Consider the following 144,179-nt stretch of genomic DNA (forward strand, 5'->3'; position numbering starts at 1 on the left):
TATTTCAGGTACAAACCTGCCAACCAATATTATTTGTGCTGAACTATCAATCATCAGGGATCCTGAGTAATGATCACTCCAGTGATTCTTGGCCGCTTGTCCACTTTCCTTGATATTGATGACGTGCAGCGCTCAGTGGAGCCTCATCCAATGTTATGAAACCCTCAAAAATCAAATATATCATCTGAAATCTAAAATTACATCTTAAATATACAAAAACAGAAATTTTATTACTATAAACTTCAAGTGGATTTAATCATCTTCCCACACGACGCTGGCAGGTCGGACTATATTTTGGGGTTTAGATTTATTGTCAACTGGAAAGTGAGGTCTAGGCCGGGAAATCTGCATATGTTTATGGTACCGGCAATATTCATTATTCTTGTCTGCTCCAGATCAATACATATATGTTTGCAGGTACAGTTTAAATGGTCCAAAAATATAAATTTTTTCAATGAACTTTTTTGGATTGATGTGATAAAATTTCAGTATTGGGATAATAACACTCCTTAGGGAGTGTGCACCTTTACGTGCGTATGGAGACTTACAACTCCTTTTCGCTCCCCTGGGGGATTATGGGAATAATATGCAAATCTGTTTTCCTGGATGTAATTAGGAAAACAGAGACTGTTTGCTGTCTCTTAGGACAGCCCCCTTAACATCATGCATGACTTTTTTCAATAAGCCCAATAACATTATGCAGGGATTATTGCTAAACTAGTATTTCTATTTCAAAAGGAACAGATTCCCAGCTGTGGACAGCACTGTTTCGATCTGTTGGATCTCTTCAGCACAGCGTAGTGGAGCAAAAAAGGCTTGTAAGTCTCCATATGCCTGTAAAGGTGCACACTCCCTAAGGAGTGTTATTATCCCCTGATCCTGGTCTATAGTCTTTCACTCTGCCAAACTAGTATTCCTATGCTGTGCTGATGAGTTCCAACAGATCGAAACAGCGCTGTCCACAACTGGGAATCTGTTCCTTTTGGAATCGAAATACTAGTTTGGCAATAATCCTCACGTTATGTTATTAGGCTTATTGAAAAAAGTCATGCATGATGTTAAGGGGGCTGTCCTAAGATACAGCAAACAGAGGCACTGTTTTCCTAGTTACATCCAGGAGAACAGATTTGCATATTTTTCCCAAAATTTCAATAGTCATAGTCATGTTTCTTATCAACAGTCTTCACATAGCCCAATGAATTCTAGTTTTACTACCTGTCAGATCAGCTGTCATTGACTGGTTTATGGATCGGGCTTAAGATGGACCAGGCATACAAGGAGTCTGTCACCAGAACCCTGCATATTAGCCCCGCAGATAGATGGGTTAGGCTCACTTGGATTACTGTTTTACTCTTATAAAGGGGCAGCTCCTTTGTTTTTTAAGATGCAAATGAAATCCTTGGGGAAATACATGAGATGATACATACCTCCTTGGAGCAATAGTAATGCCCCCCGTATTTGTATATATGAATATTGACAAAAACATTGATATCTTCACAAGGGGAACACAGTGTTTGATTCAGGTGAACCAAACTTATCCATGTGCAGGTCTGGGTTGATGTGTTGGGTTCTGGTGACACACTCCCTTTAATGTAGATCTAGTTTGATGTGGACCATGTCAATGACTACAAGTAAACCAAATCAAAAGGGATCTAAAGCAGCTTATGACAGCTTACTCTCCATCATTAAAGTAGGTCAAAGAACAAGAGCTGAATTGCACTAAGCTAGTTAGTAACTTATTCTTTGAATAAAAATGCACTATATTGTGTGATCCTTGAGGAATCCAAAATTTTTGGGAAATTCAGCACAAATTTGATTCACACTACATTAATTTGCTCATCTGTAGTGATGAGTGAACCCAAACCACAAAGTTCAGGTCTGTGCTGAACTCCGCGGGTACCCGTACTTCATTTCTGATGTTTGGACTCAGAGTTGGGTTTGACTCTTTAACGGTGGTTGATTGACTACTGAGCATCCAGTTGGCTAGCTTTAACCCATAGACATGCCCATACTTATATGCTGCTGCTACAACCTGAGGGGAACCAGTGATGGTCCTCCACTTTAGGAGGACAATACCTCCTCTCATGTAGAGAAAAAATTAAACCAGTATCCATCCAGGCAAGGAGAGCCAAATGTAATGTCTAATATGTGGGAACTGAACGCAGTGTTGGTAGTGTGGCAGCGTGTAATAGAACTGTAATGACAAGTTTGGGAGCCTTCAATAGACTCCTGGCTGTCATTGCTGCCCTCCGATGATGTTCCGGAAGATGGTGGAGCCTGCGCACTTTATAAGTCACAGTCGTGTTTATTAACCATGACTTCGAAAGAGACAATACAAAGAAAAACTCAAAATTGCTACAAATAAAGCAAAATACTTCAAAAATTGCTCAACTTTCTATGTATGTTTTCTGAAGTATTAGTTACAGCTGAATCATGCATTATAAGTTATAACCTTTTGCAGTGTCAGCAGTAAGCAATATTTAGGTAATGTACATCGACAGTCAGATCTAATTGCTGTGAACTTTTGGCCAGCGTTCACCTGATGGTAATGTGTCTGCCTTTTAGAAATATGAATATACAGCATATATGAGTATACATTGAACCATTCCTATCCAATGCTTATCACAGTTTTAGAGAAACACAGAACAGAAAATATCTGATGTTCCCGTATAGCTGTATTCACAAAAGGAGTCATTCATGAATCCAGTTCTTAAACTATATTTCTGACTATTCAGATTGATAATAAGATTGGTTGATCATTTATACTGGTCGATGATCAGTTGAACAAACCATTGAAACATCCAGTGATCAGCTAACAAATTAGAAATTAGAAGACGGAAACTTTGTCAGACAATTTCGTCTTTTGTGTGAACAGGGGATTAGCTGAAAATAATGGAAATGGTTCCTTGAACATTCATAGTTATGGATGATCGTTCATGTGAGTGACCATTCATTCCCCAAAAAATTGCCCAGGGAAAGGATCCTTAAATGAGCTCTGATAGACCTGCAAAAGTTTTGATCAGTGTTCACTATGGATCACTACTCTGCCCTAGAGAGAGAATCTTTGGGGTACTAAAACACAGTGTGGTTATGGCCATGGTACTAATAAAAACTGGGCGACCATGACAACTGCAACAGTATTGAATTAACGTTCACTTAGGGCAGGTTTACACCTGCGCCCGATCTCTGCTATGTGGGTTTTCGTCTTCTGCCCAAGAAAGTGGACAGGAGACGGAAACCTGGCAGTCAGTGTCCGCCCATGAGCATCATGTGCCTCTCCGCGGCGAAACATTTTTTTTAACCGGACACAAAGTCCTGCATGTCCGACTTTGTGTCTGCAGACAGGCACAAAACGCTCAAGGGCAGTCGCTTTGTAAACCCATTCAAGAGAATGGGTTTGAAAACTGACTGCAAGTTTCCGTCGCCTGTCCAGTTTCTCAGAGACCAGGTGCAGGTGTGACCCCGCCCTTACTTTATTTTATGCTTACTTTTATAGCACTGACATATTCTGCATCTCTTTACAAACATTGACAGTCACTGTCATATAGGGCTCACAATCTACATTCCCTATCAGAATGTCTTTGGAGTGTGGGAGGAAACCAGATGAAACCCACAGAGAACATAGAAACTCCTTGCTGATATTGTCCTCAGCAGGATTCAAACCCAGGACTCCAGCGTTGCAAGACTGCAGTGCTAACAACTGAGCCACTGTGCTTTCCTTTCTGACATCTATTGTATATGTGGTGCATGTTAGGTATTTAAAGGGGTTATCCCATTAAATAAATTGAGAATGACCTTTTTTGCACATTACATTCTACTGGAACGCAGCCAGACAGAACATGGGCAGGACTGGTGATGGTCAGCGCTCCCATTCACTATAATGTCAGCACTGGAACTGACTAAGTGCTGTACTTCGGCTATTTTCGGCAGTCCCATTGAAATGAATGGGAGCTCTGGAGGTTAGCAATGAAAAAAAATCCATCTTTTCTTTATGCAGGTCCATATATATAAATATTGAGAATTTAAAAAACATAACAAACATGTATATTTGGAATAACCATGACCATGGTGACCTACAGAATAACAGTAACCTATCCATTTTCCAGCTTCCCAGTACATTGGACAGATTTTCACATGGTACCATTTGGAAGTGCAGTTTGTTCTGCACAAAATAAGACCTCATATGGCTCTGTGAATGGAAAATGAAAAAAAAAAAAAAAGTATTTTTTTATAGGGGGGGGGGGTGTTAAAAAACAAACAAACAGAAAAATTAACTGATGGGTCTCCGTACTTATTAAACATACTATCTTCAGGTACAATGAAAAGCTGATGCCAATTGATTTTCCTTTTCTCTCTCCAAATAAAAGTCATAGAGATTGATGATGCAATAGTGATTACTTGTAAGAAATAGTAAATGTGACATTTACATTTTGGACAGAAATCCTCATTACTTCACTACAATCCTAAAATGTCATGTACAGTATTTTGCTAGGAGGCTGATGCTCACATTTCCCTGCACCCGCCACAGTCTGAACTCTCACGGGATTTCAGCAAGAGTTTAAACTGCTCTGTATATAGAGGAGGACAATCCAGATGTCATCCAAGAGTCATCAGCCTTGCAAGACTATATAGACAGTGGCGTAACTACCGTGGTAGCAGCAGTAGCAGCTGCCACAGGGCCCGGGCCATTAGGGGGCCCGGTGACAGCCGCTACCGCTGCGGTTTTTTTTCAATAGGCAGTTACGGGCCCTATTCACTTGCCGATCCTGGCTGGGCCGGGATCGGCAAGTGACACCGCGGGCCCCACAAAGGCTATCATTATACTCGGGGGTCTTTGCAGACCCCCGAGTATAATGACCGGCGGATCGGGAGAGGTAATGAACATAAAAAACTGTTACTTACCTCTCCGCGATCCTGCCAGGCCTCCGTCCTACTGTTGTCTGACGTCTCTGACGTCACATGAACCCGGCATGCTTCCCGGGTCATGTGACGTCCGACGTCATTAACGAAGGACGCGAGAGGAGGACAGCACAGCACAGGAGCCGGGGAACAGGTAAGAAGCAACAGTGTTTTGTTTTTTTTTTTTATGTTTTTATTCCCCGGGTCTCCGATTATTATACTCTGGGGTCTGAAAAGACCCCAGAGTATAATAATTGTTTATGGGTGTCCACAGAGGGACATAATACTGTGTGCAAGGGACACTATTGGGGTTAATACTGTGTGCAGGGGACACTATTGGGGTTAATACTGTGTGCAAGGGCCACTATTGGGGTTAATACTGTGTGCAGGGGCCACTATTGGGGTTAATACTGTGTGCAGGGGACACTATTGGGGTTAATACTGTGTGCAGGGGACACTATTGGGGTTAATACTGTGTGCAGGGGACACTATTGGGGTTAATACTGTGTGCAGGGGCCACTATTGGGGTTAATACTGTGTGCAGGGGCAAGTAAGGGAGATAATAGAGTGCGGAGGAGGGGGTCGGTCGAGGTCTTCGGCGTCAGTTGGGATGGGGGGGGCCCCATGTCAAAAGTTCGCCACGGGGCCCCGCCATTCCTAGTTACGCCACTGTATATAGACTATGTCTTCCAGTACAGTTAAAATTGACATTGAAATCTAATCTGCAGTATACTGTATGGCAACACTTTGTTGGGTAAAGTTTCCGTGTAACATGTATTTTATTCATTTAAAGCTAACTAAATTTTTTTTCTTAAATCCATAGATAAAGAAGATAAACTTTGGCTTGTTTCTTCATTTATTTAAGATAAAATCTGTACCATATAAGTATATGGAGAGGGGAAAGAAGAAGAGAGCTCTGCACAGAAGAAAGACACTGTAGAGAGACACAACATAGCTGGGTTATCTAGAAATTACTATACCACCTTTTCCTAACAGGAATGATGTAACATCTTTTCCTGTTCAGGTCTCTGTACCTCCCTCTGCTCACACGCTGCAGCGCAGGAGGCGTCTTTACTTATGATTCCTTACTTTTGGTTCTTGTTACTCTATCTGCCCTATTCCCTCATCTCTGAATTGATTTTCCTCCACACGCATCTCTCTCGCCTTACCTGTGTGATTGACAGCCTGTCTACCAATCAAGCCTGGGGCGGATTCTAGACTTCCTTAAACAGGCCATCAGCCCACACATGTTGGCTGGCTATTGTGACTCTGTCCTTGCTAAGTTGTTCTCTTTGTTATTGTATTGTATTCACTGACTTCTGACCTTTGGCTTTTCTTGTAACTACTCTTTTGGATTAGGATTTGGTACTGCTTTGTCTCTCTGGCTTTGACCCTTTGCTTTCTGGCTCCTCTTCTCTGTTGTGTTGTGTTGTTTTGTCTGCGTTCTCTGTTTACTCTTATTTAGAGAAGGGACTGTCACTGAGTTGTTCCTGTCACTAGGACAGTTGAGGCTAATAAGTAGGAACAGGGGCAGGGTCAAGTCAAGGACTCACTGTCTCTGTCGTTCCTTTCTCCCAGGTTTCAACAGCAGCATGCTGGTAAAACCATTGAAGGCTGTAATTCACAAGGCAAATACTAGGTAGGTGTAGATAGACACATACAACATGTCAAAATATCACAAAACAACATTGTCTTGAAAAGCCGGTTATTTTGTAACGCATGAACACTACTAGACTTGTCTAGTCTAGAAGAAAGATAAGGAAAGACACGTGTACGTAGTATATATGTGTATATACCTGTAGAAAAGGAAATGGTGAGGGGGATGGTACAAATAGACTAAAGACACAGAGAGCCTTTAATAAATGAAAAAAACAAACAGGCCACAAATGCTGACATAGCTAATATTATCCCTTTGAAGGAATCATGGGATCGCACATCATTCTAAACCACCGAAACTTCACAATCTATTACTTTGTTTTAATCCTTTAACTGCTGCTTTATAGTCCTGGTATTTCTGCATCCTTCCCTCCTACATACTGTTAAGAATGGTTAACCAAGTCCAAGGCAGAAGCGAACCTTGCAATTTGTGGATATAATCACTGATATAAATCATGCAAATTTTCTCAATCATCAAAGCATCAAACAACTGGACAGCAAAATAGTTGCGCTCTACCAGTGACACAACTCATTTGGAACACTGTGTCATGTTCATAAGATCCCTCTAAAAATATAGCGTGATTGTGGCCTAAACCTTGAGGGACAGTTTGACTGTGGCTCAGAGGTCAGGGACTGAAATAGAGAGACAGAGCACTCCTTCTATATGCAATACTGTAAAATGATTTCTATTGACGAAGAGAAATAAAACGTTAATAAATAAACCACAGGGTGTATTATTTCTCAGCATAGGGCCTGAATATGATGTTCTTCATGTGTGAAAATCTTGTTTGTTTATATGGGATACGGAGAGGGAAAAGTCAAAACAGTGAATGGAAACATTGTAAAGCCATCAGCTGAGCTGGAGACCACTTGGCACAAGACCTTAAATCCTTGTTATTACTGGCTCTCCCTATACATTGGCAAGTTCACCCACCTTCACTGGTGTAATATTAGATGTCCGCATCACTAAATTGTAAATGAAGACAAAAAATATTCTGCCAACGCTTACAACCTTGTCTCTACAAGTAATCCTATCTTCGAAGACTATGTTTTTACGAACGTTGCGAATTCAGATCATCTGGTCATTTACCTTTGATAATAAGTAGTGAGGTTCAATGGTGCTAAGTCTATGTAATTCCCTGACCCCCCCTCCTCCCCAATGAAAATATGTCACAGTGTTGGGACAGAGGGATTCCTGAAGAATCATATATCCATATCCTATTGTAGATTGAATTTCATTTACTATATGTGTAAATAGTGCTAGATAAGGTTTACCGTGTTGGATTTTTTAACTCAAATCAATACATGTTTGGATATTTTTACTCTAGAAAATGATATCTCTGTGTGACTATGTAATAGGAATCTGACATCACAAGACAGCATAAGACAGTGGCAGACAAATTGATTTCCCATTTCTGCCAATTATGGAGTCTTTGTACAATTTACATTTTATTAATGGCAGCCATCATATTGCTGAGTCCTCCCAATGTGCATGAGCACCCAAGTCCTCAGTAGTCATAATCATAAGCTAACATTACCCTTCCGCTCCTCTTTCATAGTTTTTTCTCCATGGACAGTAATAGAGACAGTGGCGTAACTAAAGTTTTATGGGCCCCGGTGAATCTTTTGTCCCCAGCGAATTCTTGATAGTGATGGTTACTGAAGCTAAGGAGTTCAATCCACCATAGCATGGGTAGGGTAATCTGTGGGTCTACTTGGCTTATGGGCCAGATGGAAGCTGCAATCTCAATACTGATGCTAGTGCTTATGGGCCCCTTAAGGCTCCTGGGCTCCGATGTGACTGCACCTTCTGCACCCCCTCAAGTTACACCGCTGAATAGAGATGATGCTGTCAAGCAGAATCCTAAGGTGGGGGAATGAGCCACGGTCAGAAATAACCATATAAAGGGAGTGACAGATTCCCTTTTACCGATCATGCTTAAAGTGATTTTCCCATAAACAAAGCCATACCTAAATATGTAGAAAATTAAAAGTTAAAGGGGTTGGCCACTTTCAGACCAATATTGAGAAACAAATGTTATTGTTTGTACAATAAAAGGATATACAATTTTCCAATATACTTTCCGTATGACTTCCTCACGGTTTTCTAGATCTCTGCTTGCTGTCATTCATTCTGTTACTTCTGGTGGATAAAACTCTGACCATGGTCATGTGATTTACAGTCCATGGTCATGTGATTTACGGTCCATGGTCATGTGATGAGCACACAAGTGAACAGCTGATTATCAGCGAAATGTCTGATTATTGTGCTGTGACTGTAACGAGCAACACCTTTGTACTCATCACGTGCGTGATGATTTATGTGTGTTTGTCAGATGTTTTTATCACATACAGAAATATAATTGTAATCATATTTTGAGTAACAAAAGCTTATATTGACAGTTAGAATGAGTTAATGCAGCAAGTCAATATTTGCAGTGTTGACCCTTCTTCTTCAGGACCTCTCCCTGGCATGCTCTCAATCAACTTCTGGACCAAATCCTGACTGATAGCAGTCCATTCTTGCACAATCAATGCTTGCATTTTGTCAGAATTTGTAGGTTTTTGTTTGTCCACCCGTCTCTTGATGATTGACCACAAGTTCTCAATGGGATTAAGATCTGGGGAGTTTCTAGGTCATGGACCCAAAATCTGTACGTTTTGTTCCCTGAGCCATTTAGTTATCACCTTTGCTTTATGGCAAGGTTCTCCATCATGCTGGAAAAGGCATTGTTGATCGCCAAACTGCTCTTGGACGGTTGGGAGAAGTTGATCTTGGAGGACATTCTGGTACCATTCTTTATTCATGGCTGTGTTTTTAGGCAAGACTGTGAGAGAGCCAATTCCCTTGGCTGAGAAGCAACCCCACACATGAATGGTTTCAGGATGCTTTACAGTTGGCATGAGACAAGACTGGTGGTAGCTCTCACCTCATCTTCTCCAAATAAGCTGTTTTCCAGATGTCCCAAACAATCGAAAAGGGATTCATCAGAGAAAATGACTTTACCCCAGTCCTTAGCAGTCCACTCCATGTACCTTTTGCAGAATATCAGTCTGTCCCTGATGTTTTATCTGGAGAGAAGTGGCTTCTCTGCTGCCCTCCTTGAGACCAGGCCTTGCTCCAAGAGTCTCCGCCTCACAGTGCATGCAGATGCACTCACACCTGCCTGCTGCCATTCCTGAGCAAGCTCTGCACTGCTGGTAGCCCGATCCCGCAGCTGAAACACTTTTAAGAGATGGTCCTGGCGCTTGCTGGTCTTTCCTGGGCGCCCTGGAGCCTTTTTGCCAACTAAGGAACCTCTTTCCTTGAAGTTCTTGATGATGCGATAGATTGTTGACTGAGGTGCAATCTTTCTAGCTGCGATACTCTTCCCTGTTAGGCCATTTTTCTGCAGTGCAATGATGACTGCACTTGTTTCTTTAGAGATAACCATGGTTAACAGAAGAGAAACAATGATGCCAAGCACCAGCCTCCTTTTAAAGTGTCCAGTGGTGTCATTCTTACTTAATCATGACAGATTGATCTCCAGCCCTGTCCTCATCAACACCCACACCTGTGTTAATGGAGCAATCACTGAAACAATGTTAGCTGGTCCTTTTAAGGCAGGGCTGCAATGATGTTGAAATGTGTTTTGGGGGATAAAGTTCATTTTCTAGGCAAATATCGACTTTTCAAGTAATTGCTGTTAAGCTGATCACTCTTTATAACATTCTGGAGTATATGCAAATTGCCATTAGAAAAACTGAAGCAGTAGACTTTGTAAAAATTAATATTTGTATCATTCTCAAAACTTTTGACCATGACTGTATATTGGAAAATTGTATATCTTTTTATTATACAAACCATAACATTTTTCTCTCAATATTGGTCTGAAAGTGGCCAACCCCTTTAAACATTGCAATTATAAATAATTAAAAATTTTCACTAAGTTTTGAAGATTTTCTTTAATAAGAAGGGCATCTATTGGGCTGTCTGAAGGTATAATAGTGCTCAAGATAATGTCCCTAAAATGTACTCTGGCTGGTCTCATATCGAGTTTCCTGATGACAGACTCCCTTTAAGTATATCTTTGTATGTGTTCTTATTATTGGCATCACCAAAGAACTTTTAATCCAGCATTTTTTGGACATTCAACTGGGTAGTGGGAGCTATATCAATCTCAAGAATGGGGTTCAGCAGTCCAACATGCATGCTGCTTCTCCATCCATTACTAGAAGAGCAAAGCTCTCAGTTATCTTCAGCATTGAGATGAAGGCCAAGTGCACTCCATTCAACATTGGCAGTCCCATAGAGATGAATGAAGCAACAGGACACATACAGTCCTATGAAAAAGTTTGGGCACCCCTATTAATCTTAATCATTTTTAGTTCTAAATATTTTGGTGTTTGCAACAGCCATTTCAGTTTGATATATCTAATAACTGATGGACACAGTAATATTTCAGGACTGAAATGAGGTTTATTGTACTAACAGAAAATGTGCAATATGCATTAAACCAAAATTTGAGCGGTGCAAAAGTATGGGCACCTCAACAGAAAAGTGACATTAATATTTAGTAGAACCTCCTTTTGCAAAGATAACAGCCTCTAGTCGCTTCCTGTAGCTTTTAATCAGTTCCTGGATCCTGGATGAAGGTATTTTGGACCATTCCTCTTTACAAAACAATTCAAGTTCAGTTAGGTTTGATGGTCCCCCAGCATGGACAGCCCGCTTTCAAATGATCTGAAAACAAAGATTGTTCAACATAATTGTTCAGGGGAAGGATACAAAACGTTGTCTCAGAGATTTAATCTGTCAGTTTCCACTGTGAGGAACATAGTAAGGAAATGGAAGACCACAGGGACAGTTCTTGTTAAGCCCAGAAGTGGCAGGCCAAGAAAAATATCAGAAAGGCATGAAGAATGGTGAGAACAGTCAAGGACAATCCACAGACACTTCCAAAGAGCTGTAGCATCATCTTGCTGCAGATGGTGTCACTGTGCATCGGTCAACAATACAGCGCACTTTGCACAAGGAAAAGCTGTATGGCAGAGTGATGAGTAAGAAGCCGTTTCTGCAAGCACGCCACAAACAGAGGCGCCTGAGGTATGCAAAAGCACATTTGGACAAGCCAGCTTCATTTTGGAAGAAGGTCCTGTGGACTGATGAAACAAAGATTGAGTTGTTTGGTCATACAAAAAGGCGTTATGTATGGCGTCCAAAAAAACAGCATTCCAAGAAAAACACTTGCTACCCACTGTAAAATTTGGTGGAGGTTCCATCATGCTTTGGGGCTGTGTGGCCAATGTCGGCCCCAGGAATCTTGTTAAAGTTGAGGGTCGCATGGATTCCACTCAGTATCAGCAGATTCTTGAGAATAATGTTCAAGAATCAGTGACCAAGTTGAAGTTACGCCGGGGATGGATATTTCAGCAAGACAATGATCCAAAACACTGCTCCAAATCGACTCAGGCATTCATGCAGAGGAACAATTACAATGTTCTGGAATGGCCATCCCAGTCCCCAGACCTGAATATCATTGAACATCTGTGGGATGATTTGAAGCGGGCTGTCCATGCTCGGCGACCATCTAACTTAACTGAACTTGAATTGTTTTGTAAAGAGGAATGGTCCAAAATCCCTTAATCCAGGATCCAGGAACTGATTAAAAGCTACAGGAAGCGACTAGAGGCTGTTATCTTTGCAAAAGGAGGATCTACTAAATATTAATGTCACTTTTCTGTTGAGGTGCCCATACTTTTGCACCGCTCAAATTTTGGTTTAATGCATATTGCACATTTTCTGTTAGTACAATAAACCTCATTTCAGTCCTGAAATATTACTGTGTCCATCAGTTATTAGATATATCAAACTGAAATGGCTGTTGCAAACACCAAAATATTTAGAACTAAAAATGATTAAGATTAATAGGGGTGCCCAAACTTTTTCATAGGACTGTACTTGACCACTTCTCCATTCATATAGTGGGACATGTGACCCCCATTGTCATCTTAGTAGTCTCGGTGGATGGCACAAGCCCTTTATCTGATAGAAGAAATGAAGATGGAGATGCTTGAAGTGAAAGAGCACACAGACCATGCACTTAGAGTTTCCTAGGGAGAGCCTTTGTTTTACCAACTACTGACAAGGCATTTCTATTAAACAATTAACTTCCCTACCATGCTATTACTTACTGTCAATGCCAGTTTTTGGCAAAATAGAAATAGAGCTTGAATTACCAGTTTTAGGGTAACTTGATCTGATTTATTGGAGCTCCCATTATTTTTCCTGGCATGATAATGGCAGCAAAGAGAAACAATTTTATGGCCTTGTACAGATTTGGTCTGGCTTCTGAAGAATCATAACAGAGAGCGTTGATGGGTGAAAGTGAATGCTGGTCAGTCTGGTTTGGCTGTAAAATATTTCTATAATAATCCATGATTGGCATATTTTAACAAATCCAGATGTGTAATGTGTTGAAACATTCTGAAAGGCGCTCAGCCCCGAACATACATAGTGGAAGGCTCTTCCGGATCATTGGAAGGTCATTACTGGGTTCTCTCAGGAGTCTGATAAATATTGTGTTCAGAAAATGCTGATGATTATGCAATATATGGATTGTCCATTCTTATATTACGCTGGAAATAATCTGGAAATACTAATACGTCTGACTATAAGTAATGGATGTTTCTTAAAGAAGATTAAACATCTTGGTTTTTGATCATAGCAATTCTGCAGCATCACACTGAAAACTCAGCATTAGGGTTGAGCGATCGGGATCGGAAAAGATCGGATTCCGATCAGCGATCGAGTAAATTTCACGATCGCGATCGAAATTCCAATCCCGATCTTTTTAGGTGAGATCGAGGTCGGAGGATATTTCCCACAATGCTTTGCTACTGGCCAAGCATTGTGGGAAAAGCTAACAATGTTAGCTGGGTCCCATAGGAATGAATGGATGCAGCCAGCACACAGCCTGTGCCGGCGTCCAGCCGCTTAACCCCCTGCGCACCGGCTGCATCCATTCATTCTAATGCGAGACTAGCTAACATCTCTAGTAGCTTAAGGCTTGATTCACTTATGCTGATGTGTTCCATCCGTAAGAGTCCGCATTAGGACCCCTATGGACGGAACACAAGCGCAACTGCAAGCGCTGTGCAGTTCAAGCGCAAGACTATAGACTATAATGGGGTCCGTGTGCTTGAACTGCACAGCGCTTTCAGTTGCGTTTGTATTCCTCATGCGGACTCTTACAGATGGAACACATCAGCATATGTAAACCGGGCATAACACTTGCCTGCACAGAAGCGCTGCCGCTGGTCCGGTCCCCCTGTTCTCGCTCCTCTTCTCGCCTCGCTGCTTTGGCCACTCACGTCTCCCCACCCTGTACCCGCCCACACTCTCCTAAGCCACATGCCCCACCTTCTTCCTAGGTCTGTAACAGTAACCTGGGAGACGGGGGCAGCAGGGCGATAACAGGAGTGAGAACAGGGGGGTCGTATCAGCGGAAGCACTTCTGTGCAGGTAACTGGACACCAGGGGGGGGACTAAGTAGCCAGAGGATTTTTTTTTTAATCACTACACAGCATGGAGGCTTTGATTTTTGGACTCCACGCTGTGTAGTGAACAGGATCATTTTTAAAATCCGATCTTCGATTATTAAAAAAAATCCCATTGACTTGCATTGGGATCGGAATTGGGATCGGGATTGGGTTCGAATGGAGAATGATCGGAAATCGGATTTTGAAAACGATCCTGAAATCTCAAGATCGGCTCAACCCTACTCAACATTGTGCTTTTAGGGCAGGTTCACACAGAGGAATTTAGTGAGGAATCTGAGGCAGTCTGTCACTGTATAGAGATAATATACCCAGAAATATCACTGAAAATAGATAAACACAGTGATGATACAGTACAGAGATAACATACCCAGTGATATCACAGGACAAGGATAAGACAGACAGTGATGTGATAGTACATGGATAATAAACACAGTGATATCACAGTACAGGGATTACCTGCCCAATGATATCTTAGTATAGGCATAATAAACACAGTGATGTCATACTACAGGAATAATAAATACAGTAATGTTACGGTACAGAGATAACATACCCAGTGATGTCACAGTACAGGGATAATAAAGATATGATGTCATATAAGAAGATTACTATGTACATTGTGACATCACAGCTATTGAAGAATGTAATTGTTAATATACTGTATCACTTGCAGGCATTATTTTGTAATAATTTTTATAATGTAAGTGCTGTAAACTTCCCACATCCCCTGCAATCATCCATAGTGATCACTAACTACACCCTAGGTCTCATGGAAAATGGGTACCTATTTTACCTCCATGATCCCTATCTGCTCAACAGTGCTCCACTACAGGGCAAAATATATACTCTAAAGAAAAGCAGCTGGTAATACCAATTTGATAAAAAAAAAAATTGTTATCTGGTCCCCAAGTTATTTATAGAACCAAATTCAGTTGTCTCATACTGCCACTACATCCCATATAACGGTGGGTTTACACTGCCATTGTTAATGTCCATTGCTGTTATCTGTTACAGGATGACAGCAACGGACATTAACTGTAGTAGAGTAATGAACACAGACAGATGCATGCACACCTTTTTTTCCATCATAAAAGTAAACAGACATGATGGAAGACAGCGTCCATAATATTGTTTACATTAATATCAATGGGGACAGACACAGAGGGAGTGGGCTCCTTCTGTTTCCACTACTCTGCTATAGTTAATGTCCATTGCTGTCATCCTATGATGGACAACAGCAATGGACATTAACAATGGTAGTATAAACGCTGTCCCCAATTCACCTACCCTACAATTCTGTCATAAACAGACCACATATTACAATTGACTTTATTAGGTTTTCATTTTTTTTTCTCATTGTGTCCTTTTTGAAAGCCTACAGTATATGAAAATTCTTGGATTCAGAAGATCTTGACAGAAATCCAGTGTACTGTACTTGGTTGACCTTTTTTGTTGCTGTTTTGAGGAATAGGCTAACATGGCTTCAGTCCTATATGTGTTTCTTTCTATTAAATTACCTTGAGAAGTTTAATTTTAATTAAAATGTATTTTCATTTGATTTCTTAAGATGTTTTCATAAAGCAGAGCTTCATTTTAAGCTTGCAAAGTCATGAATGGAGCTACTTCTACCCTGCAATGTCCTGGTGAAGTCATCAGGGCTGAACAAACAGTCATTCTAAGTTTTGCTTCTGTCTGTTTCTAATTGTTTTATCATTTATTTGACTGAAGGCGTTTTTTATGAACCTTTTCCATTGGCATATTCTCTAATATCAACTTTCTGGAGTTAAAATTAGTTTTATTACTTTCTGTGATGTTGGTTTATGGCACTCAAAGAATTTGTACTGGCCACTTCACAATGCTAAGAGCTTCACCATTTCCATTTGGGAAATTTTGCCGTCTCTTGTAAAGGAAAAACTATTATAGCATTGTTTGCATTAGTTATAATCGAGTCTGAAATGTTCATTTTACTTGTTTTGTAAGGAAGAAACAGGAGGGCTGTATATACAAAGCAAACACAGCTTACACAATTATTGTCAAATACAAATAAAGAATAATTCTCTATAGTAAAGTGACACATTTCAAGATTTAACTGGTTTTGTTTCTAGGACACATAGAGAATATTTATCATCTGCGCCTTTTTGTAGTATTTATTTTAGGCTGAGGCCATACGTTGCAAAAATTCAACTTTTTGGTTGAATATTTTGCTTCAGGTTTTGGAGCCAAAGTCAAGAATGCCTATGATAGGAATGGGTAATATATATATGAAGCTCTTACACTTCTACCTTCTGCTCAATCTACTTTTGGCTTTGGCTCAAAAAATACAGCAAAATCTTTAACAAAAAAAGTTGCGTTTCCACAACGTAGAGCCTCAGCCTTAGACTAGGTGCACCAGACAAAGTTTCACCCGTGACTTGAGCTTCATGCTGGGAGCGGGACCGTAGTAGGTACGGGACAGTATGTTGGTGGGAGGTATTTTTTGACCATTTTAAATGTTAAAATGCACAAAATTGAGTATCAACACAGTGTATGTAGTTTGTATTCATTGCTTACTATTTATTTTCCATAGGCAAACGTGTTACTTTTACATTGACATAATTTTGCCTTCATTTGCCGTAGAGAGCTGGAAATTGGATAAATAGGTTCCTAGGGGCTCCGAGAGTGTTTTACTCTATGGTTCAAGACAATTTAATTTGTGTTTCATATCAAACTTGCTTTACCTGAAAAAAATCTAGGACCCAACGTACCCGAGCTTGAAAACTCATCTTTACTTTTGAGCATTGCATCACGGAAAAATTCCTGTGGGACTAGTTTTTATAGATAAAGCATAGTCACTGTTAATGGCTAATATTGTTATAAATTATTTGGTTTGGTCATTATTTTGTCCTAAACAGATACTACCTGCAACCTCACACAGACTTGTGGCTACTATGGTGTCCCTGCAACCTCTCACAGACTTGTGGCTACTAAGTTGTCCCTGCAACCTCTCACAGACTTGTGGCTACTAAGTTGTCCCTGCAACCTCTCACAGACTTGTGGCTACTACGGTGTCCCTGCAACCTCTCACAGACTTGTAGCTACTACGGTGTCCCTGCAACCTCTCACAGACTTGTGGCTACTACGGTGTCCCTGCAACCCTTCACAGACTTGTGGATACTAAGGTCTCCCTGCAACCTCTTACAGACTTGTGGCTACTAAGGTATCCCTGAAGCCCTTCACGGACTTGTGGCTACTAATGTCTCCTTTCAGCCCTTCATAGACTTGTGGCTACTAGTCCTCCCAAGGATTTTAAGAATGAAAACTAGAAATAAAGCCTCTTGTGAATTGGACAAAATAAAACACATGGGATTTATTCCATATTAATTCTATGAATACAAAGTCCAGTCCTAACAGGGGTATAACTAAAGGCTCATGAGCCCTGTTGCAAAAGCTATGCTTTTGTTTTGTTTTTGTTTTTTTATGGAACCATTCACGAATTTGCGTGTCATCCTTGCCCAGGGGCCATGCTAATCTCTGTATCGTTACAATTTTATTATATGTGCTGCTGAAGCAAGCATGTTTTTTTTTTTTATCCGAAATACTAGAACTTTTGCTTTTCTGTTGACATAACAGTTTGAGGGCTTGTTTTTTGCCTGATGAGTCTTCAGATCACACCATAGCTTTGTACATATAATGTTTTGTTTAACTTTAACTAATATTTTTGAGGGAAATGTGTGAAAAACGTGCAATGTCATCATTAAATTATTTCTTTTTGTGAAATGCACTCAGTAATAGAAATTAATCCTATATTACAGCAATTGAATTTACTAGATCGCTATTGGGCCCTGTCCTTTGCTGGACTTAATAGGCATTGAAACATGACACTGTTGAGGTAGGATTTTGCACTCCAGGCTGCAATGGCAACTTAGCACTACGCTCTCCTTCCTTAACCCCATAGATATCATGATCAATATGCTGGAATTAAAGTTATCTCCAACTCTATATGTAAGAGCGGACTGCTGCCTGTATATACAGCTGGCACTTTCCAGCAATGTAATAGAAATAGAAGGGCACTGTGTTATATTCTGACCATACTGAGTGTTAGTATATGCTTAGAACATAGTAGTAGTACGTCTTTAAGAGTGAAAGGGTTAAGCCATTATTTTTTTTCTTTTTTTTTTTTTCTTTTTCAAATGTGTTCGCTGTTATTTTTTTTTATTCTATTCTTTGATTCAAATTTTTTTTTTTTTTTTTTTTTATAATATTTTTATTGAAATTTTTTCATGTTAACAGGAAAACGAGAGATTAAGCATAGGAAAAATTGAAATGAGCATATGAAACATGAGAACATTGTGTTAACATAGCATCGTGGGAACAAATCGGATGAAATGTTATACATCTGAAGCAGTAATGCAATTATAGAAACAGCTTTAAAAGTATAACAATGAAACATTTCTTAACATATTAATGGCTAATTAGCGTATCAGGGGCGGGGAGGGGGGGGGGAGAGGTGATGAGGTGTAAGCTTCAGAGGGTGGAGAGGGGGGGGGAGAAAACGCTGTGTAGCCGGAGGGTAAGGAGTAAGTTTCGTGAAAAACGGCTCGTAAGGAAAGCCCTACAGGAAGAAACAGAACGCCTGTAGGGGTTCAAAAAGGAGGAGTAAATCTTTCTACGATGGATTTCGTCAACTGTACCATTATTCTGAGGGGAAAAAAAAAAGGGGGGGGAGGGGGGGGAGAAGAGAAAGAAGGTGAGAAAAAGCGGGGTTAGGGGGCGAGAATAGAAACTATAAGAGAGATGAAAAGAAGAGAGGAGGGGGGGGGGGGAAGTGAGGGTAGAACAAGAGAGTGGCGAAGAGATTAGCGTAGGTCGCAGCCTATGGCCATAGCAGGCGCCAGGGGGACCACAACTTCTCAAATTTATGATGGGATCTATTTTTCCAGGATGTCAGTTCTTCAAATCTAGAGATCTGATTGACTTTCTCTAGCCAGTCAGATGAGGTGGGGGGAGCAGGGGACAGCCAGTTCAATGGGATGAGAGAGTTTGCCGCTAAGATCAGGAATGAAAGGAGGTTTGATCTGGAAGGTTTGTATGTTGAGGATGGAAGGGCTAAAAGAACCATAGTATCAGTCAATTCAAAGGAGGGTGAGGTGAGTTTGCGTACCACATCTTGAATCTCCAGCCAGAAGGTTCGTATCTTAGAGCATGACCACCAGATATGGAGGAGGGTGCCCTCCTGGGATCCACATCTCCAGCAAGTCGAATTGTTCGCAAGGTTATGTCTGAGGAGCCAATCAGGTGTCCGGTACCACCTAGTTAACAACTTATAATGGGATTCTTGGAGGCGAACACAGGGAGAAAAGCCATGGGAATGTGACAGGATTTGTTGTACCTGCTCTTCTGAGAGAGTGATGTGGAGTTCCGACTCCCAGGCTTGTAAGAAGGCGGGTTTTCGGATCTCTAGCGGGTGTAGATGAGCTGAGAGAACAAATGACGTTTTGTTGAGAAGTTTCTGTTTTGCCATGACTGAACGCTCAAAAGCAGTTAGAGAAGTCCTAAGGCAGCCTAAGCTAGAGGCTTGTTTGATAATACCCTCAATGTGTAGCGTGTGCAAGAAAGAGGGACTAGGGGATTCAGCTAGAAGAGAATAAAAGATCTCAGGGTCGAACTTTCGATCGGGTCCAATGACATCAAAGAGCGTTTTAGTTAGTAAACGGGACCAGAGAGGAATGTTGGTTGTACTTGATTTACCAAGGAATTCTGGAAGTACTCCTAGGGAAAGAAGAGGGGAGGGAGAAGGGGCCAGGGTATCTCTCATGTCTCTCCATGTTTCACAAGCTCCCAGTAGGAGGGGGTGGATGTTTTTGGTTTTGTGGCCCGAGCTGCCATAGAGCCACAGATGTGAGAGAGAGTCATGACCAAACGTAGAGCGTGATAAGTCTGCTATCAAGGAGTTAGGGGAGTTGTACGTGAGGTCAAGCCAGCGTTTTAGTTGAACTGCCCTGTAATAGTTTGAGACGTTTGGAAGGCCAATCCCTCCCGCCTGTTTCTTTTTCAGTAGAAGGGCCATGGAAAGTCTCGGGCGCTTCTCTCTCCAAAGAAAGGAAGAGAAGAGAGATTTCAGGGCTTTGAAAAATTGGGGGGGTAAGTGAGTTGGGAGCATATGAAGCCTGTAGAGGATTTTTGGGAGAGCATAAGTTTGGAGGAGATTGCGCCTGCCAAACCAGAAGAATGGCATGCCTTGGTAGGACATTAGCATTTTCTTTATATCTGAGAGGAGGGGGAGGAAGTTCGCCTCGTATATGTCTTTAATGTCTGCTGTTAGATAGATGCCCAGGTATTTGATTTTACTAAACGTCCATTTTAAGGGAGTGGTGGAAGCTAGTGTAGTTAATCGGTGTCGAGGGATGTTTAGTACTTCCGATTTTTCCAGATTGGCTTTGTAGCCAGACACAGTACTGTAGGAGTTGATTAAATCCAAAATTGTCGGGAGGGCAAGTTCAGGGTTTGAGGCCAAAATGAGGACGTCGTCCGCGAAGGCTGCCATATGAAGGGTGTGTTTCCCTATTCTGTATCCTCGTATATCAGGGTTAGCTCTGATCATCTGCAGGAAGGGCTCTAGGGACAGGATAAATAGCGAGGGAGATAAGGGGCATCCCTGCCGCGTGCCGTTAGTGATGTGAAAGGGGGTTGACAGGGTGCCATTTATCTTTAGTTTCACATAGGGAGTGTCGTAGAGGGAGAAGACAGCTCTGATGAAGTCTAGGGGAAAACCAAATTTTGCGAGGGTAGCTTTCATATATAGCCAATCTACTCGGTCGAAAGCCTTTTCGGCATCCAACCCCAGTAGGATCAGGTCTGAGTGAGTTTTTCTTGCATGGGAGATGGCGTGAAGAAGGCGATGCGAATTGTCTTTCCCCTCTCTCCCCAAAACGAAACCTGCTTGATCTGAATGGAGGAGTTTGGGGATAAGAGATCTGATTCTATATGCCAAAATTTTTGCCCACAATTTTAGGTCAACATTTAATAAGGAGATAGGTCGGTAGCTACCGCAGGCGGTGGGATCTTTACCTTCCTTGGGGAGGATGGTGATGTGAGCCTCTTGGGCATGTTTTGGGAGTGCCTTGCCCGAGAGTAGGGCCTTGCAGGAGAGAGCGAAATGTGGCATGAGTGTGGAGAGGAAGGTTTTATAATATTGAAGAGGGAATCCATCAGGGCCTGGGCTTTTACCTTTGGGGAAGCTATTTAAGGCTGTATTCACACATAGTAACGCCAGGCGTTTTTTGTGTGTTTTTTGCACATAGCGCCGCGTTTACGCCGCGTAGCGCGGCGTTAACGCCGCGTATACGCAGCGTTAACGCCGCGCTATTTAGCGGTGGCGTTGCCCGGCGTTAACGCGGCGTATACGCGGCGTTAACGCGGCGCTATGTGCAAAAAACACACAAAAAACGCCTGGCGTTACTCTGTGTGAATACAGCCTAATACCAGTTTAATTTCTTCATGAGACATGGGGTCGGTAAGGGAGGAGACATCATCTTCCGACAAAGAGGGGAGGTTCACGGAAGACAGAAAATTGATTATTTTGCTTTTGTGGAGTTATGTCTGCGTCGGAACGGGAGGAATTGAGGTTATAAAGGTCTGTGTAGTATTTATGAAACGCCTGGGAGATATCTTTGGTGGAGCGCTTAGTTTTACCTGAGTGGTCTTTTATCTCAGTGATAAAACAGTTAGACTGCCGCTTTCTGATCATGGATGTCATAAGCTTTCCCCCCTTGTCGCCATGTGCATATATCCTATGTTGGTAATGAAGGAATTGTTTTGCGGTGCGTGAGTTAATCATATTTTTTAATTTTTCCCTAAGGGAACGCAGCTCTGAGTCTAGATTAGATCTGAGGGAGGCTTTACGAAGTCTCTCAATTTTTGAAATGTTTGAGAGGAAGGAATCTAATTCAAGTTGAGATTCTTTTTTAAGTTTAGAGGCCACTGAGATGAAGGCTCCTCTTATTACAGTTTTATGAGCCTCCCAGGTTATCGTGGGGCACGTGTCAGGGTTCGCATTTATGTGAAAGTAAGTTTCCAGTTGTGTTTTGATGGAGTCAAGTACATCTGACCTGTCTAGAAGTGATTCGTTCAACCTCCAGTTCCAATCTTTCCTCGGGAGCTGGACAAAATGGAGCTGGATCCACACTGGGGCGTGATCCGATATGGAAATCACGTCAATTTGAGCTTTGGAAACATGAGGAATCAAGCTGGAGGAGAGGAAGAAGTAATCTAAACGCTGATAAGAGTTTCTGGGGTTGGAATAGAAAGAATAATCCTTGGTGGTGGGATTAAAAGTCCTCCAAATATCAACTAGTCCCAGATCGGAAAGATCTTGTTGAAGCCTACCCCTAGCCTTTTGCGATGTAGAAGAAGAACCTGTGGAGGTGTCAACAGAGGGGTCTAGTGCAAGATTAATATCTCCTGCCAGAATAATTGGGCCCAAGCCATTATATGGTACTATACATATTGGTTTTGTATTTGAGAACTGTCTATTTCTCCTTGTCAACCAATCAGATTGCGCTTTCTAAATTGTCTCAATGGTTGCTAATATGCACTCCGATTTTCTGGGATCGCTTTGACACATGAGGCCCCATGTAAATACATTACAAATGCAGTAAAAGTTATACTATACGGTCGTTCTGATTACTGAATTCTTCCCAAACTCTAGCTGGTCCCATCTTTGTTAATGTTGGCACGTGTAGCTTCCTGTCATAATTTCAAACAGATGTCCCGATGTACTTACACCGTAGACCACACAATTAACATTAGAAAAGAATTTCCAGAATGTATAACTCTCCGGTGTATCGCTGGTCAGCATATCTGCAAACCATTTAATGCTTAGGTTTCATTTCTTATACAGCAGAGATTTGTAATAAGGTGCATTTGTCTTTCTAAAATAAACAAATTGGGTTAGAAAATTCACATGCATTATAAATATAGTGCGGCCCTATTGTCTAGTTCATGAATAAAACATAGAATACATGAAGCGGTGATTATTAATACAGTCCAAAGCATTTTTCCAGAACTTGCATCAAATGTATTTCTAAGTGTCACAGCTCAGGATAAAGCATCAGGCAATGGATAGAATGGAATAGATAGAATGGAATGGAAACAATAGAATGGATAGAATGGAATAGATAGAATGCAATAGACAGAATTGAATAGAAAGAATGAAATAGAAAGAAAGGAATAGATAGAATGGAATGGATAAAATAGAATTGATAGAATGGAATGAATAGAATGGAATAGATAGAATAAAATGGATAGAATGGAGTAGATAGAATAGAACACACAAAATTGAATGGATAAAATGGAAAAGATAGAATGGAATAGACAGAATGGAATGGATAGAATGAAATAGATAGAGTGGAATGGATAGAATAGAATACACAGAATTAAATGGATAGAATGAAATAGATAGAATGGAATAGATAGAATGGAATAGACAGAATGGAATAGATAGAATGGAATAGACAGAATGGAATGGATAAAATGGAATGGACAGAATGGAATAGATAGAATGGAATGGAAACAATAGAATGGATAGAATGGAATAGATAGAATGGAATGGATATAATGGAATGGATAGAATAGAATGGATAGAATGGAATGGAAAAAAATGGAATGGATGGAATAGAATGGATAGAATGGAATGATTAGAATGGAATAGATAGAATGGAATTGTAACATCTTTGCCCATCCGGGCTTTGGCGTCATCATCCGGCTGCATGCTGCAGCGCAGGAGATGTGTTTGGTTGTGATTTATTCCTCTGGATTCTCCTTGCACTGTCTGAACACTGCCCTATTCTTTCACCTTGGTAATTGATTTTCCACCACACCCATCTCCTTCACCTTCAGTTTTCTCTGTTCCTCTAATGGTTAATCTGACCTTGCCCTGTGATTGACAGCCTGCCTTCCTGTCAACTCTATGGGCGGGTTCTTCCTCCCAATTTAGCCTTGGTTCTCATTCACACCAGTGCTTGCTATTGCCGTGTGCATACTTGCTCTTTACTGTCCCTGATTTTGCTTACACTATTATCTTTGACCTTTGGCTTTCCTCACCGACTATTCTTTGGACTCCGATTTGGCACTGCATCGCTTGACTGTTACGGACCCTTGGCTAGCTGACCTCTCTTTTTTTTGTGCGTCTTGTCTCCGTTTTGTGTTTCACATAAACAGGAAGGGAACAGCTTCATGGTTGCCGCCTATTACGTAGGATAGGGCCTGGCAATAGGAAGGAACAGTTGGGGGTGTCAGCTTAGGGATCACTGTCTCTTGTGTCCCGTCCCAAGGTTCCCTAACACTGTATAACAGGAATGGATAGAATGGAATAGATAGAAAGGAATAGATAGAATGGAATAGACATAATGGATAGAATGGAATAAATAGAATGGAACGGGTAGAATGCAAAAGATAGAATGGAACAGATAGAATGGAACGGATAGAATGGAACAGATAGAAAGGAATAGATAGAATGGAAAAGACAGAATGGAATGGATAGAATAGATAGAATGGAATGGATAGAATGGATTAGAGAAAAGGAATGGATAGAACGGAATAGATAGAATGCAATAGACAGAATGGAAAAGATAGAATGGGATGGAAAGAAAGGAATAGGTAGAATGGAATGTATAACATGGAATAGACAGAATGGAATAGACAGAATGCAATAGATAGATTTGAATAGACAAAACGGAATACATAGAATGGAATAGACAGAATGGAATGGATAGAATGGAATAGATAGAATGGAATAGATAGAATTGAATAGACAGAATGCAATAGATAGATTTGAATAGACAAAATGGAATACATATAATGGAATAGACAGAATGGAATGGATAGAATGGAATAGATAGAATGGAATAAATAGAATAGAATAGACAGAATGGAATAGATAGAATGGAATGGATAGAATAAAATAGACAGAATGGAATGGATAAAATTGAATAGACAGAATGGAATAGATAGAATGGAATAGATAGAATGGAATGGATAGAATGGAATAGATATAATGGAATGGGTAGAATGGAATGGAAACAATAGAATGGATAGAGTGGAATAGATAGAATGGATAGAATGGAATGGATAGAATGGAATAGATAGAATTGAATAGACAGAATGGAATAGATAGAATGGAATAATTAGAATGGAATAGATAGAATGGAGTAGATAGAATGGAATAGATGGAACAGAATAGACAGAATGGAATAGATAGAACAGAATAGACAGAATGGAATAGATAGAACGGAATAGACAGAATGGAACTGATAGAATGGAATAGATAGAGTGGAGTGGATAGAATGGAATAGATAGAATGGAATGTATAGAATGGAATAGAAACAATAGAATGGATAGAATGGAATACATAGAATGGAATGGATACATTAGAATGGATATAATGGAATAGATGGAATGGAATGGATAGAATGGAATAGAAACAATAGAATGGATAGAATGGAATAGATAGAATGGAATGGATAGAATTGAATGGATAGAATGAAATAGATGGAATGGAATAGATAGAATGGTATAGATCAAATGGAATAGATAGAACGGAATAGACAGAATGGAATTGATAGAATGGAATAGATAGAGTGGAATGGATAGAATGGAATAGATAGAATGGAATGGATATAATGGAATAGATAGAATGGAATGTATAGAATGGAATAGAAACAATAGGATGGATAGAATGGAATATATAGAATGGAATGGATAGAATGGAATGGATAGAATGGAATAGATAGAATGGAATGGACAGAATAGAATGGAATAAATAGAATGGAATGGATAGAATGAAGTAGATAGAATGCAATAGATAGAATATAATATACAGAATTGAATTGGTAGAATGAAATAGATGGAATGGAATAGATAGAATGGAATAGACAGAATGGAATAGATAGAATGGAATAGACAGAATTGAATGGATAGAATGAAATAGATGGAATGGAATAGATGGAATGGAATAGACAGAAAGGAATAGATAGAATATAATAGACAGAATGGAATGGATAAAATGGAATGAATAGAATGGTATAGATAGAATGCAATGGAAACAGTAGAATGGATAGAATGGAATACATAGAATGTAATGGATAGAATGGAATGGATAGAGTAGAATTGATAGAATGGAATAGATAGAATGGAATAGATAGAATGGAATAGACAGAATGGAATAGACAGAATGGAATGAATAGAATGGAATAGATAGATTGGAATGGATACAATGGAATGGATAGAATGGAATAGACAGAATAGAATGGATAGAATATAATAGACAGAATGGAATGGATCAAATGGAATGGATAAAATGGAATAGATAGAATGGAATAGACATAATGGAATAGATAGAATGGAATAGACAATGAAATGGATAGAATGGAAGAGATAGAATGGAATAGACAGAATGAAATGGATAGAATGGAATAGATAGAATGGAATTGATAAAATAGAATGAATTGAGTGGATTGAATAGCAAAGAATAGATAGAATGGAATTAATAAAATAGAATGGATAAAATGTAATAGATAGAATGGAATGGATAGAATGGAATAGATTTAATGAAATAGATAGAATGGAATGGAACAAATAGAATGGATAAAATTGAATGGATAGAATGGAATGGATAGAATGCAATAGACAGAATTGAATGGATAGAATGAAATAGATTTAATGGATTGGATAGAGTAGAATGGAATGGATAAAACAGAGTGGATAGAATGGAATGGATAGAATAGAATAGATCGAATGGAATAGATATAATGGAATAGATAGAATCGAATGGATAGAATGGAGTAGATAGAATAGACAGAATGAAATTCTATCTATTCCATTCTATCTATTTCTTTCTATCTAATCCATTCTATCCATTCCATTCTATCTTTTGCATTCTACCCGTTCTATTCTATCTATTCCATTCTGTCTATTCCATTCTATCTATTCCATTCTATCCATTCTATTGTTTCCATTCCATTCATTTCTATCCATTCCATTCTATCCATTCCATTCTATCTATTCCATTCTATCCATTCTATTGTTTCCATTCCATTCTATACCTTCCATTCTATCTATTTCATTCTATCCTTTCCATTTTATCCATTCTATTCTGTCTATTATATTCTATCTATTCCATTCTGTCAATTCCATTCTATCCATTCCACTCTATCTATTTCATTCTATTCATTTCATTCTATCCATTCAATTTTGTGTATTATATTCTATCTATTCCATTCTATCTACTCCATTCTATTCATTCCATTCTATCCATTCCATTCTATCCATTTCATTCTATCTATTCCATTATGTCTGTTCCATTCTATCCATTCCATTCTGTCTATTCCATTCTATCCATTCCATTCTATCCATTCCATTCTATCCATTCTATCTATTCCATTCTATCTATTCCATTCTATCCATTCAATTCTGTGTATTCTATTCTATCCATTGCATTCTATCTACTCCATTCCATTCTATTTATTCCATTCTATTCTATCCATTCCATTCTATGTATTCTATTCTATTTTATTCTACACATTCCATTCTATAGATTCTATTCTATCCATTCCATTTCACCCATTCCATTCTGTATATTATATTCTATCCATTCTATTCTGTCTATTCCATTCTATCAATGGAGAGAATGGAATAGAGAGAATGGAATAGATAGAATGGAATAAATAAAATAGAATGGATAGAATGGAATAGATAGAATGAAATGGATAGAATAGAATGAAATGGATAATACGGAATAGATAGATCGGAATGGATAGAATGGAATTGATAGAATGGAATAGACAGAATTGAATGGATAGAATTAAATAGAATGGAATGGATAAAATTGAATGGATATAATGGAATGGATAGAAGAGAATGAATATAATGGAATGGATAGCATAGAATAGATAGAATGGAATAGATAGAATAGAATAGACAGAATTGAATGGATAGTATGAAATAGATAGAATGGAATGGAATTCATTCCAATGGAATGAATGGAATTGATTAGACAGAATGGAATGGACAGCATTGAAAGTATGGAATAGAATAGACAAAATGGCATGGATAGAATAAAGTATATAAAATGGAATAGATAGAATGGAATGGATAGAATGGGATAGATAGAATGGCATAGATAGAATGGAATGGATAAAATAGAATGGATAGAATGGAATGAATAGAATTGAATAGATAGAATGGAAGGGATTGCATAGAATAGATAGAATGGAATGGAATGGATAGCATTGAATAGATAGAATGGTATAGACAAAATGGAATGGATAGAATGGAATGGAATAGATAAAATGGAATGGATTGCATAGAATAGATAGAATGGAATAGAATGGATAGAATGGAATAGACAGAATGGAATAGATAGAATGGAATGGATAAAATAAAATGGATAGAATGGAATAGATAGAATGGGAGAGATAGAATGGCATAGATAGAATGGACTAGATAGAATGGAATAGATAGAATGGAATAGATAGAATGGAATAGATAGAATCGAATGGATAGAATAGATAGAATGGAATAGATAGAATGAAATGGAATAGTCAGAATGGAATAGCTATAATGGAATGGATAGCATAGAATAGATAGAATGGAATGGGTAGAATGGAATACATATAATGGAATAGATAGAATGGATTAGACGGAATGAAATAGATAGAATGAAATAGATAGAATGGAATAGATGGAATGGAATGGATAGAATAGATAGAATGGAATAGACAGAATGGGATGGATAGAATGGAATAGATAAATGGAATAGATAGAGTGTAATAGATAGAATGGAATGGACGGATGGAATAGATAGAATGGAATAGACAGAATGGAATAGATCAAATGGAATGGATAGCATAGATAGAATGGAATGGATAGAATGGAATGTATAGCATAGCATAGAATAGATAGAATGGAATAGATAGAATGGAATAGACAGAATGGAATAGATAGCATGGTATAGACAAAATGGAATGGATAGAATGGAATGGAATAGATAAAATGCAATAGATAGAATGGAATGGATAGAATAGAATAGACAGAATGGAATGTACAGAATGGAATGGATGGATGGGATAGTTAGAATGGAATAGATAGAATGGAATGGATAAAATAAAATGGATAGAATGTAATTTATAGAATGGAGTAGATAGAATGGAATGGATAGAATGGAATAGATCGAATGGAATTGATCAAATGGAATGGATAGAATAGATAGAATGGAATAGATAGAATGGAATGGATAGAATGGAATAGACAGAATGGAATAGATATAATGGAATATATAGCATAGAATAGATAAAATGGAATAGATAGAATGGAATAGATGGAATGGAATACATAGAATGGAATGGATAGAATAGAATAGATAGAATGGAAAAGACAGAATTAAATGGAATTAGAATGGAATGGATAGAACCATAATATTTTTATTTATCTATCAACTGGATATATAAGCTATATAAGGGTTTGTTCACACAGAGTTCTCTGGCAGGGGATTTTGACACGGAATCCACCTCAAAATCCGCTGTCAAAATCGGCTCCCATTGAAGTCGCTTCTTTATTCCACTAGCTAGTAGCGGAAAAAGAAGCGACATTCCCTATCTTGCCACAGATTCCGTGGCTTAATCAGTCGCGGTTTCTGCACCTCAAGACACGCTCCAGTGTAGGCCCATTCATTCTGGCCTATACAGGAGTGGAATGCTGCGACAGAATGCCAATGCTACATCTGCATTCTGTCTCGGTGAGCAGCGCGGAATGTGAACATGGCGGAAAAGGTGTTCACCACCATTTCCTCCATGTGAACATACCTTAAGGGTTTGTTTTTTTGCAAGGAAAGTTGTACTTTTTCCAGTGACACCATTTTGGAACATGACTGGGGAAATGGTAATTCTAACATTTTTCCACATTTTTAGTTACGTCTTTCACCTTGTGGCAATATAATGTTAGGTTCACTCTAGTGTTTGTCTCTCCTCTGTTCGGGTCCACATTGAAGACCCAAAAGATGGAGAGCATGTCCGCTGATAAGGCAGGTACCAGTAGACCTCCATAGACCCCATAGACTATAATGGGGTCCACAGGTGACAATATAAAACCGGTTCACACTAGCGTTTGGGTTTCCGTCCTTCAGATCCTCACAGGGCCCCGGAAACTGCAATTATGAAAGAAATCTTCATCCAATGCTGGTAATTTTTTAGTCTTCTGATAAACTCTTATTTCTTTGAGATGGAATGCGTAGAGACAATAAAACATAGAATGTCATATCTTCTATACATCAGTTCCTAAGCCCCACTAGGTTCACTTTAACTTCCAAACCATAGACTAGAGCAAGGGGAAGCTTTTCTGTAATATAGGGAGACAGACCAATGGATGAAAAAGAACTGCACTTGCTCCAAATCCGTTATTTCAACACGTTCTTATATTAGGTTACTAATACACGACGCAGTGGACTGCGTTTCGGGGCTTCCCCTTTATCAAGTGTATTACCAAAGTACACACTTATCCTGTTAGCACAGTGCAGTGTCCTGGAGGCATCAGGCCATGTATGAAGGAAGTAGTCACCGGGCTTTTCTGTAATAGGAACACACAATTTCTATTGCGAAATATATTACTAGGAAACCTCTTAATACTCATTGCTTCATTATTTGGTAGTACTTCAGGGGTTATGAGGCTAGGAGAGTGTTTTGTGTATCATGAAGGTCCTACGATATACTGATAGTGTTCAGATATGATGTATATATGTAGTGTGCTACTCTGCAGCTATCCATCAGAGTCAGATTTCCCTTTGGTAATATATCCTTTTGACCTCCCCACTCTGCAAAATAATAAGGTGGAATAATATATATATTTAATTACCATTGTGTATATGGTTGGAGTTGGTTGGTCTTGGGAGATACCAAACTTATTCTCCATACAGCTTAACCATTATAGTGGAGTACTGCCTAATATATTACTGGGATCAATTTTTATGTCTGTAATGCCTGGTTCACATCTGCATTTGGTAATCTATTCAGGGAGTCCACGTGGGGACCCCCGAATGGAATACCAATCGCATTGACAAGAGGTGAGCAGTGAAAGCAAACAGACTCCATAGACTATAATGGTGTGCCCGCACGAGTCATGTGGACATGAAAGTAGATCACAAAGTACTTTTCTGTTTGCATGTTCCGTGTGGACACCATGCGGAGAGCACACGGACCCCATTATAGTCTATGGGTCGGTCTGCCCTCATAAGCTCCCCGCTTGCCAATACGTTCAGTACTGCATTCGGGGGGTCCCCATGCGAACTCCCCGAATGGATTACCAAACACAGATGTGAACCAGGCATAAATGAGCAAGTGATTTCTCAGTGATAGAATACAGAGGGTGGTTATCAACATCACACTGGGTCATTGTCATTAGTGGGGTAACATAGGGTCAGTATTGGCCCTATTCTTCTTAATATGTGTATAAATGATCTTTTAGAATGCCTGCACAGTAAAATACCATTTTTGCAGATGATACTAACCAGTACACTGTATACAGTTACAAATGGGTCTGGGCAAGTTAGAAGTTTGGACAGTGAATTGGCAAATGAGTTTTAATACTGATGAATGTAAAGTTATGCACATGGGCAGGGGAAATACATGCCAGGATTACATACTAAATGGAAAAATGTTGGGAAAACTGACATGGAAAAAGACTTAGGAGTTTTGGTTGACAATCTACTTCACTGTAGCAGCCAATGCCAGGCAGCTGCTGCCAAAGCAAATAAGATCATGGAATGTATTGAAAGGGGCATGGGTACAAATGCTGCAAACGTAGACTGGCCACTTTACAAATCATTAGTCTAGCCACTCATGGCATATTGGGTGCGGCTTTGGGCTTCTGTGCAGAAGACATTGTAGAGCTTGAGAAGGGTTCAAAGGTAAATAACCAAAGTGAGAAATAGAGTGGTTGGGATGAATTATCCAGAGAGATTATCAAAACTATTTGTTTATTTGATTTATAAATATATCAATGGTCCGTACAGAGATATCTGGATAACTTCTTAAGAGCGACAGTATGACGGATTATAGTAGTTATTAGACCTTTGGTGCGGGAAGATTGATCCAGGGATTTATTCTAATAGTCAGATTAAAGTCGGAAAGGAAATTTTTTGACCGGGCCAAATTGAAGAGCCAAAATTATGGAGCAGGTCCAATCCGGGTGTCATCCATGCCATTTTCACTTAGCCACAGACTGCGCACGGTCGGGTGCAGAAGGCCTACAAAGTACGGATTGAAATCTCTCAGATAAGTAGTAAAGATGGGAAGAATACTCAGACAGGAACTTTCTTTAGTGAAGTACACTGCAAAATTTGTTCCATTCACCTGCACAATTGATATATGAATAGAAGAATAAAAGTTGCAGATGTAATTGATAAACCAAATTGGATGCCAAATTTTTATCTGATACATTTGTAGAAATCATGGTCGTTTGGCAGAAACTGCCTATTTCCAAGTGACCCTAATTGACCGGAGTTTGTGAATCTTTTTTCCAGGCACATAAATGGTTTACAAAATCTAATTCAACACAGGGAGTCAATGCTGGAGCTAAACTTCATTTTACAAGATGGTTTTTTTTTTCTTTATAATCTTGGTATTTCTCAAATTGACATCTTTAGAAGAAAAAAGCTATTTACCTAATGCAAAGTTACCAACATCAAATAAGTAGTACCATTATTGAAATGAATTTCCTATTCTCAGGATTAGTGACTGATACATGGGTGTCAACATTTTGGAACTCCCACTGATCATAGGATGGTAAAACCTATGAAACCCTGTTTGAGTGGTTTGAATGGAGTGATGGTTGTGTGTGCACATGGATGCTCTGCTAAATTGTGTACAGCAGAAAAAGGAACCAATTGAAGTCAATGGGAGGCTTTTTTTTTTCAGCACTCAAATTCCACACCAAATTCCTCACCATTTTCCTCCGTGTGAATGAACCCTAACAGTGCAGAGCCCAAGTAGCATACAAGCCATCAAAACTAACAGCACTGATTGCTCGAATCTGTTAAAAAGAGAAGCTGCTAAATGATGTGATTAGTTGGACTTGTTGTAGGTAGTGAGGGATCCTCTTTAAATAATGTTTTAAATTTTACATTTAGCCTGCAAACTCTAGTATTTGGATTACACACTGTCTACCAATAAGTATTTGGACACCTGTGGTAGGATAGAAAAACAAAATTTCTTCCTATACAATAGTTGGTAGAACCCAGCAGATGCTTCCTTACAGATGGTATTGAGCGGCACAATACTCCCGGATGCCTGGGGACACTCTTGATATATGTGAGCCATCGGTTGGGTGCTGTTTCTCTGGCCAGCACTCGTCGGTCTCTAGTATCTCCCAGTTTCGGGGGTCTGACGACAATCACAGTACACTTTCCACTTCGTAATCACATAGGCGACTGTCGATATTAGGTAATTCAATTCACTTGATATGCCCCTGAAGGATCGACCATTTCTGTGGTACCCCACAATTACCCCTTTCTCAAAATTGGACAACTCTGTGCACTTCGTGGCATCTTGTATGCGACTAATGCCAGTGCACTAATGCCAATGCTGTTTCCTATTTAACAGCGGATGGCGCGGCGTACATCACGACCACAGATATCTTCATATCTTGCGTGGGTGTCCAAGTACTTATTGGTAGACAGTGTAAGATGCCACCAAAACAGTCCATCAGTGCTTACATTTATTACATGTAATAATTAAAGTGGGTAAAAAAAATTTACAGATAAATGAAGATTTAGGGGTGACCTTGGTAGAAAAGTCATGCTTAGACTGGGTTTCTGAAAACCCAAATGGACCTAAGGATTGGAGATCGTCATAACATTACCAATGCCATAACATGTCCCATTTATCAGTAACCAGTTCACAGTATTTCTGTTTGCTCGCTGAGCTTAGGAAATCACATTTTTCTGCCTGGATAGAAATAGTACTTACTCAGCAATAATGCACAAAACTTTCACAATACATTTCTTTGTGCAGAAAACTGAATCAAGGCTAGCAGATAGGCTATGTGTTAAAATGCCAGCTCTGTTGAAGTGCTCTACACAGCAGGCAACTAAAAATCTATTTTAGATGTTCTGCCATTACCCTAAAAATGCTTGCTTCAAAAAGTAATGATCTGCTAACTAAAAATAAATAACAGATGCTCAAAAATGTCCTTTCTGCCCTGGTTTATTTTTATTCAATTCTTTCTATGACTGACATGGAGTTTCAGCTGCCGTGTTTATAGCATATGTAATTGGCTACAATAAAGCGCTGAACTTTTGTGTTTACGGTCGTAAATGAAATCTATTTCCCATAGGGAAACAATGCAGGAATGTATAGTGCAGAGGTAGGCTATACTGTAAAGTTCTTCAAAATAATTCAATTGGGGTCCCCAATACTGCCAAGTAAGGGCTACTAACAATAGAAGTGCTAATAGTTTAATTTGTGTCAATGAATACAATGAAATTAATGAACAAAAGGAGAAATTTAAATCCCATCAATATTTGGCCCTTTGCCTTCCACCAATTCTTCTCGATACTTGCAGACAGTTTTTGGCAGAACTCGGCAGGGAGGTTGTTCCTGTCATCTTGGAGAACTAAGCACAGATCTTCTGAGGATTGCTCCAATCTTTCTGTCTCTTCATGTAATCCCAGACAGACTGGATGATATTGAGATTGGGGCTCTGTGGGGGCCGTATCATCACTTCCAGGACTCCTCCTCCAAAGGAGGAGGAAAAAGTTGAGTTCAAGTGAATAGCTTAATGTGTTAAACTTGGCTACATCTTTGGCACTACATGTATCAGAAGATATCCCGGCCACAATAAAGAAATCATGGCTGATTTTCTGACCTTAGAAAGTTCCTGCATTCATGGTTGTATCCACTGGTGACCGGTCAAGACAACAAGACTGTGACCAGAAGATATTTCGAGAAAATCTTAAAAAGTCTGCAAAATGTTTAATTACTTATATTTGCAAAAATGTTTAACTTTTAATTATCCACAAATTTAAAAATAACTAAGTACATGGGAATACCCCTTTAAGGGACATAGCAAGAGAACAGAATTACCTAAAATCGACAGTGGCCTATGTGATTACGAAGTGGAAGGTGAACGGTGAATATTCTAGAGTCGGCAGACTCCCAAAACTAGAAGACCGACGAGTGCTGGCCAGAGAAACCGCACCCAACCGATGGCTCACATACACCAGGAGTTTCACCAGGCATCTGGGAGCATTGTGTTGCTCAATACAATCCGTAAGGAAACATCTGCTGGGTTCTACCAACTACTGAATATGAATAAATGTTGTTTTTCTATTCTACTACAGGTATCTACAGACTCATTGTTAGAGATGAGTGAGTAGTGAAATATTCGAAAATTCAATTCGAGTAGACCTCAATATTTGACTATTCATTTGAATATCGAATCTCATCATAGTCTATGGGAAAAACATGCTCGTTTCAGGGACACCAAGATTCAACGAATTGTAGTCACCAAGTCCTCAATAACACCTCAGGAAATGATGCCAACACCTCTGGAATGCAACTGGGACAGCAAGTGAAGCATGCCTGGGAGCATCTAACATGCCCAAGTTCCAGTTATTATTATTATTATTACTGCTGCTGCTACTGATTTATCCAGCCAATGACTGTATACGTTTTTTCTAATGCCTACGTTGTCCTACTTCCTGTCCCACCTCCCCTGCATAGTTATTGGTGTAAAAAAAAAAAAGCGCCAGGGAAGGTGGGAGGGGAATCGAATTTTTACTGCATTTACCGCGTGGAATTCAACTGAGTACGAGTATTTCGAATACTACTTGTTCATCTCTCCTTATTGGTAGACAGTGTATTCATGTACTGTATTGTAAGTTCATGTAACCAAATAGAATAACTTCAAGGTTAGATGAAGGCAAGGTCCTTCAAGTCTAACCCATAACCCTAGAGTGTTGATCCAGAGGAAGGCAGAATATTTCCTTCCTGACTCCAATTCTGGCACTTAGTATACAACCCTGGAGCAACAGATCTTAACCAAAAATCTAAGACCCTTTACCTGTAATAGTTTTCCTTCCAAGAAAGACATCCAGACCCTTCTTGAACTTGCACAATGGATCCACCATCATTTGATTAACTTTTTGACACACAAGAATACGAATCACACATCACGTCTTACAATATATATTTATTATATTATCTCTAATAAAAAATACAACACGGAAGCATATTTAATGACAAGAATGTGACTAACACAGAGATGGCAAAAACAGTGTAAGGAAGGTAATAATAGTCTAACTGCACTGCAACAATTCCAGCTGCGACATCTTCGACCTTTAGAAGGCATATTATTCTCATCGAAACAGGTTTTATAAGTGACATCTTTATACCAACATGTGGTAATAACATTGAGAATTACCATTTTCCAATGAAAAATGGACAGAGTGTAATAATAAAAGTGAATGCACATTAATTGCATTATAAACTACTTTGCTGTACACTTCCTGGCCTGCAGGAATACTTGCCAGGCTATTAAAAAAAAACACTAAAAAGTTCCAAACTTTTTATAGAGTAAATTCATTCACCATAAAAATATATAACAAAAAGTAACAATCGTACTCAAATATGAACAATATTTACACAATATAAACCCCAAATAGAATTTCTCAACAAAATATTGTTTTATAAGAAATAGCAGCAATAAATGATCCACTGCAATTATAACATATACATGTTTTCAATGGTTTGTCTCTGTTGACAAACCTTTTTTGGGTCCAACTTCATGGAGGTCTCTGAGTCTGTGTCCTGCCATAATTCTCCTGCGCAGGTGACAATGGACTTGCCAATGAACTGGGTTCATTACGAATTTTCCAAAAATTTCAGGTTTGGCGGACCCTGAGATTTTTGGGGTTCACCACTCACAGGTCATTGTTATACTCTATGTTATACTATATGTTATACTCTTCAGATGCCAAAGTAGAGGCACATATGTAGACTCACTTTAGCTCACCTCTCTGGGGCCCTATTGTGGCATCTTGTCTTCTTTCCCTGACGTCCTTGGTATATTCTGACCCCCTTTTTTTGACTAGAGTGACCCTGGGCCACCATTTTTGTCAAAGCATCATGACATTAATGGTCCCCATGTACCTCTTGAGGTCCTATCAGCTGGGGTTACTGATTTCACATAGGAGGGTAGAAGACACCAGGGATGCATGAGAAAAAAGATCAGACATCACAGTGGAAGAGAGAAGAAGGAAAGTGATATACCTCTTGGCCATCAACTATTATACTTAGGGTATGTTTACAGGCAGGCAGATTTTGATGTGGAATCAGCCTCAAAATCTGCCTACAAAAATGTCTCCCATTGACTTCAATTGGAGCAGATTGCTTTTTACTTCTGCTAGCTAGTAGTGGAAAAAAGAAGGGACATGACCTATCTTGCTGAGTCAGCCACGGCGTCTGCGGCTCGAGACACGCTCCTGTTTATGCACATTCATTCAGGCCTAATCAGAAGCAAGATGTTGCAACGGAATGACGATGCACTGCATTGGCATCCCGTCGCGTCTAGCCGCACCAAAAAAACCACACGGCGGAAAACTTTTCCACCATGTGAGCAAGCTCTTAGAGATCTGTATGGACTGCAGAAGGTGTAAAAACTCCACATCACAGGGGGAGAAACTTGAAGTTGTAACTATATGACTTTTAATATTCAATAAAGGAAGCAAGAATAATGTATCAACTATTTCAGTATGAAACTTGCATTGGTTAAAATAAATTTCCGATTTATAATATCATGTATCTTTTTATGTGAATATATAAGTTTTACGAGAAATATTGTACTCTGGTTCAAGGATACTCTGGGAAGAAGAGAATACTCTTCGAAACACAGAAACTAGGCTTGAAGATCTAGGCATTTAAACAGTATTCAAAGAAACTTCCCAATTTTCAAAAGGATTTGACTTATACAGGTGGAAAAATGAGTGGGAATAATCCCTTTTTGATAGAAGGGTCATTCAGTGCCAAAGCTGATCATAAGGTATCAATACTGAAACCCTCAACAATCAGCAGTGATCCAGGCAGAAAGTCTTCATTTTTCCTAGAGTGACACCGCAGGGGAAAATAGGTATTACACATTTCCCACTTAACCCAATGACCTGCATGGTTGTTTTAGGTCCTCCAGAAAGAAAACATTCTTTGAGGGACTTTAATCTCTGGCTAACATATAGTGTCCTGAACTGGGGATCTTCTATTAACTCAGATTCTACATAGGACATTTCAAAGTGGTTTTTCTAAACTCGACAACGCTATCAAAATTGGATACTTTTTTTGCTACTTCTAAAATTTTTTGTGTATTATAATATATTTACCTGGTAACTTGTATTTATGTATATTATATACAGCAAAACAAGCTGAATGGAATAAGAAAATGAAAATAAAACTAAAAAATTCTAATGCTAAGTTCAAGCATAGCAGTAGTATTGTGGCAAGAGGCTGTGCACCATTGGATTGACTAAAAAATGATAACTATAACTCATCACCGTGATAACACCACGGGTGAGAGTCATAAAACATTCTAAAAAAATTGGGGTTTTTTGTCACTTTTTCTTTTCTTAAAATTTGTCCAATTGTGATTTTTTTTTTTTTAATTAAAGGGGTTGTCCAGGATGTAGGAAATATTGGATCAGTGGGTGGCTGGCAGCTGGGCCCTGCACCGATCACCTGTTTAGGGCCACTTCCGACACCCATGCTATACACAACACAGGACTGGAAGTAGATAGATCTGGGCCCTGTATAGAGGTTGGATGCTGGTACTGCAGCTTGGCAGTCATTGGCATTGGCCCTCTACAGTTGACCAGCACAAGGGCTGGTCCCCACCGATGAGATATTTATGTCCCATCCTAAGGATAGGCCATAATATTCTAAATCCTCAACAACCCATGTAAAGAAACGATTTCTGGAAATTTACCTAAAAATACATGTGTATTACTTTTTATTTTTATTAAAATCACTTGCGAAAGGGGTTATCCAGATCTTCATGCTGATGTTCCATCCATTGTAACACAAGACACAGCTCAATAGACAAGGCTGTGCCTAGGTATCAATGAAGAAACGTCAGCTCTCTTCAGTTTATGGCAAATACAATGCTAGAATATCAAAAAGTGGAATTACATATATCTTAAAATGTTGATGGTTCACCTCTCAGCTCATTTACTTTGTATTATTTTTGTGGTTTAGACTGCTCCAACCCAAGGAACTGAAAATTTCACAATATGAAGATAAAATTCTGACTATACCTGTGGATCCATACATTATAGCTTGAATGGCGAGAAAGGGTCAGATACAGCAGGAATTAATACAATTCTAAGTAATTAATATTCTATAATGAATATAGCCTCATTGTACTAGGACCCACAAATGTTCTCATAACAGGCACAGGTCTAACAAAGTTTAACTTGACACTCAATTGCTTTTCAATGAAAGTCAAGTTAAACTTTGTTACTTCTGTAGGATGGACTATAGAATAATACATTTATACAAATCTTAAGACATGTTCTTTTGGACTTAGGAACTTTTTCTTTGGTTTCCTCTCCCATTTCAGATAACAGCAAAAATTCTAAAAGCCTTGCTTCCCAAAGGGTTATGTAAACTGCAAAAGAAACAAAACAAAGAATTATTGATTATTTTCAGAAACATTATAAAAAAATGTATGTCAAGTCAATTGTATTCATGAAAATTCCCTGGGATCCATTTAAAATAAATCATGTTTCAATGGGAAGTTGTAATCATTAGAGATGAACGAGTAGTATTTGATCGAGTAGGTATTCGAACGAATACTACGGTATTTGAAATACTCGTACTCTATCGAATACTACTCCTATTCGCAGTAAAGATTTGATTCAGAACCAGCTTTGATTGGCCGAATGCTATAGCATTCAGCCAATCACCGTTGGTTCTGCAGCAGGCTCGTCTTTGCTAGTCGGGAGAGCTGGCAGATTGCAGTTATGCAGGAGCTGACTTTTTCTCATAGGAATGCATTGACCAGCATTGATTGGTCGAATGTTATACAGTGTACAGCATTCGGCCAATCAACGCTGGTTCTGCCGGAGGCTCGTCTGTGACGAGGAGGAGTCTAAGATCGGACCACAGCAATCTTCATTATGGGAGAATGAAGCCCCTAAAACCCCTTTCAAGTAAATTGCATAACAATAAAACAATGATTTTCATGAAAATGGAGATGTAATGCAGAAAAACACTGGCATCTTTGGAAATTGTAGAAACAGCTCTATAAGGTACCATCATTAGTTTGATATTGATTCTCCTGCTGACAGACACCCTTTTTGTATGTTTATGTTCTGCATACATTGCATTTGAGCCTGCCATTAAGGAGACACTGTATGTGTCAAATGGAGGTTTGGGTCAGAAGGAGCACTACTTAGGGCCACCCTGTGGTATGTATTGTCTTCCAGATCATACATCCTCTACTATAAATTCTGAGAAACAAGTTCTCCTTGATGGAATAAGGGAAATTGTTGTAGCTCCATTTTTTGGAAGGTAACTATTTAATTCCCTATAAGATCAATGCCCTTTAAGAAACCTAGAGACAGTATCTAGAATTGAAGCAAACCCAGAACATCTCCAAAAGTCAGAGAAACCCATCTGCAGATAGCTATTTAGGGTTATTGCCTGTATTACTCTACACACAACAAGGAGACCCAATAAAGGCAGCATCTCCCTAAGGATAGAACCTCTTCTAAACCTATAACTCTGACTTTTCACCTAGCCAACCAGTTCCTTGATTTGCACTGATGAGGGGCAATAACCCGAAACACCTGTGTGCAGATAGGTCTATTTCTCTTTTGGAAGGTATGTTCTGTTTTGACTTTTTATCCCTGAGAATGTCTCTTGTAGAGATGAGCGAACACTGTTCGGAACAGCCGTTCCGAACAGCACGCTCACAGCACGCTCCCATAGAAATGAATGGAAGCGGCCGGCACGCGGGGGGTTAAGCGGCCGGCCGCCGGCAAAGTATGTGTGCCAGGTGCTTCCATTCATTTCTATGGGAGCGTGCTGTTCGGATCGGCTGATCCGAACAGTGTTCGCTCATCTCTAGTCTCTAGGTTTTTTAGAAAATCATTTATCTCCAGGGAGTTACATTCCAAAAGGTGGTGCTAGAGCAAGTTTTCTTTTTCCATGAAGGAGAACTTATTTGCGTATTCCTTTCCTATATAGAGGCTTGGGATGGATGACATGCAGTATGTACAAGATGATGGCCATTGTAAACCTTGCACACGTGTTGTGCACAAGTAAGGTAAAAAAAATGACACCATACTGTGATAGAATATAACTTAGATTGTGGGTACTAGTTGAGATGGTAAACCTTTTATAGAGCTCCCACTAGAAGTACAATCTGAGTATGAGTGTGTGTATATATATATATGTTATTTCTAAGTACAATCTTCTCCTAGTGCATTGTCTCTTTAAATGCTTAGAAGACTATTCTACATCCAGTGTCAATGTATTTCATACAGCAGTTTATAAATATCAGGAATGAAGGCTTATCCGATCCGCTTATAGTCATTTTAGGAATCTTGCTGTAAATGTAGACTGTGAGCTACAGCGTACTGTATAATCACTCTCTCCCCCATTGCGTGCCTATAGTGAAGCAGTTTTAGACTATTAGTAGAAAGTATCGAATCAAATATTACATTATACAGAGCGGAGGAATAAACCACAGAGCTGGTCTGACCTGTAAGCAGCTTGTTAGGGTATGATTTATGGGATTACAGGAGACAAGCAGTTATGGTACCACAGCTTCTCCTGAGTTCACTAAATACCATCAGTTACACAATTTAGGAAATAACAATGGTCGGTTTATTCTACTCCTTGCACACATACTGTGTATTTGTGTAATATCTAATATGTAGTGTATATATATATATATATATATATATATATATATATATATATATAGACATATTCCTTTCTATAACAGTGATGACATTTACTGACAAGAAGAACATCACATAATTTATCAAAAATCAAGTTTTGCACCAATTACTTGTTAAATATTTACAATACAATGTATTACATTATAAAAGGAATTATCTGCAATCATGTCTGGTATTACTGCTCATACTCATAAATGAATGTTAATTCAATATATTAAAGGGTTCCTCATTAATAACACTTATGCCCTATACAGAGGAGTGCGAATGCATTGGTTTTATGCTCAGCCACCACTCCATTCACTTCTATGGAATTTATGGAGATTCCAGAAGTGTATGGAACCGAGCATGCTCACCATCACTCCATTCACTTTTATGGAGATTCCAGAAGTCAATGCAGCTGAGCTTGCTCACCATCACTCCATTCACTTCTATGAGATTTATGGAGATTCCAGATGTTTATGAGACCAAGCATGCTCACCACCACTCCATTCATAAGGAACACTCAGTGACCTCCATTCTCATGATCACTGGTTTGTATAGTTCCTTTAGTTAGAAAGGTCCCTAATAAGCTGCTCTCAGTATACCCCGCTGCTTTATGACCCTCTTCTATTAGCCTAAGTAGAGAACAGCTTCAGCGTTTTCAGGTTTTACATGGATAGATTCTTATGACCATTATATCCTGAGCAAAGGGAGTCTGCCATATGCCTTATGGCTACTAAACCAATAACCGTGCTAATGAGGGGACTTATGATAGACACGTGTGCAAACTTACCTTGTGGTTGCAGATAGAGGCAAATGTTCCATAGGCATCCTAAATCCTGTCCTTGCAATCTTTGTATGCAGAATTAAAGTTCTTTTTCTCAGCATTGCGAACTCTGAGCTCACAAACCTATGTTTGCCCAAATGTTTAAATCACTCAACTAGTACAGTTTTGGGTGAAAAAGCCATAAAGCAACATCACTAAGTAACTCAGTAATGGGCTCACTTCTTTTTAGGAATGATTTTGGAATTTGATAAGAAAAATTCTAAACCAGACAGCCCTCTAAAGGTTGGGTTATAGAACATTGCTGTAACTTCTCAAAGGTGACATTTACAATTTACCTTTCTGAAGAAATTCCATTTTGGGATGATCCAATATAATGTCTCTTTTTATCGATTGGCATAACATCCACATAGCCTCCTTGATGGTTACGGACCACACCAGCATGAAGAGCAGCTTTGCAGATACTTGAGATCTTTGAAAGGAAACAGATAGAATAATAGGATAGGATGTATTATTACACATGATTATAAGGCTACATATATAGTAAAATTTAACTTGACACAGCATGATATCTTATCATAGAACACAACAAAGAATCAAGATAAAATGTATGTGCCTTGGTGTATTTACTGCATTTATTTCCCTCAATTACCTCTTTTCCATGAAGCCACACCCCCAAATTGAGCAAATCAGAAAAAAATTTGGTCTTTGGCCGGGGCTCCCAATGGTTTTATAGTCCCTGCAAAGTGGAGGGGATTCTAGCGAATCCAATCCACACATAATGGAAAAGCTATGCACGGTTTTGGAAAAAGCAGCATGTCAATTATACCTATGGAAAAGCTGTTGCCTTACCTATAGGTATAAAGGAAGCAGAAAGTGAAAAGCGCTGTGGGAAAACCGCAATGTGTTGCTGCTGCGTTTTTTTCCTGCAGTACTTTTTTGCTACGAGTCCATAGCTACGAAGAGGACCTTTCACGTCTTCTTAGAAGTTCAGTATTTTATGGTGGTAGAAAGCGAACAAAGGACTAAATTCAGCGCACCACCAGCTTTCCTGATATGTGTCCCAATGCTGGAGATATCGGTGCAGTTAATTTTGGCACTGATACCTCCTCACTGTCAGAAAGACAGGCCTTACAGCCTCGTATCATCACTCATCTGTGAGGAATGCCCCCTCTGACAGTACACGCTATGGAAGAGTACTATTTGAGGAGGCTTCATAACAGTCCAGGCTGTAAGGACCACCTTTCTGACAGTGGGGAGAAACTGGTGCTGAAAATAACTGCACCAATATCTCCAAAACCAGGATGCAAACTGGGGAAGGCAATAGTGCGGCAAATTCAGTGCACTGTTGGCTTTCTAGTGGTATATAATACCACACATCTATAAGAACGTGAAGGGTCCTCTTTAAACTAGATTTAATAGTATTACACCATGGTCAAGTTGCAACCACAATGGCCAATCTGCTACACGATGTACATTGACCTCAATCCAAATATAGCATATTCATATACAGGATTTTCATCTCAACTGAATTAGCTTAACCCAAAGAAATGAGTGACTCAAAAACAGATTTATATTTGTATAGGTTAGCCCACCTCTTCTATTTTTATTTTGTCTGGAGAGTAGAAGTAAGGCAGAAACACATGACTGTAGAATCAGACTACACACAGGACTGTCTGTAGTCTGTAACCATAAAGACACGTAGGTCTGCATAAGATATAAAGTGAAAGGATAGATTTTGCCTAAGAATTTTTTGGGCAAAGTTAATTTAATGTTCAGATATTTTAGATTTATTGGAACTATTATCATTATTTGCAAAGACGTGCTTAGACTGTAAGACATACATAGCCTCGAAGTTGTCGATAGAATGAATTTTACCACTGCAACATACTAAAAATTAGGCAAATTTGTAAAAATACAAGTACAAATAGCATGCAAACTAAGGAGATGCCAGTGATTGGTTCACATCTTCTCAATAGAATGTGCATTTTTGTCCATAAGCGGCAGAATATATTTCTGAATTCATATTATTACATTAATTTCACACATCCAGACACCCATGTCTTAGCTCACATATCAGCTACATGTCAGGGGTCAAACGTCTCAGACTTTGGGTCATTAACGGAAAGATTTCTGTTGGGTATTCATATGCATTGGCCAGGAATCCTTAGTGGAATAACAGATTGAGACTGGGACGTGTATCAAATATCATTAGAGTGCACTTTTGCTTGGACAGCCTGTTATTAGAGCACAGCAGGTGTTTTAGACAGTAATCTCTTATAAAGCTGTCAAAGATATTCTAAGACCACTGCACTTAACTGTCAAAACAGACCTTTACACCCAGTGCCAGGAAGGCATTCGCTCACCAGTTCTTCTGCAAAACCTAAATATTTTAATTTATCCAATTATGGGTTTTTACACCTGACTGTGAAAAGGAATGGACAAAAGATTGCTAAGCACGCAGTATAACCTTCCATCCTTTGATATATGCTATGTTACTAGTTAGAGATGAGCGAACAGTGTTCTATCGAACACATGTTCGATCGGATATCAGGGTGTTCGCCATGTTCGAATCGAATCGAACACCACGTGGTAAAGTGCGCCAAAATTCGATTCCCCTCCCACCTTCCCTGGCGCCTTTTTTGCACCAATAACAGCGCAGGGGAGGTGGGACAGGAACTACGACACTGGGGGCATTGAAAAAAATTGGAAAAAGTCATTGGCTGCCGAAATCAGGTGACCTCCATTTTAGACGAATAGTGGATTTCAAATCCGGGTCATATGAGAATGTGAACTTTGTGACTATGAGACAGGGATAGCTGTACAGGCAGGGATAGCTAGGGATAACCTTTATTTAGGGGGGAATGTTATTAAAAATAACTTTTTGGGGCTCTATCGGGTGTGTAATTGTGATTTTTGTGAGATAAACTTTTTCCCATAGGGATGCATTGGCCAGCGCTGATTGGCCGAATTCCGTACTCTGGCCAATCAGTGCTGGCCAATGCATTCTATTAGCTTGATGAAGCAGAGTGTGCACAAGGGTTCAAGCGCACCCTCGGCTCTGATGTAGCAGAGCCGAGGCTGCACAAGGGTTCAAGCGCACCCTCGGCTCTGATGTAGGAGAGCCGAGGGTGCACTTGAACCCTTGTGCACCCTCAGCTCTGCTACATCAGAGCCGAGGGTGCGCTTGAACCCTTGTGCACACTCTGCTTCATCAAGCTAATAGAATGCATTGGCCAGCGCTGATTGGCCAATGTATTCTATTAGCCTGATGAAGTAGAGCTGAATGTGTGTGCTAAGCACACACATTCAGCTCTACTTCATCGGGCTAATAGAATGCATTGGCCAGCGCTGATTGGCCAGAGTACGGAACTCGACCAATCAGCGCTGGCTCTGCTGGAGGAGGCGGAGTCTAAGATCGCTCCACACCAGTCTCCATTCAGGTCCGACCTTAGACTCCGCCTCCTCCGGCAGAGCCAGCGCTGATTGGCCGAAGGCTGGCCAATGCATTCCTATGCGAATGCAGAGACTTAGCAGTGCTGAGTCAGTTTTGCTCAACTACACATCTGATGCACACTCGGCACTGCTACATCAGATGTAGCAATCTGATGTAGCAGAGCCGAGGGTGCACTAGAACCCCTGTGCAAACTCAGTTCACGCTAATAGAATGCATTGGCCAGCGCTGATTGGCCAATGCATTCTATTAGCCCGATGAAGTAGAGCTGAATGTGTGTGCTAAGCACACACATTCAGCACTGCTTCATCAAGCCAATACAATGCATTAGCCAGTGCTGATTGGCCAGAGTACGGAATTCGGCCAATCAGCGCTGGCTCTGCTGGAGGAGGCGGAGTCTAAGGTCGCTCCACACCAGTCTCCATTCAGGTCCGACCTTAGACTCCGCCTCCTCCGGCAGAGCCAGCGCTGATTGGCCGAAGGCTGGCCAATGCATTCCTATGCGAATGCATACTTAGCAGTGCTGAGTCAGTTTTGCTCAACTACACATCTGATGCACACTCGGCACTGCTACATCAGATGTAGCAATCTGATGTAGCAGAGCCGAGGGTGCACTAGAACCCCTGTGCAAACTCAGTTCACGCTAATAGAATGCATTGGCCAGCGCTGATTGGCCAATGCATTCTATTAGCCCGATGAAGTAGAGCTGAATGTGTGTGCTAAGCACACACATTCAGCACTGCTTCATCAAGCCAATACAATGCATTAGCCAGTGCTGATTGGCCAGAGTACGGAATTCGGCCAATCAGCGCTGGCTCTGCTGGAGGAGGCGGAGTCTAAGGTCGGACCTGAATGGAGACTGGTGTGGAGCGATCTTAGACTCCGCCTCCTCCAGCAGAGCCAGCGCTGATTGGTCGAGTTCCGTACTCTGGCCAATCAGCGCTGGCCAATGCATTCTATTAGCCCGATGAAGTAGAGCTGAATGTGTGTGCTTAGCACACACATTCAGCTCTACTTCATCAGGCTAATAGAATACATTGGCCAATCAGCGCTGGCCAATGCATTCTATTAGCTTGATGAAGCAGAGTGTGCACAAGGGTTCAAGCGCACCCTCGGCTCTGATGTAGCAGAGCTGAGGGTGCACAAGGGTTCAAGTGCACCCTCGGCTCTCCTACATCAGAGCCGAGGGTGCGCTTGAACCCTTGTGCACACTCTGCTTCATCAAGCTAATAGAATGCATTGGCCAGCACTGATTGGCCAGAGTACGGAATTCGGCCAATCAGCGCTGGCCAATGCATTCTATTAGCCCGATGAAGTAGAGCTGAATGTGTGTGCTAAGCACACACATTCAGCACTGCTTCATCACGCCAATACAATGCATTAGCCAGTGCTGATTGGCCAGAGTACGGAATTCGGCCAATCAGCGCTGGCTCTGCTGGAGGAGGCGGAGTCTAAGATCGCTCCACACCAGTCTCCATTCAGGTCCGACCTTAGACTCCGCCTCCTCCAGCAGAGCCAGCGCTGATTGGTCGAGTTCCGTACTCTGGCCAATCAGCGCTGGCCAATGCATTCTATTAGCCCGATGAAGTAGAGCTGAATGTGTGTGCTTAGCACACACATTCAGCTCTACTTCATCGGGCTAATAGAATGCATTGGCCAGCGCTGATTGGCCGAATTCCGTACTCTGGCCAATCAGCACTGGCTAATGCATTGTATTGGCTTGATGAAGCAGTGCTGAATGTGTGTGCTTAGCACACACATTCAGCTCTACTTCATCGGGCTAATAGAATGCATTGGCCAATCAGCGCTGGCCAATGCATTCTATTAGCGTGAACTGAGTTTGCACAGGGGTTCTAGTGCACCCTCGGCTCTGCTACATCAGATTGCTACATCTGATGTAGCAGTGCCGAGTGTGCATCAGATGTGTAGTTGAGCAAAACTGACTCAGCACTGCTAAGTCTGCATTCGCATAGGAATGCATTGGCCAGCCTTCGGCCAATCAGCGCTGGCTCTGCCGGAGGAGGCGGAGTCTAAGGTCGGACCTGAATGGAGACTGGTGTGGAGCGACCTTAGACTCCGCCTCCTCCAGCAGAGCCAGCGCTGATTGGCCGAATTCCGTACTCTGGCCAATCAGCACTGGCTAATGCATTGTATTGGCTTGATGAAGCAGTGCTGAATGTGTGTGCTTAGCACACACATTCAGCTCTACTTCATCGGGCTAATAGAATGCATTGGCCAATCAGCGCTGGCCAATGCATTCTATTAGCGTGAACTGAGTTTGCACAGGGGTTCTAGTGCACCCTCGGCTCTGCTACATCAGATTGCTACATCTGATGTAGCAGTGCCGAGTGTGCATCAGATGTGTAGTTGAGCAAAACTGACTCAGCACTGCTAAGTCTGCATTCGCATAGGAATGCATTGGCCAGCCTTCGGCCAATCAGCGCTGGCTCTGCCGGAGGAGGCGGAGTCTAAGGTCGGACCTGAATGGAGACTGGTGTGGAGCTATCTTAGACTCCGCCTCCTCCAGCAGAGCCAGCGCTGATTGGTCGAGTTCCGTACTCTGGCCAATCAGCACTGGCCAATGCATTTCTATGGGGAAAAGTTAGCTTGCGAAAATCGCAAACTGACAGGGATTTCCATGAAATAAAGTGACTTTTATGCCCCCAGACATGCTTCCCCTGCTGTCCCAGTGTCATTCCAGGGTGTTGGTATCATTTCCTGGGGTGTCATAGTGGACTTGGTGACCCTCCAGACACGAATTTGGGTTTCCCCCTTAACGAGTTTATGTTCCCCATAGACTATAATGGGGTTCGAAACCCATTCGAACACTCGAACAGTGAGCGGCTGTTCGAATCGAATTTCGAACCTCGAACATTTTAGTGTTCGCTCATCTCTATTACTAGTACATACGTAATTCTTACGGAAATATGGTTATGTCCCAGAGGCATAAAAACAGCTTAGCAAATGCCGTCATATCCCACTCCAACGCAAAGCCACAGCGGGTAATTTACGTGCGGTTACACCTACTAATGTTAAAGGGAGTCTACTACCACCAAAATCACTTCTTAACCACTTATGTGCTGTTGTAGGGGGGTTAGTGACATAGTGAACAGACCTTTTTTTATGTTAAAGTACAGTGAGAAATTGTTTTAGGGGTACTCTGGAAGGTATGACAACCCAGGTGCACCGAATAGCTCATTTCAATATAGCTTAAGGGCCCCTTCACACAGCGTAAGCGCTCGGCTCATTCCAAGCCGTACACGCGAGTGCTTCTAAACACTTCCCATTCACTTCAATGGGAGCGCGCGTAAAGCCGGCTTTACGAGCACTCCCATTGAAGTGGATGGGAAGTGTTTAGAAGTGCTCGCGTGTACGGCTCGGAATGAGCAGAGCGCTTACGCCGTGTGAAGGGGCCCTAAAAGTTGATTATTTCACCTGTAAGATAACACAGTGACACAGAAAAAGGTTAGGGCAGGTTCACATCTGCACCCCGGTCTCTGCTTTCAGTTTCCGTCTTCTGCCGATAGGAGATGGAAACCCGGCAGACAGTGTCCACCCGTGAGCGCCTGTGAGCATTTTTGTAGTCTCCGCTGCAAAACCATTATTTTTTTTAACTAGACACAAAGTCCTGCATGTCCGACTTTGTGTCCAGTTAAAAAAAAAAAAAAAAAAACGGTTTTGCTATGGAGACCATAAAATTCTCACTGGCGCTCACTTTGCACTTTGAATGGGTTTGAAAAATGACTGCCGGTTTCCGTCTCCTATCCAGTTTCTTGGGCAGAATACAGAAACTGAAAGCAGACACCCGTGAACCCACCCTAACTTCACTATATCACTATCTTCCCTTACAACAGGATATACGTGGATTATACGAAATGTTATTGGTGGTAGACTCCCTATAATAAGTCACGTCCTTTACTGGATTCAAAATGTTTGAGAATTTTCAGGTTCTCAATGCTTTGCTTTTCAGTGCTTAAATGCATTAGAAATGAACAATCTCCTCTTAATATAGCCACGCACATTAGTCTAAAGTGAATTAAAGTAGACGTTTTCACCAAAAACAATCATACAACCGGAAAAGTTATTATCATTGAATGGAAAGAAATCGACTAGATGTAAAAGGTTTGTCGGAGTCACAAATGATCTTGTATCAAAGAATGAATAGCTTGGTGCTTGGTGTCATATATAGTCTGTGTATGGAGGCGCTGGCGGAACAATCATTCACCAGTTAATACTTACATCTGAATAAATACGGGTCCCAAAAACTCGAGCATAATGTGGACTTGCTTGGGCACAATTCCGTGGACAGTATACCCTGCACAAAGAAAACAGAATAATATTGCATCAACTTTTGGTCTATATTACATATAGCAAAAGTTTACTTTCAATTATTATTAGCAGGCAACTAGCTGAATTAAATATCACCGATCATGGGAATAGAAACTGAACTGCACTACTGTCTATACCTAAAATGACGGGTATTGAGAATCTCTAGAAGAGACAACTTATCACTATTCCTGGTCTTAGAGCAGTAGTTGGGCGACCAACTTACATTATGTCAGATAGAACAATTCACAAAGGATCCATCATTCAGACTATTTCATAATAGAATAGCACGCTCCCATAGAAATGAATGGAAGCAGCCAGCACGCCGACTTTGGCGGCGGCCGGCTGCTTCACCCCCTGCATGATGGCTGTGTCCATTCATTCTAATGTGTGCGTTCTATTCAAAACGCCAGTTTCGGATAGTGTTTACTCATCTCTATTTGTAAGCCCTTTATGGGGCTCACAATCTACATTAAAATAATACACATATATATATATATATATATATATATATATATATATATATATATGAGCAAAGAGAAAAGTAAGTCTGAGCATGTGTGTTCATCCTGAAACATTTACTGAAGTGGACAAAGCAGAGTCTGTTCATTAGAAACTGCATATGGGGCTACTGTAATATTATTCCTCTAATATTTTGGATGTGTTTAGAATAATGGGTTGGATGCAACTATAAACTATATTGTTCATGGATAGGGTTGTGCCGATCTTGAGATTTCAAAATCTGATTTCAGATCATTTTCCAGCCGATGCCAATCGTGAAATTTGCTCGATCGCTGATCGGCATCTGATCTTTTCCAAACCTGATCACTCAACTCTATTCATGGACTAACTGTATAATAATAATACTGTATAATTTAACAATTCACAAGGAGCAAGTCCCCTATCTTCTGATAATCCTTCCAAGGGTCCATTAAAAAAATAAAAACCCTGAACATTCCATTTCATCAACTTTTTTGATCAATAATTTATTACTTCTTATTACATTTTATTGGGATTTATTACAATTATAATCATTTAAGCACACCGATCCCTCATCTAACATACTGTATGTGTTTTTTACTTGGTGTAGATGGACATCTTCACATAAAACTGTAGATTTCTATACAGTTTCTGGGAAAAAATATGTTTTCTTTTATATACACGTTATATATGTTATTATAAGAATATAGTCTACTCAGGGCAACTATGAGTTTCCATTTGCTTGTCTAGATTTATGGATCGTTTCCTTTGAGGGATATTTTTCTTGCCTAAACCACAACATGTTCACACTCATCTCCCGCACAATGAGAATTAAAGTACTAAGTAGAGTATAGGGGAAGGACGTGAACACTGGAAATTACAAAGAGCGGCATATAAATTACTCCGGATTTCCACTGTAAAGGCAAAGCCATTCTTAAATTGCAAGCGTGTATTTCAGACTTTTCTCATTCAAAAAGCAACATGTCAATTTACTGAGCGGAGATCTGAGGCCTGAACCGCCAATGTAATACATATGGTCTGAGGCAGCAGATGGCAGCAGGAGAGGTGCACGGGATATCACATTGCATCAATGGAGAGCAGGGAAGCAGAACACATAAAATAACCTGCGCGTAGGAGGAGATTTCAGCAGACGTATAATCATAACAAATAACAGTTTCAGATTCCATCTACGAGAGATTTTGGACCTACTCCACTATGCCACAAAGGCATTCATGGATTATTTACACATATTCCTAGAGATAAAAAGGCAAATTATTCCTAGTCTGACAGGGTTTCGTCTATGATACTGTGGATGGTCCGGTGCCAGATTTATCTGTTACACAATTATCTGGAAAATTGGTGCAGAAACCATAAACAGATAAAAACACAGATAGCCAGGCACAACCTGACCCAAGGATACTGAGGTTAAGTTCATATGGGGTATTGTGGACCGAAACCTGAGGCGGAGGCCGCCTCAGGTTCCGTTCCAACATACGGGTGGCCAAGACTGAATGCCGATGCACTGCACCGGCATCCAGTCACGCACTCTGCTCCGGATTAGGCCCAATGAATGGGCCTAGTTGGGAGAAGGGAGTGTCTTCAGGCCGAATCACGAGGCGAAACGGCCTGAAGAATGAGCATCTCGTTTCTTTTTCCAGGAGCCGTAACAAGCTGGCTCCCAGAAAAAACACCTGACCCGTCTTTTTGGTCAGGATTTTGAAGTGAATATGGCCTCAAAATCCTGACCAAAAATCTCTGTGTAAACTTACTCTTAGACATACTAGACTAAGCAAATCCAAACCCATGGGTGACCTAATGTTCAAGGGGTCTCACAATTTTGAGATTGAGGGAAAGAAGGATCAAGAATTCTGGATTGCAACATATCTGACGTACAGTAGAGTACAGTAGCTTATTCCCCTCTCACTACAGAAAAACACGCTTGATCAGCTGAGCCCAATGTACATGTCTATTGTGGAGTTCGGTGAAATAGCTGCCAGCCAAGCAATCTGTAAAGAACTTTTTCATAGATATGTGTAAGGGAGGGTTCACACGGTGTAACGTGCCGCGTCATGTGGCACGTAGACGCTGCGTGAGCTTTTGCGGGCCGTTCACGCTCCCATTGATTTCAATGGGAGCAGGGATCGTATGCGCCGCGCTATTTTGCATCCGTGATTTTGCAGCCGCAAAATCACGGCTGCAAAATAGTGCTGCGTATATGGTACCAGCTCCCATTGAAAACAATGGGAGCGTATACGGCCTGCAAAAGATCCCGCGGCGTCTACATGCCACATTACGAACAAAAATACTCTGCGTGAACCCGGCCTAAAAGTCAAAAACTATCAACATACAGTATTTTGGAGCAGATTCTCTAAGAATCTGTAACTTTTTGGCTTAGCAAAAACAGTCGAAAAAGGTGTTTTTACACCCTCCTTGCCACTTTTCTCAAAGTGGGGGTGTAGGAGCGGAGTCATCTGTCACAACACATCCTCCTTTGTGGCATAAGTGAGCAATGAGTTGGTATAGAGTTCTACTGAGGAACATGGCTTGATGGAAGATGCACCTAAGTCATGAAGAGGTCTATACATCATCATGAATAAGGCAAACCCTCCACCATTTCAGGGATCGTCGAGACTGCTCTATAATATGCCGACCTTCATTAATACACCCCAATTTTTTTCTCCCATATTGAAAATGCCACTATAAAAAGCAGTCTGCAAAATTTTGCGTTTTGAACATGTCACTTCCCGCAAAAAATAATCTAGCGTGAACCTAGCGTAAATATGGTATTGTAATCATAATGACCCCATGAAAAATGTTATAATTGCAGAATAAAAGCCATAAAAATTAAGCACAAAAAGGACATAAGTGTCCAATCATCCAAAAATGTTAATAACAAAAACATTAAATCGCAAGACTGTGTCATCTAAGAATACAATTTGTCACACAAAGAATAAGTCCTTATCCAGTTATGTGGCTGGTAAAAATAAAGAGTTCTGACATTTGCAATACAGAGAAAAAGCAATCGAATCCTGTCCACACTATGCAGCAATCTTAATAGATCAAGTTGTATGCAATCTTCTAGATGGCATCTGTCACTTGACTGTAGAACTACAAAAAATTTACAGTGTAGCTTTAGTCTAAACATTCCAAATTTTGTAAATTGCTTACACTTAAATTACTACGTACGTTTAGCATTAGAATTAGGATGGAGTAAAGTTTCTCATAGGAGTTGTGATCACAGCACTGAATGCGCCAGTAGTGTGCACGCTCATACTATTTCAGCTGTCCCTGAATTCTCACAGCCAGCTAAGCATTATGGGAGATTGACCTCATATGTAGCACTCCCAAGGGCTCCAACCTCTAAATCTCATCCTCCTGTTCAGCCCTGATTATTTCCTCTCTTGATTGACTAATGACGCAGTTTATTAATTATATCTCTATTCCTGCGTAGACTTCACTTCCCAAACGTATTCCCCAACTTTACCGTAAATTAAATAAAAACATAATTTTCAACTGGTGTAATAATCCACACCTAGAGGTCACAAATTAGGTTATAGTGCGCTACAACGCTAAATTCTGGGAATTTTAATTGTGAAAAGCCACCTTGTATTTTGTATAATTTATTTGTTACAAAGGTCTTTGGACCCAATAGAGGAAACTATTTTAAAGTTCCCCATGTAATCCATATGGAGCGTGTCCGTGTCCACTATAATTGCACTACAGTGTGACGTTATCATTGTGCATGTAGGTCATATCAATAATTTTTTCGTGGGTCTTTGTGAATCAGCTTCATAGGAATTTTCCTTTAGTTTGCACTTGCTGGAACTATGAGGTCAATTTCTATGTTAGAATTTGGATCTACACTGATGTCCATTCTTGCCTTTACTCTATTTTATTTACTTTGTACTGTATAGAAGGTATATATTTTAGTAAAATGCAATATGCCCTGCGTACACATATTGCTTTTACTTGGGCATGCAGGTGAGAGACCCAAAGAAGGAATCATGCTTAATATGTCTAGGGCCCAATGCAGTAGGTCAAATTGTGAGCCCTCAAGCCATTATAGAACATCGATTTAAACTATGGGACCACTTTGTGGGTACAGCTATACTTTGTAACAGAACAATATTATGGGATTTTATGGAGACTGTAACTCAAAGATGACCTTTTCCACCATCACTAGCTCCAATTCTTTAGTAGGTGCTGCTCTACAGATTGCGTCACAGTTGTGTTTTTTATTGGTAGCCCTCACCATTCACAAGCTACCGATACAGTTAGTGTTGGTATGTGATATGCTTCTTGAGCTTCATGCTGTCAAGTGGGAGGTGTCAGGTAGGAGGCAATGGAGCATGATTCAGTAGTCACTGACACTGTCCAATAAGAGATAAACAGATAGACAGGGGTTCTGGCCACCTAAGTACAAAACCTAATTAGCATATCATACGCAAAACTAACAGCACTTATTGCTCAGGAATGGTGGGGGCAACAGGAAAAAATACTAACTCGTTACTAATTAACTAATACTCAGTGGACTGGTGCCTATTAATGAAGAAGTAGAGATGGAGAGGTAGAAAATAGTCCTCTTTAACATACATGTGCCGTTATTCCAGAAGTGTTCTGTAGGAGAACGGTTCTATCTATGGGTGTGGCCACACCTCCTTCTAGATATTGCCACACCCTTTTTTGGATTAAGTCACATATGAAATGCCAGGGTAAGAAGATTGTCAGCTCTGGGAGAGTTGGCAAGGATGTTTTAAAGATAGGGAGGGACATAGCAACGTAGTGAGTGGAGGCCCGGGCAAAACAGGGATTTGCAGTCATGCAGGGGTTCTTTGCAGTGGTTAAAGGGTTAAGGATTATTATGGTTCAACTTGGGGAAAATGGGGCAAGTAAGGGACAGGGGGGAGGACTCATGGGGCTAGGACATAAAACCCTCTCTCACACACACACACACACCGCCTGACATTCCCGTTATAGTATAGTAAATCGCATTATAATGAAAATTTCTGCATCTTTTGAATAAATGTTGCCTTATGTACAACGCAGCAAACTGGATTATATGCTGCATAACTGTGTAAACCAGGATCTAAATGTGCCATCATAAAAATATGCAAACTGCAAAACTTGCTCAATACATTTCTTGTATTAATAAATGTAATGACACAATTTATGCAACCAGATTTCTGCAATTCTAATAACTACAATGAATATTTCCATAGTGTATATCTCACCTTGGGCAGTGCGAAGCTGGAGATTGAAACGGACATAACTGCTCCACCGTTGTCTCACATGTCACAGCCTGAACTACATCAATAAAATATACATTACAATTATATATATTCATTGTATTGTATTTATTTGGTCAATTTGTATACAATGTTGGTTCACACCAAACGAAAATACTCACATGATACTTTGGAGACTGTGAAGGAATTAGCAGATTGGTATTTGCTGTGGGATAAAGAAATGTATATTTAGAAGTTGCCGATATCTTATCAGAGACAATAGAACAGGGGTACATGGAGCACTCATGGCAGGACTGGGCTTCTCAGATGTGTCTACCCATAAAGGATTAGAAAACCGGCCTGCTTTCTTCATCTAAAGAGGTGACATCACTTCCATTGGTTACATGCCAATGCCAAAGCTCTTGTCTCATTCATATGAATAGAACTGAGCAGAAGCATGGCCATGTGACCAATGGACAAGATGTCACTTCCTTAGAAGAAGTAAGCAGACATGTTTTCTAATCCTGGATAACTACTTTAACTTGGCTCAAATCTGGTTAACGGCTCAATTTTCTAATAACACCAATTCAATACCAATATTGAGGCATACTAACAAATCATTGAAAGGCTGAAATTCCTGAAACAAACAAAGCCACACACAGACATATATAGCAGATCACTTTGTGATACAATATCACAAAACCGTATTGTCCGAAAAATCTTGTGAGACATATCTGGATCTGTCCAGCTAAGAGGAAAGAAAAGGGTTGACATAATGGTATGAGGAACACATGGATTTCTAAGCTTACTCTTCCCGTATATCTCCCCACATAGATAAGGTTGTGCATTAAATGGTTTGATCAGAGGAGGAACTTGAAACTGTCACATCTCAATATACTATATTTAGCAAAACCCCTTACCTATCATATGTCAGTCATAATACTGCTGTCTGCTTTATGGCCTATGAGGTTCTGGTCTCCCTCAGGCACCAGGGCTTAGGTCCAGCGGTTACTGCTTCAGCGTTGCCTCCTGCCCTACAACTATTCCATTACAAGGATTTTATTGTTTGACTAAAACTAGGTTCACACCTGTGTCACCGGTTTCCAGTTTTTTCAGGTGGAAACCAGGTGGAAACTCAGCAATACCAATTATACGGTCTATTATAGTTTTTGTGGGTTGTCACTTTTTAAGCAGATTGGGCACCAATTGGACCCAAAGAACAGAAACCCCAATGCAAGTGTGAAAATAGCGTAATTGTTGACTTGGTGACACTGTAGACTGGATGTGGTACAGGGTGAGTAACGCATCCAACACTTGTACACCTCACAGACATGCAGAATTCCAGATCTTCCTTTCTATTTTGGATAAAGAAGATCTGAAATTCTGTGGGATGAACTAGCGCTGCCTGCCTTCTTTTTTGGGTTACTTAGCCAGTACCACATTCAGTCTGGGCTCCATGACGTTTGTATTCCGAAGAGCATCGGAGGGCACCCAGCTGCTTTTTCTATTCACCAAGGTGACCACTTGATACAGGCTTGCATACTGTTACAGGATGTCCACAACCATCTAAGGTTAGAGTACATCTGACTTGTACCCTTCACTGCGGGTCTTCCATTTTCTGTTTTCTGTTAAGCAGCCCTTGGTGCTAATCTTTCTATATTGTTTTAAGTTATGATTACACCGTAGTAATATCAAGTTAAACTGTAAAATTGTGCCGTACTAATGGATGCCCAAAATGTGGAAATCACAGATTTAACATGACTTTCCTCCACCCAGAGCAAAGTCTCAGTTAACTGCCCTTATTCTGCATCTCTGATAACCAGCCCCCGAAACACACATCTAGATACCCCCCAGGTATGCTCCTGGTTTACGTTATAAATAAGGCTCAACTCTTGGAATCTTACAATTCAAGAACATCATGGATCCCTATTCCAATGATCTCCTTAATAACATGCACGTGTAATATAACAATAAATATAATAATATAACATTACAATAATGTCAACTTAAAACGCTTAGAAATCATTTGTGGGACCTATGTCAGTAAGACATGAACAGAAACAGGATTTAAAAAAAATTTGAGAATAAAATTCTTTACAGAGGAACTCACCCGATTGCCTGGACTCCATTTCTGTAAGACTTTATAAAGTAATTTCTCCTCCCTTGTCGTGTAACATCTACCCATCCCCCTTCATTGTCCATTACACCAGCATGTATGGCCGCTCTACAAATACTCGATTGCTGAGAAAGGAATGAATGAATGATGAAAGAATAAATGAATGAAAGAATGAATCAAAGAATAAGAAAATACTCAATGAACTTCATAATGAAATAAACCAATATCTTTGTTTTGTATCCTTAAAATGTACCCATTCTTTCTTGCTAAATCAGTAGTTCAGGTGAATGTAGCAAACTTTGTAAGATATGATAAAGAAAAACGCTTCTCTCTCCACTTATCAGGCTCTTTGTCTTCTATCTCTCCGCTCTCTTCTAAACTGCTCAGGTAACTGCCAGATCTTTCTATCCATCTTCATTGGAGATGTGTTAGAGCTCACAGACAGAGAAGGTTGCAAAGAAGTCAGTGAAGAAGGGAAGTGAAGGAGGAGTCGAGCGAGACAGAAACAGATGAAGGGGAGTGGTCCATTATTATTACTGATACGTTATTTCTTAGACACTAGAGATGAGCGAGTAGTGTTCGATCGATTACTACGGTATTCAAAATACTCGTACTCGATCAAACACTACTAGCTGTTCGAAGTTTAAGGTTTGATGCAGAACCAGTGTTTATTAGCAGAATGCTATACATTCTGACAATCAACGCTGGTTCTTCTCTTACCTTTAGAAGTCTTCTCCGTGCAGCGTCCCGGCGGCGTCTTCCGGCTGGAATTCACTCTGCCTAGGCATCCGGCCTAGGCAGAGCCAACTGCGCATGCGCGGGCATGCCCTCGCATGCGCAGTCGGCTCTGCTCAGGCGTCGGGCTGGGAAGAGCCGACTGCGCATGTCCGCGCATGACTGCGCATGCGCAGTCGGCTTTGCCTAGGCCCCGATGCCTAGGCAGAGGGAATTCCAGCGGAAGAAGACGCGGGGACGCTGCACCGGGAGAAGACTTCAAGGAGAATCCAGCTCGACCGTCACTCGTGGACTTAGTAAGTGTTCGCTCATCTCTATTAGACACCCATGTATTATCTTATTTGATCACTGCCTACCATTATAAACACATTGAAGGGAGAATTTGATACCGATTTTCAATCTACCTCCAAATCTGCATCAAATTATTGTGTGTGAACATCCACTAAGAAAAATGCATACATTTTACATTTATCAAGTAGCTTTGTGAAAAGCGGGCAGGATATATTTAGCACCATGCAGCAAACACGTGCCAAAACTTTTCAACATAAATGAAGTCAACTAAGAGGAGGCGTAAAGCTAGACTAGACAGAGTAATAATGCAACAGATTTATTATCCTGCAACAGACACTGTGATAAATCAGATGCATTTTAAGACTGTCTAGTCTAACTTTGGACTGTAACTTTTAGACCGTGTTAGTAAATCTGCTTTGTGAATGAACCCTTCTAACACTATGGTATGTAGCATTGAACTAGTAGCATCTTTTTATAGCAACTAGTCACATGACACGTCAACTTATTCCTAAAAATAGCCAAAAGAAGATAATAGATGTAGAAAACCTATTAATGGATCGTGAGAACGGCCGAATGAGAAAGGAAAGGGTTATCTAAATGTGGAAACCCTCTAATGACCTCCATTGCCCTCCAATGACCTCCAATGGCTATTTACTGTGGAAAAAAGTCTGAAGTTTGTGTTACATAAGGAAAATAAACATTCCGTGTTTTAGATTTCAAGTTTCAAAACTGCACCTGTCATTGAAAATCCGAGACACTTAGACCGTCGGCCGTCCATAGACCCTCTGCTAAGCACAGATACCGTAAGAACATTTTCTTGGCACAGACGGACGATTTCAACTGTGTCCTCCATTCATCTGTCATTACCTGACCAAATTATTTCGCGCAAATGGCCAATTACCGACAATCTGCTGAAATCCTGAACTCATGTAGAATTTTTTTTCAGATCTTAACTTTTAGATAAATAGACAAGATAGAGGTGATAGATTCCCTTTAATGATCAAAGCGATTTTATGAATGTCCCAAAGAAGGTTCAATAGAAGAGCAAATAGATGAAACATTCTAATAAACATTATCTTTAAAATCTGGACTTCCAGACCGGCGCTAAAAAGTACGATTTTGAAGTTACGGTAAAGTACTGAATAAAAGTAAGTTTCATCAGTTTGCTCCTGAAATACATCCATAAAACAATCAGTAAGTTGTTTTTTTTTTACATAAAGCTAGAAAACATCAAAAAGTTGTAAGTTAAACTGACAAATTTTAGATGAATCTTCATTGTGTTTGTTGTTTTTTTTAAGAGATGCTCACCATTTCATAAAATACACTTCCAATGACTTTGGCGCTGCTCTCCAAACAGCCGGCTGAACATTCATACCTAAAAATAAGAATGTAAACTGTAGTATAATACTCTAATAAAAACATATTCAAAGCTATATTTCACCAAAACAAGTTTGCGATTAGGTTTATTTCGAGAGGACCTTTCACCACCGGCAGCTCTTCCAACTCGTCACATCCATCAATAGGCTCCAATCAATTGACACTGGTGCAGTAGGAATTTATTTTTTACAGCCTTCACTATTTTTGAGCAGTCATTGCTGTTAGTTACCTAATATGCTAATTAGGCTCTATAGTGTCAGGTGGGTGTGTTGAAGCTGGAGTAGACAGAAAAGGGCCGCCCACCTGACAGTAGATATCCCAATTAGCATAATGGATACTAACAATACTAAGTTATGGTAGGATATAGAGTAAAATTCCAACTGGACTCAGTGCAGCTGCACCTACTGAAGGTGGAAAGAGTTGGAGTTGGTGGAAGTGGCGATAGACCCTCTTTAAGTGAAGAGCCGCACCTCTATAGTTAAATACAGTTCAACTACATGTAACAGCAACATCGTTTAGTATGCAAATTAATCACTTAGATGTGAAAATACAGTGATATTTAACATTGAAAATTATTATTGTATCAGCCTTGTACTGTATATAGACGTTTTTATAGTTGTTCAACATTGTCTTTTCTGCTTCTTTTTCCACTTTCCACTTTTCCATATAAATTACACTGCTCAAAATAAGCACTCAACTAATATTTCCAACCCTAACACAATACACACTACCAGCACTTCTATTATTCAGGTACTACCTACTGTATTATGCTTAGGATGTGAAAAAATTAAAGAATTCAGGTAGGAAGACTTTATTCACATCTATATCAAAGGCTCCGTTTCACTGCACACCGCTTGTCAATGTGTTCAGTAGTCCATTTGTGGGGGACCCCATGCGGACCCCTCCGAACGGATTACTGACACAGATGTGAATGAGGCCTTAGTCAACAGGGTCCATTGGCCACTGTCATTATCATCAGTTGCCACAACACTAATGGAATTAGAGGTTTTCCATTGAACTGTTAACCCAATAATGAATTATCAATATCAGATCAGACAGGATTATGAGTGTTTAATACAACAATGTTTTATACAACACCGTATATTTTATAAGGGTTGTGCAAACTGATCTCATAACATAACATAGCAAAAGCATAGAAGCAGTTCTCACCTAAAAACTGCGGCCACATAAAGCTGCCGATCTATGGGCTCCCAGGTATCAGACCCCCACAACCACATATTGATGACCTATCCTATATATATAAGTCATCAATATTTGATTCCTGGAAAACCCCTTATGAAAATTTCTGATCTAGCTAAAATTTAGAGATGGGCGAACCTTCAAAGAGTTGTTTTGTTTAAGGTGGCTGAAGTCCTGGATTCATTTTGGGTTAAACAAGTTTGGATAGAACCAGAAGTAAAATTATTATACTCTGGGGTCTCTATAGATCCCAGAGTATAATGGTGGAGGCACAGGGGAGGTGTAAAAAATAAAACTCACCTTTCCTCACTTTTTTTGATCCTCCTTCAGAGAGCACCAGGTACTACGAGAAGCCCCAAAAGTGGTAAGGGAATATGAAATTTTTTTTTTTTATTTTTTTTTTTCACCTCCCGAGACTCCATCTATTATATTCTTAATAATTTACCGCAATGCATAACATGGTGGTCATTATACAGTAGATCATGCAGGACGAATCCCCAATTGTTTGGTTTTGTTAAAACCAAACAATTTGGGATATTGGGTTCAAAACTGACTCTTAATGAAGTGGTTTGCCCTTCACTATTAAAAAATGTATAATAGTAAATGTGTATACACGGCTGGCTCATTCCATCTGTAATGTTGCAGTAACAACTTTGTATTCCATAAATAATGTTAAACATAAGCGATTCTTCCAATATTACATGATATTGCAGGTGTTCAGTTACCTGTTGCACGTTGTCCCTTTACATTGATCCCTTAATCTGACATCACAAGATACAATCTGAGCTGCAAGTAAAATAAATAAAATATTAAAGAGGAAAATATTACAACTAAATGGCAATTCATAATGTAAATTATATAGCGTAAATGGAGTAAGTCATTTTATATCAGTTCCTTTTTAAACAACAGGCTGATGCCAAACAAATATCATGTGTTATGAAATTGCTCCCACAAAGTGTTAATTTGGCCCACTTGGTTCGAGCTATCCCTAATCTTAGGAGGACTACTCCTAGATGTAGCAGTCTTATGGTCTCCTATAACAAAATCCAGATTCCAGTAGCAAAGTTACAGGGGGAACCCCAGGGGATAACTTAGACAATGCCCTCACGTGGCCCATTGTCCAAGCAGTTTAGTGACACAGTGGATCCACGACCACAGCATTATAGTTATCATGGTCTTAGTCCTAATGATTGATTTGGTCAGCCTTATTGATAAGTACTGGATGAACAAAGAGAGCAACAAAGCTTGTGATGGAGTTTTATGTGTTCTAGTATCATTTCTTCTGGTGGACCCAATGAACGCAAATCCAACACTGGTCCTATCATTGCATGTTAGTTATGTCACACCTTGTAGATTTAGGCTTTGTTCACACCAGTGTTTGGAGCCTCTGACACAAATTCAATCAAAATGCCAGACAAAATAGCATAGCACAGAAAACACAATGTTAGACACTAGAAACTGGACAGAGCCCATTACAATCATCGGTGCCTGTCTTGTAACAAATCCTGCATTGCTGTTCTTGCCATTATTGTGCTTTTATAAAAGACCAGAACAAGTGAAATAATACAGAAGTGAACAGATCTTTAGTCATGCTACAATACCATCAACAGTCTAGAGACGTAGCAAATAGAGATGAGCGAGTACTGTTCCAATCAGCCGATCCGAACAGCATGCTCACATAGAAATGAATGGACGTAGCCGGCACGCGGGGGGTTAAGCGGCCGGCCGGCATCAAAGCGGAAGTACCAGGTGCTTCCATTCATTTCAATGCGTGCGTGCTGTTCAGATCGGCTGATCTGAACAGTACTCGCTCATCTCTAGTAGCAAACATTAAAGTCAATGGGACTAGAGCTCCTGTAATGGTGTTTGGACACTTTACAATGAACAGAGCCACTCGTTTCCAGCTCCATGCGCTGTATAGTACTGATACCCTATGCACCTCCAAATAGTTTATCTATGTGGGGCGGGATGTTAGCCCTGCTCTGACTAGATATTTATGGCCTACCCTTAAAAAAAAGAAGGTGATGGGAACAAAGACTGATGCCAATGCCCAGCCGGTGCTCTAGATAACAGTAAATACCAAGGAGACCTAATAATCAGCAGAAAATGGCCGAGATGGTTAAAGAGGTTGTCCAGGATCTGAAGATATTTGTTAATGATGACCTATTCATAGGTTAGGTCAACAGTATCAGATCGGTCAGTGGCTGACATCCAAACTTTGTACCAATCACCTGAAGCAATAGAGCAACACGCCATGTGGTAACACATATGTAGACAACCATTCTGCTGAATGACACTACAACTACCAAATAATAAAGTTACGACAACTTGCAATGAACATCCCAGAGTAACATCAGGTACTCACACATTTGTTCTGTACTGATCACTTCATTGCTATCATAGCTGTCGGTTCTGGTGGAACTTGTTGGAGAGTGAGTCCTCGCACGACTCTGTGAAGTTGTGTCGAGCGAGGTTGACCGTTGTCTCTCGATCTCATTGGTTTCTTCCTCAGGTTCAGGAATAGGATAGTGCAAATCTGAACCATCTGTTGAAGCAAAAGCAACCATATGGATACATACAATATAAGAAATATATCTAAACATATACACAATATTGGTTACGGTTAAATCCCACTTCATAGTGTATTTTTAAAAAGATGTTATAGCTGAGGTTGGGTGAAGAAATGTATGTTGGGATTGGGCCCGGGAACGCATACTACACACTCAAGTGACCTTGTTTGATCTCTAGGAACAAGCATGGCCAGACCAGTAATAAGCATCTTCCCTACACGACTGCCAACTGTGTAAATCTCAACCTAATTACTAGTTGTGGTTTAAAAAAAGAAGACTGGTTCACTGGAGACTGAGGTGAGACCACCAAACTATTTCTCCAGGGGACATCAAGATGGCCATTAATCCTCATGTCAGGAGGCATGACTCCAGTGTTGAAATGTCTTACAAAATATGGCTTATTCTGTATGAATCCACAGAAATACCAGATACACGGCCCTTTCACGGCAATAGGTAAATATTATCATCCATGAGTAAGTGCCAAGCTAGTTCGACTAACAATACCGTGCAGGTTATTTTTACATTTTGCATATTCAATGCAATGATTCACATTTGATGTGTATATTTGCCCATAACTAAAATAAATATCGGCGTCACAAAATTACAATATTTGTTATTATAATCTAGGCATGAAACGTACAAAACTGCGGTGTAAGATAAATACTTGGCTGCAATTATAATGTTAGTATTACATTTGTTTGTATATTTTGTGTACTGTATGTAAACCCCCAAATGTAAAACACCATGGAATTAATGGTGTTATATAAATAAACAAATAATACATAAATTAGAAGCAATAATATACTATTCAGTGTACAATTAAAGGGGTTGTCCAGTCACCAAAAAATGTTAAAATGGTATAAAATAATAAAAGTAGTAATAGTCACTTTGTAGACCCCCCTGTTGGTGACACTCTGGTACACTGCAGGTCTCTGTATTTCAGGAACCAGTAATGATGTCCTGACATGGACATGTGACTTCTGCACTTCCTGTCACCACCACTGATGTCAGGATGTCACTGCTGGGGGCCAGTCTAAAGAAACTGGTAGGGACATATATAATAGGGAGTAACATTTATTTTATACAATTCTACCATTATTTTTTAACTATTTTTAGTCTGAACAACCCCTTTAAATAAAATTTCCATTAAACATCAAAAAAATCACCAGTAAATATTTTACGTAGACAACTACTGTACCTAGATGGCTGCAATTATAATATATTCCTAAAGTCCTAAACCATCACAGCCCCCTTACACTTGTGCCCCATTTAAAATGCTGATGTCTACATGTGAAGAAGACGTCTTCCACCCCATCAGGAAGTAGACCGAGGTGCCATTGCTACCCCCGCCTCCCTAGATCCCTGTCAATTCCCATACTTTAAAGGCAAATCTAGTTAGTAGGGACACAATACAGTTTAGGCTCCAATAGACTGGGGTCTATTGAAATAATATAGATACAATATTATTGCTATAATACATTAATTTTACTTTCTACTAGCCAAAAGTTGACTTATGTCTGTCTATAATTATACATATAAAACTAGGCCACCATTTTCATTCTGCAGTACTTGAGAGCAATACAAAGTAATGAAAGACACAAAGGTGTAATTGCCATGGTACTGGATGTCTTGTAGTAGTATTCACAAAATCACGCACATGAGCTACAATGGGAGACCTCTTAATGATATTTATGAGCGGCCACCAGTGTCAGATTGGCCCCAATGTGGATCCAGGCTCCAACACAACCATGGATGGTCCATTTCCTAGAGGTTTTGGGAGGTTGGGCCTACAGGATTATTTTATCTGGCAGGTCCAAGGAACCACTGTGTGACACTGACTGCATTGCCCTCCCATACAGAACACCAGTAACAGCTTTCTCACTATGTACAATATAGGGAGAAAGCAATCAATCAATAGCAGAAGGACCAGGGTAGTCCAATATGAAGGAATACAAGTATTTAGCACTCAACTCCCACAAGAGCTGTTTTTTTTTTCTTAATAATGAAAAATACCACAAAACATCCAAAAAGTGATGTAACAATGGGATCAGGATTTCTTTCACTACTTTATGCTGCCCTCAGATAAACCTGAGGATTTCCTTCAAGGCCCATTCTATCTTTAAAACGTCATTCAACTGTTTATGTAGATCCATCCATTGTCCATATATCCCTAAACAGCAAACATGATCATATAATGCCCTTGTATAGTACTTTTTATCCACATTAACCATTGTACACCCCCAGAAATCCCCAAAGCAGGCAGTGTAAAGACATTGCTCTAGCTAGAAAATAATTTCCCCCCAAAATCAGCATAAGTGTGAATGAAGCCTTGGGCTAAAATACATACTGTATACCATAACTAATATTACTAAAGATCATATGTTTTGAAGAGCGCAAACACTATTGGTCTAGGGATTATATTTTTTGGAACACACTGGTAAAAGCTCTTGAAGTAACAATGTATACTGTACCTCGGTAACACAGATTTTCCCTGCAGCCTCCTCCATAACTAGGTGGGCAAGCTGAACAAGGGCGGCCATGTTTATAGGGAGCGTGGCCCCACCAATTTCCCCTTTAAAAAAAAATATATATATCATTAATTTAAAACCAACTTAAATGATATTGTTTTGAATGGCAAAAATGTAATGCACCACATTGTATATAGCTATTCCTATAATGGACAACGCTTAACCCTATCCACAGAGTAGGAATAATGGTCTGCGGGGTTCTACCACTGGAATCTCTACCATTCACAAGAATAGGGGTCCTGAGTCCCATGTGTAAATGGAGCTATGGTGTGTTTATGTGACAAATGTTCCATTTACTACTTTGGGCTGACTATACCTGGATATCTTTCTCACTCTCATAGAAGTAAATAAAGCAGTAGCCATTCATGCTCAGTAACATGCCTTATGCACAGAGGGCTCAGAGATCTCTGTTCTCACGACTGGTGAAGGGATTCAGCAAAGAGATCCCCAGAGGTCATACAATATTGGAAGTGTTATTTGTTGACATCACTTTAACATTAGAGATGAGCGAACAGTAAAGTGTTCGAGGTTCGATATTCGTTTCGAGTAGCCCCTCAATATTCGACTACTCGAATCGAATATCAAACCCTATTATAGTCTATGGGGGGAAAATGCTCGTTTCAGGGGTAGGCTACATTCGATCAAATTATACTTACCAAGTCCACGACTGAGGGTCGGGCCGGATCCTCCAAGAAGTCTTCTCCGTGCAGCGTCCCTGCGGCATCTTCTGGCTCTGAATTCACTCTGCCAGGCATCGGGCCTGGGCAGAGCCAACTGCGCATGCCCGCACTACAAGCGGACATGTGCAGTCGGCTCTGCCCAGGCCCGATGCCTGGCAGAGTGAATTCAGAGCCAGAAGACACCGCGGGGACGCTGCACGGAGAAGACTTCTAAAGGTAGGAGAAGAACCAGCGTTGATTCGGCCAATCAATGTTGGTTCTGCATCGAAATTTTACATTTGAACAGCGAGTGATATTCGATCGAGTACGAGTATTTTGAATACCGTAGTATTCAATCAAATACCTACTCGATCGAGTACTACTCGCTCATCTCTATTTAAGATATATATATGCAATAGTTGGACCTCTAGGCTTAACTTTTATAAAATAGTACAGAATTAAATGCAACTTACTTTGGGGAGTAATTGCACACCAAATAGATCGCCTTTGGCCAGATCTGTCCCCAGACATTCATGTTATGACACAGGTTTATAGCACAACCAATTCTGCTGCTTGTTGCCCAGACCACCTAAGCATAAAACACAGAAAGAGTTAATACCACTAATAATATTATACAAATAATGAAATTTGCAATGTCCTATAAATATTGTCATCTCTGAACACAGGTTAAAGGGGTTGTGGCATTGCGCACACTTATTCCCTATTCACAGCCACCCTTTTATTTAGGGGAACGTCCATAGGATTCCAGTTCCTCCCTATTGTCTGCCTAGGGTTTAATGTTTCTCCTCTTTTCTAGGCTTTTGGATTTTGTCCCCCCTCCCCCTTGTTTTGCCTCATACAGATAGTCATACTAGAAGGCACATGTAGATTCAGATTCTAGAAGATTCAAAGTAATCCTGTGGGAGTTTGCTTAAGGCTAGGTTCACAACTGTGCCTGGTCCCCGTTCGGGATTTAGTCTCCGAATCTGCTTCAAAAATGCGTAGAGCACTCTGCAAACATTAAGTCACCCAGCTTGGGTAGAGATGGATTTTAGCATTTTTTACTTGGATTATGACACGATTAATAAAATGGGGGATTTTATGGTTTGTGTTTTTGTATAGAGTCCAATGTCAAACACCATGGCCTGGTTACCCAATGATATTGGTCTTGATTAATTATTATTTATTATATATAATTGTTGTTCGTGAATGGGGCTTGCAGAGACCATGTGTAGGGACACAACCCAATGACACATAAAACTGGCAACACCAAGTCTGCATGTGATTTATACTTTTCTAAGAGGAATAAGAGAAGAATGGCGCAACTAAGAATATTTCTATATGTTCTATAGATAGAATGTGGTAGGAATCCCATTTGCACTTAAAGCAAAGAATTGTATTAATAAAATAAAGTACAAGGGGCGCTAAATAAACTTTGAGTTCACAAGATTCCCCATTCAAATTACTAGTCATGGTTGATCTAAAACATACCTGTGTATAGTGAGTACATACAGGGCCAGAACACCTGAATGGACAGTAAGGGTTACACTCTTGTGGATATGGAAACGTATAATCTCGGACTTCATCATACCAAGCCTGGACGTGGTAAGTGGGTGGCCTGTATCTTTAGAAGAAGTACAAAATATGTTTGCATATTGTATATACATTGTATACATAGAAATTACATTTTGTTTTCTAAAAACTGATAGATATTTCTCTTACCTTCCCCAATGAGCACCCAAATTCTGCCCAATCGATGGAAGCAAATTTGCAGGACCATGCTCCCATAGACAAGTTGCAGCCCATGATTCAGCAGAACGTTCCAATTCTACATCCCATATCTTAGGAAAAAAAAGAATGAAGACTCAGTAGGATATAAGTCTTATATTGTGATTGAAATGATCCAAAGAAGACAAAATATATTCCAGAGATCTCCATTATAGTTAGCACTATATATAATATAAGTCTCAGGATGTTCTTTTATCAAATCTAACTCTGGGGGGGGGGGGGGATTACCATGAGTGATGGGTATTTGGAGAGTAAAGTCTACAGTGTAGACTGTAGCAGGCCAGACAACTGGGTAGTGCGGTCATTGGTCATCAGGCAATTTCTTTAGGAAATACTTCAAATGCCGACACCTGTGGCAACTATAATGGGGCCCGTGTTGGTTGTCATCTCAGTTTCAAGAAGCATATTTAAATGAAGTCCGATAGTTTCCAGACTTCAAATATATTTCAGAGCCTATACCTCTGACAGAGGGCTGCAATGTGTACCACTATAGAGACGAGCAGTGGCATATGTTGCCTACAGGCTTACATTATAAATGACCATGTATCACACGGTACATGGTTTTACATCTGCCTCACTGTAGATAATTTTTTGCTATAGCGGACATACTGTAGTTAAAAATATAAATATGAACCGTCAAACAAATGGATGAGAAAATCCAACAACTAGACAGAACAACTCAGGAACATGTAAGTCTTATTTTTTTGTATGTAATAACTTTTAGAATATGTCATCAAAACAAATCCAAACTTTTCACAATAAACAAATCCTGATACAAATTTTAGAGGACCATAGGAAAGGATCATCCAATTGATATTTCAACCTTCTTTATTAAAATTCAGAAATACAACGCCTTTAAAAAAAAATAAAAAATAAAAAGGCAATTAGGTGCCCAAAACGCATTGTAGTTTCTGAACTTTAATAATGAAGGTTGAAATATCAATTGAGTGAGGTGCGGTGATCCTTTCCTTTGGTCCTCTGGCATTTGTTCGACACCGTTGGTGGTAGGGATTCTGCTGCTCTATATCACCCTGAGAGGAAGCCCCCGCTATATAGTTCCAAAGCATGTCCAGTGGTTGTGAATCCTTCACAACTCACTCAGGTGAGAGTTGCCTCTGTTTAATTACATCACAAGGGCAGCTGACAATACTTCACTATATACAGCTCGGTGCTGTCTCTGCTCCTATCTAATACAAATTTTAGACATATAAACCTCTAGTATGGTATGCAACAAAGTGCTCCTAATAGTAACTGTATAGTGACCACATTAAAAGAATTTGCCAACTTCACTACTGTCAGCACCTCAACAGTTGCAAGAACAAAGAAAAGGAAAAAAGATATGGAATGTATGTTACAGAACTGAATGCAATACCGGCAGTATTCTGTGAGTCTACTGGACCAACCAATATCTGTCTTCTGCTAGATGCCCTTATTTATAGTGTCAGCTTGACTCTTGTTTTATTCAAGTACCTTCCACACAAGGACTTAATCCTGTAAACTCTCACAAAATGATTTTACATTTCTACTTAGGTTGCAGTCACATGCCTTGTAAAAAAAAAAACACCACTACCTTTATTCAGATGATAAGACAAATCAAGATATGAAGAAATCTCTTTAAGATGACCACCCAAAACTGGATTGAAAAGTGGTTGTAACAACATTGCCTGTTCAGACTTCTGCACCATCCTCCAGCCTCATGGTGTGGTGCGGGACGTGTGTCCACTTATGATCTCCTTCTCCTGGGCTTCCTGTTTTGCTCAGCTGGGAGTTCATTGCAGTGTATCAGTCCAGCCAGTACTCTGAATTCCCTTTGGTTCGCTAAGAGTTAATGTTTGTTGCTCTATGATTGACAACTAGGGTGTATTCCACACTTCCCAAATAGAACCCATTAGTCCACATATGGGCGCTACTAGTCTCTTCACGTATGCTAGTGTATTATGGTTTTTCTGATTATCTATATTCTGACCTTTGCTTGTCCCTCTCGAGTACTATTCTGGATTCTGATTTTGTACCTAGTTACCCATCTGGTTATGGCTCCTTGGCTAGTTTGACCCCCCTCCTTGTTGTTTGTCTTGTCTGTGTTCAATGTTCACTTATTATAGGAATGGTACCGACACCTAGTTGTCCTCTAGCGCTTAGTCTAGTTGAGGCAAGTAGGTACGGACTTTTCAGTGGGTCTAGCATTAGGGCTTACCATCTCTGTCCTTCTCCTGCCACCCAAGTTCCAGCAGCAGCTACTGGGGAATTTCTTAACAGGGAATTCCCTAACAGTGGTCTTCTATATGGTCAATATTCATATTATATTGTAAAAGTGAAACTCTGTCATAGAAAGTCCTGTCTAGTCCAGATAAAGGGTGGTCTTCTGAAAGAGGGGTCCTTCTAGAGGTTTCATTATATTTTAATTATTTTTTGTTAAGACTTTAAACATACAGGATAAAGAGAAACAGAAAAATAGAGAGTAAAGTCTAGTTAAGTGTAGCTCTCTGACAAAAACCTCTATTCTTTTAGCTCTCTATTAATAAACACACAAAATCCTAGAAGTTCAACTCAGCAGGAGAATATCCGTGAAGGGAGGGGGAGCGGAGTTTGGATGGAAGAGCACACATACAGATTATTTACTTTCAAGACCCTTTTTCCTATGTTCCTCCTCAGTTCTTCCCAGCTCTTAACACTGATCTCCTACTTCCAGGTGGAGGTTTCTTACTTTAAAAGCATAACTCCAGTTATAAACAACTTTTTATAAATGAATAGTGAACGTGAACATAAATTTTGTAAAATATATCATTAAGGAGATCTGTTTCCTTCACCACTTTCTTCAATCTGACTGCTTGTTTAGTTTAGATTCCTCTGCATATTCATCCTCACACACTGAGCTCTATGGAGAAGGGAAAGGTTGAGTAGGAGGCCGATGTTAGCTGGTGAATTGATTTATTACCTCATTCTGTGCACTTGTGGTTCTCTTACCTACAAACCTAGTAGTGTTAAAAGAGCAGAGAATAGCAGAGTATAACAGCAGCAATTATTAGAGTATTAGACTAAGGAGAAGTATGGAGATGTCTTTTTTTTTGTATTAACTATGGGTTATAACATCATAAATGAGGAAATAAAGACATTTGTTGATTGTTCATAGTGTTCTTATCTTATCTTACTCAGATATGCAAATAAACATATTTGTACTCTTTGGATTTATACAACTGTTCTGCCATTTTGCCTATAGTTGCCACAATTACTCTGAATCTCAAGGAAATATATTTTTGCATTTTCATTGAGTTATTGTGTCGGCCACTGTTAAGAGCGGGGGTGGGCAATTAATTTTCCCATGGGGCCACATGAGAAATTGTAACGGTTCTAGAGGGCCATGCGCACAGCAGTAAATTTAGCTCCACCCACTTCATTGACTCTGCCCATTCTCAATAATTTTTCCATGTGCCCCAAAAAGTAAAATCCTCCTACAGTCACCCATACATTATACACCCCCACATTATAACGTTTCCCTCCAAATGTCCCACAGTATTAAGTCCCTCTCCTGGTGCCCCAGTATAAACTAGCAGAAACTAGAGGGGACATTAACCTGGGGCAGCTGGAGGGGGACATTAAACAATGGGGATAGTTGCAAGGGGACATTAAACTGGGGCAACTAGAGGCAGACATGTCCCCCTCCAGCTACCCCCCATGGTTTAATATCCTCCTCCAGCTGCCCCAGTTTAATGTCACCCTCCATCTGCCTCCTAATTGAATGTCCCCCCTCCATCTGCATTCAGTTTAACTGCCCCCTACATCTGCCTCTAGTTCCCCCCTCTTGCTCACACATGCTGTCTCTTCTCTCTTTATCATCCAGCAGCCTCCATTGCCGGCAGCTTGCAGCAAGCACACAGTCCTGTGTGGCTCCGCTCATTAACGTGTCATAGCCTATCCTGGTGATAGGCTGTGATGACATTATCACTGGTCCTTGAAAAAACTTCAACTTGCTATGCGGGCCGGATAGAAGCAGTCAGAGGGCCGGATGTGGCCCCCGGGCCGCACATTGCCCAGGTCTGGTTAAGAGGGTATATTACAATCCTAAACACTTGATTGTACTTCTTTCTAAAAAGGTGTCAGCCATAGCCACAGAAGAACCTAATATCTTTATATTTACTGGAACATCTACCTTGTGGAAAGGATTCTATGACGCTCAGACAAGGCATTAAATACACTGTATGTAGTGTTCCTCCATGCTTTCAGAGGCATCATCTAATAAAAGTATAGTCTCTTGTTCTTTTACCAATATATTTTACTTGTGTAATTTCCCGCTCGTTGATTTTTTTTTTCCTCCTAGATCCAGGAAGAGGTTTTATATTTTGTTTTATACTTATTTTGGCCCTTATTCCTTATACCAGACCTGTCCTTTTGGCCTCAGACAAACTTTTCTCACCTCTTCAGCAGTTTCTGTAACTTGAAAAAGTATCTGTCCACTGTTAAATTGTGTTAAATTGTAGGTGTAAAAAAAAAGGGAGAAAGTTAACAGATTGACTTCCACTTACTGATTTCTTATAAATTGTCCAGTTATATATTTCTCACCGTTATATAAAACCAAACTCAATGTCCATTATTAGGATAACTCACATACCCATGTGGAGATGTAAAATTGAAAAAAGAAAAAACATACTCCCTTGTCCCTGTTGTTCCATTGTCTGCCTTCCATCCATCCAGTCTTGCACCTGGATGCCAGAATTCCTGAACCCGACAAAACCACGAAACCAGTCAATGGCTTTCGGAAGTCTCCAGAGAGGTGCTGATGATGTCACTCACTTATTGGTCTAAGCAGTCATGTGCAATGCGGAACTTCAGGCATCCAGGTTCCAATGTGCGACCAAATGGGCACTGATGGTGGACAACAGAGTTCCAGAGGCAGGAGAGAATGTTTTTTTTTTCTATTTTACAATTCCCTCGCTTTCACACCGGTTAGTCTGACGGACAACCCCTTTAAGAAAAAGTAGAGCTATAAAGTAGGAACTTTTTACAGTGACCAGGTAGACTTATTTTCAACTCCAAATATGCCACCAACAACACCCCATAAATCTTCATGGTGCAAGATAAGGGAATCATTATATATGTCACATAGATTCTCCACCACAAAAATAAATATTTCCAATAGTTACAAAAACCTGTTGATATGTTATATTCCAAATGTAGTATGGGCCCGTAGCGTTTCCTGATGTATACAGTGAACATGGAGGGGAACAATAAGAACGTTTAATGTATGTTTTATGCTAGCTATTATGGTTTTCCAAACTTTACTGACTGTGCCCATACATCACCAAGACAAAGTGTATATACCGTACTTAAAAATCAAGAAAGTAATTTTGGTCTCAAAGTATACACAGTACCAGTCAACAGTTTTACACGCGCTCTCTCTTAGAGGTATCTTTATTTTTACGATTCTAGAATAATAGTAAAGGTACCAAGACTATGCCATAACATAGAAATAATGTCATATTTAGAAATAAGTCAAAGTTATTTTTGTATGTTAGATTCTTCAGAGTAGCCAGCCTTTGAATGATAACATTTTTCTACACTCTTGGGATTGTCTCACTGACTTTAGGAGATAGCGGCCTGGCGTGCTTTCCGACATTCTTGAAATAGATCCCATATACTGTATGTTGAACATTTTTTAGCCACTTGACCACTTTTCACCGTTACATTCTGCTTCAACTTCTTCTGCAACATCATTTTTGGGTTTAGATCAGTTGACTGTGCAGCCCAAGCCATTAAATGCAATACCTCATCGTATATCGTATATCTTTGCCAGATGGCAGGAGCTGTACAAGTAGGCGCAAACCAGATGGTTTTTGATTTTATATAAATTCATAATACAGACATTAGTAAAATACCCCCACACCATCACACTTCATCACCTATGTGTCACAGCGGGAACTACGCACCAGACATCATCCACTTACCTACTCTACATTTCACGAAGATCCAGTGTTAAGAACCAAAAATCTTACACTTTAACTCAAATCAAAAAACAGACTTCCATTAGTCTTCTCTTTGCAGTAATTTAGATTAAGGCCTGATTCACGTAGTGTCCTCAGTTTCCTACTTGCCCTACTTGACAGACCAATCGTTGTCTTGACTTTAATTGATCTTCTACTGATGGGGTACATTTGATTTCCTTTATGTTTCTTATATAGAGCCTTTAGATTCTGTAGTGTCCCCAATAACAACTAATAAACTTCAAGATGACAGTGACTTTTCCATAGATATGTACCATCACAATGTTTTTGACACAGAAACACAACTCTTTTTTTTACTTTGCAATAGTTCTGATTCAACCACAATATTATTAAATTCATTAAGGTATCATCATAGTCAAAGATAAAAAGTCCTGGCAACCGGTGGAACAGCGTGATTTAAACTATTGGGATCATCTCTTAAAAGTGATGCTCCTCAAAATACTATGGCCCCCGCAATAGGGGGCCATATGACTCCTATGTACACCTGATGAAGAAACCGACCATAGGTTTCGAAACGCGTTGTGTGAAAAGGTTTTATTAAAGATTCATTGGCAAGACATCGGTCGGTAAGCGCGGATTTCTTTCATTTCGTCTACACTGGTTGTGGAGTTTTGAACTGGTCCTGCTTTCGCAATGGCCCCCTCAATGTCACCCACACAATATATTGCACCCTGAGTGCCCCCAAACACAGTGTATTTGTCCTCTAATGCCCCTCACATAGTATAATGGTCCATTTGTGCCCCTATACACAGTGTGTTGACCCCCTCTGTTCCCCCATACCCTTCATACACAATATAAGAACCCCTAAGTGTACACTACATGGCCACACACAGTCTCACGCCTTATTGGGTGCAACCTGATAGGACAAAGGCAATGGAGCAGCACTCATATTAAAAATTTAGGAGGCACCAAAGGATAAATAAGTAGTATATTGGACTTGAGTCATCCGGGTGTTTGTATAGCATTGGTAATATTTAAAGGAAATATGTAACCATGCAAATGCAGTCCATTCTACCCATGTCAGGAAACATGTTGGTACACACTTTATTCTACAATTTCATTAAACCGCAGAGGTATTTTTGCCAAGGTTTCGCTACCATAAGTAATTATCGCCTTTTCAAGCAGAGATCGTAAATTTTGACTGTGACTGCCACAAAGCAAAGTAAAAATTATACACCAAGTATTTGCTGTATAGGATTGTCCCTTTAAAAGACACCCTGGACCTAGTAAAGCAAACAGAGACAAAAATAATGAACAAAAGCTATGAATACTTAATAAGGCCAAAGTCTTTCAAAGCGAGGTCTGTATCCTTTCCAAACAAGTACTGTAGAGCGCTCTGTCTGTACGAGTCATATTGGAAGCAAATTTAGTTTCTTTAAATGTATTCAGGATCTAGTAATAGACTGACAGACAGAAATATAAAAGCTGCAGCACCGAGCATCCCAAACAATGACCGTATATGTGTCTGCGATGAATGGGATCCTTTCTAGCTCCATCTCCCTGCATCCCATAGGAAGGAAGTCTTATTTTTATTTTCAGAATCATATTAGTGTGAATTTACTGTAGTGATCTTCTTATTTCTCAGAACGTTTAGCTGTTTATTTTAATACTAATGCTTTATAACGTCGGCTAACCTCAAATGTTTCTTTATTTAGCTAGGTCCAGCACAAACAACTCTAATTGAGATTCACAGCTCCATTTTATGTATCTGCAAAGACTCATGAGGAAAGTCAACGTCGGGTCTTCTTCTCTGAAGGTCCTCTGTGGTCACTCAATGACAGTAGGACACAGAAAACTAATGAGCTAATAGCGAATTGAGATCTTTAAGATAGGCCATACATTTTAGAGTGGCAAGGGTGCCCAGAGACGGACCACCACCAATAAGCTGTTTGAAGGGGACTTGATGGTATTACAAGTGTTAGGTATTATACAGATATTAGATATTATATGTTAGATACAAGTGTTCGATATTATGATGCTTTTAGAAGTGTTAGATACAAGTCTTAGGTATTACAAGAGTTCTTTTGTTACCAAAGACTGGCAACCAAAATGATTAGGGGAATGGGTGGATTGGAGTACAACGAGAGATTAACAAACATGGGGTTACTCAGTTTAGAGAAAAGACGTCTACGGGAAGATCTAATAACAATGTACAAATACATGAAGGAACAGTACAAAGAACTTTCTAAGGATCTTTTTACTGCTAGGACAGTGACAGTGACAAGGGGACGTCCTCTACGTCTGGAGGAGAGAAGGTTTTACCAGAAACATAGAAGGGGATTCTTCACAGTAAGAACAGCGAGGCTCTGGAAGTCTCTGCCCCAGGAAGTGGTGATGGCGGATTCACTGAACAAGTTCAAAGAGGGCCTGGATATCTTTCTTGAAGAGAACAAAATTACGGGTTATGGACTCTAGATTTTAAGGACACGTTAATCCAGGGTTTTTATACTGACTGCCAGAGTGGAGTGGAAGGAATTTTTTCCCTGAAATGGCGCAATTGGCATGAGCCTCATGGGTTTTTTTGCCTTCCCCTGGATCAACACTGTAGGGATTGTAGGGTTATAGGTTGGACTTGAACTGATGTCTTCATCCAACCTCATCTACTATGTAACTATGTACCAGGGGTGCCAACACTGGTGTGCTCAGAACGCCATACTTAGCAGCTGTTCTAGGTGATACAACATTGTCCTCTAAAATTTTGACCCTATTGATTGTAAGGATAGGGCAGGGGTAGGGAACCTTCGGCTCTCCAACTGCTGTGAAACTACAACTCCCAACATGCTCCATTCACTTCCATTGGAGATCCAAGAACAGCAGAGCAAGTATGCATGCTGGGAGTTGTAGTTTTGCAACAGCTGGAGAGGCGTACGTTCCCTACCCCTAGGAAAGGTCATCTATTTCAAAAAGTTGGATAACTCCTCCCTAAAAGCTTTATAAGACCCGTTCTCGTGATCAGAGGTGCTCCTAGATTACAGACTTCATTAATGCTCATCTTGCATGTACAGCTTCTATGATTTGTCAGAGGATTATTCTGATTACATTTCCCCTTTAACAATATATTTGCTATTTGCCAAATAAAAGTAATATGTCAAAGGGCGTCTGGTTTTGTGAAAAACTCCATCAAAGTATAGTGGATCAAGCTAGTTCTTGTGGATGGTATTAATCTACAAGAAAAAAAAAGCCCTCTCAAAATTCTGGAGCCGAGCCTGTCGTTTTGCTTCTCCTCTTTACTATATGCACACTGACAGAGAAGTACAATGAGGAAACATTACTCATAACAGGAAAAAGCTTTCAATACAACATTAGAGTTGGCTGGGTTAGCGGCAGTGATTTTCCATCAAATGATTCTTCTTCCTCAATCATCTGGGGAAACTCTTCTCCAACCACTCTGTCTTGTGAAAGTAAGCAGCAACTTACGTCACAGTCCTCACCAGACCCCAAAACCTGATTCAGAAACCAAGGCTTAACCAGACACGAACTGCAACTTTCTTATACTGTCCTAGGAGGCAAACCCAAATTTTGAGGGGATCTGCATGTAAGGCCACAGATCTCCATCAATCTCAAAGGAGCAGGATCACATACACCAGGAGCGAGGTAGACTAACCAACGGCTAACCTTTATCACCACTACAGAAAGTACATATTTTAGCTATGGAGGATTCAAAAGAGTATTCTAAAATGAGGTCCACAACCCAGATAACAGTGTCTGGTAAAATGGTGTCCACTAAGCAACACCGTATAACAAATTCTGTAGCAGAATTGTTTGTTGAAAGAGATGTATGTCCTCAAGTCCAGGCATATGTTTATGAATTATGGTATTTTTCGTGTCTTTGTTTGTGTAGATGGGTAATCTGGTAGCTTATGATAGCTATGATAAGCAATGCTGGTGTTTAAAGAGGACCTTTTACGTCCTCATAGATGTGTGGTATTATATACCACTAGAAAGCCGACAAGTCTATGGAATAGTACTGTCATGGGGGTGTTCTTCACAGCCCAGTGATGATGCTATGCTGTGAGGCCCACCCTTCTGACAGTGGGGAGATATTGATGCAGAAATTAATGGCACCAATATCTCAAGTCCAAGGCTCATACCGAGAGAGTCGACAGTGCTGAAATTGGCTTTTTAGTGGTATATAACACCACACATCTATGAGGACAGTAAAGGTCTTCTTTAAATAATGGAGTAGTGGGATTGTAGTTGCCCCTGGATCTAGTCATTTTAAAAATGTGAGAACTAAGAAGAGGGCTTAGTACAGATTTGGAAGTGAAGTTGTTAAACTGGGAGAGTCACTGGTAGAGAACGACTTGGGTGCACTTGTAGATCATAGACTAAATCACAGCATGTAATGTCAATCATCTACTTCTAAAGCCAGCAGGAAATTGCCATGTAATCAATGGGGTATGGACTTGCGGGATGTGATTCTAACAAGGATGTAATATTAACACTTTATAAATCATTGATGCGGCCCCATCTGGAACATGCACTTCCGTTCTGGGCACCACTTCATAGAAAGGAAGTCCTAGAGTTGGAAAAGGAAATGTTGCATAAATGATAAGGGGCATGAGCGACCTCAGTTATGAGGATGGATCAAAGGAGATAAATGTATTTAGTCTTGAGAAGAGGCATTTAAAAGGAGATATGATAAACCTATATAAATGTATAAATGGCCCATACAAGAAATATGGAGAACCTGTTCCATATAAAATCCCCTCAAGGGGGCACTCCCTCCGTCTATTAAAAAAAAAACAAAAAAAAAAACAACAACTTTAAACTGCAACTCCAATTTTATCTTTTCTCTTGCTATTGTATCGAGGTATGTGGTGAACATTTCTGTAATATACTTGATTAACCTATCAAACTTCCTATTATTAGAAAACAGACTGTAAAGCTCCCATTAGTAATGCTCTAACTAAACATTGCCAGGGAGACTCTGTACTCATACTCAATGCAGCATGTAGAGCTGAAGAATTCACCAAAGCGGGTGGTAACTTCAAATAGCTGTGACTCTGGATTTATACCACCTATATGAACTGCTGCATATAAAGAGCAAATTCCAAACCATTTTTCTAGGTTCTAAAACCAGAGTTACATCCTTTTGTATTGACCATTCCCCCTTTGTTAAAACAGAATGACTTTCCCTAGTAACAGCTAACGCTAGGTTCACACCTGCGTTCTACTCTCCGTTCTGCGCTTTCCGTCTTCTGCATGCCAGAAGACAGAAACCACAGACCGGGTCCGGCTGTGAGCGGCGGTGAGCGTTTTATGCTCTCTGCCGCGAAACCGGCTTTTTTAATCCAGACATAGAGTACTGCATGTCCGACTCTGTGTCCGGATTATAAAACCCAGTTTCGCGGCGGAGAGCATAAGACGCTCACCGCCGCTCACGGCCGGACATCTTTCTCACCCATTCAAATGAATGGGTGAGAGAGACTCCTGCAGGTTTCCGTCTCCTGCTCTGTTTTATGCAGGAAACGGAAACCTGCAGTACGGAGAGAACGCAGATGTGAACGAGCCCTAAGAAGAATGCCACTGCCTGTTTTATAATAAAAGGAAGTTAGATAGGATAACTAAGTATATTACAAAAATGGTCACCAAACACCCTCTGACATAATAGTGAAAAAAACGGGAGTTACACTTTAATTTCAAGAGCTGACACTGCTGCTGCACTGTAAGGACTGTGGAATGGCCTACCCTATGAGCTGGACACAGCAGCAACAATGTATAGCTTTAGAAAAGGCTTAGATGTCTTCTTATAGGAAAATAGTATCAATATTTATGTGCTTGTATAGATTGCTCATTGCCTTCACTCTTCCATTTAACTATACCCTTTTCCATCCTTTGGATGACCTTGATGGACATATGTCATTTTTCATCCATGCCACGTTTTGCTGTGCTAGTGTCCTTGGTTGACAGGCCACATCTGCATACAGGCTATAGGCTCTTCACATGCTGATTTGGGTTACTCTCTTTTCATGGGTTAATCGGCTTATGAAATGGCTGACTCATGTCTATGAGCCCCAGTGGTGAGCATGTCAGAGTATCACTTACTTCTAACAACGCTGCTACAAGAGACAACTTTTGCAATGAATGAGGAGGTATTGCTTACTATCATTTCCAATAAATAAAGCCTTCTTTCTTACTACAATGGTCTACTGTCCTTCTTCATCCCTGGTGTTGTTTCAACGACAGGACTTGACTTTACATCCGTAACTCCATTAAGGAAAGGAAGAGGTGGCTCTGATTTCACTTCAAGGACACAGGATCAGTTTTGGAGTTGAAAGCAGGATTGTTTTCTTACAACCTGAGCATGCAATCTTCGAAACCAAACTTCTCCATGTAACACGGTTACACTGACATGAACATGTTCTATATACACTTGCGTAAAAGATCCTAGATTTTATATGTACTTGTATAGATTGTCCTCCAAATAAGGTGTGCAATGTAAAGCTTTGATCTTCGTTGTAGCATTTGGCCGAAAGTAATTACTTACGCAAACTGCAACAAGCAATTTAGCAAGGTGAGTCTACCTCTGGAAAGGTAACAAATGGAATTGCAGTTATAAGTATGGCCACCCGTACTTGATCTTGCATTTTGTAAAATGAAGTCTATGGGCATTTAAACTGCTTCTAAATTATTGATATGCTGTTGTAGGACCAGTTAGTGGGATACCGAACATACCTTTCCAATGTAATCTTGCTGCTGATCTCTTTATACCTTTTACTCCATATGCAATGAGCTATACCTGGGTCATACCTACTGGAGCATCCATATTATTTTATAGTTGCTATAAATTGTTCTCCATGGAACATGTCAGTTTTCCGGCTTCGCAGGTGACAACTTTAGAAATGGGCGCTCCAGCAGACCCTCCCCAACTTTTGCATTGGTTGATTTATTCCCCCTAAGGAAGTGACCTCACATAGGTTGGTCCCATGGCCATGCTATACAGACTCATTAAAATAAATAGGATTAAGCTTCAGCATGGCATGTGACCAAGAGACTTGATGTCACTTCCTAAGAAGAAATCAGCCATGTTTTCTAATCCTGCACATTCAAAGACAACAATTTCTCATGAAACCAATTCCATAAAATATCAAATCATTAGGCTGAGCATCATTATACCTTTAGATGCAGGATTTCCTTCAAAAACTTATTTATAGAATTATACAAATGAGGCTCAAGTACCAAGGGGTGCGGCAGAACCTCTGATATTAGAATGTGGTAGGGAATGATGGACCGCTGTCTTCATCCAACCTCATCTACTATATAACAAAACACTTTATCCCATAAAAAAAAAAAAAAAAAAAATTCAAGAAAGAATCTAGATCCTACAAGCCTTGGTTATTATTTTCCTTCTACTTCCAAGGAATATGACATGTATATGATTTGTCTTCTCCTGCTCTGGTCATTAAACTTGATTCTTACATTGTGCATAGTACCGCTGTTCCCGGCTTGTCATTTCTTTCTAGCTTGTCATTTCCATGTGGTCTGGGGTCATTCACACTGCAGAATTGCTATATACAGGGATAGGACTACATTACTGCCTCATTGCAGGCTGCCCTCTGATAACATCTGATGGGATGGCCATACTGAGGTACAGTAGGTAAATGGATGGCTAGCATACAGTAAAACATGTTTCCCGTATTACCTTTTCCTTATAACCTACACAGTGCCTCTTGTTCTTACTTACTGAGCTTCTGTATTGTACTATGTGATGGTTACAGTATATAGAGCAGCGGGTGAACTCTTCCAACCAGCTGTTCTAAGACTATGAGGGGCCTCACTAATGAGTCTCAACTTTTTATTTAACGAGATGGTGTGCCCTCCCCCCGCCGTCTTACAGTGGAATTCACACTCTACTGACAGCAATATACCACAGCTTTCCTGACTAGCAATTCAGCTGAAAAGACTGTTCAAATAACGGCATAATGTAGACAGCTCATAGAACTCTCACAAAAGCTTTTATCCTCTGGCCCATGAGAAAGGTACATGATGGAAATTGTAGTGCAGGTAATCTTATTACTGGGTGTGGAATTTGTAAGTTATCGAGTGTCTTCTGGTCCTCAGTTGTGTCATGTGACCAACAATAAGACCAGCAAACTGATAGAGCACCTCATATGTAAACTGGAAATCAATTTACCTATTCCTAATTAGGAAATCTTCAGTGTGAGTTTCATCTGAATCACTACCAGCCCATGTGAACATATACTGATGGTTTGCTTAAAGAGGACTTTTCACCACTTTTGGGCACATGCAGTGTTATATACTGCCAGAAAGCCGACAGTGCGCTGATTTCAGCGCACTGTCGGCTTTCCCGATCTGTGCCCGGTGTAAAGAGCTTACGGTGCCGGTACCGTAGTGCTCTATGGTCAGAAGGGCGTTTCTGACCATTAGCCAGAGACGTCCTTCTGCCTCGCGGCGCCAATCGCGCTGTACTGTGGAGCAGGGAGGAACGCCCCCTCCCTCTGCTCACATAAACATATGTTTGAAACTATAAATTATGTCCTGTATGAATAATGCAGTGCTCCCATAATCCTGTATGTGAATTGGAACTGTTTTTTATACATGGTATACATTTTTGGTCCTACCACCGGAAATAGGTGGGAGGATGTCATTAGGTGACTAACGGTATAAGAATGGGCCAGTAAGCCTGTTACCATTCAACTGACCAAAACGGACACTTGAAGAAGGAGCTGACATAGCTCCGAAACGCGTTGTGTATATGGTTTTATTTTGATGGACTGAATAAATTTCATTTTGAGGGTAAGCGCGGATCCATTTACTTTTTCATCTATTGGATGTATGGATGATTGGTCTTTAAAAGGTCCTCATTAAGTTACTGATTTTACCAAGACAGTCCTTTTTCTAAGAGAGTTGTGCCATCAACTAACTGGTCGCCAAATTTCAGTTACTCCCGCACACCCTTATGTACTGGAAGTGGAGGTGACACTGAAATTCGCCTCAGAGTCTTCAATTCAGTTGCAGTTAGTAGATCACAACTTTTTGGTACATGTCCTCAGGCATCAGACTTATATGTACATGGTCAGTCTAATAGTGGATACCCTAAGCAAAGAAACTCTCTTCCTATGACTTCCATATGCCTTAATGGTTATGTGAGTAGAGGTTGTTTTCTTGAGACCACTTTCCTGCTGGGACTACATTTAGAAATGATGTTGATAAGTATAGACTTTATATTGTTGTGTTACACATAGCTTGTATGTAACACCATCCAAAGAAGGTGTGGTGCATAATGTGATCACTACAGAGGGAATAGAAGAATTGCAACCTCCATCTCAGAGAGATCCTTTCAACAAGGTCTTTTCTTGATGATTAAACCAACTTCCATAATTGCTCTGAATCCCAACAGCAGCAGAGGTGTCGAAAGAGCCAGAGAATCAGACATCATTATTAGCGGAAGGTTCATATCTTATGGACTGGTCTGAACATGACCTTAATAATGCCCAAGGAGAAGAAGAAATTGAAACAGTCTTGCAAACTTCATATTTCTATTTTCTCAACCAAAAGAAAAATATATAGAATTACCATACAATCCTGGTCATAATTTAGCTGGTTGCTATCTAACAGTCTACAAGATTGTTTCCAGTTAGAATTTAACGCTTGCCATACAACCATAACTGCATCTCATGACTCACAAAGCGACTGCTGTCAGGCCCATGACTTTAGGGGCCCTGGTCGGCCCCTACTGCCTTTTTTAATAGACTGTTATCTTCTGGATTACTTCATCAGGTACAGCTGCTATTTACTGACTGATTTACTTACACCCCACTCCTGTCCATGGTTGACTCCACCACCACTTCTCCCTCAGCCTCTAGGAGGTCCCAAGCTTCTTGCTACACTTTGATGCTATTCAGTGTAAGCTATGGGATTTATGACACAGTGAGGTCACTGGAGGGCTAAGGGCCAGTGGATGGCACCATTGGTAGAAGCAGAGATTATTAAGTGAATATTAGAAGTTACCAGCAGGTAGAAACATAAAATCACTATGTTTGACATTATTCTATGGGGGCCTGTAAAGGGGGCACTTAGTGTATGGGGCCAGTAAAGGAGCAGTATAATAAACTTTATTTATATAGCGCCAACCTATTCCGTAGCACTTTACAATATAAAGCCGGTAAATGGGCAATTTACTGTGTAGAGGCCAATAAAGGAGGTAGCATACTGTATGGGAGTCAGTATGGACGGCTTTAAACCATGTGGGGAACAAGTAAAGGAAGCGTTATACTGTGTGGGCCCTATTAAAGGGGCTGTTATACCATGTGGGGAAGGTAAAAGAAGCTTTATACCATATGGGAGCCAATAAAAGTAGTTTCATACCATTTGGGAGGCAGTAAAGGGGGTGTCATACCGCTTGGGTGCCAGTAAGGGGCACAATACAGTATAAGAGCCTAAGAAGCCCATTCAAAAGTTTGCAATGGGAACCGGTTTTTGCTAGTTCCGCCCCCGTAACTAATATATTTAATGCTAGGAGTAAGTCACTCAAAAATCCTTAATTTTCTTTCTTTTGATAGGATAAGAGGTGGATTTGCTCTTTCTGTTTCCATTATATCTATAGGGGAAGTCGCCAGCCCATGAATATCATGCTTATTTTTGACAGCTTTTAGTCTATTTTAATAGACTTTAAAAGGTTCTACTTAAAAGGTACAGTATATTTTAACTTCGGGTGACAAACTATCCAAAGTGACCTCATACATCCCGAGTAGGTAGAGGAAATTCAAGACTGTCAAACGCTATGAACTTTCTTAAACCTAATGTGCAGATGCAGCAAAGCTTAACACAACAAAGCCATTGGACAGGTCAAGATAACACTTAACACGTTAAATCCAGGAAATGTTAAGTTAGACTTTGCTACCTCTATAATAAACCTGTGTTTGGATCATTATGATGGAAAGGTAATAACAACACAATAATAAGTGGTAAAAATAGTTGTCAAACTGGTTATAATAGATGATTGTTAGCGGGAAGAAAATGTAAGCAGAGGCGTTATTTTGGTGTAACTCATTTCATGGAAATACCACCACAATATTTTGTTCTACACTCAATTCATGGAAATACCACCATAATATTTTCACTTCAATTTATTATAAAGCCAGAAACCATATAAAAAAAATGGATATAGAATTACAAGACTCCAAGGCTGAAAGTCCTCAAAACCATTTTTTAAGGAAATGAAATTCTATCCACACTGCACATATTTGTTCTTTTTCAGCCAACTTTAAACAAGTGAGCAGAAGTAAGATTTTTTTTCCCCCGCAATATTGCCATAAACAACTTTAAAATGCTGAACATATGTCCCACACACGCACCTACTGGAAAATGTAACCCAATGAGGTAGATGGCAAATAAATGGATTTAATGTTAACCGGTATATATGGCGGGGTTAACTCATCGATATCTGCTCCTGCTCTCATTCATTAACAGCTTGGAGTTGGAACCTAAACACTCTAAACTTTAGCAGGAATTAAATTCTTGTCACGAACATGTCAGCTGGAAGAAATCCAAAAGTAATCAGTGGAATTTCCTTTTATAGTTTCTCTGAAAAGGGAAGAGAACATTTTATATTATTTCCTTTCTGGGCGGACTTTTTTTTTTTTTTTTTACTTTGTGAGAATTAAGTCTCATGCACATGGGCATGTGAAAATTGTTACCAATCGGCACAAACTGCACTTCAGAGTTTTTATGGGGCCATCTTTTTAACCATATGTTTTCATATGGCGCTCCATTTGGGTACTTGCAATTTTACATGATGTTCTCTTCATGAGTACACGATAGTTTCAAAACCAGTTCCTTGCCCCCCGAGATGTGCAGTATTATATACCAGCAGAAAGCCTGGTGCTGGAGGTATCAATGCTGTTATTTTAGGCACAAATATCTCTCCTATGTCATAAAGGTGGGCCTTACACCCTAGCGTCATCGCTGGGCTATGAGGAACGCCCCGCTAATTAAGCACAAGGCTATGGACGAATACGGTCAGTATTTCTGACAGTGAAGAGATATCGGTATAGCTATTATTTCTCTTTCCCCTTCTAAAATGTATTGTTTAGATGGAGAGCGATAAATCTAGCAAGTTGAATGAATAAGGCTGGGCTGGTCCCCCTGTTGGAAGTTTACATCGGTAGAAGAGAGGGTTGCAGAAAGCCAAGAACACACTGAACTCCCTGCCCAACTGGACCAAGTGGAAATCGAGGAGGAAAAGAACGTTGGTTTGAAAGGAGTCTGCTGATCCTGATGACTGTGGTGGTGAAAGTGTCTGCTGATCCTGATGACTGTGGTGGTGAAAGTGTCTGCTGATCCTGATGACAGTGGTGTAGAAGGAGTATATTATTCCCTTTGTCAGATAGAAGTAGTAAAAGATTAAGGAAGCAGGGGGGCCTGGTAACCACCGCGTTCTGCAGGTAAATCTTTTTAAAACCTTGATAGAAACCTTGCATATTCACATGTATTTGAAACAAGGCTCCCATCTCCATAATACTGAATTTTTAAAAGTCTATGTACTACCATATAGAGTTTCTAAAACAATGAAAACTGAAGCTGAATTACATAACCTAAGGCTCTTGGATTATTACAGAACTCTCTAAGTTTTCCACCAAAGTGCTTAGCATTGCTGCTTTGCAGACTATCTAACCAATGTCAACATCTGCATGAACTTTGTATGTTCTCAACGCGCTTATGTGGATTTCACCCAGGTTCTCCAACTTGCTCTCTCACACTATAAAGTGTGAAGTACTCACCACAAATGTTCTAAAAGAACATTATGCCAAAAAGAACATTCCAGCAAAGATGTGAGAAAAGTAGATGAAAAATATCCACCTGAAAAGGGTTACAAAGCCATTTCTTTGGCTCTGCTAAACCATCAAAATACAGTAAGTGCCATTACATACAAATGGAAAATACTTTTATATTGATGAATGTAACCAGGAGTTGTCCAAGGTTGCAGCAACAATTCATCCATGAAGTTCCAAAAAATCCCTAATGAACTTTCAACGAACTGCCGTCCTCTGTAGCCTCAGCTAAGGTCAATGTTCTTGACTTCACAATAAAAAAGAAACTTGGCAAAGATGGAATTAATAAGAGTGTAACATCATGGAAACTAAAGACTGTGACTATGCTCTACAGTCTCCACCAAGTCCTCCACCAGCACCTACTACTAAAATTTTGGCAGTACTTTTTAGCACAGGGGAGACATATGTTTTTCAACAACACAATCTCTATAGTATTTTGTATAGCTACTAGTACATACTATATAAAATAACTATCTGCCTTAGAGGTGCATTATGGCAATTTTTTTTTTAAACACATAATGTTAACTCTCGGGCAACATTTTAGTAATGCAACTTTTTTTCATCCCAGTTTGGTTGCATCCATACACTTGAGGCCCTTCATTATACATACCTCCCAACCATCCCAGATTCAGCGGGACAGTCCCAAATTCTGGTTCCTGTCCTGCTGTCCAGGCCGGCAGGATGCATGATCCGGCTGCAACTCCACAGCTTCTCTATTCCGCCCTAGTATGCTCCAGGAGCTGTATTCGCAATGTGATGACATCACACATACACACATCCGCCTCCTTGTTCCTCCATATGTCCCTGTATGTATACAGTGACAGTGCTACTGAAGATTCATCTAAAAAACACTAGTGACCAAATTTCCACCTCAATCGGCCAATTACGTAGATGTCCTTTTTCACCCGTATATAGACATTGATATGCTACTACACCAAATATTTGTTTCATGTACAAAGCGTGTTATATAATAAAGTGGTAATGAATACATATAGACACCACCAATTGTCCGATTGGAATATTCTTCTAGAAGTCCATCTAAAAAGAAGTCCATATGGTGGAATACAGAGGAGACCATTGAGCAAAAAGATGCCATTCAGAAAGCTCTGGTGTTGGTACAAAGAGTTGCTACTTTTCACCGGCAACAACCCCTTTTGACGCATATTTAGGGTATGTTCACACATAGGAATTTGGTGCTGACTTTCAGGCAGATTGTGTTCAAAATAAGTACCAAATTCCTTCTTGAATCTTCCTCCTATTATTTTCAAAGGGAGGCAGAGATCAATACAGGATGCTGAAAAAGTAAGTCGTGTTTGATCTTACCACGGATTGCGCAGCTGATCAGCCATAGAACCTGCAGTGCAGCACAGTCAGCTGATTAGCCCAATTCATTTGGGATTAATTAGTGAGTGAAAGCTGCATCGGGAAGTTGGAAAATGAAGAATAATCTGAGGCAAAAGTCAGCCTCAAATCCTCTTTATTCTCCACTGTGTGAAAGGGTCCCTTGCTGTGCTGGTGAAGATATCATTTATAACTTACTATAACTAAAGGACCAGGGGTATAGTGGTATAAGCAAGTCTAGTCCATACATTTATTCACAGCAAAACCATATAACTCCCTTGACTCTTACTGCCTGTATGTACTATGTGCAGAACCTTCAGTGTATTTCTCTGAGATGTTGCAATGCTTTACAATGAAACCTCCATCCCTCTTTTTGAGAGTGGACTGGATCATGAGCCAAAGACAAGGAAGACAAGCTAAAACCTCATGACATACGTGCACAAGGTTCTCTATATTATTCTTAATAGCAGCCTATACTGCAAAATATAGGAAAAAAATAATTTTAAATAATTCTAAAGGAAAAAAAAATCTTTTCATCTTGCACCGCATATCTCTGGGCATGTTGAGCCAAGTGGAATGGTAAGGAAAGACAGATCTCAACAGATCCAAGTGAGAACCCCTTTAACGGCAGCTTATCTTACCAGGAGAGAGTTAGGAAGCCTACATAACTGGGGACAAAGGAACTCTTTAAGGGGTTGTGCTATTATGGACACTTATTCCAAGTCCTATGGATAGGGGGAAGAGTGAGCAAATGCAGAGGACCCAATTGCCAGGTCCTCCAGTGATCAGAAAGACAGGGAACCAAAAGTCTCCCTAAAACCTCCTTGTGAATGAAGGTCCCAGTGGTTGGCTCCTCAGTGATCAGACACTTATCATCTGTCCTGTGGATAGAGGATAAGAGGATGTGTCCATAACATCACATCCCCTTTTCCTGAGCCTTTTGGGGTGTTGTTCCAGGCAAGACTGGAATTTTGATTCATCCGGTAAAGAGGCCTGTCTGAATTTGATGTGGTAATCTAGGTGGTGGAGTCCTGGGATTTGCCCAAAAACTAGCAAACTACGATTGTAATGTGAGTATAGCTACTACTCGGGACCTGTGTGAGCTGAGCGAAACCTCTGCAGTGTGATGTCTATAGCTCAAGGCTCAAATGCTGTCTGAGAGGTAAGTTACCTTACCCCTGTGAATTGTCTTGCACCACTTTCAACTGCTCTGAACACTTTATATAACCTGCAATCATCGTGCCTGGTGAAAATCATGACCTGCAAGTTGTTCTTTACTATAATCTATACAAGCACCAAAGAATTTGCCCTCTTCACCCTTTACTTAGGTTATGGTAATAGGTGGCACAATGATTGTGCCTGGTATCACTACAGGCCAATAACATTGGCCAATTGTTATCTAATCATACATGCAAACTGCTAAGCTACACTCCACCAAACTCCATTGAAATGTCTCCACAAAAAGCAATACTTCTATGGTAATATATTTCCTTAAATACAGACCTCAAGCTTGTATGGTGGTACATCTATAAGGTTCCATAGGCACTGCCCTACAGGCTCCGTACCAGCGTGCAAGTAGGGGTTGCCAAACAAATGTCAACATGTGATTGGTTCTCATCAACTGTTTTTGTCAATGCTATTTTTGAAACATGATCTTAAAAAGGAAACGTATCTTACCATATACTCCATATTAGAGGCAGGAGGATAAACTTCACCTCTCAGTTTATTGTGCAAATCCAGGATGAGCTTCATATCATTATCAGTAATGGCTCTTTTACCCCTCTGCTTGGCAACCCACCACTCTCCATCCTCATCCATATATTTTTCCAAGAGGCCTTCTAATTGGGTGGCATTAGGAATGAGCATTGTAGCAACTGTTTGGACTATGAATAGCAAGACAGTCAGCCTGAGCCATTCTTGTGCTGCACAATTCATGATGAGAGGCTTGCAAACTCTTCTAGGGTGAACTTTAATCTACGGTTGCGTGTATTTATTCCCCAAAATTGAACCTGTATGGCAAAAAAAAAAAAAAAATCCATGAAACTAATTATTATTACAAAGTCAACAGAAATTAGAAATGCAGATACTACTGAGGAAGCGACTAATAAGTCACCGAGTAAAGAGGAATCTAAAAACATCTGCACCTAGTGTCACAAGAATGTACAGAGCATAAGTCATCAATATAATAGTTATAATGTAGGCACAGAAATGGGAGATAATATATGTAGGGTTGTCATTTGATAAAAAGTTAACAAAAGAGTTCTGCTACATCTGACAAGCTCAGCTTTGCCGCTCACCTGAATGTTGGAAGATATTACAACAAAGTATAAAATAATACCGCCAGATGAGATTTGAATCCCATGCTGAACACTCCGGAGTAGCTCTGCTACTAATACTGGTGTAAGTTCAGACACACCTCTGCTCTCCCAAGAACTAAGGCACTCCCCATAGCCACGTGGTTAGGATGTCAATCAGCACTACCCTGCATATTCATAGTCATTATGCCGGCTCGCCGCAGGATCTCAGCAGCTCATTAAATACTCTGCTCAGCAGGAAATGCAAACAAGTAGCAACTCTCATTGTACAGACACTTCATAAACTGATACAAAATCCACTCACGGCATACAACAAAATGAGACTTAGCATTTTAATCTCCAAAGATAACTCATCAATGCATGACCTCTACAGGTCAGCCAGGCATTCCCAGCATTTCAGCTTACCCCTTCATCAGGGACCTCCCGGTTATATGTAATATATTATTCAGGTAATGCTCATGTTAACTCATAGGGTGAACAGTCAAAACTCACCCCTTAACTAATTCAATGCCAGCCAAAAGGAACAATAGAACTTAGAAGATGACTTGACATCAAGACAAACAGTATGTGCTCATTCTGCCCTATGTGAACCACAAATAACACATTTAATATCATAACTATAATGATAAACTATTCCAATATGTTCTACCCAGTTACAAACTTAGCTCTCCTCTCTCTCACAAAGTCACCTGTAAAGCAATGGACTGTTCCTAATATGATATACATTTCATTATTCATGCCTGAATGATTTTACCAGATTGATATCTTTTGTCATATGTATCCATTTTTATATGCTTGATCTTTGTTTCTGATAGATGACTCAGGGATTGTCCTTTAGGGTACGTTCACATGTAGCAGATTTGTTCCAGTGATTTACGGCAAAACCATCATTTATTCTTTTGAGCTGGTGTATGGTTGTGTACATTGTTGTAGGGGTTAAAATATGTAACGTAATATTTACTATAACTCATATGTTTATTATATACAGAGAAAGAGATATTCAGAGTTGAAGTTAAAGCTAATGCAGAAATTGGCTGCTACTGCAACATCAATACTGAAAATTCTGCATTCGTTTTACAATGTATGTCCATTCTGATATAAAGTCATATTTTTTCATCCATTCATACCGTATATAGCAGATATCCCATTGACCCCCTATGTCGCCCCTAACAAATTGAACATTAATATAGCTAGTTTGATCTTTGGACGTGTATAATGCCCACCATTTCACTAGAATCCTCATATGGTATATAGTGCCAGCTTTAGGTCACCATAATTCTCCTGTACTTATCTTGGAAGGAATAAGACTACAGTGCCAAATACTGCACTGTATAACCCAACCACAAAGTGCTGACTGGATAGATTCAGCTGCTCGGAGGAGAACAGATGAGACCAGGACTGTTTATATACAACTTTCAAGAATTCAGTGAATTCCGTCTGCATACTTTCTGAAAATCTCCCACATTATTGCAAAGTTCACACATGCAATCCAGAAATAATATAGTATAGGAGTATGAAGTCCACAGTTATGGATAAGTACCCTATATTCACATTCTCCTATGTACACTACACCCATAGCCCAGTACAGAGAAGAGCAGACAATACAAGGATAAGCAGTGTTAATGAATACTTACAGTGTGGGAAGAAAGTGCAGGTCTGCGCAGCGACTTAGTGCCAGGGCTCCCTGTGCTGTGCAGGTTCTAGTACTAGCAGCAGAGCCTGTCACTCAGTAATAGCATTGGATCAGAGAGCGGGGCTTTCAAAGTAGATCCAAGCCATGGAGGAGGAGTTTGGGGAAAGTGCATTGAGCTCTACCCCCTCTCTCGTCTTGATTGTCATGTGCTTTATGTGCAAGTGTTCAGGTGGGTGGTCGAATATGCTGTGAGCACAGGATTAAAACTTGTCGTTTCTGCACAGTCGTAGAGCGCTGCTTGGTGTTGAGCTGTACTTGCTTTGGTATGACAGGATTGTGGATGTGAGCAAGTTTCCCTGAACAGATTTTCCTCTATTTTCATTTCGCAGAAGTAAAGATGCAGCAAAGTTTAATTTGACACTTAACGCATCAACTGTGAACATTAACTTGACTCTTTTAGAATGTTTTGTTGTGTTCTGTGATAAGATATCAGCACGTTACAGTACCTATAATTAAACATTTTACACTTTTTTTGTTATACTTGGTATTTCGGTTCTTTACTATCTGTTTGTAGTCAGCGAATGAGAACACTTTGGTTTGCGTAAAAATATAGTACTTGTGACTGAACATTGTACTATTCAGGGATATTTGGATATGTGTCTCTATGTAAATGTTTCATACAAACACATATACACAACATTTTGATCTGGATGTTTGTAAATACACACTTACAAACTCTAAATAAAATTGTTATATCAATTGTATTTATGTCAATTGAGAAATGGATACAATTGTAACTAGTCTAGGCAATAATCTGTGTCTCCAGTCTGACATATTGTAGCAAACAACTAGAGAGATTTGTGCAGCTGGTGCTGATGTATTTAGCTCACAGAGCATTGCCTGGACTGAATACAACTATATCTACTTCATAGCTAAAAGCAGGACTAGCTATAAACAGGTTTGTAAACAGGAGGGTTCTCATTCACTGACAGCAAAAATAATGCATCGTAAATTGTGAAGAATTGTACTCGAAATATAGTAGAAAGTAGTAGAAATTCTCATTCAGTAGAGTATGCTATGATCAGAAATACTCTCCTGAGCGGTCTGAAAATAACTACAGGACTGTGGGGAATTCTCAACAACCTGAGCTTTGCCCAGAAAGTTAGCATAGAAACTCAGCATAGAAGGTTCAGGCAGAAAAGATCGGACGGGGCTCAGTCTGCATTCACAATTGCATCCTGAAATTTCCACTGTTAGATCTCTCCCTCTTATATTTTTAGAGACTCTTTAAGGCCCCGTTCCCACGGAGTAACGCGACATCCATTTAGACAGGTAAACACGTGTCAGAGCGAGGCGCTTCAAAACAGATCCCATTGACTTCAATGAGTGCCAGCTTACACGTGCTACACATTGAAATCAATGGGTTATAAAGCCTCCCATTGATTTCAATGTGTAGCACATGTAAGCCGGCATCCATGGCGCATTATGGAAACGGGGCCTAAGATGTATTTATTTACTGCAACAAAATGTAACTCGGGGTGATTCATCTAAAACCTGAGAAATGGATTCTACAAAGTGTAAGTAGAAGGGGCAACACTGTAGCCTTGCAGTGCTGGAGTCCTGGGTTCAAATCCAACCAAGGACAATATCTGAAAGGTGTTTGTATGTTCCTTGTGTGTTTGTGTAGTTTTTCTCTGGATACTCCGGTTTTCTCCCACACTCAAAATTTAGATTGTGAGACCTAGTGCTGTCAATAGCTGTAAAAGAGTGCTGTGGAATATGTCGGCGCTATATAAGTAAACAAAAATAAATAAGTACCTTCCTCCCCCCCTCAAAAAAACAAAACAAAACAGGATATATAAACTTATTACAACCCAGATATTAATAAATCATGGAATTATTTACAGGTCAGGAGTCAGGTTAAAATAAGGGGTTTGGACCCAGACTAATAAAGGTATAAACACAAGTCTATGGATCAGTTATAATAAACTGCAAAATGATTACATAGAAAGAAATGGAAATGTCCTTCCTTACCTCTAATGCACTGGAAATGCACACTGGTGTTTCATATGTCAGTTTAATAAGAGCCCTAACTGGTGCAAGCTGCACCTAAATTTATTAAGAGGCTGGAGCCACTTGATATTCAGGTACGCCAGACTGGAAGTCTACTACATCAGTCTACTTATATGGAATATCTATATAGGACATACCAGAAAACCGGTGTGAATTATAATATATGATATGAATTAATATAATATATGAGATAAATAAGTGCTCCCGTGAAGGGCGACCTCCTCAGTCCCTTTTTCACGGCCGCCAGGACGGTTACTCCGGGCCACTAGCGTAGTTCTGTAACCCCCTCTTTGATGGAGTGGTTCCAGGAATTTCTCCTCATTAGAAGGATAGAGGCCCTGGTTCCAGAGGAGTCCCCTACCTCCTCCAAATTTGAGACCCTCTGGCGGCCATGGGTGGTGTTTCAGGAGCCATCCAAATTCTCTAACTTATTCTCATGGGAAGAATATGCAAATCTGACTTCCATGATGTAATTAGGAAGTCAGTGCCTCAGTCATACACACCAATAGAGGGCGCACACTGAGAATGTGCAAGTCTGTCTTCCATTATGTAATTAGGAAGACAGAGCCCCAGTCATGCAACCCAATACCCTAACTTATTCTCATGACTCTCCCTGGTCTCCCCCTCCCCTAATCCTTTCCTCTTGTTTTCCTCTTTGATGTCTGTGTGTTCCCCAGTGTCTTTTTGTCTCCCCCTTTCCTCCTACCCCTGTTTTGTTCTTCCCTTGCCTGTTTTGGCTTGTGGCTTAGGAGAGTGTGGGCAGGTCCTGGGAGGGGAGATGTAAGTGATGTACTCCCGTATCCCCGCCCACACTCTCCTAAGCCACAACAAGCCGCACCTACTCCCATCATCTCTAACACTAGCCTAGGGAGGTGGGGACGTGCACGGCGCTCTGAAGGCATGTCAATGAGAGAGGACCGGACCAAGAAGAACGAGGAGCGGCAACGGCAGTGGATCTATGCAGGTAAGTGGACACCAGGGTGGCTAAGTAGCTGGGGGATTTTTTTTTAATCACTACACAGCGTGGAGTCCAAAAATTGAAACACTTTTTGGATTCCATGCTGTGTAGTGAATAGGATCGTTTTTACAATCTGATCTTCGATTATTAGAAAAAAATCCTTTTGACTTGCATTGGGATTGGAATTGGGTTCGAATGGAAAATGATCGGAAATCAGATTTTAAAAATGATCCTGAAATTTCAAGATCGGGTCAACCCTACTGGCAGTCATTCACAAATTCTTAAAATGTCACTAACATACTTCTCCAGTAGTAGCTTACTTTCATCTGATTTGTCTTGGGGTCTTGTCAGTAGTCTGCTGGTTGGATCTTGCCTTGGACGAAGGTCTCTTAGCTCTGTAAGTTGGGGATATGTGCCCGCAAGGCAGCAGGTCTCAGGCTACAGCAAGATGCTAGAAGATTCCGATGGGGCCCAAAGAGGAGACATACTGGGCCTGACTCTGCACCTAGTCATACCAGCAGCCCCGCAGTGTGTCTACAGTATATAAAAATAAACTGGATAGTTTCTTAAATAATCTCCCCAGTATATTGTTCTGACACATAGCTTGGTTGAGATTATGTATGATAAGTATCTGTAGGAAGTACAATGAGTGTAGTGTGCCATGCCAGGACGAGCTGGGGCCCATCTGACTCAGGGACCCACTGAGGGATTCAGTTGTACACCCGTGCACCAGTACAAGCCTGTGTACACTGCATTGCCAGTCTGAGGAACCTGCAAGAGCAGTCAAGTACTTGGGTCTTCCTTCTAGTGTTTTCTGTTGTAAAGGACATAGGATCATGGACCAACTGTGTCATCTAACCAACTCAACTCTGGACCACTTCTGAGAGTGTTGTCTAAGTTTTTTCATGGTTTGCACCCTTTAACCCCTATACTGAGATCTGGTCTTCACTGCAGGGGACCATCAAGTCACTACTCACTACCTCTAGAGTAGTCCATGTGTACAAGGTAACTAACCAAAATGTCAGAGAGATGACATTGCAAAGTACCAGAGGGTCAGACAAAAGCATGGCCGAAGGAAAGGGGAAGGCAACGGAGATGCAGAGTCATTTGCAGCCAAAAGGTCATACATGAGTAACAGCAGATCAGAGACAGTGTCAGTAGCAGAGTCAGAAGTCAGGCTAAGGTCACAAAATGGAAGATCAAACCCTTGTAGGGACTGAAATTCAAGAACCAATGTTGCTCAGACTCAGACAGTTTAGAGCGCTGAGTAGGATTAAGTAGACCAGAGCATTCTAGGATTGGCTGGAGGGTCCACAAGGGCGTCTGGTAAGCTCTCAAATTGCTGACAGGGAGGGCACATCCAGGTGATTTAGCAGCAGGAGGATGAGAAGCATGGGGTGCATGGCAAGAAACTAATGTAACCAGAGGACAGCACCTGCTGGTAGTAGTAGTATGACACTGGTTGCAGCTTTGAGGCATAGTAACTGGCAAAACTATCTATTTCTACTATATGACTAGCAATTTGTGGAGTTAACGTAAGTGGGGGTGCCAATTAATTTTATGTTGCAGCCAACAGAAATGTTAGGTGCTCCCCTGGATATAATATCACAAATATGCTGTCTATAATTTGTGCAGCCACCCAGTGATGTTGTTAGGAATTGCAGCTTTTCCTGGGTTTTACTAAGGCTAGGATCACACCTGTGCTTAGTTTCTATTCAGGGTTTCTGTCCCTGAATCCGCTTACTTGAGAGTAAAGTACATTATACTGTCATACATTAATCCACACTCCTTTTCTCTCCTACTCTCCTAGCCATCCATTTCTTAGATTCTGCCAGGTACTGTCTATGTCTTCCCTACTCCGATCTGGTTTCTCCAGAGACTAGCAATATGTGGAACTGCACTATTTCTATACCTCTAAAAAAAAAAATCATAAAACCTCTATCACCATTTGAACATCTTTGTGTCTTCCTCTAAATGTCATCCCATCCTACCCCATCTTGCTCATATACAGTTTGTTCACCGATGATCCATTGCTAGTGTACACTAGCTGGGGACAGGAGCTGAGGGTTTCCTTTCCACCGGATGTGTGACTCACCTCCTTCCAATCAGGCATACATTTTCCATCCCATTTTCCATCCCATGTAAAACTCAGGAAAAAAATTAGAAAATTCTCTTTGGTTGGTATGAAGTCCCTTCTATACTACATGAGATTTTCTCTTCAACCTTGGACCGATGCTGCAGATAGGGGAACACATCTGGTTGAAATACCCTCTTCTGCACCCTTTCTGCAACAATATCTGTACCATTGTCAATACCATTTGTTTATTACCAAAATTGAGCTGGTGGATAACCCAGCCCCTCTCTTCCTCTTTATATTTCCCCATAAGCTCAAAAAACATATACAAACTAATTATTTTCTTGTTTGTAGCGGCCAGATCCGTCACACCCAGGTTCTGGAAGTCTACCTTCTCTCCCTCCATGGCGACTTGGCTGCAGGAGATTCTACACATCCACTATATGGAGGACCTTTCTCTGCTGTGACAGAGCCTTATATTCTCCTCACTCTCCCTTTTCCTATTTGTTACCCATGTGATGTTGTTTCCCTCCTCCACCCCCCCTTCTTTCACCCTGTCATTGTTCCTAACGTATGTTACCTTTGGCTTTGCCTATGTTAAAAATTCTATTGAAAACTTAATAAAAATTTTTAATAAAAAAATATCCACACTGCTTGATGTGCTCGTCATAATACCCTGATAAAAACGAAAGCCACAATTCATCTTGTTAGTGGTAATACCTGTTTAATAAGGAAAACAAATGCATTTATGACTAATGATGGGCACAGATAGTTGAGGGTCGCTTTGCAAAAACAATGGACCCCTTATTTTCGAATATCTAACCGGGCAACAAATGTCCCTCACAATCACAATAAAGCAGCTATATTGGTGATGGTGTCCCTGGCCCACTGGGCCTATCTACAACTGCATGGGTTGCAGCAATGGTATACTTGCACCTGTTTATGATCTCACTATCCAGAACCAATTAATCTAACTAGGTAGAGTAGGTACGGGTGCATTGGTTGTCTGCACCTGCAAGAGTCCCCACTATGCAATATAGGGTTCTCAATCTCCAAAGTATTCATGAACAGGCAAGGGTGAGACTAGCCATGTCGTCGTGCTTTACTTACCTTCCTTGAGGGTCTTTGCTATGATGGGTGACATGTATATCGCAGGTAAGAAGCATTATGAGTGCCTATACAAGTAGCGATTGCATTCCACTTGGCCAACAAGCAAGAACAACACCGTTTTATCACAAATTGATATTATTTTGCAGTCCGGTTTTGTCCATGTGCTTCACCTGTCCAAGAGCAACATCCCAGGGAAATCAATATGAAGATGGCAGAGTGGAACAGGCTCATGATGGCAGCTGGCTTTTTTCTCAAAATTGAACTATCCAAAACCTTTCTCAAGTCCTCAGTTAATACAGTAATGATGTGAGTCCACTGATGTAGAGGATAATGGTAGTATTTCCATGGTACACCCTGTTGCAAGTGTCCTGGCAGATTGAAGTCAGGTTGCCTTTAGTGTGAGGAACAAAATAGAAGCAGATCTGTGAGGGTTTAACAGGCGTAGATCAAAGTTCTCCTTATTTAAGGAAGCAAATATCATCCAGTTCTACAACATGGAGTCACCTAGAGATGCAGCATCCATTTACAGGGTTCTCTACAACATGGACAGGACTGGCATCTGCTCCTCACTCCCTGCTCTAGTCCTCTGTCCTTTTGCTCTGTGTCAAAGATGGGGTGATCACAGCTCCAAGTCCAATTTCCTGGGCACTAGATTGGTCTTTTGGAAAAATGCAGAACATGGTATCAAGGGTTAGTTTTTGTCTGAGGTCCAAGGATGTGGAGAAGTCTGTCTGAGTGTTTCTGATTTAACTGCACTAAAGCTGGACGGCGGTGGAGCTCGTAGCTTGTCTCTTCAGCTATCTATTCTAACTTAAACCTATTAGGTAAGAGATTGCTAGGCTGCCAGCTGACTCCTCTGACCATCTAGAAACACTTGAGCAAATGCCACTTCTGTTTACACAGATGACACAGCAGAAATGAAACGACATTTTAAAAATTAAAGACACAATGTAAAGTCTAGAAGAGAGCAAACCTCAATAAAACACCAAATAATAGCAACATTTTACTATGGGTAGTGTTCCTGTGGGATACTACACAAGCTTCACGGGTTAACTTCATGTGGTTGCAGAGACTGACACAGATTTAGTTTTTCACAAAGTAGGTTGTATTAGTGTTTTGAGCTCTTTTAGTGAGATGTTTCTATTGTATACCGAAATTCAATTAGAAGAAAAGTTTTTACACTTTTATGTAAAAACATAATACTTACAGTGTTCACCCTTATTTTTCAAGACTTTAGCGATTCACCTTAGCATGCTAGATATCAGTTTCTTAGACAAATCCTGATTTATGGCAACCCATTCTCATCTAATTGGTGCTTAAGCCTCCCAGCTTATCACAATTTCTGTGCTTTTATTTGTCCACTTGCTTTTTGAGGATTGGTCACAGGTTTTCAATGGGATTGAGATATGTGGCATTACCTGACCACGGACACTGGCAACTTTTGCCTTGTCTCATGACACTGGCAAAAGCTTTTTTCACCAAATTGCTCCTGGATGATTGGGAAAAGTTCCTGGGTAAATCTGTGAGTGAATCCACTGTCTTGGATGAAAGGCAGACATGAATGGTCTCAGGATACTTTACTGTTGGCATGATACAGGACTCATAGCAGCCCTCACCTTGTTTGCTCCAGTCATTCTTCCAGAATCCACTTCTCTCCACATAAAACATCAAGGACAAACTGACTGCAGAGGACTGGGGTAAAGTTATATTGTCTGATGAACCCCCTTTCAGACCTTTTGGGACATCAGGAAGAATGATTGTCCTTGTGTTATGCCAACAGTAAAGCATGCAGAGACCATATATGTGTAGAGTTGATACTTTGTTCCAAAAAATCAGCCTCACTCACAATTTTGAGAACACTGCACTGAACAAAAAATGCCCCCCCCCCCCCCAATGATCCAGAAGCAATTTGGTGATGATCAGTGCGTTTACAGTCACACCAAGTCGCAAGGCAAAAATTATAGCCAAGTAGCTGTGTGAACATTGCAGTTTTGGGTCCATGAGCAGAAAACTTCCCAGACCTGAATCTTTTCAATAACCTATAGATAATCCTCAAGAAATGGGTAGACAACCAAAAACACAGAAATTATGATAACCTCCAAGCACTGATTGAGTGAGAATGGGTTTTTAAGATTTGGCCCAGAAATTGATATCCAGTGTACCATTGTATTATCACCCAGTCTCAGCAGTCTCGGCCTGTTAGGTTCAGGCGCAGAGTGTCCGGACGGCATACAGCGCGTGAATCACTTGATGCATGGCAGGGTAATGTTCACACCAGACATGCTGTTTCTGCTCTGGCACTCAGGCGTGGATCACGTGGTGAGTGGCCTGGTGGATCAGTGCCTGGTGTGTCTTGGCCTCTGAAGGGGTTAAGTTCTCTGCAGTGCTGAATACTTGACAGGCCCTGGGCGAGGCCTTCTCTTCACTATATAAGGCTGTTGCACATGCTATCTGATGCCAGTCTTAAACATCTGTTCCTGTTCTCCAGTAATGGTCTGTTGTCTGAAGCTGCTACCATCTGTATCCTGGCCCATACGGTTTCTTGCTCCTGTTCACACAGGACTGGTTTGTTAAGTATTGAGCTTGTATCCAGACATAGTGTTCCGGGCGCAGTGAGCCCTAGGTATTTTTCTGTTTGGAAGTTTGGAATTTTGGTAGGGTTTTTTTGTGTGTGATCCTAAATTCTGTTTTTCCTATCCCTTGCTTAAGTTCAGTTATTCTGTGTTTCACGTTTATTTTCTCCCTATGCTTTGCGTTACTCATGTTCACCGTTAGTCCGCGTCTGGACATCTGTGGGGGGCTTGTTCTGTATCTGCCTCTCCTTCGTAAACGTGAAGCTAGACAGGGGCTCTATTTCCCTTGGTAGGTTAGCTACTTCTCCGGCTGTGCTCGTGCCCATTCAGGCAAGTTAGTCGGGCCCACGGCTACTTCTAGTTGTGTGAGGCAGGGTGTAGGAGGATCCACACTAGAAGTCCAAACTGCTCATACTTCCGATTTTGTTTTCTTTTGGTGTGTTTTTCCTGTACTGTACTGAGAAGTTATCAGTCAGGGGCCAGTCCGTGGTTAAGGATCCCCAGACCATAACACATTGGGAATTGCAGAAGTCTTGAAAAATAAGGATCCACAATGTTAAATTTGATTTTTGTCAATAACATTTTAAAAACTTATGAAATACTAATAATTGTAATTTAGTAACATATCTAAACACACTGAAAGAAGAAACTTTTTGAAAAGCAATATTTGCATCAGTCTCAAAGATTTTGACCACGACTGTAGATATGTGGACAAGACAGACTTATAGAGGGAGGGATAACGCCTTTAAATCTCACATTCTATTAAATCTTACTATAACCGTGAAGTTGATCACATGTTCTACAAAAAGGCAATGCCATGATCAAAAGAAATTCCAAAAGAAAAAAAATTGTTGGCATGTATCAAACTGGCAAGGGTTGAGTCATCTCTAAAGCTCTGGTATTTCATTGAACCACAGGGACGCCAGGCTTCTGTAGCTTCAGCAAAGGTCATTGTTCATTTGCTCCAGAATAAGAACAAGATTGGAATCCATTGGGGAGTACCAAGGCGTAAGTAAAGCACTACTGTCCCACAGAGACATCAATGACCATCTAAAACTTGCAAAATAAACCACCTGAATGATCCCAAAGCCCTTTGGATAAAGTTCTATGGACAGATGAGTCAAATGTAAAACACTTTGGACAATACAGGTCCTATTATGTCTGGTGTAAAGCAAATATAACATTCCAGGATGAGATCATATCAACTAGTGGTGGTGCGATGATCGTGATAGGAAGAATATATTATTGGTCTAGGAGATGAAAAAATGTAATTGAGTTATAAAACAATATATTATTTCAAAGTACAACTAACTAGAAACATATGGTTATGGTCTGGCAGGACCTGAAGCGTGTGGGGTCACTCACAAAATGTATACTATCCAAACTATACTGTATTTACTCAACACTGTAACTTTTTTATAAAGCACAAAGTTATTTTTCATGAAATTGCTATCATGTTTAGCTTGGGAAATTTTTATACTAAACATACACACGTGGACAAAATTGTTGGTCCCCTCGTTTAATGAATGAAAAACCCATAATGGTCACAGAAATAACTTCAATCTGACAAAAGTAATAATCAATAAAAAGTCTATGTGAATGAACAAATGAAAGTCAGACATTGCTTTTCGCTTCAACAGAATTTTTATAAAATAAAACTCATGAAACAGGCCTGGACAGAAATGACGGTTACTGTAACTTACATTTTGTTGCACAATCTTTTGAGGCAATCACTACAATCACACAATTCATGTAACTGTTAGCGAGACTTCTGCACTGCATTACTTATGAGCAAACTGCTCCAGTTGTCTTGGGTTTGAAGGGTGCCTTTTGCAGATGACATGTTTCAGCTCCTTCCAAAGATGCTCAATAGGATTTAGGTCAGGGCTCATAGAAGGCCACTTTACAATAGTCCAATGTTTTCCTCTTAGCCATTCTTGGGTATTTTTAGCTGTGTTTAGGGTCATTGTTCTGTTGAAAGACCCATGACCTGCGACTGAGACCAAGCTTTCTGACACTGGGCAGCACAATTCTCTCTAGAATCCCTTGATATTCTTGAGATTTCATTGTACCCTGCACAGATTCAAGACACCCTGTGCCAGATACAGCAAAGCAGTCCCAGAACATCAGAGCCTCCCCCATGTTCACAGTAGGGACAGCGTTCTTTTTAGGATATGCTTCAGTTTTCTGTTTGTGAACATAAGGCTGATGGGCCTTGCCAACAAGTTTGATTTTTGTCTCTCCTGCCCATAGGACATTTCCCCAGAAGTTTTGTGGCTTGTCAACATGTAGGTTGGTTATTATTACTTTTGTCAGATTCAAGTTATTTCTGTGACCATTGTGGGTTTTTCCTTCATTAAACAAGGTGTACCAACAATTTTGTCCATGTGTGTATAACATGCGAATTCACCCTAAGAGCACATGGCTATAGCAATAACTTGTACCAGTTACTATGTAAAAGTTGCCTTTATGAGGTTCCATACTATTTTTGACTCTTTTGACAGAAAACTTGTTCACTTTCATGTACTTCTATAAATGATATTTTACACATGTCCTGCTTTAAAACCAGTCCATCTTGCCACTAGTTTAGGGAAGATAAACAACACTTATACTAGTACTAGTATCCTGGTTCACAGATATTTCAATCTCCATTGACTTCTTTAGTTCCGCATGAGACTGTCGGATCATGGCAGGATTTGTTTTCAATATATTTTACATGATGTCTGTGCAAAACTACTTCTATACACATACAGTTCATTGCAGCAAAGAATCATAGTAAATACTAGGACAAAAATACTGTTCAGAGTACATAGCCATAATATGATCATGTGCTGGAGCTCATTGGACCAGCCACCATGTTAGAATAGTTATAACGTGTATTTTTGTTGCTAACTAGTAATGCACAGATTCTGCTAGTGCTTTTTGCTTACAAAATGTGCCGAAAAAATGAAAGTGTGGCCTGGACCGAAAGACACATCACTAAAATCCTATACATTCATGTATGAATAAACTACTCAAGTTGTTTGGTTATTAGGTTATGAGACCTCTTTGGATCATTTTGAGCTTTCTTGTTGGTTGACTTTTAAAGATCATTATTAGAGATGAGCGAGTAGTACTCGATCGAGTAGGTATTCGATCGAATACTATGGTATTTGAAATACTCGTACTCGATCGAGTACCACTCACTATTTGAATGGAAAAGTTCGATGCAGAACCAGCATTGATTGGCTGAATGCTATACTGTCGGCCAATCAACGCTGGTTCTTCTCCTACCTTTAGAAGTCTTCTCCGTGCAGCTTCCCCGCAGCATCTTCCGGCTCTGAATTCCCTCTGCCAAACATCGGGCCTGGACAGAGCCGACTGCGCATGCCCGCTTGTAGTGCGGACATGCGCAGTCGGCTCTGCCCAGGCCCGATGCCTGGCAGAGTGAATTCAGAGCCGGAAGACGCCGCGGGGACGCTGCATGGAGAAGACTTCTCGGAGGATCCAGCCCGACCCTCACTCATGGACTTGGTAAGTATAATTTGATCGAATGTTCCCTACCCCTGAAACGAGCATTTTCCCCCCATAGACTATAATAGGGTTCGATATTCGATTCGAGTAGTCGAATATTGAGGGGCTACTCGAAACGAATATCGAACCGCGAACATTTTACTGTTCGCTCATCTCTAATCATTATTAAAAGTTAATTGTTAGTGTGTTTAATATACATATTCCTTCTCCAAGCCTGACATCCTTCTCCCCAGTGGCCTTTAAGATCAACCCGTCCTTAGTTTCTTAATGTTCGACACTACGACATCATGGTCCAGGTACCTTTGTTGGGCTGGAGGTGATGGACAAAGAAGAGTGTAAACACTTTACTGTATAATAACTATTATAGTTAGGAAGCTTATAGTCGTTCTCATGACATGAAACAGGTTAACTTGTTATCAGAGGTATTCAGGGATTATGACAAGCGTATATTGCAGGCATCAGTCTCAAGTGGACCAGGAACAAGATGAAGACGTCCTCCACATTCCTGTCTGCTTGTCAGCTTAGGAGTTATGGAGTTCATCTTTTATTGCACAGATTTTTGGATTTACAGATATTCACACACTTTTTGTAATTATATATATATATATATATATATATATATATATATATATATATATAATGTTTGAGATCACCTCAACACAACAAAACTATTTTTAGAGAAACTTGAGAGAGATATTAAAGTTTAATTCCGCTTCAAACACTCCCCTTGGGTAGCTTTAGCCTCATTAGTTCATTTTCAATCTTTTTGATCTTCATCCTCTAGTTCAAATAGAAACAAATAGGATTTAAAAAAACAAAAAACAAATTGAGATACTCAACATACATGTACTTTATAAAAATTCAATATATCTTTTATTAATGAAGCATTACATGTCTAAAAATACACATAACATATAACACACAAAAAACTATTATTCAAAACAGTACAAAAATGGGGCAGAGTCGGTTACTCTGGATTTGATGATATTTAGACTCCCGTGTGCTATGCTTCTTTTGTATCCTCTAGTTCAAGCCTGTGTCTTTCCAACCTAGCCCAGTCCTGGGAGTCATCTTTCATAACTGCATCTAGCTTCATGAGTATGGAATCTCCATCCTGTTCTTTCCCAGATCCCTATATGAATCAATGACTGTGATCCCTTGAACACGAAGTGGTGTTATTTGACTGACAGATGGACATACTATGGAGTAAAATGGATTACAAGACAGGACAATGACTACAGTCTTTTTAGATGGCATGTCATGTCTATGTAACATAAATCAGACTAGCCAGCACAATGACCAGGGACATTTCATACCGTGTTTCCCCGAAAATAGGACGTACCCCGAAAGTAAGGCATGGCAGACATTTTGCTGCCTTGCCTAATATAAGGCGCTCCCCCGAAAATAAGGTGTACTGAATAGAAATGAATGGAAGTAGCCGGCAAGCGGGGGGTTAATCGGCGTGCCGGGCGCTTCCATTCATTTCTATGGGAGCGTGTGTGGGCACCGACCGGAGGCATTAGCGCTGGGTGTCTGCTGACACCAGCAGACACCAGGCGGCTATGGCGGCCACCCGACTCCCGGGTGGCCGGCATAGTTAAACACCCGGATCCTGCCGGGTGTTTAACTATGGCGGCCACTCGGGAGTCGGGCGACCGCCATAGCTGCCTGGTGTCAGCAGACATCCAGCGCTAATGCCTCCGGTCTTTAACTATGCCGGCCACCCAGGAGTCGGGCGACCGCCATAGCTGCCTGGTGTCAGCAGACATCCAGCGCTAATGCCTCCGGTCGGTGCCCACACCGACCGTGGGCATTAACCCTTCTGACGCCAGTGATCGCCGGCACCTAGAACATGCTCCAGGGCCGACGTCACGTTGGCATAACAGCCGGGAGCCTTGTAAAGGCTCCCCGGCCTGTCTGCAGGGCTTTTCTTTTGCAGGCTGCTCTAATGACGATTTTTTTGCAATGCAATTGCAAAGGTCTGATCACTAATGCATTGCATTAGTGATCAGACCTTTGCAAATGCAATGCAATTGCAAAGGTCTGATCACTAATGCAATGCATTGCATTAGTGATCAGACCTTTGTAATTGCATTGCAAAAAATCGTCATTTCTTTTGAAGGCAGGTTGCCTGTCTGTAATGTATTACAGGGGGTTAATAAATGCAAAAAAAGAAAAAAAAAATATATATATATATATATATATATATATATAAGTAAAAGTATTAAGTTCAAATCAACCCATTTCCCTAGAACACATATAAAAGTATGTAAATACTGTGAAACACATACCGTACATGTTAGGTATCCCTGTGTCCAAAATCGCCTGCTCTACAAATCTATAAAAATATTTTTATGCTGTACAGAATTTAATAAATGTTAATTTTTATATTTAGCAATATATGTGAATTCTTCTTTGAAAAAAATAAGACACCCCCTGAAAATAAGACATGGCGCATTTTTGGGAGCAAAAATTAATATAAGACACCGTCTTATTTTCGGGGAAACAGGGTAGTAACATCATGAAGAAACATAAAACAATGTTGGAAGTAGCCGACACAGAGTCAGCCATTTGGTCATGTAATAAGGTGATAAGATGTTTAGTGTCATGTTCTCGGAAGGATAAACTATGACAGTGACAGTGACTAATGATAAGTTTTATGTAGACATGGAAATAACAGATAACGTACAAGGTAACAAACTTGAATTTAATAACTTGCTGCAGAATCCATTGAAAAAGTCAAGTTAAAGGAACGCAGGGAAGGATGAGGGAATATATCCATGCACACTTATTAAGTATGAAGTTAAACTTTGCAACATCTACTTTTATGCTTCCCCATAGTACTCAGTAGAGATGAGCAAATTGACTCGACACAAATTGAATCCACTGCAAATTTCCCAAAAGTTTAGATTTCGGTGATTCTGCCACCTTACGCATCAGAAGATGAAAGATACAGGATCACATGATCATAATGCATTGTGTATTTAAACAGATTTATCAGTGGTTACCATCTGTTGCTGTCACATTGTTATTATCAATGTTGTCCTTGGGTTAAAGAGCTTAAAAAGGGTTGTATACAGCCCTAGGAGACCCTAGAATGTCATACACAATTTTTCAGACCAATCGGAAAATTTTCGATTTGTGACCGAATTTATTTGGATCGAATCAAATCTGATGGCCAATTTGATGGAATCCGACCCCAAATGAATTTTTGGAAAATTCCCTCACCTCTAGCTGTCATATCAGAGTATCCTTCCCACACTAAGGATCCATTGATTTAGGGTCCATAATCCTTAACAGGTCCTATCCATAATGATAGTTGTAATGGTAGTACCCCTTAAATAATGATGTGACTTCTATTTGTTTCTAAAAATCACACAATTCTAATTCCCTCACTCGACATCATAGACTGTTGCTAGATTTATTGTGCTTATGTAGCTAGTTCCTTTTTGTGGTAGCTACGTGACAGCACCTTGGCCACGGCAGCAGAGAAACATGCTAAAGGCTTCAAAATAAACAAGAACATAATTACTATTCTTCCATATGCAGATGGCAGCCATAGGCTAAATTGTATTGTGGTTGGAAAGTATGAAAAACCGAGGGCTTTCAAAAACACTCCTTTGAAGAAAACCAGAGGAACATATGGATGACTAAAGAACTTTCCAAGGACGTCTGTAAAAGAAGTTTTGCTACTGTATCTACTAGGCATATCTACCACAGTATCAGTGACTTATGATACAGGATGGGTTTGCAGAACTTCTTTACCAATGATCCACAGTTTAATTTGATAAATTGATATCATGATAAATCAGGTTTTAGCAGATTAGTTAAAGGAATTTTCTGGGATTTCTGCAAGTTATAAACTGTAAAGTAGTGACACAACGCTACAATCAAGGTCTCCATTACTTTTTTCTGCTGCCTTCTGATAAAGAGCCTGGGGGCAGATTACCTTTAATGGAGGAATTTAAAGCTGATTTTGAGGTCAATTTCACCAAAAATCAGCTCTAAATTCTGCTTGAAAACTGACTCTGATTGATTTTAATGGAAGGTAGTGATGGACGTCACCTCAAATTCCTGTTTTAGTGAAGATATAGTTTATTATACCTTATTATTAGTGCCCTCTTAGGGTGAGTTCCCACCTGCGCCCGGTCCCCGCTTTCGAGTTTCCGTCTTCTGCCGAGAGAAACTGGACAGGAGATGGAAACCCAGTGGTTAGTTTTCAAACCCATTCACTTGAATGGGTTTGCAAAGTGACCGCCCATGTGCGTCTTCTGCCTCTCGGCGGCGAAAGTATCTTTTTTAAGTTGGACATGCAGGACTTTGTATCCGGTTTTTAAAAAAAAAACGGTTTTGCCGCGGAGACCAGAAGACTCACGGGCGGTCACTTTGCAAACCCATTCAAGTGAATGGGTTTGAAAACTGACCACTGGGTTTCCATCTCCTGTCCAGTTTCTCTCGGCAGAAGGCGGTAACCTAAAAGCGGAGACCGGGCGCAGGTGTGAAACCGCCATTAGAGGTATTTGGATATTTCTGTGCCCTATGTAACTGTGTTTGTGGTTTTTAGCTGTATTGGTGCTTTGTCTGTATTTTTAATAAACATACATTGTTATTTGCTGTTTAATTTGGATACACAGATTTTTATTACATATGTATTATGTGTTGCTTTGGATATTTAAAGGGGCTGTTCAGGACTGTGGTACTGATTACTGTGGTCTCTTCACTATTTAGTAAGTACAGTGCTATTCATTGTATAGTGGCTGTACTTGGTATTGCTGTTCAGCCTCATTCATTCATTTGAATGGAACTATGTTGCAACATGGTCATGTGACCAATGGACGTGATGTCACTGTCTGAGAGGAAGAAGTGGAGTTCAATATTATAATCTTGGAAGACCAATTTGAGTAATGCGACAGCCACATTTTCCAGACTGATGACAACTTGGCTCAACCAAACTCATTTCATCATAGTGATCTATCATGGTTTGAAATCCAGGACACTTGGAGGTCTATGGTCTATGCTCATAGCCATCTTTTAAGTTCAGGATGGCAGATCTGTGTTTGGTCTTCTTGGACTTATAGTATCATCAATCACTATAATTCAACAAATTCAGTTCACCCAGTGCATTTCACAGCCATGCGAATTAGACCTTCGAATGGATATGACATTGCTTCTATGTGTTATTGCCTTTTTGGCAATATCAACTTTTGCAAAGCTTTACACAAGTCGGACCCTGGGTGATCTGCTGCTCAGCTATATCAGGTGGAGTTATCCACATAGGACAACCTAGTATAATACAATCTGCTTTATCATTTTCAATTTTCATGATGGTTTTTAAGGTAAGAATGGGAAATGTAATTAACTTCCTAGAAGACAATGTAAATGTAGAAAAGTAGTGTATTATGGAAACATGGGGAACATGTTAATGCATTGCAAACTGTAGAACACATGTATTATTTAGCTTGCCATATACAGTATACTTTGAATATTTCAAAAGATTTACAGTCGGAGTGTTCCTCACAAGTCTTTAGCATCTGCTGGCTGCGTCTCCTCTGGGAGTCCCACCATTGCTCTTCCAAGACAAGCAGAGCAGATTCCCGGATGTTCATATTTATTGGACACTCTCCTTTAAAGAAAAACAACTTAAAGTTCACCCTGTAGCTTATTCCAGTTAGAGATCAGCAACTCGGTATTTATTATCATTAGTCAAGAGATTTTCACAAAAAAATAACTGCAAAAACATCATGGACATAAAATGTTTTGGCTCAAGAAACAACCTAAGTTGAGTTACATATTTTTTTGTATTTAGCATTTTTTGAGGAGGGATTATATCACTAAAATAATTCTTATTCTTATTCTTATGGTAGAGTTGGAAGGGACCTCAAGGGCCATCGGGTCCAACCCCCTGCGAGTGCAGGTTTTCCTAAATCATCCCAGCTATATGTTTATCCAGATTCCGCTTGAAGATTTCCATTGTTGGAGTGCCCACCACCTCCTGTGGCAGCCTATTCCACTCTCTCACTACCCTCACTGTCAGAAAGTTTTTCCTAATGTCTAATCTGTATCTCTTTCCCTTTAGTTTCATCCCATTGCTTCTTGTACTTCCTTGTGCTAATGAGAATAGGGGAGATCCCTCTGCACTGTGACTACCTTTCAGATATTTGTAGACTGCTATTAAATCTCCCCTCAGCCTTCTCTTCTGCAAACTAAACAATCCCAGTTCTTTTAGCCCAGGGGTAGGGAACCTTCGGCTCTCCAGCTGCTGTGAAACTACAACTCCCAGCATGCTCCATTCACTTCCATGGGTGTTGCAAGAACAGCAGAGCAAGTATGCATGCTGGGAGTTGTAGTTTTGCAACAGCTGGAGAGCCGTACGTTCCCTACCCCTGTTTTAGCCGCTCCTCATAGGACATGATTTGCAGACCTTCCACCATTTTGGTTGCTCTTCTCTGGACTTGCTCCAATATATCGATGTCTTTCTTGAATTGAGGCGCCCAGAACTGTACACAGTATTCCAGGTGTGGTCTGACCAGGGAAGAGTACAGCGGAATAATGACCTCTCTTGATCTAGATTCAATGCTTGTCTTAATACATCACAGAATTTTATTAGCCTTTTTTGCAGCAGCACCGCACTGTTGGCTCATGTTGAATTTGTGATCTACTATTATGCCCAAGTCCTTTTCCCCTATGCTATCACTTAGTTCTATTCCTCCCATACTATATATGTTTTTTACATTTCTGTTACCCAGATGTAGAACTTTGCATTTGTCCCTGTTAAATACCATTTTCTTCGCCTCAGCCCATTGTTCCAGTGTGTCTAAGTCCTTTAGAATACTCTCTCTCTCCTCTCTAGTGTTGGCTATTCCTCCTATCTTCGTATCATCTGCAAATTTTATGAGTTCCCCAATAATTCCATTCCATTCCATAAAAACTAGATGGTTTGTCCTTATTGGAAGAAAACTTTTAACATTCGTCCGATAGAGACGTACATAGGTATGGGGGCTGCAGAAGCAGCAATCTATAGGGGGCCAAATGCTCCTCTACCACCAGACATCAGTAATAAACGTGCCACATGATTGGTGGAGGGTCTGGTTACACTTTTTGGATTGGTGCCCTGAAGCTTCACCTCTGGGCTGTATAGTAGTCTGCTAGACTGCTAGGCTTTACCTACATATTTCACATTGATTAATGCTGGGAAGACCAAGAAGATGGTGGTGGACTTTAGTAAACAAAGAGGTGCTCCGACCCTGGGGGAGATCCAAGGAACATGTATTGAGATAGTCAGGACCTATAAGTATCTGGGCGTGATCCTCAATAATAAACTAGACTGGGCTGATCACCTGGAGGCGCTGCACAGAAAGGGCCACAGCAGACTCTACCTGCTCAGGAGGCTGAGGGCCTTTGGAGTCCAGGGGACACTTCTTAGGGCCTTCTTCAACTCTGTGGTTGCTTCAGCCATCTTTTTCGGTGTGGCCTGCTGGGGGAGCAGTATATCAACCAGGGACAGAAATAGACTTGACAGGCTGATCAGAAGGGCCAGCTCTGTCCTGTGGAGCCCCTTGGACCCAGTACAGGTGGTGGGTGACAGAAGGATACTGTCTGTGGTGACCTCCATGCGGGAGAACAAATCCCACCCCATGTATGGGACCCTGATGGGACTTGGCAGCACTGCAAGTGACCGTCTGCTTCACCCCAAGTGTGAGAAGGAGCGCTATCGCAGGTCCTTCCTTCCAACCGCGACCAGGCTGTATAACCTACATCAGACCAAGCGAAGATCTCTCCGCACAGAGAACTAATGATTATGACGATGACCATGAAGTCTTCCTTCTTTCTCTTCCGTTTTTCCTTAGCTGCTATGGACTCCTAGTATATCTTCTCTTCTCAGCATATGTGTGCCTACGTCTGTATTATATTACTGTGTATTATCCTGTACCTGTATTACTATGCTGCTGTAACATGCTGAAATTTCCCCAATGCGGGACTATTAAAGGATTATATTATCTTATCTTGTCTTATCTTATCTTGAAGGTCCTCATGGAAAGTTTATTTCAAGCCTGAACCAGAAGGGCAGGCAAAGTTAATTATTATACTATGGGGCCTAGATAATAATAACCAGAGGCCAGAGAAGAAAAAATAAAAATAGAGAAATACTCATCTTTCCTGCACTCCAATGTCCAAACCATCTTTTCCTATGCTGTCTGCCATGTCTTCTGAACCCCAGACCTGTGATTGGGCCTCAGCGATCACATGGTGTGTCAAGGTTGTCAAACTTTGATGATACAGCATACGTGATGACACTGTAGCATCAAAGCGAGGTGACACTGATACACCCTATATGATTGGGGTTCAGTGGTGACCTGGGGTCATATGTTAGACAGCGTAGGAAGAATACTGGACATTATATAAGGCTATGTTCACATCATATATGCTAGAAATCTGGCATAAATGATGCTGGAGATGTATGACAGTTACGAGCTGGCGTATATTACCCTCCAGGCGCATGGGCTGGTGGAGGGCATGTCTTATTTATAAGGAGATGTGTGCGTCATCATATCCTCTGCTGGCAATGAGTATATGAAGACTGACATTGATAACACCAGTCTTCATAAATCTGTTCCATAAACTCCATAACATGATAAATCCCCCCCAGTTTTCTAAAGCAGATACCCCCACCATCCAGCTGTTCTAGTGTATTTTCTCTGTTACCTCTGTGTAATGGATTTTGCTCTGACCTTCTACAAGAATAGTAATGGACAGGATAATTAACCTCAGGAAGAAGCTAAACCGATAATTGGAGGAAATTAGCGGCCGCGCCTCGGTACTGCTATAGTTTAGACGCTACTATTCATTGTAAAGGTAAAGATATAAAAGCCAACTCCACCCCAAACTCATCATTCTTCTAATAATCCTTAGTTCACTGCTTGTCGACCGGACATTCATGACATTGACTTTGCTCATACACCAGTTATGTTGTTTCATCCATTTAAGGTGATCGTAGCCGTAGCTTTTTGGCTTGAAACATACCGGCCTCTATGGATAATATTACTAAACAGGAATTTACTATTGTTCAAGATTTTATCCTCAAAGTAATCAGAGGATATTTCCACCCAATAGGTTTTCCTGTTAGTCATTGTTTTAGGAATCCTGTGACCCAAATGACCCAACAGAACAGTAGGCTCTATTGAGCTGAGAAACATAGTAAAACATATCTAAAAGTGAAAAGTTTACGTAGTGGGTCCGTCTGGATGTTATCCAATAATGCTGGGCAGAGCGTAAAGGGACATGGCCAGATAGCAGTGGTATGGCATTGTGGGCAGCCAAGTTTGGTACATGGACGTGTCTACATTTAAAGGGGTTCTCCACTTTCAGCCCAATATCGAGAGACAAATATTATTATCTGTGTAATAAAAAGCTCTGCAATTTCCCAATATACTTTCTGTCTCAATTTTTAGATCTCTGCTTGCTGTCATTCATTCTGCTTCCCTCTAATCGATGAAATTGAAGTGGATTCTGACCATGGTCATGTGTTATATATGGTCCATGGTCATGTGATATATAGTCCATGGACCTGTTATGTGTATAATAAAAAGATACAATTTTCTAATACATTGTCTGCATCAATTCCTCACTATTTCTTCTTCTTGCTGTCATTCATTCTGTTACTTCTATTGGATAGAATTAGAACCATGGTTAGGCGATATACAGTCCATGGTCATGTGATATGCAGTCTATGGTCATGTGATATACAATCCATGGTCATGTGATATGCAGTCCATGGTCATGTGATGTACAATCTATAGACATGTTCTTTACGGTCCATGGTCATGTGATGTATAATCCATGGTCATGTTCTTTACGGTGCATGGTCATGTGATGGACACAAAGGTGCACAGCTCATTACAGTCACATCACAGTAATTAGACATCTGCCTGGTAACGGGCTGTGCACCTGTGTGTTCATCACATGGCCATGGACCATAAAGCACATGACCATGGACTGTATATCACATGATTATGGATTGTATATCACATGACCATGGACTGTATATCATATGACCATGGTCAGAATTTTATCCACTAGAAGTAACAGAATGAATGACAGCAAGAAGATCGTGAGGAATAATACAAAAAGTATATTGGAGAATTGTAGATCTTTTTTATTATAGAAACAATATTGTCTCTTAATATTGGTCTGACAGTGGACAACCCCGTTAACTTATCCCAAATCATGTTAAAGGAGTTATGCCATTACAAGTAGTTATCCTTTATCCACAGGATAGAAGTGTCCAATCGCTGGACCCCCCTCAATCAGGAGAATGGGGGTTAGAAAATCCCCCTGTATGTTGCATGTGAATGAAGCAATATTGCAATTGTTACTGGTGGTTATTTCACTTCTATAGAGCTGCTTGAGATTACAGTCCTGGCAGCCTCATAGAAATCAATGGAGCAGTGGCCACGCAGTATACTGGAACTTCAATCATAGGAAGGACTCATGAGGACAACATTCTCCTGATCACTGAAGGTCCCAGCAATTGGCCCCCTCCAAAGGATTTGATATTTATCTCCTATTCCCAGAATAGTGGATATGTGACTGTAATGGGGCAAACCACTTAAAGAACTCTACTTTGTCTTGAAACCAATTTAACACAATATCATGATATGCTAACAAAAGCCTTGAAATGCTGCAATTCACTTTGTGATAACTTTGTCGCAAAGCTGCTGAGCTATTTGGGAAAGTAAGGGAAGAAACATCTGATGCAGGCAGCGGCAGAATGGAAGACACCAGGTGAAGTAGAGCTGGGCTGGTAAGTTGATGTAGTGGTATTGACCAGTGGTGTAGATGATATACCAAGGGAGTAGCTGTATAAAAGCTGTGGTACAGTATAGCAGAGTTGAACAAACAGTATAATAGACGTTAGTCTGTAATATAGTGGAACTGGTGAAGCGGCACAGTACAGCGGCATCAGTAGTAGTACTCAATCTTTAGTATCTGGATTGGACAAATGGTGTAGCAATGTGGAACCAGAGGTATAGCAGAGCTCAGCCTGTAGATTAGGCAGAAGTAGACTGGCATTTTGTAGTTCTTTAATCCAGGAATAGAGCAAGAGTATAGTAATAGAAAAGAACTTACTGTTTCTCCCTTGTGTTGTATTACACAGTTCTCTAAGATCAGAGCCATTAACTGCTTTTAGGGCACCCAATGGCACCCCATTTCCATTTTTTGCTGGTTTGGCTCCTGCAATCTTGTCCGGTTAGTATGGCAGATGGGAGCCTTCTGATGGTTCCCAGGCCTAGTAATATAACTATTAAAGAGATCCTATCATTAAAACTCTTTTTTTATTCTCGCTAGCACGTTGGAATAGCCTTAAGAACGGCTATTCTTCTCCTACCTTTCGATGTCTTCTCTGTGCCGCCGTTCGCTTGAAATCCTGTTTTTCGTCGGTATGCAAGTGAGTTCTCTCACAGCACTCTCGCATCAAGCGCAGTATGCTCCCGTAGTTCTATGGAGTTTTTACTTCGCCTGCTCGCGTAACCGACCACAAAAAAATGACACCCGCATGTGAAGTCGGCTCTGCCCGAGGCCCACGGGCAGAGCCGACTTGCGCATGCGTTGAATTTTGACCCCCTGCACGCCGGAAGAAGACGCGTGAACAGGCCATTGCTGAAGAAGGACGGCACAAAGAAGACATCGAAAGGTAGGAGAAGAATAGCCTTTCTTAAGGCTATTCCGACGCATTAGCGAGAAAAAAAAAGTTTTAATGATAGGATCCCTTTAAGGCCTCAGTTATACAAGAATTATACAAGAATTTTCCTATATTCTGCAATACAGTTATATTACATTCTATGGTACAAGTGATGTCGTGATTGCTCAAAAAATAAAATAGAAAAAAGTAAATAAAAGTTTATAAAAGAATTAAAAATATTTATTCTCTACCCTCGAGGAGAAATTGCAGGACAGGATGAGATCCCCACCGACCGACCCTGTGGAAAAAGGAGGTGTTTTACCTCAGGGCTGGTTCACATCTGCGTTTGGTAATCCGTTCAGGGATTCTGCATGGCGACCCCCCATACGGAATACGCTTTGGCAAGCGGACAGCTTATGAGAGCACACGGAGCCCATAGATTATAATGGGGTCCGTGTGCTTTTCACGTGGTGTCCGCATAGACATGCGGACAGAAAACTATTTTGTGATCTACTTTCCTGTCCGCATGATGCAAGTGGGCAGTGCACGATAAGCACACGGACCCCATTATAATCTACGGGGTCCATGTGCTCTCATAAGTTCTCCGTTTGCAAAAATAACTGAATTTCCATTTTCCGTGTTTTGCCTCCCACCCCAAAAAAAAAAAAATCATATCAATGGTGATTAAAACAAATGACCTTCCCTAACATGGTATAACTTAAAACTACATTTTGTGCTTTAAAAAGGGCATCTTACACTGTTCCTTACAAAAATTTGTCGAGTAAAAACATTTTTTTTACATTTTTCAAAGATTTCAAAAATAAGAAAATCGAGATTCAAATCGAACATTGTCTACAGGGTTGAAAAAATCCAGAATTTATTTTTTGGCAAAATTACCAAAACCTTTTCCAGATTAAACAGAAAATCATGGCCGCAAAATAACACAGCGTTTACGATCAATGCTCCCATTGAAATCAATGGGAGCGTATACGGCCCGCAAAATCTCACACGGTGTATACGTGCCAGGTCACACGGCACGTTACTCCATGTGAATGCACCCTAAGGCCCTATGGGATGTCTCACAGCAATAAAGCACTGTGGGAAAAACCACAGCGGCAACGCATCACGGTTCTTCCTGCAGCGCTTTAAACAGAAAGTTTGCAAAAGTTTTCTACCACAGACTTTCTGTTACAATTATATCTATGGGGAAACCGCCGGCATTTCCGTAAGTATAATTGACATGCGTGCCAGTTTTGGAAATCGTGGCGTGTACGTATGGTGGTTTTTACCGTAAAGAGGGCATGGGATTCACCCGTACTGTAAAATGCCACAATTTTTCCAACGGCGTTTTCACTGCAGGCAAATTGCGCCGTTTCCATCCCGTGGGGCCCTGGCCTAAATGAGAATTTGTATATGATGAGTAACTGTTCACTCACATTCCCTGTGAAATTTAATAGAGCGTGAATATTTAAAAGTAGTTGAAAAAATTGAACATGTCCTTTCTTTATTATTGAAGTGTTTACCTCTGTTTATTAGTCTTTTTATATAAGCAGGAAAATAGAGATGTTTGCATTCTTTATTCTGTGGGTTTTAGCTATACCATGTGTATATATTTACATATATATATATATATATATATATATATATATTATATATATATAATATATATATATATATATGTATGTATATCATAATGTGTGTGTATATGTATATATATATATATATATATATATATATATATATATATATATATACACACACATTATGATATACATACATATATATATCTTTATAAATATTTGTGGGTACTTAAAAAATGGGAAAAGTTTGCATAACTGGTGTTTAATACAGGGATAATAAATTGTTTTGCTGCCCACAATGGAATTATCGCATAGAGATCTCATACATTGCAGCTTTCCTCCTGTATACATATACTTTCTCTGTATTTGGTTTATACATTGTTTTACTTGAAACTGTAGCTTTATGTTTATCAACAAAGCAAGAAATTTTAAGGCTGTTTGCCCCTTAGAGTGACTAGCAGGAAGACCTTAATGTTTACTTTAACTATCCCTTTAAGGTCATATACAATCAATTGTAAGGCCCCATGTAATGAAATGCAGCAAAAAGAAAAAAAAAACAGTGGGAAAATAATGTGATGGAAACATTTTTTATTCACTTGGCTTTTTCAACAGTGGAAAGTCGCCATGGAACGCCAGTATTCTTCATCAGCATTCTGTCCTGGGTTGCATGAACAATTTTCACAGCTGTATGACAGTAATTTTTTTTAATGGCTATCACAGGACTGCATGAAAATCTATCCATGTGAATCGGTCTATTCAAAATTACCGATGTTTCATGGCTTGTTTTTATAGACTATAAAAAAAAATCCTATTTTGACCAGATTTTCCTCCATAAACTCAAATTTATTAGGAATTTTGAAAACAGGTGCAACACTGATGCAAGATGGCCATGATAAATGTCACATTTTCATGACCATTTTGCTCATTGGTCATGTGAGCACAGCCTTAGTTTGTAAGGCCCGGGCCCCATGGGATGGAAATCCGCAATTCCCCCATGGTGGAAACACCGCAGGTAAAATCACAGCGTTTCACAGTACAGACAAAGTGGATGGGATTCTAGAGAATCCCATGTCCACTTTACAGTAAAAACCGCTGTGCGGACACGCCGTGCAGTGGTGTAACTACCGCTTAGCAGCAGAGGCAGCTGCCACAGGGCCCGGGACATTAGCGGCCCGGTGACAGCCGCTACCGCTGCTATCATTATATTCAGGGGTCTTTTCGGACTCCCGAGTATAATGATCGGCGGCCTGGGAGAGGTAAGAAACATAAAAAACACTGTTACTTACCTCTCCACGATCCGGGCAGGCTTCAGCCTAGTCGTCTGACATCTCATGACCCCGGCCTGCGTCCTGGGTCATGTGACGTCTGACATCATTGAAGATGGACTATTTTGGAGGCCGACATCGTAGGAGCCGGGAGATAGATGAGTAACAGAGTTTTTTTTTATGTTTTTCTCCCCCTGAGTAGACCCTAGAGTATAATAATTGTTTATGGGTGTCCACAGTGGGACACCCATAAACTGTGTGCAGGGGCCACTATGGGGTACAATACTGTGTGCAGGGGCCACTATGGGGTACAATACTGTGTGCAGGGGCCACTATGGGGGATAATACTGTGTGGAGGGGCCACTGAGGGAGATAATAGTGTGTGCAGGGGCCACTAAGGGACATAATACTGTGTGGAGTGGCCACTATGGGGGATAATACTGTGTGCAGGGGCCACTAAGGGACATAATACTGTGTGCAGGGGCCACTGAGGGACATAATACTGTGTGCAGGGGCCACTATGGGGGATAATACTGTGTGCAGGGGCCACTATGGGGGATAATACTGTGTGCAGGGGCCACTATGGGGGATAATACTGTGTGCAGGGGCCACTAAGGGACATAATGGTGTGTGCAGGGACCTCTATGGGGTATAATAGAGCGCGCATAGGAGGGGGTCAATCGAGGTTTTCCGCTTCAGTGTCGGTCAGGGGGGGGGGCCCATGTCAAAAGTTCGCCACGGGGTCCTGCCATTCCTAGATATGTCACTGATGCTGTGATTTCCAAAACTGGTGTGGTTTTGGAAATCTCAGCATGTCAATTATACCTACAGAAACGATGGTGGTTTCCCCTTAGGTATAATTGTAACAGAAGGTCTGCGGAGGAAAACTCCAGGAACTTTCTGTTTAAAGTGCTGCGGGAAGAACTGCGATGCGTGGTTTTTCCTGTATTGCTTTTTAGCTGCAGGATGTCCCATGGGGCCTTAGCCTGAACATCACAAAGGAACTAGAGCAAAAATTCATACGTTTTCACTTGAGGTGCACATTTGTCCTCTATATATATATATATGTCAATATGGACCAAAATCTCTGAGCAATGCTTCCAGCACCTTGTTGAATCTATGCCACGAAGAATTGAGGCAGTTCTGAAGGCAAAAGGGGGTCCAACCCGTTACTAGCATGGTGTACCTAATAAAGTGTTCGGTGAGTGTGTATATATATATATATATATATATATATATATATATATATATATATATACAGTCCTATGAAAAAATTTGGGCACCCCTATTAATCTTAATCATTTTTAGTTCTAAATATTTTGGTGTTTGCAACAGCCATTTCAGTTTGATATATCTAATAACTGATGGACACAGTAATATTTCAGGATTGAAATGAGGTTTATTGTACTAACAGAAAATGCGCAATATGCATTAAACCAAAATTTGACCGGTGCAAAAATATGGGCACCTCAACAGAAAAGTGACATTAATATTTAGTACATCCTCCTTTTGCAGAGATAACAGCCTCTAGTCGCTTCCTGTAGCTTTTAATCAGTTCCTGGATCCTGGATGAAGGTATTTTGGACCATTTCTTTCTACAAAACAATTCAAGTTCAGTTAAGTTTGATGGTCGCCGAACATGGACAGCCCGCTCTCAAATGATCTGAAAACAAAGATTGTTCAACATAGTTGTTCAGGGGAAGGATACAAAACGTTGTCTCAGAGATTTAACCTGTCAGTTTCCACTGTGAGGAACATAGTAAGGAAATGGAAGACCACAGGGACAGTTCTTGTTAAGCCCAGAAGTGGCAGGCCAAGAAAAATATCAGAAAGGCAGAGAAGAAGAATGGTGAGAACAGTCAAGGACAATCCACAGACCACCTCCAAAGAGCTGCAGCATCATCTTGCTGCAGATGGTGTCACTGTGCATCGGTCAACTATACAGCGCACTTTGCACAAATAGAAGCTGTATGGGAGAGTGATGAGAAAGAAGCCGTTTCTGCACGTACGCCACAAATAGAGTTGCCTGAGGTATGAAAAAGCACATTTGGACAAGGCAGTTTCATTTTGGAAACAAAAATTGAGTTGTTTGGTTATAAAAAAAAAAGGCGTTATGCATGGCGTCCAAAAAGAAACAGCATTCCAAGAAAAACACATGCTACCCACTGTAAAATTTGGTGGAGGTTCCATCATGCTTTGGGGCTGTGTGGCCAATGCCGGCATCGGGAATCTTGTTAAAGTTGAGGGTCGCATGGATTCCACTCAGTATCAGCAGATTCTTGAGAATAATGTTCAAGAATCAGTGACGAAGTTGAAGTTACGCCGGGGATGGATATTTCAGCAAGACAATGATCTAAAACACCGCTCCAAATCCTCAGGCATTCATGCAGAGGAACAATTACAATGTTCTGGAATGGCCATCCCAGTCCCCAGACTTGAATATCATTGAACATCTGTGGGATGATTTGAAGCGGGCTGTCCATGCTCGGCGACCATCTAACTTAACTGAACTTGAATTGTTTGTCCAAAATACCTTTATCCAGGATCCAGGAACTGATTAAAAGCTACAGGAAGCGACTAGAGGCTGTTATCTTTGCAAAAGGAGGATGTACTAAATATTAATGTCACTTTTCTGTTGAGGTGCCCATACTTTTGCACCAGTCAAATTTTGGTTTAATGCATATTGCGCATTTTCTGTTAGTACAATAAACCTCATTTCAATCCTGAAATATTACTGTGTCCATCAGTTATTAGATATATCAAACTGAAATGGCTGTTGCAAATACCAAAATATTTAGAACTAAAAATGATTAAGATTAATAGGGGTGCCCAAACTTTTTCATAGGACTGTATATATATATATATATATATATATATATATATATATATATATACACACTCACCGAACACTTTATTAGGTACACCATGCTAGTAACGGGTTGGACCCCCTTTTGCCTTCAGAACTGCCTCAATTCTTCGTGGCATAGATTCAACAAGGTGCTGGAAGCATTCCTCAGAGATTTTGGTCCATATTGACATGATGGCATCACACAGTTGCCGCAGATTTGTCGGCTGCACATCCATGATGCGAATCTCCCGTTCCACCACATCCCAAAGATGCTCTATTGGATTGAGATCTGGTGACTGTGGAGGCCATTGGAGTACAGTGAACTCATTGTCATGTTCAAGAAACCAGTCTGAGATGATTCCAGCTTTATGACATGGCGCATTATCCTGCTGAAAGTAGCCATCAGATGTTGGGTACATTGTGGTCATAAAGGGATGGACATGGTCAGCAACAATACTCAGGTAGGCTTTGGCGTTGCAACGATGCTCAATTGGTACCAAGGGGCCCAAAGAGTGCCAAGAAAATATTCCCCACACCATGACACCACCACCACCAGCCTGAACCGTTGATACAAGGCAGGATGGATCCATGCTTTCATGGTGTTGACGCCAAATTCTGACCCTACCATCCGAATGTCGCAGCAGAAATCGAGACTCATCAGACCAGGCAACGTTTTTCCAATCTTCAATTGTCCAATTTCGATGAGCTTGTGCAAATTGTAGCCTCAGTTTCCTGTTCTTAGCTGAAAGGAGTGGCACCCGGTGTGGTCTTCTGCTGCTGTAGCCCATCTGCCTCAAAGTTCGACGTACTGTGCGTTCAGAGATGCTCTTCTGGCTACCTTGGTTGTAACGGGTGGCTATTTGAGTCACTGTTGCCTTTCTATCAGCTCGAACCAGTCTGGCCATTCTCCTCTGACCTCTGGCATCAACAACGCATTTCCGCCCACACAACTGCCGCTCACTGGATGTTTTTTTCTTTTTCGGACCATTCTCTGTAAACCCTAGAGATGGTTGTGCGTGAAAATCCCAGTAGATCAGCAGTTTCTGAAATACTCAGACCAGCCCTTCTGGCACCAACAACCATGCCACGTTCAAAGGCACTCAAATCACCTTTCTTCCCCATACTGATGCTCGGTTTGAACTGCAGGAGATTGTCTTGACCATGTCTACATGCCTAAATGCACTGAGTTGCCGCCATGTGATTGGCTGATTAGAAATTAAGTGTTAACAAGCAGTTGGACAGGTGTACCTAATAAAGTGGCCGGTGAGTGTATATATATTTCACTTATTTATACTGAACTATTCCTGCAGCTACCCCTGATCTACTGTACATAAATGACAGAATTTTAAGTATTTGTTGATGATGTCATATTAAATTCATGCCAACTGTCTGTCATTTATATACATCTGGGTGGCGGCTAATTTACTTGACAAAGATGTACCTTCGTATACCCTATACTGTGGCGAAAAAAAAGGAAAAAATTTTGTAAAAAAAAATCTGTATCTAGCTTCATTTTACAAACATTTTACAAGCTTTTAATGTTTCTATGCCTCATGGACTTGTGTAGGCGAATATCTTTTTGGAGGAGGAGTAATAGGGAGACTTACATTTGTAAGTATTTGTCTTAATAGTATAAATTACATTGGTGGACGATATGACGTCAAGGGTAGATGTTTAAACTAGCAATGAATGAATGAACAGACCTTCTACATTTACTGTAATATCTAGGTGACCAAGTTTATGTTTATCCAACTGCTTTTACTTTGCAGCTGACCACAAATTTTATTACCATACTGAAGTTGTGGATGATGTCATGACCAACTCATGACCACCTTGTAAAACATCCTTAAAGTAGGCCTTGAATATATAATTTATGGCTGAATAGTCTATAGATCTGTGCATTCCCTTTATTTGGTTATGAAGTACTGACATACATACCTGAAGCTCACTTCTTCAACCTTAAGACTTTTCCAGAAATGTTTCCAGTGTGTACTAGACAGAACAGGTGTCCATACACTCAACTAGCAGAAGAGCGACCACTACATACATAGGAATCTATAGCTTGTATGGAAAGGTTTATAACAGTTTAGAAAGATATAATATACAATATGTATATTATTACAGCCCTACCTGAGTGGTAGCCATGATGCACATCTTGAAAAATTTGTGTTAAACGTCCAGTTCCAATGGTACCTAGGGAGAACGCACCACAACTTGACAGGGTATGGTTCTTTGGTTGCATTTAGAGATGAGCGAGTAGTATTCGATTGAGTAAGTATTTGATCGAATACTATGGTATTCGAAATACTCGTACTCGATCGAGTACTACTCGCTATTCGAATGGAAAAGTTCGATGCAGAACCAGCATTGATTGGCCGAATGCTATACAGTCATCCAATCAACGCTGGTTCTTCTCCTACCTTTAGAAGTCTTCTCCGTGCAGCTTCCCCTTGGCGTCTTCCGGCTCTGAATTCACTCTGCCAGGCATCGGGCCTGGACAGAGCCGACTGCGCATGTCCACTTGTAGTGCGGGCATGCGCAGTCGGCTCTGCCCAGGCCCGATGACTGGCACAGTGAATGAAGAACCAGAAGATGCCGCGGGGACGCTGCACGGAGAAGACTTCTCAGAGGATCCAGCCCGACCCTCACTCGTGGACTTGGTAAGTGTAATTTGATCGAACGTTGCCTACCCCTGAAACGAGCATTTTCCCCCCATAGAGTATAATATGATTCGATTCGAGTAGTCGAATATTGAGGGGCTACTCGAAATGAATATCGAATCTCGAACATTTTACTGTTCGCTTATCTCTAGTTGCATTATATCAGTGATTCCCAAAGTGGTCCAGTGGACCCCCAGGGAACTCAGCCGCGATGTAAATTTCCATAATTAGATCTAATCTTCACATTTTTTGACGAGTTTTGGAAATATGGTAGAAATGTAGCAGCTGGGGTTCCACCGAAGCCAGAAAAAATTTGAGAGTGGTCTATGAGAAAAAAAAGTTTGGGAACCTCTGCATTATTATCATGTATAGCAAAGTACCTGCACTATGTTTAGTGAAGTGTTACATACATGTTCATGTTGCTATAATGGTGCAGGTCATTACAGGCTAGAATGGCACAATGGTGAGAGGCTTCAGAAGACTAAGAGATGACATGTAAGAGCAGGAGCTCAGCTAGTTCCTAGAGGACAGCTTGTGAAGGAGAACATCTAGCAAGGCCAGGAAAGCTACAAAAGCATCATGGAGAATTTGTGGAGAACACAGGGACCCAAACGTCAGGACATGAGCTGGTTCGGTGAACCAGCTCACCATAAAATGTACATGTGGCCTGCATGTCATCATCATCCCACAGTGTGTATTACCCCTGTGAAAACCTGCTGTATTACATCTGCTACAGTAAAGAGGTGACCACATTGCAAGGCCACTGTACCCTTTCTGCACTAGTGGGAGACTCCAATTGACCTGAACGGGACGGTGTCTGAGTAAGGGCCGCATATTGTAGTACAGCAGTAGGAGTGTGGTGCTGGTTGTATCGAGCTCCATATTGCCACGATCCCAATGCTGTTGAATTTTCCCAAGTACCTGAGTACAAAAGAAAAACTTCATAGTCAATGGTTCCTTACTATGAAAAAAAACTAAAGTAATTCAGTTTTGCTACCAGATCCCCACAGACCATAAGTCATTATGTTCACAACACAGGACAAGACAGAAAAAAAGTAGATATGTATAAAGGATTGGTACCAAGTTTTACACTTACCACCCATCCATTTAGGTTGCAGCTACCCAATGTTCCTGGCTAAAGCATTGCTGGTCTCCGGGCTGGGGATGCAGGTACTTTCCCTTATTATTTATGAACCATGCTGTTTTGTTATTCTTTTCCACTGAAAAAAATCGCAATAACTACAGTAACACTTTTATTTTAAAAGGATCCTCTCCTATGCCAGTATATAAAAAGATCTTTCCTAGTTTTGTCAATTTACCTTTTGGCTTCGATGATTTCGAATTTAACAAATTTAATGTCACTTTTTCAATGTTTGTTTCAAATATTGGCTTTTCCCACACAAATAAACTGGTCAGGATAAAGTATATGTGCTTTGGATTCTATGAAAACTAATAGCCACCCTGTGTTCACATTGTGCACTGTGTATTCTAAATGTGGTGCTTGTGAAGACTGCCACCTAGCAGTGGTAGATGGGTTACAAAGGAAATGTATCATGTTCTTGGTGTGATGTACTAAGGAAATTCATCAATAGAGGAACAGTGTATTGTATTTATTTACTATTTTGTTTTATTAATTTAGGTGTATTGATCTAAATGTTTAATTAAGATGTTTCATTTGGTATTAAGTCTATGGTGTACTTAAAGGGGGTTTCTAACCAAAGCAAAAGGATAGGGGATAACTTGCAAATCCATTAGGGTCCAACTACTCAGACCCCCACTCATCAGAAGAATGGGGGACTGAATTGGAACAGTGATCAGGCAGCACATACACTGCTCCATTCATTTCAATGGGAGCACCAGAGATAAATCAAGTACAATCAAGTGTTCAGTTTAGCCTGAAAACTGCAATTTTTGGAACGGGGGGACGAAAGTCCTGCTGTCATCCTACATGGGAAAACATAAATAAATGTAAACAATCCTAATAATTCAACTCTTTCGGTTTACTTTCTCAAATCATCTACTTTTCATTCATCTTGATCATAGGTTTATTTTGTATTTCTATAAATTTGACCATCTTCACCTGCTTTATTCACTCTTCTAAAGAAGGTTGGAATGTTTTTATCTACTTATAGAACACTACAAGCCAAACATTAAATAATAATTGCTAATAAATATCTCTGCTGAATACTCAACGAAATAGCCCCCATATCAATATACCCCATATAAAACATAGAGCGTGATTCCAAAAATACACACTATAGTGTTTTCTGTCCTTACCAATTCAACTTTGGCCACTACAAAGCAGGTTGAGAAGATTTACATCACTTGATTTACATTTACCAAAAATCCACCGAGCTAGGATCAATCTTCTCCAGGGTCTTTGGAGAATAATACAAGTTTACAACCCATGGCACTGTAGCTAATCTCCCTGAACATTGATGGAGGAGAAAAATTGATGAAAGGTGGCAATATAGGATAGTCTGCATGGTGGATAAGCAGCCCCAATCAGTTTCCAAACAAATTCAAGCTTTCCTGCAAGCTCAGGGTAAATCAGTGTCAGTGCCAACTATCTGTCAGGAGACCCTGGAGGACCCCACTGCTGACACAGAGATATAAAAATGCTATACTGCAGTTTGACAAAATATACATGACTAAGCCAAAATCCTTCTGGGAAAACATCTAGTGGACAGATAAGATGAAGGTAGAACTTTTGGTAAAGCGCATCATTCTACTGTTTACCAAAAACGGGAAGAGGCCTACAAAGAAAAGAAAACAGAACCAATACTCACATTTGGTGGAGGTTCGAAGTTCGGTGGTTGTTCTGCTGCCTCAGGCACTGGTTGCCTTTAGTGTGTGCAAGGAACCATGAAATCTGAAGATTATCAAAGGAATTTGGGTCACAATGTAGGGCCCAAACACCTAACCTAACCTAACCTACTAACACCTAACCACCCCCTCAACAACATTCAGTCGGACTCAGTTCCGACTGAACGTTTTAACCCTTTCGATCGTGCCGTGAAACATCACGGCGCGATCGAAAGGGATCCGCCGCATATTGAAGCTGATCGGCACCCCCCGCGGCGAGATCGGGGGGTGCCGATGTCAGTAAAAGGTAGTCTGGGGTCTGGCCAGTGACCCCAGACTACCGGAGCCCCCACATACCTGGTGATCCTGCCAGGCGGTGGAGGAAGTGAGCGATGTGTCTCACTTCCTCTGCAGCTTACAGGACACGAGCAGGCTCATGTCCTGCTCGTGTCCTGCAAGCTACTATACAAAATCAGTTGATGCTTTCATGAAAGCATCAACTGATTCAAGTGTCCTAAAGGGACACATGAAAAAGTTAAAAAAAAAAAAGTTAAAAAAAAAGTAAAGTGTATGAAAAAAGTAATAAAGTTATAAAGCCCAAAAATCCCTTTTTCTCTATACAAAATGAACTATATAAAAAAGTACTAAAAATTAATAAAAACAATGCATATTTGGTATCGCCGCGTCCGTAAAAACCTGTACAATAAAACTGAAATAATATTTAATGTATACGGTGTACATCTGAAAAAAAAAACGGAATAAACCTGCCAGAAGTAGTGATTTTTCACCATATCACCTTACAAAATATGCTATAAAAAGTGATCAAAAAATCATATGCACCCCACAACAGTACCAATAAAAAGCGCAGGTTGTCCCGCAAAAAATAAGCCCTCAACCAACACTGTCAACCGAAAAATAAAAATGTTACGCCTCTCATAAGATGGCGATGCAAAAATCACTGATTTATGTCCCCAAATGTGTTTTTGTTCTGCAGAATTAGTATCGCATAAAAAAATAGTATAAATGAGGTATCGCCGTAACCGTACCGACCCGCAGAATAAAGGGAACATGTTACTTTTACTGTGCGCTGCATGGCGAAAAATTTAAAGGGTACAACTCAATGCCAGGATTTTATTTTTTTTTAAATCCAGCAAGAAAGAGTTAATAAAATGTATTCAGTATGTTGTAGGCACCCAAAAATGGTGTCATTACAAAATATATCACATCCCGCAAACAACAAGCCCTTATATGGCCGCGTCACCAAAAGAATAAAGAAAATATAGCATCTACCAATGTGAAGACAAAAAAAAACCAAAATCGCCAAATTATTAGAATACAACTGGCGGCGTCAGGAAGGGAATGTATAAGCTGTGTCAGTGTACTTCAGGAGACACCCCAGATTTACAGTTTACAAGGGAAAGACACCAGAAGTGACCCCCAAAATGAGCCCCAGAGTGACTCCCCCAATCATAGGAGCTACTGGGACATAGTAGGGAATTTGGTGTCTGCAATGTACTCCGCACCGCTTATATATTCCCTCTTCGCCATCCGCTGTGCAGTCATGTCCGGGATACTAATACTCACTACACCCCCTGAAAAATTCTTTGAGGGGTGCAGTTTTCAAAATGGGGTCACTCCTTTGGGGAATCCACTTTTCTGGTACCTTACAGGCTCTACAAACATGGCATGGCGTCCAGATACCAAACATCTGAATCTGTGCTCCAAAAGCCTCATCGCGCTCCTTCCCTTCTGCGCCCTGCTGTGCGCCCAAACTGCAGTTTATGCCACATGTATGACACATGTATGACACTGGTGTACCCGGGATAACGGACGTAATGTCATATGTGGGTATAAACTGATATTAGGGCACAGCCGGACACAGAAGGGAAGAAGGGTTATTGGGTTTTTGGAGCGCAGACGGTTTGGTTTTTGGATGCCATGACACTTTTGCAGAGACCCTAAACTTGCCCCTACAAAATGGGGTTTACAGTTACCTCCAGGTCTCTCCAAAAGGAACATGGCCCCCAGAAAGTCCCTCTAAATCTGTACCCCAAAAGCTAAAAAGCGCAGTGCTCCTTCCCTTCTGAGCCCTCCTGTGTGCCCAAGCAGCAGTTTACACCCACATATATATATTTTTTGCCCCTCGGGATGGCCCCTTAATAGTTTTAGGAGTGCAGGTCTCTGACAACACAAAGTGGGTGCAATGTATAGGGCACCGAAATGGCATATTTCTTTCAAAATTTAAATTTTCATTTTGGACATTCATTTTTTGGAAGCATTTTAGGCACAAAATGATAATACCCCTTGATTCATTCCTTGACAGGTGTAGTTTCTAAAATGGGGTCACAATGGGGGGTTTCCATTGTATTGATACTTTAGGGGCTCAGCAAATGCGACATGGCACCTGAAAACTATTCCAGCCACATCTGCCCTCCAAAATCCAAATAGCTCTCTTTCCATTCTGAGCCCCACCATGTACCCATACAGCAGATTATAGCCACATATGGGGTATTGCCGTGTTCAGGAGAAATTTTGTAACAAACTGTGGGGGGCTTTTAATTCTTTAACTACTTGCAAAATTAAAAATATGGCGCTAAATGGACGATTCATTGGGAAAAAAAGTAATTTTTCATTTTTACATCCCAATGTTAATAAAATCTGTGAAACAGCTGTGAGGCCAAAATGCTCAGTATACCCCTAGATAAATTCTATGAGTGGTGTAGTTTCCAAAATGGGGTCACTTTTAGGGGGTTTCCACTGTATTGGTACTTTAGGGGTTCTGCAAATGCGACATGGGACTTGAAAAATATTCCAGCAAAATCTGTCCTTCAAAAGCCAAATAGCTCTCTTTCCATTCTGAGCCCCACCATGTTCCCATACAGCAGATTATTACCACATATGGGGCATTTCTGTGTTCAGGAGAAATTGTTTAACAAACTTTATGGAGCTTTTTCCCCTTTATCCTCTTGTGAAAATGAAAAATTTGGGGCTAAATTGACAGTTTATTGGAAAAAAAGTAATTTTTCATTTTCATGCCCCAATGTTAATAAAATCTGTGAAACAGCTGTAGGGTCAAAATGCTCACTCTACCCTTTAATATGTTCTGTGGGGGGTGTAGTTTCCAAAATGGGGTCACTTTTAGGGGGTTTCCACTGTATTGGTACTCTAGGGGCTCTGCAAATAAGACATGGCACCTAAAATTATTCCAGCAAAATCTGCCATCCAAAAGCCAAATAGCGCTCTTTCCATTCCAAGCCCCGCCATGTACCCATACAGCAGAATATGGCCACACATGGGGTATTGCCGTGTTCAGGAGAAATTGTGTAACAAACTGTGGGGGGCTTTTAGTCCTTTATCCCCTTGTGAAAATTAAAACTTTGGGGATAAAGTGACATTTTAGTAATTTTTCATTTACACATCCCAATGTTAGTAAAATCTGTGAAACAACTGTAGGGTCAAAATGCTGACTATACCCCTTGATGAATTCTGTGAGGGGTGTAGATTCTAAAATGGGGTCACTTTTGGGGGGGTTTCCATTGTTTTGGTACTCTAGGGGCTCTGCAAATGAGGCATGGTGCCTGAAAATTATTCCAGCAAAATCTGCTGTTCACACACCCAGTGTCGCTCCTTCCCTTCCATGCACTGCTGTGTACCCAAAAATCAGTTTACGCCCACATGTGGGGTATTTCTGTGCACGGGAGAAATTGCATAACAAAATGTGAGATGCATTTTCTCCTTTAACCCTTTGTGAATGTGTTAATTTTAGGTCTAAATGAATGTATTAATGAAAAAAAATAAAATGTCTAAATTTCACTGCCATATTATTTTTATTCTTATGAAAAACTTAAAGGGTTAACAAACATCCCAAATGCTGTTTTGAATAATTTGAGGGGTGTAGTTTTGAAAATGGGGTGATTTATGGGGGTTTCAATTATACAGGCCTTTATAATTCCTTACAGAACTGAAGCGGTCCCTAAAAAATTGGTTTGGGGAATTTTCTTGCAAATCTAGAAAATCGCTGTTACACTTGTAAGCCTTGTAACGTCCAAAATAAATTAAAAGACAATCAAAAGATGATGCCGATATAAAGCAGAGATATGGGAGATAATATTTATTTATGTATTTGGGTGGTATGACTATCTGCCTGAAAAGCAGAGAATTTCACATTTTGAAAATTGCAATTTTTTCCAAATTTCCATCAAATTTCCTAGTTTTTTTTATAAATAAATACACAAATATTGATTAATATTTACCACTAACATAAAGTATAATGTGTTACGAAAAAAACAGTCTCAAAACCACTTGTGTAAGTTAAACCGTCTCAAAGTTATTGCCATTTAAAGTGACACATGTCAGTTTTGAAAAAAAAGGCCTGGTCTTTAACATACTTTTGGGCCTGGTCCTTAACCGGTTAAGGAGGCAACACATTCGGCCATGTCAGTATGCTTTACACTGCTACTTATTACATCTCATTGATTATCTCATGTTTTATTTTTGACATAAATCCAGCAATTTATCAATATTGTACATGCCCCCAACATCACAATTGTTTTTTGTCTCCTTTCAACATCATAAATCTTCCACCAAAAACTCTGAAAGTGAGGAAATCGAAATTTTGCTACTAACGTCTGAAAAGTCTTTAGCATCCCAATAAACTGCAATGTTTTGTAAGGGATTGTATAAACAGTATGCAAAAGTATTAAAGGCATTATCCAACACCTAAAAAAGATATAATAAAAAAAAGTAGGAATTGTTTGAGGCCAAGGACCCGCGTATTGTAAATGTCGTTTTTGCAAATTGCAACATGTCAATTACACCTACAAAAATGCTGGTGGTTTCCATATAGGTTTAATGGAAGCAGAAAGTCCCCAGTGGAAAACTCTAGGAAAATGGGAAATGCATTGCATTGAGCCCACTATGTGGGGCCTTATCCTGACAGCCAATCAAAAAAGGAACAGTACTCACCTCTTCAAGTTTTATGATCCCTTTCAATTTTTTGTGAGTACACTTGTGATGGGCAAGTCAATTTGTTATGATCCTGTTTCATCCCAAATTCATCAAATAGTCTGTTTTTTTAAAAAAAACTAAAGGAATAAATGTAAATCACAGATGAACTAAATTGGCAACCATGGCATATAATGCACAGAAAAGAGACACATGGCTTACGAGTCACTGTGGGGTTCTGGTACCACCAGCCTCTAGGCCAATTGTCAGTGGTAGGTAAGGTACTACTGATGTCTTATACAGTATATGAGGTTATGTGGGCTGGAACATGAGGCATTTCAGTGATGGTGGAAGTAGGGGATGGATGTGATATTCATCACTGCATGATACAAAGCACTGAGCGCTGCAAAGCTTACAATACAGCTAGGAGCAGGTGAATTAGAACACAGTTTAGATAGATTTAATCAAATTACAAGTAGATTAGTGATAAAGATCTGTTCTGTGTAAGCCTATGTACTACTGACAGACAAAGGACAATTAACTCTGTCATTGCCAATAAAAGTCTGTTTTGCAATTGAGCAGCTTGATCTGTCCTAGGCAAGACTTTAAACTGCTGCAAATTGCTAATTCTACTGACACGGAATCTAAAAAAATCTCTGTTATATAAGGGTTTTTGTTGTTTTGTTTTGATTTGTTTTTTTGCACACCCAATAAACAGTGTGGCTGAGTCTGTTGATATGAAAAAATCTCGTTTTTTAAGCAATTTTTTTGTTTCTCATCCAATAAATAGTCTCACTACCGACGCTCATCTAAAAATGAGTCCATTATTAAAGTTGGGACTGTACCGCCACTCATGCTACCACAGCTACCACCACTGCCTCCATTCAAACAGATTCTATGACACAGCAACCCAGACAACCCAGAGTTGTCTCCTTTTCTACAAAAAGCCATTCTCAGGGCTTATCTGACTGCCGCTCATTTGCTCTTTTAGTTTTCCTATGGTGTCCTATTGGTAATTAATATATTGGACTATTGCCAGTAGAGAGGGGAACTAGTAACACTTTCTTACAACTGAACTGGATCTCAGTTAACAGGTTGTAAACACACTGGGTGGTCGTCCGAGGAGGTATGGCATCCTTCTCCCTCTCTCTTTTACAAGTTATCTATACTCTATCATTAGAATTCCCTTTTTTAACTAAGTACACGTAGGAATAGCCTTAAAGAGGACCTTTCACCTCCTGGAGCACATGCAATGTAATACACCGCTAGAAAACTTTCCCGTTCAGTGACCCCGGTGAAGAGGTATCGGTGCCGGTACTGTAGCTCTTCAGTGTCAGAAGGGCGTTCCTCACAGACTGTCAGAAACGCCCTCCTGACACTGAAGAGCTACGTTCAGTGAATTAGGCGCACTGTCGGCTTTCTAGGGGTGTATTACACCGCATGTGCCCCAGGAGGTGAAAGGTCCTCTTTAAGAAAGGCACTTCTTCTCTTACCTTTATTATTCTGATCCGCACTGCCATTCTTGATAAATAACTTCTTTCCCCCATATTTAAATCAGTTTTCGAACAGCACAGGGGACACTGTGCTCAAATACATGTACAAGGAATGTGCTCTAGGTGATTGCAGTAAAGGCGGTTATAGTTCCATCAATATTCCACTCTCATGCCCTCCACTTCAGCACTGCTTTCTCTCTGCCTGACCCCCATCGGGGGTATATAATTACACTACCCTCTGTACCCAGTTACACATTTGCTGAGAAGTTGGGGATTGTATCAGTGAATAAGAACAAATTTATATATTTAATAAATATTTCTCTATATTCATATTTTTAATTAGATATTTTTGAAATAATTTATTGCTCACCTATCTAGCCTAATGTACGCTCATTGCTGAAAAAATAACCATAAAGAAGCTTCTGGAATTCAATGTAACTTTCCATGTGTCAACATAATGATATATGTAAGTGATTATAATAATAGAGTGGAAGGAAAAGTTTATTGGTGAAAATTATACAACTGTAAGGAGGCTTTAGTACCCGGTTTTGCCTGTAGCCTTGATACAAGGTGAGATATGGTTCAGCATATAGGTTCCGTATGGTAATCTGCAGCGCTATTTCCCACATATGTTACAGCCAGTCCTGTAGATTCTGCTTACACATGAGTTGTCTAAGCTGATCAAGTCCAAGTCACATAATAGATTGATTGGCGATAAATCTGGCAACCTGCAGAATTGGCAGAATTTAGCAGAAAATTACTGGGAAAATGCCAAAAAAAATGCCATTTGGAAGTCCTTTGGGTCTATTCACACAGAGTTTTTTGGCAAGGATTTTGACGCTGAAAATCCACGTGGAAAAAAGCCTCCCATTGACTTCAATGGGTTCCTTGTTCCGCTAGCGCAAAAAGGTACCCATTGAAGTCAATGGGAGGCTTTTTTTCCACAAGGATTTTCAGCACCAAAATCCTCACCAAAAAAACTCAGTGTGCATGGATCCTTAGGCTGGGTTCAGACTTTTTTTTTTTTGGTCCAGAATTTGACGGGAGGCAGCCTCAGATTTAGGACCAAAAACGGCTCCAGATTAGGCCTAAATGAATGGGCATAGTTGGGATGGAGAGGTCACAAGGTGGATGTTCGCCGCTGAATCAGCCATGTAATCCACCTGAACAAAGGGCATGCCATTTCTTTTTTCCACGGGCAGGAACAAACCGCTCACGGAAAAAGGCGATGACCGTCTCCCATTGATTTCAATAGGAGGCATTTTTTTAAGCAGGATTTTGACGCGGATTCCGCGTCAAAATCCTGACCAAAAAGCCCTGTCTGGACCCGGCCTTTAAGTAGCAATAAATGTGGCTGCAGGATGTCCTGCACATATCATTAACCCTTAAGTACTATCACGGTTTCTATCATAATAATATGTCTATAGTACTAGTGGTGTCTGATAGACACCATGATAGTACTTCAGTGTTAAGATGTTAATGTCCTTCACTATCCAGATTTCCCTTTTGTTCATGCACTTAAATTTAATATATAAACTTTTATTATTTACAATTATTTACTAATATTTATTTGTAGTTTTATATAATTAAATATAATTATTTATTAATTTCCTTTTAGCATTTATTTATTAATACTCATATTTTTTCAGCATTTTTCTACATCTTCCTAAAACTTTGTGGGGTAGGGAGTTAGTGGCTGCCAAACAGGCTAATATATCAGCAATATGTATCAATTCATCAACTCATGTCATCCCTTTATACCTATAAATATTATCAGCTAGTAGAATAGCCGCGGCTTCACTCATTAAAAATATGTGAAATTGTAGGTTCTGCTAGCTAAAATCATCCATTTCTTTTCAAGCCCCAAGTCACTTAGTTCACTTGTCTCAGCTCTTTGACACAATTTTGCACTCTTAGCTTTTGGATGAACTTGCCCAATAGATGGTCGTTTTTTGGGCAGCAGTCCTTAGTATTGTGATCCTTTAGTATTCACTAGAGATGAGCGAACAGTGTTCTATCGAACACATGTTCGATCGGATATCAGGGTGTTCGCCATGTTCGAATCGAATCGAACACCACGTGGTAAAGTGCGCCAAAATTCGATTCCCCTCCCACCTTCCCTGGCGCCTTTTTTGCACCAATAACAGCGCAGGGGAGGTGGGACAGGAACTACGACACTGGGGGCATTGAAAAAAATTGGAAAAAGTCATTGGCTGCCGAAATCAGGTGACCTCCATTTTAGACGAATAGTGGATTTCAAATCCGGGTCATATGAGAATGTGAACTTTGTGACTATGAGACAGGGATAGCTGTACAGGCAGGGATAGCTAGGGATAACCTTTATTTAGGGGGGAATGTTATTAAAAATAACTTTTTGGGGCTCTATCGGGTGTGTAATTGTGATTTTTGTGAGATAAACTTTTTCCCATAGGGATGCATTGGCCAGCGCTGATTGGCCGAATTCCGTACTCTGGCCAATCAGTGCTGGCCAATGCATTCTATTAGCTTGATGAAGCAGAGTGTGCACAAGGGTTCAAGCGCACCCTCGGCTCTGATGTAGCAGAGCCGAGGCTGCACAAGGGTTCAAGCGCACCCTCGGCTCTGATGTAGGAGAGCCGAGGGTGCACTTGAACCCTTGTGCACCCTCAGCTCTGCTACATCAGAGCCGAGGGTGCGCTTGAACCCTTGTGCACACTCTGCTTCATCAAGCTAATAGAATGCATTGGCCAGCGCTGATTGGCCAATGTATTCTATTAGCCTGATGAAGTAGAGCTGAATGTGTGTGCTAAGCACACACATTCAGCTCTACTTCATCGGGCTAATAGAATGCATTGGCCAGCGCTGATTGGCCAGAGTACGGAACTCGACCAATCAGCGCTGGCTCTGCTGGAGGAGGCGGAGTCTAAGATCGCTCCACACCAGTCTCCATTCAGGTCCGACCTTAGACTCCGCCTCCTCCGGCAGAGCCAGCGCTGATTGGCCGAAGGCTGGCCAATGCATTCCTATGCGAATGCAGAGACTTAGCAGTGCTGAGTCAGTTTTGCTCAACTACACATCTGATGCACACTCGGCACTGCTACATCAGATGTAGCAATCTGATGTAGCAGAGCCGAGGGTGCACTAGAACCCCTGTGCAAACTCAGTTCACGCTAATAGAATGCATTGGCCAGCGCTGATTGGCCAATGCATTCTATTAGCCCGATGAAGTAGAGCTGAATGTGTGTGCTAAGCACACACATTCAGCACTGCTTCATCACGCCAATACAATGCATTAGCCAGTGCTGATTGGCCAGAGTACGGAATTCGGCCAATCAGCGCTGGCTCTGCTGGAGGAGGCGGAGTCTAAGATCGCTCCACACCAGTCTCCATTCAGGTCCGACCTTAGACTCCGCCTCCTCCAGCAGAGCCAGCGCTGATTGGCCGAATTCCGTACTCTGGCCAATCAGCACTGGCTAATGCATTGTATTGGCTTGATGAAGCAGTGCTGAATGTGTGTGCTTAGCACACACATTCAGCTCTACTTCATCGGGCTAATAGAATGCATTGGCCAATCAGCGCTGGCCAATGCATTCTATTAGCGTGAACTGAGTTTGCACAGGGGTTCTAGTGCACCCTCGGCTCTGCTACATCAGATTGCTACATCTGATGTAGCAGTGCCGAGTGTGCATCAGATGTGTAGTTGAGCAAAACTGACTCAGCACTGCTAAGTCTGCATTCGCATAGGAATGCATTGGCCAGCCTTCGGCCAATCAGCGCTGGCTCTGCCGGAGGAGGCGGAGTCTAAGGTCGGACCTGAATGGAGACTGGTGTGGAGCGATCTTAGACTCCGCCTCCTCCAGCAGAGCCAGCGCTGATTGGCCGAATTCCGTACTCTGGCCAATCAGCACTGGCTAATGCATTGTATTGGCTTGATGAAGCAGTGCTGAATGTGTGTGCTTAGCACACACATTCAGCTCTACTTCATCGGGCTAATAGAATGCATTGGCCAGCGCTGATTGGCCGAATTCCGTACTCTGGCCAATCAGCACTGGCTAATGCATTGTATTGGCTTGATGAAGCAGTGCTGAATGTGTGTGCTTAGCACACACATTCAGCTCTACTTCATCGGGCTAATAGAATGCATTGGCCAATCAGCGCTGGCCAATGCATTCTATTAGCGTGAACTGAGTTTGCACAGGGGTTCTAGTGCACCCTCGGCTCTGCTACATCAGATTGCTACATCTGATGTAGCAGTGCCGAGTGTGCATCAGATGTGTAGTTGAGCAAAACTGACTCAGCACTGCTAAGTCTGCATTCGCATAGGAATGCATTGGCCAGCCTTCGGCCAATCAGCGCTGGCTCTGCCGGAGGAGGCGGAGTCTAAGGTCGGACCTGAATGGAGACTGGTGTGGAGCGATCTTAGACTCCGCCTCCTCCAGCAGAGCCAGCGCTGATTGGCCGAATTCCGTACTCTGGCCAATCAGCACTGGCTAATGCATTGTATTGGCTTGATGAAGCAGTGCTGAATGTGTGTGCTTAGCACACACATTCAGCTCTACTTCATCGGGCTAATAGAATGCATTGGCCAATCAGCGCTGGCCAATGCATTCTATTAGCGTGAACTGAGTTTGCACAGGGGTTCTAGTGCACCCTCGGCTCTGCTACATCAGATTGCTACATCTGATGTAGCAGTGCCGAGTGTGCATCAGATGTGTAGTTGAGCAAAACTGACTCAGCACTGCTAAGTCTGCATTCGCATAGGAATGCATTGGCCAGCCTTCGGCCAATCAGCGCTGGCTCTGCCGGAGGAGGCGGAGTCTAAGGTCGGACCTGAATGGAGACTGGTGTGGAGCTATCTTAGACTCCGCCTCCTCCAGCAGAGCCAGCGCTGATTGGTCGAGTTCCGTACTCTGGCCAATCAGCACTGGCCAATGCATTTCTATGGGGAAAAGTTAGCTTGCGAAAATCGCAAACTGACAGGGATTTCCATGAAATAAAGTGACTTTTATGCCCCCAGACATGCTTCCCCTGCTGTCCCAGTGTCATTCCAGGGTGTTGGTATCATTTCCTGGGGTGTCATAGTGGACTTGGTGACCCTCCAGACACGAATTTGGGTTTCCCCCTTAACGAGTTTATGTTCCCCATAGACTATAATGGGGTTCGAAACCCATTCGAACACTCGAACAGTGAGCGGCTGTTCGAATCGAATTTCGAACCTCGAACATTTTAGTGTTCGCTCATCTCTAGTATTCACCTGACACTGATAAGAGATGTAATAGTATGAATAGTAACTATAGAGCAGCCCTCACAGTATTACTATCACATCTCAGTAATGAAAACCCCCTCACAGGTAGACTTGTGGAGTTGCCCATATTAACCAATCAGAGCTCAGCTTTCACATTACCTCAGCAGCTTCAGTGATGAAAGCTCCTGTATAGTCAGCAATAATGACAATCTTATTAGCAGACAGTTTTCTCCTGACCAATATTACTGCTCAGTAAGGCTGCTTGCACACTACATGATTTTTCACGGGTCTCTGGGCTGTGGATTCTACAGACTTCTATGGAGCCTGCAAATTTCACAGCTTTGTGCACAAAGAAGTCTATGGAACCGCCAAATCCATGGCCCGGAGGCCCGTGAAAAATACGGTACTATTCCGTTATCGGGCCAGCAGCAGCGCATTTCAGCACCAGCTTTCGGGACAGCAGTTCAGTTCAGCAGCGGGAATTACAATGACATCCGAGGACTGCTGGCCCGATGCTTGTGCCCAGTAGCCAGTACATCAATGACCCCCCCTCCATCTCCTCCTCCTTCCAGTGCTGCCCCCCAGCTCTCCTTACATCTACCCCGTACCCTCTCCCCGCCACATGACTAAGCCGATGCTGGCCCGATGATAGAGGCCGTGCTTGTGTGTAGTAGGCAGTACATCGATCGATGCCCTCATCCTCCTCTTCCTTCCAGTGCTGCCCCCCAGCTCTTCTTACATCTGCCCCGTACCCTCTCCCTGTAATAGGCCTCACCGTAAATCTTGAGCAATGAATGCTACTAGATAGCCGCCGGACGCTGCAGAAAGTTTGTCCCTCCGGCTCGCTGTAGCTCACCGTTCCTATAGTCGGCGTGTTTCTTGTCAGGGCCTGGATTGAGCCCCGGTGTCTTTCCTTTCGGTCTCGGTACTAGCGCTGAGGTGAGGCCTAGTCGTGTGGCGGGGAGAGGGTACGGGGAAGATGTAAGGAGAGCTGGGGGGCAGCACTGGCAGGAGGAGAAGGATGGGGGAGGGGGGTCATCGATGTACTGGTTACTGGGCACAAGCATCGGGCCAGCAGTCCTCGGATGTCATTGTAATTCCCGCTGCTGAACTGCTGTCCCGAAAGCTGCTGCTGAACTGCGCTGCTGCTGGCCCGATAACGGAATAGTACCAAAAATACTATAGTGTGCAAGTAGCCACTAAGGACACCAGACAGGTTTTGTCAGTACATGCATGTATGTGTGTACACGTGTGATCCATGTGTTTGTGCGTGCGCAGTGCAAGTGTTCATGTGTGTGGTAGTTGTGTGTGTGGGTTGGTGTATGTGTGCTGTCTGTGTGATGTTTATATGGTGTTTGTGAAATGTTTGTGTGTTGTGTGTGGTGTTGCGGCCCCTTTAGCAGTGACTCTTTGGCGCTGTCGCTATAATTCATCCCTGTCAGTCGCAACTGTTGTTTTCGCCTCAGCTCCTTCACTTTCACATTTCCCCATTATATGAATAGGGCCTAACTTTGGGGACTCCAAAGTAACGCACGCAGTATTCTGCTCCTGTGGGTGGAGAGGGGGCGAGAACTGTGGATTTGTATTATCTATATATAGTTAATAGTATACAAATATCACCAAATTACATTCTATTACAAACTGTTCAATTTATATAATTTGTGGAATGTATAGAAAAATTTACTTTCAACTTTGTTTTTTTATTGTATGTTTTGATTCTCTGAACAAGTGTTATATTTATTAAACCTATATGCATAAAATGGGATAAGGAAACCTGTGGACCCCATAAACTATAATGGGGTCTTGTGGTTTCTGCACGAAACATGTGGAGAGAAAAGTGCTGCAACAGTCAAATGTTGGTGACTAGTTTGCATTGACACTGATTTATCCTGAGCCTGCAGGACAGCTTGCATTTCTTTGGAATTTCATTGGGTCTGCTCCTCCACCATTGAACTATCCTGTGTTGCAACTTTTCATCAATTTTTCTCTTCCATCCACATCCAAGGAGATTAGCTACTGTATAGTGCCATGTGTTGTAAACTTCTAGATTATGTCACAAACTATGGACAAAAGAACATCAAGATCTCTGTAGATGGACGTGTAACCTTGAAATTGTTGTTATTTTTCCAGAATTTTCGTTCTGAAGTCCTCAGACAGTTCTTTTCTCCTCTTTCTATTCTCTATGCTTAGTATGGCACACACAGACAAGCAATGCAAAGATTGAGTCAACATCTCTCCTTTTTATCTAGTTTCAGGTGTGATCTTTATATTGCCCACACCTGTTACTTGTCACAGGTGAGTTTGAATGAGCATCACAAGCTAGAAACAAAGTTATTTATCCACAATTTTGAAAAATCGGCAACAATTTTTGGATTTTTGTGGGACATTATACCCGGTTTGCTTTTTATTCTTAATTTTTTTGTTTTGTTCCAAAACACATAAAGGAAATAAACATGTGTATAACAAAACATGTTTAATTACAATAATTTTCAAGGAAACACTTCCTTTTTTTAAAAAAACTTTTAGGGTTGCCAATACTTAAGACCATGACTGTATCCACCATCATATTTTTTCTCTAAATATTCTATACTTTTTTTTTTTTTGCTTTTGTCAGGTGCTTTAAACATTTCTTTGGCTAACCAATTTACGTCATTTGTAAAAAGCACGATTTATAAACCACAAACAGAAAAAACAAATACTATGTAGATGTATATTCAATACACTTACATAATGGAATATTGTTGATGTAGACATTGGAAATGGATAAAAAGAATACTTTGGGAAAAGAAAACATCTAGTTTCCCTCAAAAGTATAAAAACCTTGTTTTTAAAAGGGAAGACATTCCAATGCAAGGTGTTACCCATAAAGCTTGTGGGCTGTTGAATCATACGTTATGTCAGAAAATACTTTTACCCTGAAATTGTAATGTAATAAAGTCATACAAGGGTGAGGTAACTGCCTAAGTGCGAGGAATGAGAGAACTGGGTGGAATAGGTCATGTCTATACTGTATATGCAAGCTTTTTCGATGACCTCATTTACCCCAAGAGAAGCTTAAGCATTCATTGGTGTGAAATGCCTTATTTTATTGTGTTTTTAATGCACAGCCAAGAATTTTATGTACACTTCAAACAGCCCTACCATGGTATAATATATATATATATATATATATATATACATATATATATATATATATATATATATATATATATACCACGGGTATTCCCTAGTTGTAGGTGAAAATGTAAGCTTTTTCCAAAGATATTCTTAAATTCACATAGATTGCCGGAATGTGAATCATTTTAGGAACAATCATTTAAAGTTGGTTTCTAAGATATTTTATTGGGTCTAAAAGGGCTCAAATGATAAAAATAAACCAAATTATAATTTAGATATTTCACAAAATCTGTGTCATTTCTGTGCTGTCAGTACCAGCCGGTCCTTTGACCTCTGCCTAACTTCTTTACAGAATGACATCAAATCCATGAGACATCACACGGATCTTTGCAACAATCACTACCTAAGAGCTGATGTTAGTAAGGGATGTCACAATAAAACATTGAACTGCCAATATGAACTACAGAAATAAAATATTTGCTTCCATACATTTAAAGATGAGTCTATGTGTAGGGAAATACTAATAGTTTTGATTGTGATGTTATATTGTAAGGGAATTGCTAGTTGTACAATCCCTTAGTGCTGCTGCTGAAAC

At 40.6% G+C, this 144,179-nt stretch overlaps 1 protein-coding gene and 1 pseudogene across 2 annotated transcripts; both read right to left on the minus strand.

Annotated features, from left to right (window-relative positions):
* Positions 1–17,547: 17,547 nt before the first annotated feature.
* LOC142201696 (U6 spliceosomal RNA) lies at positions 17,548–17,647 on the minus strand (annotated as a pseudogene).
* An 18,699-nt stretch (positions 17,648–36,346) lies between these two features.
* On the minus strand, positions 36,347–99,968 carry CRISPLD1 (cysteine rich secretory protein LCCL domain containing 1). Of its 2 annotated transcripts, none has more exons than XM_075270434.1 (15): positions 99,883–99,968; positions 91,397–91,728; positions 69,520–69,638; positions 69,289–69,421; positions 68,271–68,386; positions 67,082–67,182; positions 64,406–64,585; positions 62,766–62,826; positions 60,772–60,838; positions 58,432–58,562; positions 56,504–56,547; positions 56,328–56,400; positions 50,530–50,605; positions 43,175–43,308; positions 36,347–39,771 (listed from the first exon to the last, which is right to left on the minus strand). In XM_075270434.1, exons 2-15 carry the CDS (start codon positions 91,652–91,654, stop codon positions 39,720–39,722), a joined length of 1,545 nt encoding a protein of 514 aa, XP_075126535.1. In that variant the 5' UTR covers positions 91,655–91,728; positions 99,883–99,968; the 3' UTR covers positions 36,347–39,719. The 2 variants fall into 2 exon arrangements, with proteins under 2 accessions (XP_075126535.1, XP_075126534.1); XM_075270433.1 differs by lacking the exon at positions 99,883–99,968 and adding an exon at positions 93,669–93,756.
* Between the last annotated feature and the right edge of the window lie 44,211 nt (positions 99,969–144,179).

Source organism: Leptodactylus fuscus, chromosome 4 (genome assembly GCF_031893055.1).
Source record: "Leptodactylus fuscus isolate aLepFus1 chromosome 4, aLepFus1.hap2, whole genome shotgun sequence".
Classification (NCBI taxonomy): Eukaryota; Metazoa; Chordata; class Amphibia; order Anura; family Leptodactylidae; genus Leptodactylus; species Leptodactylus fuscus.

Excerpts from the sequence above, each read along its gene's own strand:
- CRISPLD1 (XM_075270434.1), bottom strand. The coding sequence starts at position 91,654 with ATGAATTGTGCAGCACAAGAATGGCTCAGGCTGACTGTCTTGCTATTC. Across the intron at positions 62,827-64,405 it reads GATCAGTACAGAACAAATGT|CTCAGATTGTATCTTGTGAT; the intron begins GTGAGTACCTGA and ends TTTTACTTGCAG. Across the intron at positions 39,772-43,174 it reads AATGGAATTTCTTCAGAAAG|TTTACATAACCCTTTGGGAA; the intron begins GTAAATTGTAAA and ends TTTCTTTTGCAG.